Here is a 144,179-nt window from a genome sequence, read left to right as displayed (position 1 = left end):
CTGCCCTTGTTGCACATTAGCTAAGACTAACACTGTTTCTTTCAAAGGGAGAAATATTTCTTCCAATGAAAGATTACTTTTTTAACTAATGGGAACAGGTTTCTTCTGATGAAAAAAAAAAGTATTAAAGGAAGTCTTTCTGTTTTAGAGGAAGACTTGTTAGAAGGGAGTCATAGGATCCAAACCAGGGTCTTCAGGTTTTAATGGAGTGGGTTGTGCTCCCCCTTAAGTTGCTCCTTCATAGCTTTGGATGCTGCTTGACCAAGCATTTATTAGAATGCTCATGTGACAAATGTGGCATTAACTGCTGACCACCAGCTTCACTTGGTATGCCAGCTATGCTCCTTCCTGGAAAAGGATGAAGTTGCCACTGTGATCATTGCTCTGGGGTCCAATAAGAAATCTGAGTGTGCCCCTGTATGCACATTTTATTTGGATCATTTTAATTTTTTTTAAAAATAATTGTCTTTATTGTATAGTTTATTCATGTCCTTTGAGGGACATATTTCAACCTGTAACTTTTAAAGTTTCTGTTTTTTCTCTCAGTGAATTTGAATTAACTTTAAAAGGGCTATATACATCAACCAAGGGAATCTTCCTTGCCAGATTTTAGGTAGATTTTAAGTAAGCATCCTTTTGTTGAAGGCAATTACATTTTCAATTGCTTAAGTAAATTAAATGTGAATATGGGGTGTGTGTGCAGATACGGAGTGGTTTGACCATGACAGTCTGCTCATTGAACAATGGGATGGAGGTGGGTGGGAGGGGACAGGACAAAGGAAACAGAAACAAGAAAAAAGCTGACTCAAAATTGGCTTCCAGAAAAACACCAAGGTAAAAATCTCAAAAGAACCCGAGGGAAAAAGGGATGGGTGGGTGGAACAAGCAACAACAACAAAAAGGAAGTGAAAACTGAAGGCACAAAAGTGTGTGCAAAAATCAGAGGATAAACCAAAGCAGTATGGGGCCAAAACTGATTTGAAAGCCTATGGAGAAAAACCCAGTAGAAAGAAGAAGATATTGGATTTATATCCCGCCCTCCACTCCAAAGAGTCTCAGAGCGGCTCACAATCTCCTTTACCTTCCTCCCGCACAACAGACACCCTGTGAGGTGGGTGGGGCTGGAGAGGGCTCTCACAGCAGCTGCCATTTCAAGGACAACCTCTACCAGAGCTATGGCTGACCCTAGGCCATGCTAGCAGGTGCAAGTGGAGGAGTGGGGAATCAAACCTGGTTCTCCCAGATAAGAGTCCGCACACTTAACCACTACACCAAAATTGAGAGGAAATCAATGAGCTTCTTTTGCAATTTCTGTAGTTAATTATATTATTTTGCTTAGTTATATTAACTTCCAGTATCTCAAGTTGTGTGACTGATATAGGGTGGAAGTCATTCCACAATAAGCAAGAAGGATAGAAGGTACATGGTGGATAGCTCAATGGCGTGTGAACCCAGTGTGCTGCTGCAGTGAAAAGGCAAACTCTACATTAGGGATTATTAGGAATGGGATTGATAATAAAATGACCTCTATTATAATGACCCTGTAGAGATCTAGGGTGTGGCCTCATTTGAAATACTGTGTACAGTTCTGGTCACTGCATCTCAAAAAAGACATCACAGAGCTGGAAAAAGTACAGAGGAGGGCAACCAAAATGGATAGGGGATTGGAGCACCTTTCCAATAAGGAAAGGCTGAAGAATCTGGGACTTTTCAGTTTAGAAAAAAATATGACTAATGGGGGGGATATGATAGAGGTTTATAAAATTATGCATGGAGAGAGTTGACAAAGAGAACTTTTTCTCCCTCTCCCAAAATACTAGAACTTGAGGACATCCAATGAAGCTGATGGGCAGTAGATTCAGGAGGGACAAAAGGAAATAACTCTTTACACAGAGAATGATTGAAGTGTGGAATTTGCTACCAGTGCAGTTGCCTCAAAGCTGCAGAGTCTGGTGAGCAAAAATTCTATTTTGTGAGCTATTGGCATTAAAGTTGTGAGCTACTGCATAAATTAGTGTGCTCTGGGTCATCCTTCCTGAGCGAAGACAAAAATGTGTGAGCTGGAGGCTAAAAATGTAAACTAGCTCATGCTAACTCAGTTTAAAGGAAACACTGCTTTAAAAGGGGATTGGATAGATTCATGAAGGGGAAATCTATTAGTGGCTAATAGCCATGGCGACTGAGGGGAAGCTCCACATTCAGAGACACTAATCCTCTGAATCCCAGAGCCAGGAGGCAACATCAGGGGAAGTTCTCTGTCTCCATGCCTGTTGTTGGTCCTCCAGAAGAACTGGTTGACCACTGTGTGAGTTAGGATGCTGGACAAGATGGATCTTTGGTCTGATCCAGCAAGGCTCTTATGTTCTTTAGTCTAGTTTGAAGATAGAGTGTGAATGAGAATACCACCCTTAAGAGTTCAGGCTGCATTGATTTCCTCACCAGATTTGCCAGTTTGTGGGGTAAATCACCAACTTCTGCTGTAAGGCTGAATAGTAGCAAGCCAACAACAATGATATTTGTTCTCTGGATTTAAAAACCTCAGCAATTGGGTCCCCCCCCCATATACAGTTTGGATTGGAATTTTAAAAATGCAGCTTTCTGGAAATGCATATGAGTTTGTTTATGCTTCACTGTGTGTGGCTGGACCCACAGACTAGGTATCCAAAGATCCTGAGTGGGTTTATGACAAACTGCCTATGAGATTGTGGTGATAAAAGGAAAAACTGAGTTAAAGCCACTTAAAAGAACACAACTAGTTCAATCCTAAATTCATTTCCCATAGAGATACAATCCAACTTTGGCTAGAATCAAATGTTCTGTGGTTAACATGTTTATTCCATTGCCAACCACCCATATTTGATGAGAACAGCAAAAAAAAAAGTTGTATAAATCTGATCAGAAATGGTCCTTCAACTGTGGTCCAATTCTCAGCCTACACAGCACTGGAAGCAAACTAATTTTCCTACCACTGTAGTCTGCCACAATACAACAGCACAAAGAAGAGATAATGAGAGAGTTCAATATACCAGGCAAAACACTATTGAGTAACCCTGGAAACAGGTGGGCTGCCTCTCTTCCCATGGGAGGCTCAATGCCAGCTGCCCTGGCAGGGAAAGAACAAGAAATAAAGCCTTCTTGCTTTCAGCTAGTTGATGACAAGCAAAAATGACTCTACATAGAAATGGGAGACTCCATCTTTTTCTTTGTTCATTCCTGAGGAACACCATCTTTGCCTTTGCTCTTCAGATGACACATATATCTGCTTCAGCAGTGAATGTGGAATTATTCAACAGTTTGGCCTTTCCTTAGGGTTGAAAGAACTCTGGTCTGTCTTGCATTTGTGGTTCAGCATGTAGCACTTAATATTTTTTTTTAAAAAGTTTGGTTTTTAGCTGCCCCGGGGAAGTGGAGGGCAGATGTGCTTCGTTATGTCATAGATGTCCAGTCAGTCACACTTCACAGTCCATTTTACTTCAAGATGAACTCCATTCTGAAGTGATGAATATATATATATGTGGTAGTATCACAATCAGCAGATCTTCTAAAGTAGGGTGGCTTTGTGATCATGTGTTAGCAGTAGTCTAATGAACACACCATTCCATCAATAGCCAATAGTCTTTTGAAACTTGGATTCTTCTACCGTCCCAGTCTCTAAAGCTGGAGAACCAGCTGGGATGAACGTATTCCTCAGGAGGCCTCCATAGAAAGACAGCCAATCAGACAGACAAATAGAAAGAAAGAGTTCTGTTGCCAATCTTAGCTTAAATATTTGCAAAGACCAATCATATAAGAAAAATCTGGAATTCATTTGCAGTGGGAAAAAACCACCTCGAAGTACACAAGGATAAAGACAATCCTGCTGATTTTTAGCAATATTGCCATAATACATACAATATATGGGTGCCTTTTGACTCTTGTTGAAAATGTTTTCTTATACCTGGGCATTATATGCAAGTAAATTAATATTGTGAGACAAAGCACTACTTATCCCATGGCTTGCATTTACAATTTTAATTGGTTGAATTTGATATTCTTATTTTAAAAAGTAAACAGATGCATCAAAACTGGTATCAAAGTGCTTATGTTTTACATATCATATTTAAAATCCTGTTGGGAGGGAGAGTGGCTTAGGAGGGCAATGTGGAGTAGAACAGAAATAGTAGAGAAATGGATCAGATGCTTTTCTCCACTGGCTCTCCACTCTAAACAGTACTGTTTTGAAGATGCTTTAGCTCTGAAAAATGGCTTTTTATTACAAATGACTGTATGCAATAGATAACCCCCAAATGGCTTTATATAATATTTATTTATTTATTTTATTCAATTTTTAGCCTGCCCTCCCCATAGAACAGGCTCAGGGCGGGTTACATCATACCAGGACGAGGAGCTTCACATAGAGCAGGGGATGGCTCAGGGATGTGAAACCGGTGCTTAATAAATATATAAATCCACAATACCATGTTACTGATTCCAGAGTTGTAGTTTATATTTATTTAAAAATGAATGTTTATCTGGCCATTTGGATAAATCAAGCTGTGCATTTTAAGAAGGAAAAAGCTCAAAACTGCAGTATAAATTCCATGCAGAGATTTGATCTTCTTACCATGAAAGGTCTAGTCCTAAAATCATTTAAGTATAGAATTTAGGTGTATGATCTTGCATCTCGTCTTGAGAATGAATATGATGTGACAGCTGAGATTCTTGTGCAGAAGGGCTGGCATTCATGGATAAACAAATACCCTTGGAAAATGAGATCCCTAAATCACCAGACCTTGCACGGGGATCATAGCCAGTCTGCAGAGCTCCAGTCCTTCAAGAGTCTGCCAGCAGATGGCACTATGCCTGCATGCATCCTATTTCCATAAACAAACACCAGTGTGCACAAAAGAAACTGATATCCAGTGAGGTCACATGCCATTTCAAAGAAACCTGATAGTTTTAGCATACTGGGAACCCATTTAACATTATCTCTCCGGCTATTATCTCATCTCTATATTTTATCTGACAGTTTTCTAACTCAGCATTTTATATACATGCACTATGCCATCCTAAAGGTCAAGCATTGCTAGGAGCATTCCTACTTTTTTTTTTAAAGTCAGCTTTTAGAAGTGGCTTATTGTTTAATGCTTTCTATAATGACCTTGACAAGACAGGTTGTGTTTACCCTTGCTTTTATTTGGCCTGAACATATATCCCAGTCCATATTCACATTGTCTGACTCAGTTTGGGAATGAGCTGCTTCTTTTAACAGCATATTTACAATTATAAAGCACTAAATTAGCAGAATACCAGCTAGGGTGATTGGACAATGATTGGATGACACAATGATAATATTCTTTTTGATCTTTGAATACCTGAACCAAGCTAATGATGGAGTAAACATCGTACCAAATGAAGCATGTTATAGGCAATGGTGTGACTGAGGCCTGCTTTTCAGCATTTAGGGAACAGTTAACAAAGCCTAAGAAAATTAATAGATTGGATCAGGCCAATGTTCCATCTAGCTGGCTATAAATAACCATCACTTCAAAGAAGGTTCATCAGCATTGACACAGGATGGGAGGCTCTAACCAAATCCATGTTGAAATGGACTAACACAGACAGTGCTCCATTTACAAGTGTAAAAAAATGCTGCTGTTGAAACATCAGCTGTACAACAACAGTAGGAAGAAGTGCTTTAACTGGTACTTTCTCACCTCTGGGGAAAAGGTGGCCTAAAATCTAGTTTAGCCTTATAAAGAGGAGAATGTTACAAGATCTAAAAAGATATCTGTGGGTTCAGAATTCTGCATTAAAGAAAAAAACATTATGTTTATGGGAGAAATGGGACATTCTCATAAATTCACCACTGAAAATTGCATACTATTGAACTAGGATAGTGAGAAGCAAAAAAGGATGGGACAGGTTATATTTTTGGGCTTCAGGACTATAAGATCAGGAACTGAAGCTCTTAGTGATGCACAAATGCTTTGCAGAATGATGACGATGACGAAGAAGAAGACATTGGATTTATATCCCGCCCTCCACTCCGAATCTCAGAGCAGCTCACAATCTCCTTTATCTTTCTGCTCCACAACAGACACCCTGTGATGTGGGTGGGGCTAAGAGGACTCTCACAGCAGCTACCCTTTCAAGGACAACTCCTGCAAGAGCTGTGGCTGACCCAAGGCCATTCCAGCAGGTGCAGGTGGAGGAGTGGAGAAGCAAACCTGGTTCTCCCAGATAAGAGTCCACACACTTAACCACTACACCAAACTGGCTCTCTAGGGAGTCAGAACCCTGAAAAGCTAGGGAGTCAGAACCCTGTAGCGCTAATTGTTCACATGCTTTGAGATTTTCTGCACAACCATGAGGGATAGTTTCTTCTTTTTAAAAAAACAAAAGAAACCTGCTTTCCAGATAATCTTGTGGCTCAAATATCCGAAAGCTGCATTGTGATAATGGCAGCTAGTCACAATAATTCAAGTTCAGATGTCCATTCCTGTTTAGACTCATCTCTTACAGTTATGTTTCAAACTGGTGAGCTGACCTTTCACCAATACCCAAATGCCTAGGCATACACCCTACTGCAGCGTTTAGCAATAGGGCAGCCAGGTCCCTTGCTATAGCCTTTCCCCGGGCTCCTGCTGCTGCTTGGTGGAACAGCAGTAGCAAAATGAAGAAAGTGGCACCACAGCAACTGCATCATGGCAGTTCTGGTTTTTGCCATAGAGATTTTGGAAATTCCTAGTGTGTTGTCATGATGGTGTGGCATAACTGTATGTATCCAGAAGGTAGCAGGTGCTGCACTGTCACTCTGCCCTGCCCCCCCAAAGCTCCCAGGGGTTTCCAGCAGATGGTGGACAACTCTTTTGTAAGAATTACTTTAAAGTGAGATTCCATAATACTGTCGTTTCCACAACACTCCAGGAAAGATGCATCAAAAGCAATGCAGCATTGTTCCAAAATAATTGCCTGAGAAGCTGATGCTTTTTATTCTTGATTTTGGTACCCAAAAAATTTAGACACATACTCATGAAGCTGCCTTATCCTGAATCAGACCATTGGTCCATCAAGGTCAGTATTGTCTGCTCAGACTGCCAGTAGCCCTACAGAGTCTCAGGTAGAGGCGTCCCAAGATCTATAGTCACTAACAGAGATTTTATAAGGATTAAAAAAAAACATATGAATGTCACAAAAGTGCGTTTACTCAGACTGGCAGTGTCTTTTCACACCACTTGTCACCTGATGCTTTTAACTGGAGATGCTAGTGATTGAACCTGGGACCTTCTACATATGAAACAGGTGCACTACCACTGAGCCACAGCCCTCTCTAAGACAGAGCCCTTTGGGAATCAAAATTCTGTGACTGTTTCTGACTCTAATGGCAAAATGTGTACGTTTGATTGACTATCATATTAATCCATATAATACTGTATAATTTTAAATATATTTTAATAATGCATACTTTTTAATTTTGAATAGTTTGGAAGTAAGAAAGAATCCCTGTGTTGACTGTACAGGGGAAGAAGGGACAGTGGGCATGCATGCTCTGGCCCTCTTTCTGCCTCTGTGTAATCACTGGGGCATCTGCATGGTTTAAGTGTGTGGAGGAATACGTTCCCTTCCCATAATTGGGAGCCTGCTTTGTGAACATTGTCAGTCACATGGAGAGAGCATACTTGTGGATACTTCCTCTGTGCACAAAAATTGTGCTCATAAATTAGCGATCAGATCACACAGAGGCATGCTCGTGCCTGCCCTTCCTGTCCATCTGTTCAGTTAGGAATCATGTGTACAGGGCTAGAATGAATGGACCATTTGGAAAAGCTGATTGTATAGAAGAAGGAATACAAGGAGGAATGCAGTATACAGAAAATGAAATCCTATTCCCTGACACTGAATGCCCTGTACAAAACTCATTTAGATTCTTGGCCTTATCCAATGTACAAAAAAGTATGTTACCTGCACAGGCTAACTGTCCATTTCAGTAAAAATGGCACTTCTTTGTATGCAAAGTTATGAACAAATATGTGGAGCTGCCCCCATCTCTGAGCCCACTGACTTAAGAACTCCAGGTATGCACTGATGTACACATTGAGCTGTAGATCAAAGTTCAGGCTGTTAACAGAAGTACTCCATGCATGTTCAAGAAGTTCATATTCATGAGGTATAAGGGCCTTGTTTTCTTTGACTGAAAACTGAGATATAGCCTTGCAGACATATATATCACTTAGGCTGATTCTGCACTAACCTTGCCCTGTTCCAGGCCTCCATTTCTCTCCAGAGCAAGCTAGCGATTTCGCAGCAGCTGCTCTGTGCCACTATTTTGCCCCGGGGCAACCCGTGATTTGCCACGCAGCAGTGTAAACCTGAAAAAACAGGTTTATGCTGCTGTGCATCAAATTGCAGGTTGCCCCAGGGTAAAATGGCAGCATGGAGCAGCTGGTGCGAAATCACTAGCTTGCTCCGGAGAGAAATGGAAGCCTGGCGCTGAGCAAGGTTAGTGTGGAATCAGCCGTAGTCCTGTAAAAGTGTAGCAGCATTTATGCATTGAATGGGGTAGGGGTAGAGAGAGAAACATTGCAGCAAATGTGTTATTCCTTCATGAATGTTTCCTGTCTGCCAGTTTATATTTGGCTAGCAGAAAGATGGAAAGTTCCCCTGTGCAAGCACCAGTCGTTTCCAACTCTGGGGTGACGCTGCTTTCATGTTCTCACGGCAGACCTTTTTATGGGGTGGTTTGTCATTGCCTTCCCTGGTCATTACACTTTTCCCCCAATCAAGCTTGGTACTCATTTTACTGACCTCAGAAGGATGGAAAGCTGAGTCAACCTCGAGCTGGCTACCTGAACCAGCTTCCACTGGATTCGAACTCAGGTCATGAGCAGAGGGCCCTGACTGCAGTACTTCAGCTTTACCACTCTGCGCCATGGGGCTCTTTCTGTGTAAAGATAGTTTAGATAACCAGTAAAAACCAGGGGGGTAGGCTTTGGTGAATTCCTGTTGCCTTATCTTCTTGTTGCGGGCTCCAAGCAGAAGCCTTTGAATTTCAGACTGCTTTGTTTAGTGAGATTCCCCTTCAGAACAGCTTGACCTGTAACTTGCATGCTACTGTTCCACTATCAATCGAGCCCCATAACTCACCAAGGGAGAGTGACAACTTTACCTATAAAATTATGTCTTCACCTCACCCGAGTTTTCTGGATTAGTTGCCCTGCAAATGCTAACAAAAGCAAAGAGTATCATATCACTGCTCAGGACACCAGCGGTGATGTTTGTGGAACCATGCACTGTCTCAGAGTTAATCTCCAGGATAATTTAGATTAACCTTTCTGGTCTCTGGAAACCGCATTGCCTCTCCCCCACCCTGATGGACTCCTTGGACCATTTTGAATCATAAAAGATTAAGCGAAATAAATGCTGAAGTAGCCTACCCATATTTAAAGCTAAATGAATCCATTCCAATCTGGACCTGTATCACCTTTCTGTGTAAAGGTAGCTTTTTGTGCCATGTCAGAATGTCTGCTGTGAATAATTCTAACCAGAAACATGAAGGGCATCATGGTGTCTTTTTGTATTTACTTTTTCACAAGATGGATAACTGTGGCAAATAGACATGATGTATCAAAGGCCTGCCCCATCTCAGGTTTGGAAGGTTATTAAATGGAACTGCTGGGTGACTATGGGGGTGAAGGGAGCAGAAAGAGTCTCAGAGATCTTCAAGGAAAGGTATGACTGAGAGGGCTGGGGCCGAACTATGACAAAATCAATCTCTTTAAGTTGATGAGCTACTCTTCCCCATTTGTTGCTGCTTTTCATGCCTGCTGCTCAAGGCTATACTTAGATGTCTAAATGTATAGCACATACCCCATGTCTTGTAAATGCTTGGGAGGAATTTATCTGAATGCATGATATCTACAGCAAGGCTGCTGCTACTGCAGCTAAAATGATTCTCAACGTAGACATATTGGGTAAAGACTCAAAGCTATGAAAGAAGAACTACATTTATTAATTAGTTTAAGTAAGCATGCAAAGCATCTCCCACATGTGGTATGGCATAGATCTTTAATATGGAGGTTCCCACCAGAATGGCATATGGCTATGTCTCAAAAAGGAAGGATGAACAGGGGAAGGAACAGGAACATGCAGGTGTTTTAAGGGTACATAATGACCAGCTGGATGGAGAGGATTCTAGGAGGAAAGGGAGTTGAATAGCACTTTGTTTCAATCAGGCCATCTACTGGGTTGTCAGTTACTGCTTTGGATGTCAGGATGCACTTTTTCAGGCATGGGAAAACTGCATAGCAATTTCCTTGTTGATTTTGTCACACACACACAAGTTTGCAGCAATTAACCTGTAAGAAATGGATTAATGTTTAATACAGAGAATAGATAGCATGCTGTGCACAAAGATATATGGGATATATTCCATGATTTTCTTAGATTCCTTCTGGGATTGGATTCCCTCCCCCCCCCCCCATTGAACAGCCATTCAGTATATCCCAAATTGCTTTTGAAATTCCCCTGGCTTCCGAAATGGCTTTTCTCATGTCATGGGAGCATACTTGAAATACAATTCCTGCCCTTGAGAAGAGAACTAGGTGCATTTTAGTGTGGGTGGGATGTTTGCCTTTTTAAAATGTTGTGTAATTTGTCCATCAAAGTGTGAAGCAGATGTGGTCAAAAGGATTTGAGTTTTGCAATTCAGAAACTAAAGAGACAGGGGAAGACTGCCACTTGCAGTTGCTGTCCTGGAGAATTGTTAGCAGCGTTTATTTTTAACTTGTCCATTTTTGTTTTGAAGGAAGGATGATGGACAGAATTTAATTTTTTTCTGTCTGTTAAAGTTCATTTGACCTCTCTTGCCCACAGTCTCTTGGATTGAGGGCTTCTCAGGGGATAGCTGTAGCCTCTGAGCCTACAGGATTTTCTGGGCAATCATAAAAACAATTGCCTGGGAGTAAGCCTCATTCAACAGACCTGAGTGAGATTCTGATTGTTCTCATTGAGGGATAAACGCTTTCATGCCTGAGAGTCCACTGCCAGATGCTTGCTTGAAGTGGGCCCTCAATTTGTAAATATGTATGTGTTGCCAGGTCCCCTCTGGACACCAGTGAGGAATGGATTACAAAAAAAATGTAAACAGCAGCATCTAGGGGGCATTAAATGATGGAAATACAGGATGTGATTTAATTATGTGAAATTAAAATATAATCAAGGAAAGTGCAAAGGCCATTCATGAGACCAATAATTGGTAATAATATGATCCCTATTTTTGCTAAGCATTTTGTAGAAAAATATGTGGTGGAACTCTTCCAGGGATTGTTATGCAGCTGCAATACTATTCAATGGACAAGGAGGTGGAACTATCAGAAGGAGGAGGTGGAACTCTCAGAAAGGTTCAGGAGCTGTGCTCCTGTGAGCTCCCTCTGAACCTGAGGCCTGACACCAACAATGGCTGCAATACCCAAAGTCCTTCATAAATCTTTGAGAAATATTGTCTAATTCAGCACTGTCTCTCTGGCATCTCCTTTTGTACTTCTTTTGCTGAAGAATAGTGACTTTTACAAAAGAGCCTGTAACTGTGATGCCGAGTTTTATAATTTAGAGTTATTATTGGATGCATGGAGGTAGGTGTGTGATGATCTCCTCAGCAGGAATGCCAGCTGGTAGGCCTTGTGTCTCCAGAGCAATTACATTCTAATAACATTCTAATCAAGGTGTTGTAAAGATTTTGTCCACAATTTAATTTTCAAAGAAAATTTGTTTTTTGTTTAGTTTATGTATTTCCCATTTTCATTATTGCATCTTTCTTTGGTGTTTTTCATATAATGAGCTGGGTCCAGTCCCAGACAAAAAAAATTGTTAAGAGGTGGGCAGTTTCCACCAATTCTTCCTTCCCACTGCTGACCCCTAATTTACTCCTCATGCTGTTATTGGTCATCATCCCCCAGAAACATCATTTGGGGGAGATCAGTGGTCTCTAACTGTGGTGGAAGGGGTGCAAAGATATGGAAGTTCCATTGCATTGATGGAAGGGCCATTTGTCAATGGAAGATTTAATCTGAATCCAGCCCAATGCATAGTGATTCTGAAAGGTGTTCTAGTGACAAGGGTAGGTTCTGAAGTGAAATAGAACTTCTGAATGATTGGTTACCTACTGTCGGGAGGAAATTATTTTCCTATCTGTAGACAGTTTATGAAAACAGCAATGGCAGTTATTGGTAATGTCAAAACTGATAAGAGTTAAGCAGCACTGAACATGTATTGTGACTTAATTCATTTGCAAATCATTAAAAATCAGTTAACAGGGTTGCCAGCTCCAGGTTGGGAATGACCTGGAGATTTTGGGGTGCAGCCTGAGGAAGGAGGGGTTCAGGGGGGAAGGATCTTCAATGGGATATAATGCCATAAACTCTACCTTCCAGAGCATCCATTTTATCTTGGGAGAACTGATCTCTATCACCTGGAGATCAGTTGTAATAGCAGAGATCTCCAGCCACTATTTGGAGGTTTAAAATTCAATTATATACCAAAATATTCAAAACAGCCCAACACTCCAATTCATACAATATACAATTCACAATAGACCTAGTTTCAGTTACTTGAAATGTCCATAAATGTCAATATGAATTCCACGAATGCTGAAAAAAAGGAAGCCAATAGTTCCCTATTGATAAAGATGTTTCCAAAGACTCTCCTATGTAAGTTTCAAAAATTTAAAGTCTCTGTGCAAGTTTCAAAAGTCTGAAGTCTCCATATTGAATTTTCAGGTTGACAAGCTTCTCAAAAGGAGCAATAGCTTTCAAAAAATTCCAGCAAGAAGCAAAAGGTCTTTTAGTGATTCAAAAGTCACAGCAGCAAGTGGTCAACTTGATGTGCTTGTTTCATCAACACTTCATCATGGTTGGAACCTCACTGTATAATGAATAATAGTTGTAACGCAACAGAGAAAAAAAAATCACATCTTGGCATTCTCTGTTGGGTGTTACAACTATTATTCATTATACAGTGAGGTCCTGACCATGATGAAGTGTTGGATGAAACAAGCACATCAGGTTGAAACTTACATAGGAGACTCTTTAGAAGCATTAATTGGGAACTATTGGCTTCCTTTTTCCAGCATTCAGAGGATTCAAAAGGTTTATGGACATTTCAAGTACTTGAGACTGGCTTTTTTGTGAATTGTACATTTGTATTCTGATTTATATCTTGTATTAATTGGACTGTTAGACTATTTTGAATATTTTGGAATATAATTGAATTTTCATGGTTATTTTGGGTTACATTACTTTTTTCTGTGTTTTTCACATTTATATTTACATAACCTCCCATGTTTGTATCACTGTCTGGAGGTTTGCAACCGCACAGATTAACGATTTTCCTATTTCTTCATTTCTGTGTGATGTCTCTAGATAACCAGTTTTGGGTTGATGTTTACTGGAATGGGCACAGACCTTTCTTTACGCCTTGTGTGGGATGTGGCAAACAGTAGTGGCTAGTGAGTTATTAGCAGTTTTTGACATTTGTCAGCGTTCTGCATTTTGTAGCAGGAAAACAGAAATGGCAGCAATCATGCCTAATTTAGCTTCCTGCAATGTCAGGACTTTGTGGACTTCCACTCATCTCATCTCAAGAAGCACCTAGAAAAGGTTTACAGATGTGCAGGAGGTAGTTGGTTATGACAGTGATGTTGCCAGTGTTGCACATGGATCAACTAACGATTAAGCTATCAAAAGCAATCACTGGAGTGTACTGACAGCTGGCTCAATTGTTTGCACCTGTTTTCCCCCTTGCATTACACATATGTCTGGAATGGATTACCCTGGCTTGTGTTGGACACATTTCACCTTTCTCTCCCATGATGTGCCAAAACAGCATCTTTACTAAAGATCATGAAACCCTCTGCAATAGAGGGGCTCAGAAGTTCAAAGGTACTGTGCGTGTTGCCTGCTTCCTAGTGGGAGAGAACTTGCCAGCTGATAATAGAAAAAACAAATCGGACTCATCCATGATTTTCAGGTTTTATGCTTAACTCTCCTTGAATATTAGGGCTGATCTTAGCCAGAAAAAAACATCCAGATGGAGGTCTGTGACTGAATCCCAATGAGATGAAGGAAGAACTTTTCTTCTTTTCATGAAGACTGGTATAAAGCTAGACAATTCCCCCCTTAAGTTGAATTTGAGAGCAAAAAAAAAAAAGAGATTATCTTCAGCATACAAGAGATCTCTTCTCTCATTCATGGGATACACTATCCAAAGAGCTTCTTACCTTGCTATTGACATTATCAGAGGGTTCTGAAGAGGGGAGAGCATTGAATGAGCAGGATCGAAAACAGAACTTCAATATCTGCTTCATGAGATGAGCCAGAAAACCCCCAATAATGTCAAGGGTATCTTTTGAATGCATTTTTTCTCCTTTCTTAATCACAAGGTAAGGAAAAATGTACCCAAGTCAGCCAGTGTAAATTTGCCAGCTTGTTTCTGACATCCTTCCTTCCATTTTCCAAGCAGGTTTGAGCCTTTAACTTTAACTTAGTTTTTAAGGAATCAATCACTGTTCCTTCTTTCACCTGAGAGGTGTGCTGTGCCTCTCATCTCTCTGTGTATTTGAACATAAATGCAGATTAGTTCACACACCATGTATCTCTCTAAAGGCAAATATAAGATCAAGTCAATAATTTTATGTTCTGTCACTACTGAACAAAGGATGATGTTCTGATCTGTTTATTTCTATAAGGTTTGTGTGTGGGGATTTTTTTTCTCCCTCTCTCCAACAATCAGAGCCAAGTCTGTATGAAATACAGCAGCTGAAGTATGCCAGTGATTTTAAAGAAAGCCAAACATGTGTTCTGAGCTCAATGGCTCTTGGCAGATACTTAGGTTTTAAAGAAGCCCTGATGCCTTCTAGAAAACACAGAAAGACATTCTGTTTGTAAATAATCTGCTTGTGTCATACTGAGTGAAATCTTAGCTCCTGCAAAGGCAAAGGAAAGTTTGTCATTCATTTGAATGGGGTAGGCCTCACTCACTGTCTGCCTGTCTTTAAGCATGCCTTCTCCTAGAGAGAGCATCTACACCTTAAAAGAGAACTATGCTATTTTCTTTTTTCAAAAAGCAGCCTGTGTAATTTACGTACCAAATTAAACAAAGTTGGGTGAGAATTAATTACGAGAGATTTTTTTTTGCATACCCCAAACAAATTAGCTACTTCTCCCGCCAGACTTCAGCTGTTGACATTTTCCTTTTGTCCCACCTTCCTTTCTCTGAATTAGATGAGTTTTACAGTCTTCTTTTTGTAGATCCTGACGGGCTGCTGTTCCACATCTGATGTCATTAATTTTAGAAATGGGGAATAAGAGCCTTATAGTGAAAAGTGCTGCAGTCGCAAATATGCAGGGGAGGCTTTCAATATAAGATGTATTAAATATTTTCTTTGATCCATAATATGTTTATTGCTGTAAATTTTATTATAGCACATAAAAATATTGGCTGAGCATATCTGTGACCTTTAAAAGTGGCTTTTTGTGAGGTGGTGATTGGCATATTAGGAAGAATCTTTTTACACATATACATATGCAAATGAAGTAAACATATGGAACAAAACATAAAAAGAAAAAGAAACATATGGAACAAAACATAAAAAGAAATTACAAAACATAAAAAGAAATTACAAAAAAACACACAACTTATACAAAAGGAAGACAATGTTGAATCTAATTCATTTTATAAACACTCATAAGGTAAATGCACAGTATTTCCCAGTTAGGAGGTAGTGTATATATGTGCCCAGTTTCTTCCTTGCAGCATATATATACATAACATATTGGATAACCATATAAGCATGTTTATCCTGTGATTATTCAGGTTCCCTGATCTCTAGGAATAGAAAGAAGGTAAACCATGGAACCCTAAAGCACTGCTTGGTTGATCAAGGCCAGAGGCCAGTAACATCTGGTGGGTTATAGTGTTTGATGCAACCTGATTGCAAAGTGGTGGCATTCCACATATCAAAGCTTAGTGAGGTGTGAATGGCTTGGAGAAAAGAAGCATTTCACTGGCTTCTGGTTCATTGGCCTACAATTTAAGTGTTTGTGATAGAGAAAAGAATATAAAACTTTCAGGTTTGATGCTCTATTGTAAGGACATTTTCCTGGGAGTAAGCATAAATTAATAGACTTGAGTAAGATTCTTAGAATACCTGTTTAGGACTGTTCTCTTAATCCTGAGATATGGCAACCCATGTTATGGTTATAAGCCTTGGAGAAGCCAGGATATTTGTCTTTTCACAAAGCTTTTCACACACCTCCTAATGTTCATGCATATTCTTGTCCTCATTATTTAGTGCTCCTTATGGACTTAATTTTACAAATCTAAGAACTGCCTGTATAAAATTCACCTTGTGCTGATTACCTTGGACTACTGGATGAGACCAGGAGAATGCTTGAACATGTCACCAGCAAAGAAAAATGGGTAATTTTCTTGGACGTAGTGATTCCCCTACTGCATTACAGCAAACCAATATATGCCCAAGATCCCCTTATCATCTTATTGCACAATCAATTAGATTGATTAAAAGCGTTTTTAAACTATGCAGCTAAGTTCAAGTGCTTAAGAACTACATTTCTGACTGTCCTTTTTCTTTTTAGTTTAATGTTCATCTCTACAAACTGTAGTTTTCTGTATGGTACAGAATGTAAATGTAAATTCTACATTTGCTGATATCTTCATGAACATTCATAACTACAGCTCACTATTCTGTCCAGCTTCTGAACCATGGTCCTGCTCCAAGATTGGCCAGGGGCCACCCTTTCCTGGTGTTGCAGCTTCCATCCCATCAGGGCAGAGAGTGATTCTAATTTGATTTGCTCTGGTGCAAAAGCAGAGCCAGGCAGAGAGCCAAAGCGAAGCAGGCAACAGCTGGGGGCAGACAAAAAGGATTCAGCACAGATGGTGGCAGCTATAGAAAGTAACATGGCCCTTCCTGGACTTGCTGTACTCTTCTGGGCTGCATAAAGCCCTGTTTGCTGTCTATCAGGCAAGCAGTATTGCCTGCTTTGCTCTTCATAAAGAACAGATTGTTCATTACACAACACAAGGAGTCAGCCTGGTCTATGGAAGGGGAAGGAATGAGAACCTAAAGCAGAGGGAGAGAGGTGACAAGGGGGAAAGGACTCAGTGTTTTTTACATAATAGCCATTCTCTCATAATAGCTGCCTATGGATCTGGGAACCATAGATATGGATAAAGTATTTGTCTGTATAAACCACATCCTTCAGCCTGCCCACTGCACGTAACATAGAAGCAGTTGTGTGTTTGGTTGAAAAGGTCAAAGCAATTTTAAAAAAGGAAGAAACATGTTGTTTTCATGATTTTCTCCAATAATGGTAGAAACAATATCCCAAATGTGTTTTTTTTTAAGTATTGTTGTCAATGATGATGTGTCAGAATGCTGAAACAACAGCAGAATCTTTAACTGCCACATTAAGAAAAATGAGTCTTATGACAAGGCCACTTTTTTGGCAAGTCAAAGAATGTTTTTCAGACATGAAGCTTAAATGGTCCTGTAACTGGAAGCTAGAGCTTACATTGGCAAGAAAGTGTATTTGATTTAAAAGGGTGCTCTTCCTCTTTCTATTCTGTATGATCAGCTTTTACACATTTTGCACAGTGTGCAAAAATCAGATACTGTGTGATTCCATGGCAGAATCCATTGGATCCCTTATCGTGAATCATTAGGAAGGTTCGCATCCCTCCTGGTTTTTACTCTGTTTTCCCTTATAGTTAATAGCCTGCATATGCTTCTCCTACCTGCTTAGTCTTTATCATTAAATTACACAAACAGCATAGAATGATTCCTTTTAGGTTGCTGTTGGATTTGGAGCTAAAAATACTATTAACAATAGAGAAAGAATGAGTGGGTTCCTCTGTTGTGGCTATTGTCCCCCCCCGCCCCCGCCTTTCCTCCAGTAACAGGTGGTATTTCTCCAAACAGCCTGCTATGGGCAGCTGGTTGATGGGTAATTCCAGCTGGATCTCTCCTCTGCATTTAGCCCAGTCACACCTGCTTCATAAAACAAACAAGAATCTTTTTAATGTTCAGTATCTACAAAAGGACAGGGTTACCTCACTCTGTGTGTTGGGGGAGGGGACATAAGGAGGAAAATCTATTTGTTGTCGTAATTCTTGATATTTTCAGATTCTGACCTCCTCTTGGACTTGAGGTAAAAGGACACATCTTAGGTCTCTTTGTCCCTCCTTTCCCCCTCCCCTTGCTTTGTTTCCCTGCTCCCTCTAACACAGCTATTTCATTATCTCTATCATTTGATCAGATTTGCCTTCCACTAAAACTTCCTTTCCCTTGAAGCGCACAGTGACATGAGTATGCATGCCCCTCTGAGCCTTTTTATTGTTTGGAATTAAGAAATGGCAGAATAGGCTCATGAAAGATTAATGACTTCCTGCAAGCATCTTTGTACCTGAGGACAAGCAATTACAAAAATATGTCCAAAAGGCAGGGGGAGGGGGAGGGAGGAGAGCGATAGGGAAACCAAACAAGGAAGGATAAGAAGATGTGGGCCAGGTATTTCCTGGCAGCAGACAGAAAGCTGAGCTTGGGTTTGCTGCCACTTCATTTAGCAAGCAAATCTGTTCCTGAACAAAATATTATCCATCTGAGTTCTGTATCTAGAGTTTTCTTTGTAATGGATGACTGACACTGCTGAGGTACACCCCTTCTTTAGCTGTGTGTGTCTGTATGAGTGAAGGACTGTTCCTGAGGGAGCAGAAGTTTTGGCACTTTCAAGGAAAAGTAGCTCCATTCTTTGGAGTGCAGCAGGAGGGACCATGAGCCAGCTTATGCCAGAAGTTTAGAGGGCTGCATGCACACACAGTATATGGTCCTTTCACAGCAATTTGTCAACACATTATTCAGAGGTAAACCTGGCTTCACAATACAGAATGTATATGAACAATGAGCTGTAGCTGGCCAATGGCCCCCTGCGTTTGCAAATGTGTGCTTCTTGTGCCCATTTTATATTTTTAAAGATTTACTTGCAATGTCCTTAGAAGTACACCACATAAATACAATATGCAAAGAGAAACAATTAGTAAAACATCTTGGATATATTGAATAGGGTCTCTGCATACCCGTGGCTTTTTTTGTACAAACTGTGAGAGAAAAATAGAATCTTTGCATGCCAGCCTGCTTCCACCTGCAAAATGGAGTCATAGTAGAGCATCTGCTGTGCAGAAGGTCTCAGGTTCAATACCTGGCATCTCCAGTTAAAAGGACCAGGCACTGGGTGATGTGAAAGATTTCTTCCTCAGACCCTGGAGAGCCACTGACAGTCTGAACAGATAATATTGATTTTGATGGATCAGTGATTCGATTCAGGATAAGGCAAGCTTCATGTGTTCGGAGAAGGAATCACATGATGGGGATGAAGGGGACAGGATGCCTTCTGGGTCCCACAAAATGACACACACATATGATGAGAATCACCCTGGGAGCTCTTGTGAAGAGAAAAGTGCCCTGTCAAAGCACTTTTCACATCCCCTTTTATTTTCACATCCCCATTTATTTTCACATCCCCTCTAAATTAAACATTTGAGTTCATAATATATAGCTTCTTTCATATATATATATATATATATATATATATATATATATATATATATATATATATATATATATATATAAATGGAATCCTCCTGTGTTCTTGCAAAGCATTATTTTTTGCTTGGTTTCCTACCATTTGCTTGGGGTTCACACGGAGAGCCAAGGTAAGAGCCTAAGAAGAAACCCTATATATTGAGTACTTTAAAGTGAGCATTCATCATTCAACTTGCTTTCTGTCATTGCCTTTGAGGGAGATGGGGACTGAAAATATTCTCCTGTTTCTCTCCTCAAAGCATCAACACTGCAGATAGACACAACAAATTGGAACTCATTTAAATTAAAAGGAAGTATATACGTATTGTTCAATTGACATTAAAAAATATTTTGTTAAGGTAATGGAACCCCACCTATGAATATGCTACAGTTTTTCTCCCCCTGACCATTCTTGATTGTCATTCAGAGGGACCAATGTTAGAATGGACTGACCTTAAATATGCAAACAAAACAATTGGTTTTTTTTTAGTTCTCCTAATGCTTAATTCTTTTTTAAAAAGTGTTTTGTATGATGTTGAAGCAAAAATACATGCACAAACATGACACTGTGCAGATTACCAATTTTTCTCCCCCTGACCATTCTTGATTGTCATTCAGAGGGACCAATGTTAGAATGGACTGACCTTAAATATGCAAACAAAACAATTGGTTTTTTTTTAGTTCTCCTAATGCTTAATTCTTTTTTAAAAAGTGTTTTGTATGATGTTGAAGCAAAAATACATGCACAAACATGACACTGTGCAGATTACCAAGGCAATGTTGTAATCCAGTCAAAAGCCACATTATACTTCTGTCTAGCTCCTCCTCTTGTGGCGACGTGACTCCAAGTCATGATCCCACAGAAGAAACATATAAGGACATACTTTTGATCATGAAGATGTTCTGTAGAAGTCTGTCTTGTATTCAGTACTGTAACAGTTATACTCTTCTAAGCCCACTGACATCTATTCAGCTAGAGGGGAGTAGCTGTTAAGAACTGTCCTGTAAAATACTGCTTAAAAAGAACATTATCACCATTTTGAAATTTAAGTGGGTCTTCAAGCACAAATAGATAATTGAAGGCTCTGTATATTCTATAAAATAGAGTTGTGTGTCAGCATGGAATTCCTTATCTCATTTGTCATTGTTTTCTAATGGAGGATCCTAATTCTTCCCAAGTACACTCAGTGTCTCAGAACCAGAGAACCAGAGAAAGTTCTCCTTAAGTCCAACTGCTTACAACTAATTTGTCCTATTGATTCCAGCATTTATTTAAAACATTTTAAATAAATTTGATCCATTTGATCAGGATCCACAAAAGTGAACATAAAAATAAACATTAAAACATGCAAACAATTAAAATTCATTTAAAATTATAAAACAATCCAATTTAACACCCATAAACAACATGAGAAAGAAGGCCAGTAACTGTAATTGGGGGTATGCAAAATGAAACAAAAAAAGTCTTTACTGCTAGTGAAAAACTCCAATTGAGGGAGACAAATAAATCTCTCTGGGGAGGAGTTCCAAAGTTCTAGTGCCATGAAAAAGAAGTAGGGATGGGCATGAACTAGCTCACAAACTTAAGCTAATGATGAATTTTGGTCAGTTTGTGGCTTGCAAACTGAAGATCATGAAGTCACAAACTTTCTGCTCTCTGCCACTTTTTGGCAGGAAACAGCTGAATTTGGAGTCATTTTAAACCCTGCTCTGATAGGATAGGCAGTGCTAACAACTCTTTTGCCACGGTGGAGAACCTCAGGAACAGATCAGGAAGGAGGCTCTGAGACACCTGGTAATGCCCTGCTAGGGTGGGCTTCAGTGGGCTGGCAGGATGGGTTTGGTGCCTAGGGATGGGGTCTGTGGTATGTGAAGGGTGGAGGACATTTCTCCATGATGAGTATCCTTTGCACACACTTTCACTCTCATGGCACAGAGGGCTTTGCAATCAGGAGGGGTGGGAGGATATAAAATGTTGGTTCTCAGCCAAGGCACCCAGTAGCTATGCTCTTCTGCTTGATTTGAGCAGAGAGACAAGGTGGCTCAGAGCTACCTAACACCTCTAACAAGGAAGAGGAATTAATGATCAAAATTTGGATCCTTGGCCAAGGCACCCTGTAGCTAATCCTATCTGCTCAATATGAAGAAAAAGATGGGGTGGCTCAGAGCCTTTTCACCTAATACCTCAAACCCCAGCAGAGGAGAGGAGTTCACAATCAAAATGTGGGTCCTTAGTCAAGGCACCCAGTAGCTAAGCCCCGCAACTTGGCATGAGCAGAAAGAAGGAGTGGCTCAGAGCTCTGGGACCACCCAACACCCAAACTCCAGCAGGGAAGGAGTTCACAGTTAGGAGGGAATGTGCTCTGCTAGTCTGCTTTTAATTTTATTATTTATTATTACTTTAATTTTCTATTCCGCCCTCTCCACAAGCGGACTCAGGGTGGCTAACAGTCAGTTCAAAATAATTCAAAAATACAACTTAAAAACAATAAAACAGCAATTAAAATACATAAAATACATTTCATGGTGCTGTTCAAAACTTCAATAGGTGGGATCATAATTTCCTTTCTTCTGACAGTTTTTCTAACAAGTTCCTTGCCTCTCCATATAACTGCTAACAGCTAACAGTGTGTGGAGGTGTTCTGAGGGCATATATAGCATTCTGATCCCATAAGACAGAATGGGATCTCTGGTATTGGCAGCCAGCAGTGCCTGAAGCTTTGAAGGACACCTATTGATGTTTTCAAGGCTGGAGAATTCCATTCCCTGATGCTTTGGAGTTTGGTAAACAGTTTAACTGAGCAGAGACAGTTTGCCTGGAAATGTATTTATTCATGAACTGCCTCAAAAAGCAAAGCTCGTGAAATGTTCATGCTGGTCACACTTCCACGAACATCACTTTGTGAACCATAAACTGGCCAAAATTCATGATGAACTTTGTGAGCCAGGTTGTGCCCATCCCTGTTGGTTACTCAACAAAACCTATTGGTTTTCCTTTCCTGTAGTGTAGTTAGGACATACACAGCTAGATTCAGGGCTTTTCTTCTTGAAGCTATTAAAAAGGCTTCCAGTTTGTTGAGATTTCACAAGTTATACGAGGTGTAATTACTCAAGAAGTCTTTTAACACTTCCACCTAATTTTTAATTACTGGTTAATTCATTTTTATAGACTTTTTGAACATAAACTCTCTATGTTCCTCAACAGGACAGCAAAAACAGCAATGGAATAAATAGTTGTCACCTACAATTTCAGAAGTTGCACTACTGGCTGTATGTTATTTTTAGGTTCACACATCGTGTATCTCCACATGAGTGTATACCTGGAACTACTCACATGGATGAAATACATGTATGTTTTAGGAAACAATATTCATTTCAGGTAGGCTTCCCAATCCCCAGGTCCCAGCGAGGGATCCCCAGGTTTTACAGGTTACCCCCCACCCCCAGCCAGCTAGCCGGCGGGGGGAAGCCACGACCCCACAGCCACCAGTACCTCTAGATCTCCCGCAGGTTAAGAAACCTGAAAAGAAGTCCCATTTAAAATGCCTCTGTGTGTGTGTGTGCCCCTTTAAATCTGAGTAGGAAGCAGGAAGTACTTCATGGGGAAGGGTCAGAAGTAGAGCCTCCGTTTGTTTTGCTTTTGTTTCACAGCAAGTAAGAGTGTGTGTGTGTGTGAGAGAGAGCAGCGTAGCCCCTGTAATTGTCAGATGTCGTTGTGTAGGAACTAGACCCAGTGAGTGAGAAAGTACTTTTCAGAAGTCTTTGTAGGGGAGGCAGTAATAGTGTGTGTCTGTCTCTGTGCTTGTTTAGCATTGTTTTCAGAGTCTTTGTATAGGAGCCAGTTTATGGGATAGAGGAAAACTCTATCTTTCTCTCTTTTGTTTGCCTTTGTTAGGCTGAAGAACAGCAGTTCCTGTGAGTAAAGCCCCAGTGAGATCACAAAAATGTGAGCTTGCAAGCTGTGCATTTTGGCTGCTTTTTGTGTGTTTACACTGTCATTTACTAGAATTGCAGCTATTGGAGGATGAGGAAATGATGACTATTCAGGTGAACTGCACTGCTGTATTTTTATGCATTTATTTTGGAAATGGGAAAGTCTGGCTCCGCCCCAAAGTCTCCTGGCTCCACCCCCAAAGTCTCCAGATATTTTCTGAATTAGACTTGGCAACCCTAATTTCAGGTCTGAAGTAGTATGTGTGGGCAGAGAAAACATAATATTATTGTTTCCCAGTTATACAACCAATAGTAACAGTTTAGCTTACAAACACAGCCCCCTTGCAGAACATACCTTAGTATCCCTTAGTTACTGCTTTTAGATGCATATGTGTCAACTGCAACACATAAATACCCGGTTCACAAGTGTATATTTCCATCAAGGCAAGCTTTACTTCTTCCTTCTTTCCTGCTCTGTGATATGCTGAATAGGGTTGTTACGTAAGTGTGAAAAAAATAATAAACCTGTGTTTGACAAGTAAGTGATACCCCATCTCACATTGTTAAATATGATCATTGGCCCAAAGGGAGAAGCACGTGGCTTAGTCTAAAGAATACCGGCTGCTGCCAACTGTTGAATAGCTGAATAAGGCAAACCTAAATAAATGAGATCCTTCTTGGAATGTTAATGACACCAAATTGTGATGGGGAGGGGAAAAACTCCTACTAACATGCAAAAGGTGGAGAGTATGACTGGGCAGTCCCACTTTCTCAGTATACTAGGGAACATTTCGAAGAACAAGAATTAATCTTCATGACTGATAGCAATAATGAATTGTTAGGACTCACACTTATGAAAACCAAGGCTTGCTGGATTTATTCACTTCCTCCTTTTTTACAGCCTCATTTTCAACATAAAAATGGTGAACTTAAGAGTCTTCTTTCTTGCCAGAGGATAATCCTAGATTTAGCTATCTGTTAACCGATAAGCAAGGCAAGAGGGTAGCAGACTTGAGTTAGGCATGAACCAGAAAAATGGTGGTTTGGTTTGTTCATTGTTTGATTTCCCAAACCATTTCATGGTTTGTTTGGTTCATTTGGTTCAGGAGGTATAAAACAGCACCTGCATGAATTAAGAGATGCCAAACTCACTGGAAGTTTTCAACAGGCTCTCCTCCACCCACCCTCCAAGTTTGGCAAAGACTGGACTTGTAGCCCCCCCCCCCAGCCTCCCCCATAGGTGCCCTTAGAAAAGTTCAGTTTCAGCTTTCTCATAACTAACTCTTCTCTCATCATGTGGCAAATTGAAAGCAGCTGAGTCAGAAGAAGAAGAATTGCAGATGTATACCCTGCCCTTTCTCACAGCAGCTGCCCTTTCAAGGACAACCTTTGCCAGAGCTGTGGCTAACCCAAGGCCATTCCAGCAGGTGCAAGTGGAGGAGTGGGGAATCAATCCTGGTTCTCCCAGATAGGAGCCCGCACACTTAACCACTACACCAAACTGGTGTGCCCAGAATAGAAGCTCCATGGTTGGCTCCTAGAGCTGCCTATCAAGTTATGGACAACTGCTATGGGTGTTTCCAGGGCTCCCAGAAGTCCATCCCCAGCGCTGCCTAGGAATAGGTTGAATCTGCACCAGGCAGTGTTGGAAACAAACCATGAAAATGAAACAAATATTACATGGAAAAATGTGCTTCATTTTTGGATGAGGGACGATGCAATTCCACTAACTGTTTCAAAATGAAGCATGAACTGGCCTGATTCATGCATGAACTGCTACTCGTTTATTGGTTCATGCCCATCTCTTTAGCAGACCTATTTGCTTAAAACTAGGCCTGCTCTTATCCCGTAGAAAGTGGGAGGTAAACCCTTTGATTTTTGAGCAAAACCAGAATGATATGTGTATTGGGATAATTTCCTCTTCCCCATCTGTGGCTTACCTTTCCACCATTTCCCCCACCAGGCATTTGCCTACCTACCGCTCGAATGAAACACTACACATTATACTGGGATTATACTGGGAATTTTATTTACACATAAGCTGATCTGCATCATTACATACATCTTAAAACATGGGTTGCGTTGAGCTTGCAAAGCAAGCTTCCTAACAGGCAACCCTACCCCAGCTCAGGGCTAGATCCGGAAGCTTCCGGACCTTGCCCATCACTGCCCGCACACCAGTGTGTAGAGGGGATGGGAAAGCATACCCCTGCCCATGACTGCAAAGCCTTAAGGCTGGTCCTAAGCTCCCCTTACCCTGAAGAGACCCCGAACCAGGCCACCCGGACTGCTAAGCCTCTAGGTAGCCCAATTGAGGACCCCCCATCTCTGATATCTCGGGGTGCTCACCAGTTTGAAATCCCTTCAACCCGTGCTATTCCTGCCATTCAAGTTAGGGCCTAGCTACAAACATTTCTTAGTATTGTGTACTTAGAAAACCATGGGGAAAAGGCAGAAAGAAACTCAGCTGCAAAACTGTACAGCTTGGAGAAATAATTTCTCCATTTAATGTTACTATCATAATGGACTGATACAGAAGACCATCTTGTAAGCCCAAATGCCCTCAAAATGAGTTTGGGGAATTGACAGGTGGGCACCTGACTTAAAAAGGATCTTTGAATCTATGTATACAGGATACACGTCCAGAAATTGCTTAAATTCACCTGGGACACTAATTAAGTAAAAACAATTAAAATTTATTATAGAAAAATATAGAACATACATACAAGACAATAAACTCATAAAACATACATACAGTCCTAAGAAAAATAGAGAGAGATGCAGAGATAACACAAGGATGGACAAACAGGGTGATAATTACTGATCGTAGTCTTCAAGGGAGTCTCCAATGGTGACGAACGAGGACTAGGGGGAGGGGACCCTCAACTGGCCAAGAATCGGGGATGTATCTAGACAGCGGAACTGGTGTACTGCTAGATGCACACCTGTGTGGAGCTGGGTCACAGGTTATAAGGACTACCTTGAGCCCATAGGGGATGGGAGGTACGGGGATGGGAGGTACAGGGATGGATGACAGTGGTCAGCTGGTACATGACCTCAGAAAAAGGGAAGGCTCTGCAATGACCATAAGGGCTGGACTTATGCAGTAGCCAATAGCCAGTTAATTGGCAGTCCCTGATTGGATGCTCATAGCTAGCCAATGAGCAGACTTGGCCTTAGTTACCTGATTGCACTTCCAGGTAACAATGGGCCAAGGGGGAGGCTCCAGGATGACCATTAAGGACAAGAATTGGGAAAATTATTAAGGTGGGGTGTACTTAAGTCTATCAAACTTATCTAAAAAGGTGACAATAGATGGCCAAATTGCTACCTAGGTAACACCCAGTCTATACAAAGAAACTTGGCTCTGGGTGAAGCTGTTCTTCCTCCTCTTCAATCTTCTGTTGGCACCAGTCTTTGCCTTGAGTTCTGTTGAACAAAGGCTTAGGCGGCCTGACAGGATCCACGCCTAAGATAAGCTTGATGGCTTTATGCATAGGTGACATCTGTTGAGTACGTGAGCCTCCTACTTCGCTGTTATGGAGTTTGGCACTGCAGGAAGATAGCTGCTGGTGGTGGATTCTATGGTTGAGGCTGGAAACCACTTGCCTGGACAGTTCCTGGTGGCGCATCTTCTTCCACTGCTATGGCCAAGATGGGGATCGCACGGAGCGACTGGAAACCATCCGTTCTTCTGGTTAGCACTCCTCAAGAGACATGGAGTGCTGCTGCAATGTGGCTGTTAGTACTCATAAGTCCCTTCCAGTTTGGTAGACAAAACCCATGTCCTCTTGGCAGATGTGTGTGAGTTGCGTCTCCAGGCACCCTAGCAACCAAACGGGTGACTACGATGTTCTGGAAATAGGGGTGTTATTCTCACACTCTAACCACATGGGAAATGCCAGAAAGCCTTACCACTTGGTAAACAATGCAGAGCCACATGGGAGGCCCATACCTTTGAACAGGAATACAAAATAGGTTTGGGGGTAAGGCCATGTCTGTGCACACACAACTCCTGCCTGTTTGTGTTCTTATGACCCAGCAACCTTGGGTCATAAGTATATTTCTAATACTATTTTTCAAAGGATGGAAGAAGAAAGGGGCATGGGGATGAAGGGGAGACTGGAACTTCTACAAAGGGTACTGCAAAGTAAGAGCATTCTCAAGGTAAGCATAAAAATACTAGATTTCAAACAAGAGAAGACATCCCTAGTATAAATAGCCTGATGAGGACTGAGTATGTTCATTGATCATGAAATGTTGATAGTAGCTGAGAGTTAAAGGAAATAAAACAGGGAGATGGAAAAATTGGTCTGCTCAAGTCCTTAAGCACTTTTAGTATTGCAGAGTGGAACATTTGGATGGGGGGTGGGATTCCCCATTGATTGTTCTCATTTGATTCCTCATCTGTCCCAAGCTTGTGGCTACAGAGTTTCTACAAAATTGCTCCTGTCTTGTCTTTGCTGTTGTATACACTCAGCTCCATCTCAGCCAGCACATAATTCACAGAGCTTTCCACTACTTTCAGGAAATGTTACCCTTTTGGACTGAGAGATATGTGTAGTTAATGTAGGCTAGTAAAAATGATGCAAGAGTTAAGGTTACATGGAGAAGATAAAAACTTTCCCCTGAATTATCTATTTTTTTCAAGTACTGTAGAAATCTTAACTATAGCTATATGCAATAAAATTTCATTTACTAAATCTAAGCAGAATTGTTTCCCTTAAAAAGCTATTAATCTTTTGTAGTGAACACTGATTTTCCTTATATTATTAAAACAAATCTAATTTGTTCCCAATAATGAATTTGGCAACATTAAAAACATATTGGCTGAAATCACCTTAGGCCTACTGCAATTGTTGAAGACAATCCATTTGCAGATGTGAAATAAAGTTTTAAATCTTTTAATGTCAAGATTATCTATCAATAAATGCTACATAGTACTTGTCAGGGCAGATCCTGCTCTGGTGTGATAACGTAACCCAGCTGAACCTGGGTTTGGTCTCAGAAACCCCAAGCAACATACACACTAAATCAAAAATAGAGCTTTATTTAAAAAATCAAGAAAAAGGTTTAAAAATGAGACATATTGTCCAGTAGCAGTACAAATGCACAGAAAACCAAAAAAAGCTAACTAGCTACCTCTTATTGGAGTCCTAATACAGCACTGTTGGTTCTGGAAGTGAAGAGTCCTTGAACATAATACAGATATCTTCTTGGAGGCATGGAGAGGAAAGGGTAAAGCAAAAGAGATGGGTAACATCTCTTCTCACTAACTACTTCTCTGGAAAACTGCAGGCCATAGCCTTCTGATCTCCTCAGCCAATCACTTGACAGTGTCCATTGAATATTCCAGGTGAGAACAAATTCCCCCCCTCCCATTCCAGATCCACAGCTGAACTAAGTGAATCTAATTAACAGGCCTGGATAAATGACCGTGCCCAATACTTACCAATGTGGGAGGTACTTGGTACCTGCAGTAAATCACAGAACTATGTAGAACAGTGGCATAATTTGGGGAACTGTGTAGCTTTGGCTGGAACAGACTTTAAGGGGTGTCAAACTCATTTGTTAGGTGGGCCAGATTTGACACAAATGGGGCTTTGTGGGGCTGGACCATGTGTGTCATAAAATGTAATGTGAGGTGGCAAAGATATAAACTTTATAAAGGACACACAGACACACACAATTAAAGATATTATTTTAAAATTAAAATACAAACATGCTTAAAACTCTTGCAATATTTTGTTTAAAATGGAAAGGTAGAGGGAATAGTGGAATCTGGCAATGCAATTTTAAAAATAAAACATCAAGAAAAAGCACAAGGCTCACAGCAGAAACTAAAAACATAAAATGCTCTGAGCCTGGGAAAACAATGAACTGGCATTGCAAGCTTCTTCCCCCCACCCCGAGTCTACTCAGACTGGAAATGGCTCTCCAGCGTAATTGTCCCATTTGGCTGTGGGTTCCCAGGTTAGAGTACTCACTAGGTCAGGTCCATTTGTAAGCCAAAATGCCCTCAAAACGAGGTTGGGGAATTAGTCAGGTGGGCACCTGGCTCACTAGGGATCTTTTTCCAATGTATACAAGATACACGTCCAGAGAGTGATGCTTAAAATAATAGGGACTCTAATTTTGTAAAATCAATTATAATTTATTGGAGATATATATAGACTTCCATACAAGATAAAATGTTCATACAATGACACATACAGTCCTAGGAAATATAGATAGATGGATAGGGGAACAAAAGGGTAGACACACAGGGTAATATTTGCCTATCATAGTCTTTGAGGAAGGCTCCAATTGGCGACAAGTGAGGGCGCAGGTAGGGGACCCGAAACTGATCAGGAATCGGGGATGGATCTATGCAGCAGAAGGTGGGATACTGATAGAAGCACACCTGTGTGTAGCTAGTCCACAGGTTATAAGGACTCTCTTGGGCCTTTAGGGGATGGGAGGTATGAAGGAGGAGAAAGGGGAGGCTCTGCAGTGACCATAAGGGCTGGACTATTGCAGTAGCCAATAGAAAGTTCATTGGTGGCACCTAATTAGGTGCTTGCTCTTGACCAATGGACTTGCCTGGATCCTGTGTACCTGAGAGAACTTTCAGGTTGAAACGGACCCGGGGGCGGCTCCAAAGTGACAGTTGGGAAGAAGAATAGAAGTGACTACTGGGTGGGGGACACTTAAAATTAGATAGACTTATCTAAAAGGGTGACAATAGAGAGTCAAATGTTGGCCTAGGTAACACCCGACTTAGACAAAGGACTTGGCTCTTGGCTGGAGATGGTCTTCCTTCTTCTTCTGTCTTCTTTTGGGCACTGGTCTTTGTCCAGGGTTCCGTTGAACAAAGAGAGTGACTGTTGGATAATTAACCATTCTTTGGGTAGATGGGTTGCTTGTAGGCCAAAGGTGACATCTGGTGTGTACATGAGCCTTCTGTTACGATGAAATGGAGTCAAGTCTGGCGGGAAGATGGCTGCGTGTGATGTTAGCCCTCCATGGTGGATTCCATGGTCAGCGCTTCATAACCGTTCGCCTGGATAGCTCCTTGGCGGCGCAGTCTCTTCTGCTCCATGACTGGCATACGGGACGACGGGAAGACATCCATTATGCTAGTAGACACTCTTATACCGGTCTAGGGTGCCTATGTAACTTGTGGCTGCTTGTACGCATAAGACCTTCATATTCCTGGATAGGTTTGCCCACAGTCTCTGGCCAGACGAGTGTGAGTTACTTCTCCAGGTGTCCTGGCAACCAAGCTAGTGACTACGATGTTCGGAAAGGGGGCTTTTCCTCACACATTGAGCAGAGACAAACTGGCTCAAAGCATCAACCCTTTATTTGCAAGGACCCAACTCCAGGAAGCATGAGCTTCAGCTGGCTATAGGAATGCTGACTTATTACTGGTGACAACAATGTATGCCGAGGGAAAGTGGGAATGTGCACATTGGCCTGGTTTCCCACCTAGTTGGAACTGCCAGAGCATCAGCTAGTAATATGGTGTAAGTATTGCATAAATGTTCTGGCTATCAGTGTCTGGTAATGATTGCTGCTCCCCTTCTCTGCATATTGCTGTCAGTCAGGATATGCTTTATGAAGATGTCTCCAGCCACTTCCTAGAATGCTTAGGTAGTTATAGATGAGAATCTGGGACTACCTGGGGATGGGAGATGAAGTTTTAACTCTTCTACTGCCACTCCATTTTGCTAATGAAGATATGAAGATGAAGATATTGGATTTATATCCCGCCCTCCACTCCAAAGAGTCTCAGAGCGGCTCACAATCTCCTTTACCTTCCTCCCCCACAACAGACACCCTGTGAGGTGGGTGGGGCCGGAGAGGGCTCTCACAGCAGCTGCCCTTTCAAGGACAACCTCTGCCAGAGCTATGGCTGACCCAAGGCCATTCTAGCAGGTGCAAGTGGAGGAGTGGGGAATCAAACCCGGTTCTCCCAGATAAGAGTCCGCACACTTAACCACTACACCAAACTGGCTCTCCAAATAATCAAAACCATTCCCCTCAAAAGCTGTTGTTATCTCTTTAAACAAGAACAATCAACAGCAACAAAAAAAAATCATCAAAAGGTATGTGCCTATCTTCCTTCATAGACTAATAACAAAGTAGGGGATCAGTTTTAGAAACCAAGTTGGGGATGCTCTCTCCTCATTGCTCCATTCTTATTTGAAACCATATGCAGCTTTAATTGTCCTTTTAAAATCACTGGGAAAATTCAGTTAAATATCTCCCAGCATCTGCTCTGACCCTTAGTTAATTCAAGCCTGGAAATTCTGTGTCATCTGCAATTGAAAAGAATGCTTCACATCCTATTCCATGAACTGTCACTGTTTCTGCTGTTTTCTCATACCAAAAACAATCATGCAGCTACTTGTAGATCCCAGGAATAAGTTTGTCTCAGCCCTTTTCCAACACTGCAGCATTTCCCTTTGTTTCATGCTGACCTAGCATTTTTGTACCCATCCACCCTGACACCTTGACTAGAACTCAAAGGACCCACCATTCTGTGTGTCCAGTGGAGGATTTGGCTCATGTTTTTCAGCCAACATTTTGTCAGAAGTATTAAAATGAAAGAACTTTTAAAAACAGTTTGTAATATGGCCAGGGATCCTAGAAGACATAGCTCCAATTTGCTCCAATGTGTGCTGAAGTTTTTTCCTTCCCTGAGGACAGAGATATTTACTTCATCACAGGCTGAAAATCAGAGTTGGCCAAGGATCAGACAACTAACTTCTAGGTGAACTGCTAGACTAATGTGCCTACTACCACCATGGGAATGAAAACACTGCTAACTGTCCCAGCTGGTTTTCTTCTTCTCACAGGGACATGGCTGTGTTGGAAACAACAGGTTCTCTACTTAATTCTCCCCCCTTTCGTGATGACTCATCCAGCTCTATCGAGTCTTATGTTTAAGGCATATGGGGGGCAAAGGAAACCCTTTGGCTGTTGTCCTGGATATATGTGGCTTCACCATCGAGAGAGTCATTTGGAGCTTACTTATCCTACATCTCCTGTTTTCTTTTTTCATGCTTCCACTTAAAGCTCATAAAATTTTCTTCTGACCAGCCAAGCTGCTAGGATGCTCCATGTGCTGCTTGACAAAGAAGATCTCACCAGACCTGTCAAAGCTCCTGGGTGTACCTGCATAGCTCAGAAGATTTGCCTCTTGGACACAACTCAAGAAAGAATTAAGGTTGCATAAACTTGTTAAAATCAAGGGCCCTTGTTAATTTCATCTGTTAATGTCTAGTAAAGGTAAAGGTAGTCCCTGTTCAAGCACCACTCGTTTCTGGCTCTGGGGTGACATTGCATCATGATGTTTTCCCGGCAGACTTTTTTGTGGGGTGGTTTGCCATTGCCTTCCCCAGTCATCTACACTTCCCCGCACCCCCCCCCCCCGCAAGCTGGGTACTCATTTTACTAACCTCGGAAGGATGGAAGGTTGAGTCAACCTGGAGCCAGCTACCTGAACCCAGTTTCTACCGGGATTGAACTCAGGTCGTGAGCAGAGAGCTCAGACTGCAGTACTGCAGCTTTACCATTCTGTGCCATGGGGCTGCTTAATGTCTATTAGCAGATGATACACCTTGCTGCTCGATGACATCAGCGCTTGGTCACTTTAGGATCTCATATCAAGCTTCTTGTTTCAGAACAAATCAGAGAAAATAGTAGATTTCCATATAGCTCATAGCCAGTCATTAATAACCTGCTACTGTGCATAGAAAACATTAATGCAGCCTATCTTGAAAATATGAAGATAGAACCTTTTCCTCTGCAAAGTGTCCCAAGAAAGCCAAAACATTAAGAAATTGTTGATTGTCTCAGCTTTATTCACCAAGACTATACTCACAAAAATTAGTTACCTCAACAATAACATGAATGAACAGCAACCTTACTGCAAATTTCAATTTAGCATAATAAAGTTATCTATTAATGTTTCATTGGTGTATTTTTCTACTTTCAACTTACTTTACAAGTTAAAAAAAATTCTCAGGAGATTATTGTTGTGTGTTAAAAATACACAAATAATTAACGTAACATAAATTACCTGCTTGCATTAAGCCTGGACTTAGCATTTGTAGCTCTTTCAACAATGGGACTTAACATTCTGACCTAACATTTAATGCATTAATACTAATTTTATCCTGATACTAAGACTCTGTGCTGCATTAAATCAATCCAGGTTAATTCAGAATTATGTCCCTCCCACCCAGTATCAATAGAGGCACTGTTGTTTTTACCCAGAGCTGACCACCCACTTTTCTGAGAATCTGCAGTGAATTAGAAAATCTGTCATTGCAGGAGAAGCTGGACAGCTAGGATATGGCTTGTCATTCCTCCTATACAATGCCCGCTCTTTGTCTGCTATCTCTTAAACTAACCTGACATAGCCTAGCTTCCTGGTCAATGGCAGCTTTATTCTCTTGGAAGGAATGCCGCACTCACCGGCATTATTAAGAAATTTCTGGACAATGTTTCGTGGCTGAGCAATAATCCAAGGTTCTATTAAAAAGCCATCTGGGTAATTAATAGCACATTTGTTCTCAGCCTCCTCCCAATTTGTCCATTAGTGGAATAAAAGTGCAGGACAAAGGGTAATGTGGTTAAGTTATATTTTACAAGAATTCTTCAGGAAGTTAAAAACACATGATAGTTTTCCAAAGATGCATAAGTTTATGAGTGCTCTGTGAGATCAGCAACATAGCAAGCCCCAGAGGCTTTTAATCAGCCTTTTCCATTGTCAATAGTTGATGAGCTGACATACAGTACAGGCTACAACCTCCCTTGCATTGACAAGGCTCAACATGAGAGGAAGAGGAGGAGGAGACACGTGAATCACTCGTACAATCTCCGTTATTAAATTAGAACTGATTCCAAGACTCATGTCAAGGCTCCACATCAAAAGCAGTACAGATGACTTTTATACCCTCTCACCTGATAGCTAAAGACTTTGTCGAGGTTTCTCTTTAATGTCTCCTCTTGAAAGCAGGATTCCAGCCTCAGGCAGCACAAGTTGTTTTTCTTTTATATTCTTAGATGTGCCCCCCCCCCCCCCCCGCTCTCTTTTAAAAGCACCTGGGGAAAAAAAAAAGAACATTAGAGATTTCAAAAATTTGTGGTACAGTTAAAAAATAAGACTGAAAAGAATCTGGGATATTCCCCACTCTTCAGTCTTCCTGAGGAAGATCATGAAGGTCCTTTTTCAATTTTTTGGTTCATTCAAAGTAATGGTGTAAAAACCATTGAGAAGACATTTTGCTAAACAGCTTTATAAGGGTGCATTACAAACTTACTGGAAGTGACTCAGAGTGGGCATGTAATCAAATTCCAAGGACACAGCCTGTCATCTAGGGTTGCCAGCCCTGCTGGTGGAGGTGGAGTATATCCACCACCAGGCCTCAACCCCCACTCTAGCTGGGCAGCAGGAGGACTTACCAGGAGAGGGAGGCCAGGCTACAGTATTGGCATTGTGGCAACATTTCAGCATGTATCAGAGAAGAGGTCTTTATGTTGGTGATGTCATGGCAACACTTTGGTATTTGGACAAAAGCTCTATAATAGAAGCCATTTTTAGCATTTAGTTTTTGCCAAAATACTAGAATGTCACTATGATGTCACAGCATAATGACATCACCTCCAGTGCACGCTGGAAGTCAGGGCCGGCTTGCCCACTAGGCAAACTAGGCGGTTGCCTAGGGCGCCAGCAGGGCGGATTGCTGAATTTGTCCTCCCCCTCCCCCCTAGGCAAACACCTAGTTTGACCACTCCTCAGCCTGCTCCTCCCTCCCTTCCCCACCCCAGGTCTATTTCAATGCCCAGAATGGTGGTCAAGTGCCGCTCTGGGGCTATCTAAAGGCATCCCCTCACTGTCAGCACTGGGGCAGGCCAGCAGCAGCATGAAGGAACCATGTCCTCCACTGCTGCTCCCTCCTCCCCACTTCTCTCCCATCCCAGGAAGCGGAGAGGAGGGAGCAGTAGTGCCCTTTCAGGACTCAGTTCCTTTGTGCTCCTGCTGGCCTGCCCCAGCACTGACAGACAGTGAGCACTGCACTGTTTTACCCACCAATCAGCTGATCAATAGGGGGGGAACGCCTTTAGATAGCCCTGGAGGGGCACTCGACCATCGTTCCGGGCATTGAAATAGACCTGGAGTGGGGAAGGGAGGAAGGAGGAGGCATGGTGGGGAGGGGGGAGGCATTAAGAACATAAGAGAAGCCATGTTAGATCAGGCCAATGGCCCATCCAGTCCAACACTCTGTGTCACACAGTGGCAAAATTTTTATACACACACACACACACACACTCTGTGGCTAATAGCCACTGATGGACCTCTGCTCCATATTTTTATCTAAACCCCTCTTGGCTATGCTTGTGGCCGCCACCACCTCCTGTGGCAGTGAATTCCATATGTTAATCACCCTTTGGGTGAAGAAGTACTTCCTTTTATCCGTTTTAACCTGTCTGCTCAGCAATTTCATCAAATGCCCACGAGTTCTTGTATTGTGAGAAAGGGAGAAAAGTACTTCTTTCTCTACTTTCTCCATCCCATGCATTATCTTGTAAACCTCTATCATGTCACCCCGCAGTCGACGTTTCTCCAAGCTAAAGAGTCCCAAGCGTTTCAACCTTTCTTCATAGGGAAAGTGTTCCAGCCCTTTAATCATTCTAGTTGCCCTTTTCTGGACTTTCTCCACTGCTATAATATCCTTTTTGAGGTGCGGCGACCAGAATTGCACACAGTACTCCAAATGAGACCGCACCAGCGATTTATACAGGGGCATTATGATACTGGCTGATTTGTTTTCAATTCCCATCCTAATAATTCCCAGCATGGCGTTAGCCTTTTTTATTGCAAACACACACTGTCTTGACATTTTCAGTGAGTTATTTACCAGGACCCCAAGATCTATCTCTTGGTCAGTCTCTGCCAGTTCACATCCCATCAACTTGTATTTGTAGCTGGGATTCTTGGCCCCAATGTGCATTACTTTGCACTTGGCCACATTGAACCGCATCTGCCACGTTGACGCCCACTCACCCTGCCTCAACAGATCCCTTTGGAGTTTCTCACAATCTTTTCTGGTTCTCACCACTCTGAACAATTTAGTGTCATCCGCAAACTTGGCCACTTCACTGCTCACTCCCAACTCTAAATCATTTATGAACAAGTTAAAGAGCATGGGACCCAGTATCGAGCCCTGCGGCACCCCACTGCTTACCGTCCTCCACTGCGAAGACTGCCCATTTATACTCACTCTCTGCTTCCTATTACTCAGCCAGTTTTTGATCCACAAGAGGACCTGTCCTTTTACTCCATGACTCTCAAGCTTACTAAGGAGCCTTTGATGAGGAACTTTATCAAAAGCTTTCTGGAAGTCAAGGTAAACAACATCTATCGGGTCTCCTTTGTCCACATGTTTGTTCACCCCCTCAAAGAAATGTAACAGGTTAGTGAGGCAAGATCTTCCCTTACAGAACCCATGCTGAGTCTTCCTCAATAACCCGTGTTCATCAATGTGCCTACTCATTCTGTCCTTGATAATGCTTTCTACCAACTTTCCCAGTATTGAAGTCAGACTGACTGGCCTGTAATTTCCCAGATCTCCTCTGGAACCCTTTTTAATGATGGGGGTGACATTTGCTACCTTCCAGTCCTCAGGAACGGAGGCAGATTTCAATGAAAGATTACAGATTTTTGTTAGAAGATCCACAAGTTCAACTTTGAGTTCTTTCAGAACTCTCGGATGTATGCCATCTGGACCCGGTGACTTATTAGTTTTTAATTCGTCCATCAGTTGTAGGACCTCCTCTTTTGTCACTTCAATCTGACTCAGGTCTTTTAACACCCCTTCCAAAATTAGTGGCTCTGGGGCGGGCAAAAAGTTCTCATCTTCCACAGTGAAGACGGAGGCAAAAAATTCATTCAGCTTCTCAGCCATTTCCCTATCCTCCTTCAGTAATCCTTTTACCCCATGATCATCCAAGGGCCCCACTGCCTCCCTGGCTGGTTTCCTACTTCTAATATATTTGAAGAAATTTTTATTGTTGGTCTTTATGTTTTTTGCAATATGCTCCTCATAGTCCCTTTTTGCCTGCCAGATCACAGTCTTGCATTTGATTTGCCACAGCCTGTGTTCCCTTTTACTAATCTCACTTGGACTGGTTTTCCACCGCTTAAAGGAGTCCTTCTTACCTTTTACAGCTTCCTCTTACCTTTTACAGCTTCCATTGGGGGGTGCTATGAAGGGAGGGTGGGCTGCAAGTCTGCTTAGGGCACCATGCACCCTCGGGCCAGTGCTGCTGGAAATGACACAGCCACATTGACAGCAACATCACTTGGGCCTCCCTCCTGCTAAGTCCCCCCATCCCTCATCAGTTGCCAGGAGGGACTGGCAACCCTACCCTCAACAGTGTGTTTTGATTTGCTGAATTAAAGATGATTTACATTAGCTAAAGGATAGGACCATGGATTGTCTTCTGGAAGGGATACCACATTCTCCATATCTGGAACATCTCAAAAGGGAGCTGATAAACCTGATCCACCTCAAAAGGAAGAGGTTTTACCCTAGGCAGATGCCAGTTTTTGAGCAGGGGCCATAGTTCATTGTCAGAACACTTATGCACGGTTAGAGGGCCCAGATAGCAGGCTACTTCTTTTAGTAATATAATCTGAAATATAGATGTAATCTGAAACAGTGCTGGAAGGCATTAGCTGCCCCAGTAGTACACAGTCAACCCCCAGCAGGTTAAATAGCCACCCATGGAACCATTGCAAGTCAGAAAACCAATTCAGGGGAGAGGCTAAAGTGCCTTCACCCTGCATGCTGTCGTCCTGATCCAAATTGTAACTTCATACACTTGGGAATATAGTTCTCAGGTAGAAACTTGTAGGTGACTAGGCATTGGCAAGAACCAGCTCACAAGCTAGAATTAATTGAGGTTTCTCAATTCATGGCCTGTGAAATGATGGAGGCTGTAGCACCATGAATTTTCAGGAACTTTTAGTGTGATTCATGGTGGTTCATGACAGAAACAGGCTGGCACTGATCAATAAAACTATTTACAAAACTCCAAGGCAACAGTGGGGGTGGAATTCTCTAGCCTTGAGAACACCAGCAGGAGCCTTCCAAAACTTAACAGGCACTGCTGACTGCCAATAGCAGAGTTCCTATTGTGTTCTATGAGTTCAGAAGGCTATATATTGAGTGAACTCTCCTCCCTCCCCCTTGTTGGCTAGTTTCACAAGAGCTATCAGAGTTGTTTCATTGCTTTGCTTGATCTGTGTTTGTTGCTGGGGTTTGGAGTTAGGGTACAGTGGTCCCTGGGCTCTGACTTTCAGCACAAAGGCTTAGCTATTGTGCTTTCCCTCCCCCGCCTCTCATAGTAGTGATTTCCTCTGCTGTCTGCTGTTTGGATTTGGGAGTTTTCTGGAGCCCTGGATCTGGTTCTGCTCTTCCTGCACTTATGCTGAGCACACAGAGACTTAGCTATTGGTTGGCTTTCTATTCCTCACCCTGCCCCCTGCTAATGTTCTCATGGGCTGTTTGCTGTAGGGGTTTGGGAGGTCTCACGATTCAGGGATTGGATTGGCATGTTGTCCCTGCGCTTATGCCTTGAAGGTGAAAGTGAGTGGATGGGTGCTTGTTGGGGTAGAAGTCATCCACTATGGAGAACAAGAAGTCACTGTCCTGAGCACAAAACCCAGCTCCCTTGGAAAGCAGCCCCAGCAAGGCAGCACCAGAGCTCTTGGAGCCTTCATTCCCTGCTCTATTCTTGGGTCTTTCCCAAGAGGAAACAGATGTGTTAACTATGTCCAGACACCAGCAGTTGGTAGAAGTCTTCAGAGAGGAATCCTCTGACAGCAGTGGTTCAGAGATTGGGGGAAAGGCATCTTCCCCTCCCAGGTCCCAACTCCGTGTTTTTGTTGCTCAAAGTACACTCTCACTGGCACCTCCACGCCCAGAAAGCAGCTGTGCCTAGCCCTACCTGCTAAAATCATGGGACCACATTTCCAGTCCAACCTGTGAAAACATTTCTGCACCCTTCCCAGTGACCCCTGTGTGGCAGAGTGCCAGGTGTGCCACACACATGTCTGCAGGGGCACAAACACCCAACGTTTGTCTCTTTCTGTTCTAAGCAGGCACCTACAAAGGGTGCTCCTCACTTTGTTGCTACTGGACTGGCAGACAGTGGAAGGAGGAATAGGCTCACTCCTTCTCAGCAGTGACAAGTAGAAGAGGAATAGGCGGCTCCTCTAAGAAAGGCCCCCTGTGCACCGGGTGCCATGATTTGGACCTCAAGGCAGACAACCGTCCAAGTGGTGGTGCTCCCAGGGACACCAATAGTACCAAAAGGGCAAGGTAGAGGGCTCAGGAAGCACTTACCTCCTCAGTGACATAAGTGCTGTGGATGGCCAACCTTTCTCCTTTGTGGAGCACATATCCTTTTGCTGGCTGCTGCACCACCTGGCTCCCTGGTACTCTGTTCCCTTGTGGAGGACCATGAACTGGCGAGTTTGCCACCATGCATCAATCCACAGTGGCACTGGTCAAGGTCAAGCACAAGATTCAATTCATGGGTTCCCAAGAACTAAATCAAACCTCATTTTTCCAGTTTGTGCCCATCCTACAGCTAACATCTGATTGGAAGTCCTTGGGGCAGACCTGATAAGGAAGAAAGAAAACATAAAGTGTGCTTATTCCCAAAGTCACATGCTCAGTCATTGGTATCTCCAGTTCAATAGGGTTCCAATAACAAAACTGAAAAAGACTTGATCCATGGGAGGCCTTAGAAAGCTATTGCTAATCAGAATAGACAGAGAGCTACTGTGATTGAACTGTTTGCTCCGTATGAGCAGAAGTAGCAGGTAGCTGTATTAACTTAGAGTAAAATTCAGAAACAAGATCCATGTAGTATCTCTGTGTTTATTTTTCTACTTGGTCAATTACCCTCATGAAAAAACTTTATTGGGGAAAGTAGTTGCTCTTGGATGTTTATAACCTTTGGGTTTCAATTTAAATTTATTGTCTAAGAGCATGTTCCATGATATTCTTAAATAAGGCTGATTTCACACATGTTGCTTAACACAGTTTCCAGCCCTAATTCCACTGCTGATATGCATATGCAGACAGTCAGTTATAAATGTGTTTGTATTAAGATTCTGGATCACTTGAGAGCTGTGCAGAAAGCTGATGAACAGCTACATTACAACCTTCTTGCAATTTTGAAAGCACATGTGATTTGGGTTTAAATGTAAAATTGACTGCAGCCTTATCAACTCTGGACGTGTTCTTAGAAGCTGTCCTGGGCCCATGTCTGGGTAAAGCCTGAATCATCCATGGCCCCACTCCCTCCACTGAGGGAAAAAGAACAGGGAGAGGCAAGCAGCCTACAGCTGCTGCTTATGTCCACTCCTCCCGGAGCTTGGGAAGCTGGCTCAAGGGCCTTGGGCAGTTGTGTGTGCCCTTCCCTCTGGCAGCCATCTCAGTGGTGGCAGTAGTACAAGGCTGCCCCCAGCATCTGGCTCAGTGGTGCTACAACAGCAACACCTGCCAGTTATACAAAGGGAATATGTTCCATCAAAGTCCTTTCCCCACACTCTAGATTGTTCATTATTTTCAAAACCTAAGTTTGATTCAGTCAGGGGAAGTATTAGCCACGGGGCACTGCTTATGGCTGCGGCTTCCAACTGTAGGGGAAAGAAAAGGGAGTGGGCTCCCATTGCCATGCATGTCTGTCCTCTCTGGCAGGGCAAGGGAGTGCTTGTTTGCCCTTTGTTTCCTGCCTTGGAGAGGGGGTTCTTCTGATGCTTTCCCTAATCCAGGATTAGAGAGATGCTGGACTGCTGGCAATGCCTGGCCTCAACCACACCAGTGTTCCCAAGCTCCCTCCACTCTCTATATGCTCAAGGATTTAGAAGGGATGCAGGAGAGGATATTGGAGGGGATTGGCCTGGGGCTGGGGACAAGATTTAAACCCAGCGCTCTTGCTGTCTTCTGCTGACAGGACCTGCAGGTCCTGCTTCTGCACATTTATAATCCCACTGATGGTGGTGCCTCCCCTTGGGCAGCAAGCTGGGAAGTGCCAGAACTGTCTGGCCACTTAGAGGGCTATCCCTTGCTTGCGTCTGGGAGGGTGTTTTCCAGTGTGGTGGTGTGTGACAAGACTCCAAAGGTTTGTATCCCAAGGTTTATTAATATCAGAATTAAAATTAGTTATGTTAGGAAATCAATCCAACAAATGGGAATACACATTTTGAGGTGTAATCCTTGGAAACTGGGAGGAAATGTCCAATGGATATATCTTTCATCCAAAGGATCATCCCTACAAACTTGGTGATAGATGGGAGAAACTGGTATAAAAGAGAGAAGAAAACTCAATCCAAAATAAATTGAGTAACCAAAAGGTTGAGAAAAAGGATAAAAACATTGATTTGGAAATATACAATTTTAATAAAATATCATCAAAAAGCCTGAAAGGTATACGGTATTTTTGACTGGAAAAAGTTGTAAATTATGCATACATCAATAGTATTATAAAACCTGAACAATATGCAGGTATTGCATATGTAATAAACATCCATGCATGCCAGATTTAAAGCAAGAAATCCTCCTGTGACATAAGAAAGTGACCGAATAATGCAGCTGCATGAGATCTCCTATAAAACTGGGAAAGGGAATGACGATTGCCCATAATTTGCTTATACACTTAAGTTGCTTGCTCACTTGATTTTTTGACACAATGATGCAGCTGCCTTCAGCTACACTTAAAAAAACTGTAGATTGAATTGTCGATGACCCTTACTTTACCTTGCCAGCTTTATTAGTGCCTGATGGTCTGTTTGCAGCAGTGTACTCCTTTAAACTCTCTGTTTTCATTCCTCTAGAGAGAATGGTGTTGAGATCTTATTTGTTTCTTTACGGTCTGAAGTTTTGTCTGCTCTGGAGGTTATCTTGCTTCTGTTTGATATGAAATTATTCCACTACATTTGGTTTGCTTTGATATCTGGATGAATGCTCCATACATTAAGTTTATGCATATGTACCAGAATCTGTATGTCAGAACTCTGATAATCGGTGAGGAAGCCTGTGATGTGGGAGCTGTCTTCAGGATAAGATCTGGAGGTACTGGAATAGGATCATTTCAGGCCCTTCTCAGAGATTTATCATGTTTTAATCCAGTTTCAAATTTATGCCAAAAATTAATAAGCACCTAAATTTTAGGTCTGCTTTCAATTTTTACAGTTATTTTATAATTAAATTTATATAAAACAACAACATTTTCAACTTGTAGCAAAGCAGCATTTACAACTTACATCAGAAAAAAAATCAATATACAATCTTGACTTAGATTCCTAGACAGAAACAACATGGAGAAGGAAAAAAATAATCTAGGAAATAATAAAGTGATAGGTTAGACACAAAACTTGAAAACCATCCATACTAAAGCAAATTCAGTATAAACACTCACATATAATTGATTATTTCATAATAATGTGATACAGGACTTTTTTTGAGCAGGAACGCAGTTCTGGCTGGCTTGGTGTCAGGGTGTGTGGCCTAATATGCAAATGAATTCCTCCTGGGCTTTTTCTACAACAAAAGCCCTGTATAAAACACTGGTGATGTCAGGAGTGTGGCCTAGTATGCAAATGAGTTCCTGCTGGGCTTTTTCTGCATGGGGTATTTTTTTATTTATTTAATATATAAATAAAGAGTATAAAATTCTGCTGAATTTACATGCAGCCCCAAGATAGCAGAGAAGGATTGTTATATCTCATCAATTGTTGGTAGAGATGTTTCAGGGCGTGTACTAAATATAGTCATATCATCAGCAAAGAGACTAACTTTTACCTGTTGATCTTTCATTGGTATACCTGTTATATGGGAATCTGTCTGAATGGCATGCACCAGAGGCTTTATCACCAATGCAAATAATAAAGGGGAGCTTGGGCACCCCTGTCTAGTGCTCCAATTTAAAATAAATTCTTCAGAGTTCAAGTGGTTTATACAAACTGTAGCTTTAGGTGAGTCATATAAGGCATGGATTACTCTTTAAAAATTACTTCAGATTTTCAGATTTTCAAGTAGAGTTATTAAACAAGGTATCTCAACTGCGTTGAAAGCCTTTTCAATGTCTATTGACAAAATAAAAGAGCATATGAATACTTTTCTGGTATTGTCTATAAGGTCCCTAGATGGAATGAAACCTGTTCGGTCATGATGAATATACTGAGTTGCCCCCCAAGTCGGAATGAAGAGTCGGACACAATGCATTGGTATAAATAATGGGCCACTTTATTAATCATCATAATAAAATGGCAAGGGCACCCAAACTGCAGCCTGGTCAGGGCTAGGGGTCTTAACAGACTGCTCTCCTGCCATTCGCGGGCGAGAGACCCAGCCCCCAGCCAGAGCTGTGTGACACAGCTCCCACCAGGCCGGCCCAGCTGGGAGGCACGCCCCAGAGGGCCCAACCACCAGATGGAAGGCACCCTCTAGTCGAGCCTCTGGGACAGTCTGCATTCTCCCCACTCTGGGTCATCAAACCCCAAGGTTGATCATGCCAGACCCCTAATTCCCCCAAAGGGGGATGCTTCATGGTCCACCCCTAGCCACATAGTACCCTAATCCAGAAAAACCTACCAAACTAAAGTGACCAACCTATTTAACAGCGCCTCCCGATAGCCAAATCCACAATCCACTGTTTTTCTATGTAGGGTAGGCAAAACCCCCCAGCAATTGCCAATCAGCCGGGGAGCAAAAAATTCCTACCCGGCCCCCCAAACATGAGACGACCAGCAATCGCTTACATAACAAACAGGGCGGGCGGGAGGGCCGATTGACATCGGGACTGAAGCAGGGAGTGGAGGTCTGGCCGTTACAAGGACCTGGCCCCGCCCCCTCAAATACGCACCCAAACGGGCTGTAGATCCTCCCTTCCCTCCCAGGGAGGCAAACTTTGCTACTGCAGCCTAGCAGCATTGCTGCAGGCTGCAAGCATCGAATTGCCCCCCAAGTCGGAATGAAGAGTCAGACACAATGCATTGGTATAAATAATGGGCCACTTTATTAATCATCATAATAAAATGGCAAGGGCACCCAAACTGTGGCCTGGTCAGGGCTAGGGGTCTCAACAGACCGCTCCCCTGCCATTCGCGGGCGAGAGACCCAGACCCCAGCTGGAGCTGTGTGACGCAGCTCCCCCCGGGCCGGCCCAGCTGGGAGGCATGCCCCAGAGGGCCCAACCACCAGACACATGTCTCAATGGAAGGCACCCTCTAGTCGAGCCTCCAGGACAGTCTGCATTCTCCCCACTCCGGGTCATCAAACCCCAAGGGGGTTGATCATGCCAGACCTCTAATTCCCCAAAAGGGGGATGCTTCATGGTCCTCCCTAGCCGCATAGTACCCTAATCCAGAAAAACCTGCCACCACTAAGGCCAAGTCTCTACTTAGGGCTTAGCACCCATCGGGAAGCCCAAAGCTACCCGCAGCCCTTGCCGGAGATCCCTCAAGAAAAGTATATTACCCTTTTCTGAGAGATGTACCCCATCCCCTCTGTAGAGGTCAGGAAATTCCGTAGAAATGTACAGATGGGGCAGATAGTGGCCCAACCCCCCTTCCAATGCCTTCCTAATTTCTTTATTAGCTTTGGAGTGGGCCCTCTCAATGGCTGCAGGGTCCCACGCACTGCACCAAACAAGGTGGGGAAGCATGGCTAACCAAATTATAGTGGTCCCAGGCCATCGCTCCCTAATGTACTGAAAATCCTCATGGACCTGCCAGACTAACGCCTTGCCTTTTACTAGCCTGAGATCATTCCCTCCCAGGTGAATAATTAAAACCTGAGGAGGAAGTCCCATACTCCGTTGGAATAACAAAGGCAGCAGGCCTGGCCACTGAAGGCCCTGGCGCCCCTGCCATTCGATACAAACATATTGGCTGAGTCCCAGCTGAGAGCCGACCAAAGATCTCCGCTCTTGATGAGCGGCCCAAAACACATGGCTATGTCCACAGATGAGAACTCGGCTCCTCTGGACAGGAACAATAGCATCTAAAAAGAGAAAACAGTCAAACAAGAACATAAACCAGTAACATTTCAGCCAAACAAGCAAAGCTAGGGACTTAGCAAAGGTTGAACATAAGATTTGTAAGCTGATGAGTGCCAACATCCCAAGCGCTGAATGGAGGAGGAACGATAACCAGGGCAGCAGCTGTCGAAGCTGCCCCAATTCTAAAGGAGTGGGTCCAAAACTGCACCCCAGACAATCCCAGTTCACTTAAAGCCTGTGACGTCACAGCCCAAAACTGATGCTTTGTCAGCAGGCTACCATTATTGTGACAGAACAAAAACCCTTCCATGGACCCCCGAGCTGCCAAATAAGCAGACAAAGCAGAAACTGGGCACAGCTCAAACTTGGAGCAAGTGCCAAGCTCAAGCACGGTACCTCTTTGACCCTGATCCATCTTAGAACGACGGATAATGACCGCTTTGCCCTCAGATAACCTCAGGTCCCGTAGCAACAAAGTATTACCAGAAACATCGTTTCTGGACTGAGCCACTAGCTCACTGACTCTAAGAACCCTGAAAAAGGCTACCAAGGACACAGCATGAAACAAAGAGGCCTCAAAATATGAAGCACACACCATACCCCAAACCCCCTTCAGACCCCATAAGAGAGGGGAAATAGGTTTCCGTGTGTCCAGCCTTGGTCCAGCCTCTCTGGCCCACCCCTTCAGCATTTTTCAGAGACAAAAATCAGCTGTTTCCTCCTTATAACCCATCGCCTTACTGGCAACATCCAATGCAGACAGGCACCCTTTAATGGATCGCACGGCCAGTCCCTTACTTCATAGAGAAACACAATAGGGAGCAACTGCTCCACCGGGATAGGCGAAACAATGTGATGCCCTACCTCAGCCCTAAAGTCCTCAAACTGTCACACAGCACGTTCATAAGACTTCCTGGTGCTAGGCACAATGGCTAGGCCTATCATTCTGCAGGCCTCGGCTCTCCAATCAGCCATAGCTCCTGGGACATTGATGCCGCCTCTCGATTGGCATCTGGGGCCAGCTGACGAAACCTCTCCATCTGTTTATGAGAGAGAACGTCAGCCACCCCGTTATTCACCCCAGGAACGTGCTTGGCTAAAAACAATATGTTAAGCAGCAGACAACGCAGAGTAAAGGCCCTCACCAACATCGTAACCCGCTGGGATTTGGATGAAAGGGAATTAATGACATGGGCTACCGCCATATTATCACACCAAAAATGAACTGTGTGATTGGCAATATCCATCCCCCACAGCCATACTGCAACCAGAATGGGAAAGAACTTGAGAAACGTAAGATCTCGGTTCACTCCTTCTTGCATCCAGGAGTCTGGCCAACCGTCAGCGCACCAATGTCCGCGGAAATAGACTCCAAAAACCAAAGATCCAGCAGCATCAGACATGACCTGGAGCTCAGCTTCAAGCCTCATGTCTTCTCTCCAAAAGGAGATCCCATTAAAGGACTCCAAAAATTCTTGCGAAACCCCCAAATCTTCCCTCATGTTACTGGTAACCCGTGTTCTGTGCTGAGACAAGCGTAGGCCTGCCATGGCGTCACAAAGCCTACGGAGAAAGGCTCACCCAGGGGCAACCACTTTGCAAGCAAAGTTAAGATACCCAACCAGCTGCTGCAACTCAATCAAGGAGACCTTCTGTTTAAGAAGAAAGGAATGAATCCTGTTCCTTAAATCCACTAATTTTTGGCAAGGTATCCTGGACAGCTGCCCCAGAGTATCCAGCTCGATCCCCAAAAAGATCAGTTTTGGGGCCGGACCCTGTCTTTTCCTGAGCTAAAGGAACCCCAAGTTCTGCAGCTAGCTCCATAAAGCCAGACAGCAGCTGCGCACAATGGCCAGTCCCCATGGGACCCACAAAAAGGTAGTCATCCAAATAATGAATGACATTCTGTAAACCCACTTTTTCGCGAACAGCCCATTCCAAGAATGTGCTGAAACACTCAAAAGCTGAACACGATACAGAGCAGCCCATTGGCAATGCTCTGTCCATGTAAAATTGACCCTCAAAAGAAAATCCCAAGAGCTCAAAATCAGCAGGATGAACTGGTAAAAGGCAAAATGCAGATTTAATATTGCATTTTGCCAACTCTGCCCCCACCCCACAGCGTTGTACAATGGCAACGGCCTGATCGAAGCTGGTGTACTTAACGGAGCATAAATGCTCAGGAATCCCATCATTAACAGACTTCCCTTTGGGGAAGGAAAGATGGTGAATCAAGCGAAATTCCCCAGGCGCCTTTTTAGGCACCACGCCCAAGGGGGAAACCCTAAGGTTATGCACCGGGGGGATGGGGAAATGGGCCCAAAACCCTGCCTTCAGCCAACTCCTTGGCAATCTTATCTTTGACTATCTGCTCTAAACTCTTAACAGAACTACGATTCCCAGACATAAATGGAACCCGAGGCCCCTGAAAAGGGATCCTAAAACCGAACTTAAAACCTTTTAACAGGTAAACGCTGTCAGCCCTCCGTGGGTACCTGGACAGCCAGTATTCAAGAGGACCCACCTTTATTGGACTGGGTCCCTTTTCCAGCCTGATAACTTCCTCTCCCTCCTTCTGGCTTCTTTTGATTCTTACGTACCCAGGCTTTAGGGCAGTTATTGAAGGAGTGAGACCCACCACACATGGGGTATTCGTGCTTGAACTGACAAGCCTTTCTGCTACACACTTCCTGAGAACTGAACTCCCAACAAAGAACTGCCCCGCAGAACTGCCTCGCAGAACTGCGGGAAGAGGCTGCAGAAGCCGAGGAGGTTGCAACTGACCTGGCCACCAAATGACCGCTGTTAGAGCGGTCACCTAAATTTGGCTGGACAGGAGATATGACCTGCAGCCACAGCTGCTGGCAAATGCGTTCCCACTGAAGGGAAGGGTACAATGCAGCCCTCATCCTGAATTTCTCATCATATTCAATCCAGGCAGGCCCACTAAACATAGTGTACCCTTTATAAATTATATCCATGTATTGGATGAGCGCAGCCGCCCTCCAAGGCTGGTCATGTGCAATCACTCCAGCATAGATAAAAAACCCCGGCAGCCAATTAGCCCAAGTCCGGTCCACCTTGTGCTTCTTCAATTTTTCTTTCTCCTTGTCATCCAGATCTTCCTTATCCTTCTTCTCTAACTCCAGGAACAGGAGGGAGAAGATATCGACATACTCCCCCTTTAGGATCTTATCTTTTGTTGCAGGCAACAAATGATTCCCTAAAGGCAAGGCAACTTCCCTAGAAGGTAAGGCGGTAAAAGGAACCATCCCATAAGGAGAAGGGGTGCCCCAACTCCGCATAAAAGAGCCTGCAATACACAGCTGCCCAACACCTGGCCAAGCTCCGCAGGGGCCACATTGTCCAGTTGGCCAAGCCCAAATTGATAACGAGCCCATGCCTGTGGGGGAAGCGAACCCTGCACTCCCAGCAGGGATGCCCTGCCCAGCAGGCGAAGCAGGACCCCAAGGCCAAGCCAGCCCAGCATACGCCTGCGAAATGTCTCCAGCCTTACAAACGGATTCAGCAGGCACCAGCGTTGACTCAGTTCCAGCAGCTCCTGATGATGACACTGATCCCACATCTGGACTGCCGGGACCTATGGGACTGCCAGTGATGAATGCACCAGATCTGCTCTCAAGAATAGACAACCTGGTTAACACATTCACTTGGAGCCCCCTCTTAGAAACCCTTTCCACTCCTGCCCCTTCAGAAGGAAGAATGCCCGACGCCTGCTCCAGTGCCCTTAGCCTTTGCATGTTAGCATTAACTGCCTCATCACCCTCCTCATAAGAAGACAACAACTGGGGTGGAGGCCTCTTAGCAGGGGCCTTAGGGGCCTTTGGTGCCGGCTGTTTCCCTTTTGACTTCCCAGACCCCTTTCCACCAGGCATCTTTGTAAGCTAGGGCAGACCCTCAAAATGGCTTCCACACAAGAGCTTTCTAAAATGGCCACCCTCCCTTAAAGGAGAAAGGGGACCCAAAATGGCCAACATCCCATACAAATAGCAGGGAAGCAATAATGCGACCCAGTTAGGGCAACCCTCCTCCCAACTCCTGCCGGGAGTAAAAGCACACAAAACAAACACCCCCCCACACTTCCTTGCCAAAAGGAGGGAGAGAGCTGGCCACCCCAAGAAAATAAAAACAATAGAACCGCCCTACGTAAAGCTCGCTCCAACCAGCCACCGATGACCCAAGGAGCATATCCCAGCAGCCTCCGACGAACCACGGAGCACACAGCTCCCACGAGAAGCCCTTCAAATGCTAAAGTGGCCAAAACATGTGGCTCCAAGCTCCGCTCCTGTTCCCCACATGAATGACGCTGGCCCCGACGAGGAGGAAGGGCCTCATACCCACGCATTTCAGCGAGCTTAAAAGCGATCCGCCCAGACCGATCATCGTCAGGACTGAAGCAGGGAGTGGAGGTCTGGCCGTTACAACGGCCCGGCCTTGCCCCCTCAAATACGCGCCCAAATGGGCTGTAGATCCTCCCTTCCCTCCCAGGGAGGCAAACTTTGCTACTGCAGCCTAGCAGCATTGCTGCAGGCTTCAAGCATTGAATTGAGTCTGGAAACTAAAGTGGTCATAAAATTTTTGTAATCCTGATTTAACAGGCAGGTTGGCAGGTTCATTAAATCTCTGTCCTTTTTGGGTAGCACTATAATTTTTGCTGGGGTCCAGAAAGAGGGAATAAGTCTCATTGTGAGTATATAGTTGCAAGTTTTAGCTAAGGGTATGGAAATGAGGTGCTTAAATTGTTTATAAAATTCTGCTATAAAACCATTCCTTCTGCGGATTTAATAGTGTTCTGTATTTCTTGAACTGTGACCGTCTATTCTATGATGTTCCTGTGTTGTGCTTAGTTAAAGGGTGTTTCTCCAGAAATTGCCTGATCTGTCTATAGAGGGACCTTTTGAATAAGTTTTTATAATAATTGTAAAGGTTTCCAGTATATCTTGTCCCATGTTTCAATTCATGCTTCCTTTTCCAAATAGAATTAATAAATTTGATCAACATTCGAAACTAGTAAATTTGTGGTTATTTATAAATATGACAATAAAAGCACAACTGGAGACATAAGAAACATTTTATTGAGAGAAGAGGCATATTGGACATTCAAACTCAATACTCTGTCCCCCGGAGGTCATAATAGCAACCTTGACCTCTCTTGTTTTTTATAACATAGCCACTGCAGCAAACTGAAAGAGTTGGCAACATGAGAAAGTTGGCATCTTGGATATTCGTTCTGGTCCCTTTAGCAGTTTTTACAGCTGTTTCTTATTAGCTTTGGAAATGGTTTTAAGCTTTCTCTGTTTGGTCATTCAATGAGAGATTTTTCTCCAACCATGAGACTTTGTGCTACATATTCTGTAAAGAAAAACAATTGGTAAGTTTTGACTTTAGAAGTGCTTTGTATTATTTTAAGTTTGTATGGACATTTCATTATTTTGTTTATTATGTATAGACAGCCTGTTGACTGTACAAACCTTCCCTCCTGGATGAAGATGTCATCACATTGAAACATGTAGAATATGCTGCTATCCACATAGAGGGCTGTTTGGAACATCTGCTCTGTTTGGAATATTCTATGAATGGACTTTTGTAATTACTCTAGCACTTTGTTTGAGTTCACAGCATTGATGCAATTGTGAAGAAATATTGTTTATATTTACCAGAAACTGATGAAATTATTTATGAATTGTACATTAATTGTGTGTGAAATTTATTATATCAAGTGAATTCATTAGTAATTTTGCATGGATCTTGGCTTTTGATTGTATTCTTTGTCTGTGCCTCTCCTTTGTGTGCGAGCAATTGAGCAAGCCTTGCAAAGCAAACTGTGATGCAGAAGGAAGCAAGAGAGAGGGAGAAGGAAGCAGATGACAGCCAGTTGCTTAGGGCCTGATAGGAGCCCTCTGGGGACCTGATTTGGCCCCCGAACTGCATGACACCCCTGGTTTAAGAGTTTGTGACTGAGCCAGCTGATTTCCATGGCAGGTGGCAGCATGCGGCTTTGAACTTGGATCTTCATATCTTAATTTAACACGCTAACAACTATACCACACTCTCTTGCACTGGCTGCTAATATGGAAACTATTGTGTTGAAGGCTGAGAGAAAAATAACAACCATGGGATTTTCATGGTCTTTCACCTGCTATGCAAGCAAATTTGGTGCTGCAGGCTCAATATTTGCGTGAGTGTTAATTGTTTGAAAACCTTAAGTAATAAACCTTATGAAACATATGGAATTAGATGCATGTGGCTCTCCAGACAAGATTGCCAACTCTTGATTGGGAAATACCTGGTTTCTGAGAAGCTTGAGGAGAGTAGGGTTTGGAGAAGAGAGGGACTTCAATAAGGTATAAGAGTAGGTCCATAGCTATGGTGGGGCCCACAGGGTCCTGGCCCCTCCACACTCATCCTCCTGTAGACTACCTGACCCCACCATTTACAGCCACCACTATTCATGTTAAATTCAACATGTTAATTTTAATAAAGAAAACTTTTATTTGCTTTGGATTGGCAGGCAGAAACATTGATGGGCATTGTTGGCAGTTTATACAAAACCTAGTATGGAGCTATTTAGCACTTGAGGGCAGGCTGAAGAAAGTAAAGAAAGCATTCAATGTTTTATATATTGTTGGAACTTCCATTGAAGATTTTCTGGAGCACTTCCTATTCCCACATAGTTTTATGAAACAGAAGAATGGTTTGCCTTTTCAGGAAGCTGGCTTTAGGGTTGCCAATTCAAGATTGGGAAATTCCAGGAGATTTGAGGGTGACTTTGGGGAGGGTGGGGTTTGGAGAGGGGATGAACCTCAGTGGAGTATAATGCCATAAAACTCACCCCTCAAAGCAGCCATTTTCTCCAGGGGAAGTGATCTTTTGAGATCAGCTGTGATTCCCAGAGATTTCCAGGTCCCACCTTGAAGTTGTCAATCTATTTCAAAACAACTTCTCTGTGGAATGGGAACTTCTGTGGCTCTCTTACCCCGTCACCCACATATATGAACTAGAGAAGATATTAATATGCATTTAAGGAGCCAACACCAACTTCCTGAAAGTTCCAGCCAATTGCTCTGGGTTGCAAAGAAACTGATAGCAGTAATTCTAGATCTACAAAATCTTTCTTAGGCTGCCTTGGCCCTGTTTCAGAACAATATGTTGTTGTACAAAACAGATGCTGCTTATCTTAGACATTTGAAACAACAAAAGGAAACTCTTTAGATTCAAATGTATTGGAGAAAGTAAGTTATGCAATTGCTATAAATACTGTGTCCAATTGTGCTTGAAAAGTACCATCTGTGATGCTTCTGTGATGCTTCAGATTATACTGCTACAGAATATCTTTTGTGGAAGCAACCAATGGCTGTATGAACACTGAAGGCTGACAATCTGTGAATGGAGAGAAAAATTTCTCCTGTCTTGCTTGTAAAATATCTGATTTGCATTTTGTTGACCTTGTAGCAGTAAATAAATGAAACAAAACACTCTTTGATTTCTCTCTTCGTCAGTGTTTCTATCTGCACTTACTTGTTTGTAAATAATGATCAATACAAAGGGACGGCGGCTCAGTGGTAGAGCAGCTGCTTGGTAAGCAGAAGGTCCCAGATTCAATCCCTGGCATCTCCAACTAAAAAGGGTCCAGGCAAATAAGTGTGAAAAAACTCAGCTTGAGACCCTGGAGAGCTGCTGCCAGTCTGAGTAGACAATACTGACTTTGATGGACCAAGGGTCTGATTCAGTATAAGGCAGCTTCATAAGTTCAAATCACATATCACATTTGAGAGGCAGTGTGGGCTAGTGGCTACAGTGTTGGACTAGGATCTGGGAGACACAGGTTTGAATCCCCAGTCTTCCATGGAAGCTTGCTGGGTGACAAGGGCGAACCACATGTTATCAGGCTCACCCACCCTGCAGGGTTTTTGAGAGGATACAATGGAGAAAGAGGAAAATGGGTCCCCACTGGGGAGGCAAATGAGACATAAATGAGGCCATAACATAAAACAAATAAACATTGTCCCTTCAACATTTCTGCAAAAGTGTCACAGCAAAGATTTTGTCTTTAAAAATTTCTAAAGTTGTTCTATCAAACAGTCTTTATTGATTATTCCAAAATGTTAATTTATTTGAGATAAAGATCCGGTTTAGGAGAAATGATGCCAAGTAGTTGCAAAGCTATAGCAGCCATTTAATTCTTGACATGGTTTGGCAGTAAGAGTTTAAGACAATTATGATGAGAGAATGCCAAACAGATACCTTGGCTGAAGTGCACATCTGGAGCATATAATTTCTTTCTTAGAAGACCACCACCTTATGCCTTAATTAGCGATAGGCACATTCTTTCCTCAGTTTTGGTTCTTTTTGTGAATTTGTTTAAAAAAACCTTAATTTGATTTTGTGATAATCATTATTAAGGTGATTTGTTTTAGCTGTTCTGTTTTGCATCCCGCCCTCATTCCACTTGGGTTCCACTTGTAACTTTCATTCATTTCATTTCATTTCATTTGATTTATATCCCGCCCTACCCCACCGAAGCGGGCTCAGAGCGGCTTACAACACAGAGATTCTAACAATAAAATTCAAATTTTAAATACAATAACAATTTATATAATTAAGAGATTAAAACATTAAAATAGATTAAAAATCAGTACATCAATCCAGCACTACGCTATCAACTTCCTTCAGTATTTCGGTAGTTTTGGTGGTTTTGGTGCCGGTCAGTTATAGGCAAACCGGAAGAGGACTGTCTTACAGTCCTTATTCTGATTGGAATGCAATTTTCAGGAATTGACTTTCTCCCTACCTCCCCAAAAAATTGTTCATTCCAGATTACAGATGGGAGACAAAGCATCCCCATTTTATGAGCAGAGCAAACAGAAGGGTTTGTTTGACACAGCAGCACAGCAAAGCAGGTCAGATAGCAGAGCAGCCACAGAAGCTTGCAGTTTGCGATCACAGAGCACAGTACAGGGACATGGGGAGCCAGGGTGGTGTGTAGGGGTTAGAGTGTAGGACCAGAATCTGCGAGACCCAGGTTCAAATCCCCACTTTGCCATGGCAGTTTGTTGGGGGGCCTTGGGCCAGTTATATGGGCACTTTCACACACACTGAATAATACACTTTCAATCCACTTTCAGTACACTTTGCATCTGGATTTTATTGTGTGAAACAGCAGGATTCATTTGCAAACATTCATTAAAGTACTTTGAATGTGGACTGAAAGTGTGAAAGTGTTCTCACCCATCTAGCAGTACTGTTGTGAGGATAAAATGCAGGAGAGGGAAATTATGTAAACCACTTTAGGTCTCCATTTAGGAGGAAGGTGGGGTATAAATGAAGCAAATACATACTTGTACAAGGCTTCAAAAAAGGATACAGCTTGTAGAACCACCCTCCAACTCATCTGCCTTCACTGCGATTGTTGTATAGTGGGTTCTATACATTGATGAGTTGAAGTATAAGTGATAACAAGTTCTTTATTGGGTACAGCATAGTAGGTGGCAAGACTGAGAACTGGGCCAACGGGGCAAAACTTATATACATCTCTGGGTTCCTGTGCAAGCATTTGATTGGGTCATTCAAACCAGCGGGGGCTTGTGATTGATCCAGGGTGGCAGAGATTTGGATCCTGCAGCCCATTGTTCCCAAGTCCCCAAGCTCAGTCTGTATGGCTCCAATGAGACAGGCAGGAACACCCAAAGTCTTCACTTGAGTCCACATACATAACAGTGATATAAGTGGCTTTCACCTTTCCCTTTCCCCTTATGCTTCATTATATTACGTTACATTAGGTGGAGTTCAATCAGCTTTTGTGATCTTGACTAAGTTTCTTTTTAACTGAATGGAACTGTGCCTGCTGGAGACTATAGTCTGTCTCTATGTTACTGATTGCAATTACTGAGAAAAGAAGGCAGGCAATGTCTGACATCTGGTGTGGAGAGGGGGGAATGTAACATATGCCTCTATCCTCCCCCAGAACTGCAAGCAAAACATCAGTTCATCCCTCCAGACTGCAATGAAAGCAAAATGTTTGTCCCTTTGCCTGGCAGGTGCAGCAAATGGGAAATAAAAGGAATACCTTGTACAAATAGGAATCACTGAAAATCAAGCTCTTCCCAAGGCAGCTAGGAGACTAGTGGTATCTCTTTTGGTGGCAAAGTCTGTAGAACTCTAAAAAGGTAAAGGTAAAAGTAGTCCCCTATGCAATCATCAGTCGTTTTTTACTCTGGGGTGACGTTGGTTTCACATTTTCACGGCAGACTTTTTACAGGGTTGTTTGCCATTGCCTTCCCCAATCATCTACACTCCCCCCCCCAGCAAGCTGGGTACTCATTTTACCGACCTCAGAAGGATGGAAGGCTGAGTCAACCTGGAGCCGGCTACCTGAACCAGCTTCCACTGGGATTGAACTCAGGTCATGAGCAGAGGGCTCCGACTGCAGTACTGCAGCTTTACCATTTTGTGCCACGGGGCTCTTTGTAGAACTCTACAGATTGGTAAATGTCCCCAACAGTTACCAGGACCGGATCTACATGTTTTTTGAGGGGAGGATTAAAAAATGATGCATCCCTATGAGCCCATTCTATATAGAATAGGATAGAATAGAATGCCAATAAATACTCAGGGCAATAAAAAAATGCTCAGGGCAAGTGCCCCCTCCATTCCCCCCAAGATCCGGCTCTGTCAGTTACAAATCTGTTCAGTGACTGTCTCTCAAATCTTTTTGACGTCCAGAAACCAGACTGCCTGGTACTGTTAAGCATGGAGGCAAACAGTTGATCAGGCAAGAGAGAAAAACCAAGCCAAGGATCGGGTAGCCAAGTATGTCAAAGATCAGCCACCAATCTATAGTATAGAACAGATTCAAAGCCAGGGTCAGGGAAAGTCAATGTCCAAGGAAGTCAGTCCATGGCTTGGCAGAAACATGCCTGAGGCAGGCCTGTAGCCACAGGGAGGGCCTGTGGGGGCACTGCCCCTGACTTCCAGTCAGGGCCCCCCAACTCCCAGAGTGACTCCAAGGTACAGCCTGCTTTTTATTTTTATTTTTGCTATGGCTGAGCCAGCAAAGCACCATCAGCGGCAGCCAGTACTGGGAGAGCCGAGCAGGGCACAGGGCACTGCAGCAGCAAAAGCAGCAGGTGGAGAGGAGGAAGGTAGAGGAGCGGGAGGCGGAGGAAGCCACATGGAATGGGCCAGGGCAGGAGGGGGACAGGTGGAGCTGCTGGCTGCAAAGCGCTGGGATGGGGGATAGGGAGGTGGAAGGAAAACCCCCTGCTTGCATGCAAGATGCACTCCCTTCTTGAGCCCAAAGTTTTAGGGTTTTCTGCCTCAACTTGGCCACTTTCAGAGCCTCCAGCTTTGCCCCTACCCCAGAAAGCTTCTGAGAAGTGGCAAGCCCTACAGTGGATGGGAAAGGGTGCCCCCTGACTTTTTAAAAAGCCCCCCAACCTTTAAAATCCTGGCTATGGCCCTGGCCTGAGGTCAGGCAAAAGAAACTGCCATCACAGGATCAGAGTACAATAAGAAGAGATTATAATATATATATTTTTCAAACCCAGGGTATTTCTATTTGATTAGCAGTCCAAGAGAAGCTGGTTTTGTGACACTTGCAATCCATAATATGACATGTGCCAGTCTCCAATTTCCAGGCCATTATTATGCACTGAGGACAGTAGCCAGAATGCCTGCTAATATATTTTATTGGTCTGACATAAAAGGGAATTTACACGAGCAATGGGGGGGAAGGGGGGGGAAGCCTGGCTTGCCCCAGCTCCAGGTGTGAAACGGGAATGTAAAGCATATGAGGCTTTACAGCCACAGCAAGACCCCGACACAATGTCTTGCTTTGTTGCAAAGGCAAGCCGGCACGACTGGGTCCTGAAAATCTGCCTCCTATATGCTCTTAATCAAATGAACAGATGTTAATCAGCTGCCAGTGCTTTGTTCATTCCATGTGTTAGGGTTTGCTTCTGTGGAAATAGATTTAAAGGAAAGAGCTGAATGCAGATGTCTTTGGTTTAAGACCACCCTCCCCCCCATGATGAACTAAATATGCGCTGCTTCTGTGTCACTTTACAAATCTTTCAGGGCTTAATGTGTTCCCATCCTCCTCTTTCATTTCAGCCCTGATGCTGGAGTGCTGTTCTCCCCATAGCCCAATCTGGTCCAAAGTAGCCTTTCTTCAAATGTGGTTTCCATTTTCACCTGCAGAGCTACTGCTGACATAACTCTTCAGAGCTCTGGTGGAGACCATAAATACTTTGCTTATCAAATCAACAGGGTTATGGTGTGAGGGTGATTTGGCTATTGCATGAAGTTAATGGCTGCATAAAGAGAAGCAGAAAGCCTTTATGTACTAATTAGGGTTACCACCTTGTATTGGTTGTTACACAGAGTAGGAACTAAAGTGCTCCTGGAGTAGTTGCCTGTACAGGAGCAATTCCAAGGAGCACCAAACACAGAATAGCAACTAAGAGCAACAGTCATTTCATTTTCCATTTCAAGTGATGTACAGTTTACATAAGGATCATTTGTTAGCCCATTCTCATTTCCGGTCTGCACAATTTACAGAATTTGCAACAGATATTATGAATCTTTCAAAATGACAAATTAGGAATTGCCTGGGTATTCACAAGATCAATGGAGCAAAACAAATGAGACCTCAGTGGGCTTATTGTGCTCTAGTATAATTTAGTATAACCACTCCTTTTTCCTCGAAGGGAAAACAGGTCATATATGCCTAATGGCCATTACAGCATTTTACTGTACTATACAACAATTCCAGTTTTAATCTATAATATCTATATTATATATAGATCTATAATAATCTATACTATCTATAATATTTCTCCAATTTATTTATTAAACAATTTATTTATTAAAATATTTATACCCCCTTCTTTTCTTTCAAGGCAAGACATAAGCATTGGCAGCATTTAATTATTATTATTACCTTTCCTTTGAGGCTGCAAGCACCATAATTCCAAATTTAAAATATACAGAGTACAATGAAGCCCCAAGTCACTCCACCTCCTATTGTACCTCATTAAAAGCCCTAGTTAATAAAATAACCTTTGCAATACCTCTTAAAATATCTAAAGATGTTTTCCTCTTCAGTTTTTCAGGAAGTCCATTCCATATGATGGGAGCTACAATGAAAAATGCATGGACAGCGATAGATGCCAGGCAGGCAACCTTAAGTAGGGGAATAGCTAGAAGGGGGCAACCGAAAGACTAGTGAGTGCACAAGAAGATATGGGGAAAGTCAGTCATTTAGATTATGCGTAATTATTCTTATTAATTCATTTAACGCATCCATGCAGAAAAACATACTAATTGTTTGTTCCTCCCAGAAGCCATGTTTTCCAAACACTTTTCTGAAAAACTATACTAAATCTTCTCTAGTAGGAGAGTAATGTAAAAATGATCATTCAACTTGGAGAATGGCTGTCTAAAGTGTTCTGGGCATATATTTTAAAGCACCTGATGTTGCCTAAAAGTCTAACATCAAGATCTCACAAATGACTGCAGTATTGTACTAACAATATTAAAGAAGGGGATGCTGCCTTAAGGTACACTTTTGATCTATACCAAGGGAAACTTCTAGCTAGTGCCTGTATGATGCATGGTTATTATTAGACTGTCATTCTCTGGGAAGCATCCATCAGCTGCAAAATCACTTGAATGCTATCCCTTTTGACCAGATATGTATCATGATGTCTCGTGCACAGTATCAGAATCTTTTGCTTTGTCAAGTGACCTTTACAAAAATGGACACCGTTCTTCATTTCCTGGGAATGCTGCCACTATTAAGGGCACAGAATTGTCCAGAATGCAATTCAGAAAGATCCAGAAAGTCAGCAGTTTGAGGATCCATGGTCTGAATGAAAAGGTTATTAGTTCTAGAAAGAAATGGTGAGGACCCATGGCTGTCTAAAAGGTTTCTGGTTTCTGAGTTATATGGATGAAAAGAAGACATGGGAATCAAATCTCTTGCCTCTCTGCTAATGCTAAATGACAGTTCCTTGGATTCCATGAATCATCATTCTGTAGAAGGTTGTCCAGTACCCTATGGAAGTCTTGTGATACCATGGCTCCAAATATTGAAGGGGAACTTTAAACTACAAGGAGCTCTTAGATATTCTGCTGAAGTATCATTCATTCAAACTACACTTCTCCCCCCCTCACCCCCCCCATGGGATTCTGAAGCCTCAGTATGTTTCACCCCTTATTTTAGGCTAACTCTTATATTCTAATTGGCAACTGCCCTGATCCTACTTTGAGATCCACAAATATCTTGGTCAAACCCTCCCCTCCCCCCCGCCATGTGTTATGTGCCAGTTACCTGGCTTATTCTTACCATCCTGCAACAGGAGCCATGCCAGAGTGGTGCAGTGGTTACAGAGTTGGACTAAGATCTCAGGGACCCAGGTTCAAACCCCCAGTCAGCCATGGAAGCTTGCTAGGTGATCTTGGGCCTAACATATCTCACAAGATTGCTGTGAGGTTGAAGTGGAGGAGAGAAGGAAGCTGGAAGCTGCTTTGGGTCCCCATTGGGAAGAAAGGCAGGGTATAAACAAAGTAAATATCAAAGGTACATGATGAATGGCCTTGTTTGGAAGCAAAAGTCCATCCCATGGACCATTTCAACACAATGTACCTTTGCATTGTGCTGTACTAGTTATCTCCTCAGGGGCATCTAGACGATTGGCCACTTCTGCTTTATACAATTTAATGCATTTTCCCCATTCATATTCTGCCTCATCCTCAAAGGTTTTTCCAAATAGGCACAGATGTAACTTTTTTAAAAAATCCTCACATAAACTGATTTTGTGTAGCAGATTAAATTGAGAGATTTCTGAAGCCAGCTGCCGAACCATGGCTGTAAAGAAGGAAGCAGATAATAGAGATATGCTTTCAGAATGTGATTAATCAAAATCTGATCTGAACATGCCTTATTTGTTAACCCTTTCTACTGAAAGTTGAAGGTCATTTGATGAAATGACCTTAAACTTTCAGTAAGGAATCAAATAGCCTTATCCTGCCTTTAATTTTGGCAGTGACACATCTGTAACTGCACTCTACATCCATTTCCATTTCCATATGCTGTCTTTTAACTTCCAGTTTTTTTGTGGCAGCCAGAAGTACAGGAAGGAAAGCTGGGGAGAGAGTGAACCAGCAGGTATGTGTCTGACAAGGCCCTTGTCCAATCAGAACACTTAGCCTTATTTGCACCTTTGGGATTATCCCTGTGAGTATTTCTATGCACAGTAAGCATTTTCTCCAAGCTCTAAACCAATTCTTGCTTGAAAAAATCTTTCTCAGTGGGGCACATTTATCTGAGCTACTCTATTATTGAAAGGTTTCTATTCCACCTTCCACTTTCCTCCAAAGAGGGACCAAAATAGTCCACATAGGAATCATAAGACGTACAGAAATAAACAATAAAAACAAATAATTAAAAAGAATTTGACAATGATAATTTAGAAAAAATCCAGACAACACCCTGTGCCGACTGTGATTATATTCATAATAACCTTTTTTTTTTAGCAAAAAGACCTTTACAGGTTTTCCTAAATATTGGGAGAGACTGTTCCAGAAGGTGGGAGTGCAACTGGAAATGTCTGTGCCTAATACCTGAACAATTCTGGGGGACAGAACAGTAGCTAAAAGCTATTGTGAGGAATTTGTAGTGCAATCCTAAATATACCCTTTTGAGTTAAATGAACCTAGAAGACAGGACTTAGAAGACAGGCTGTAACTTTGTTCAGGATGGCACTGGTAAGCAGTCTTTTTTAAAGGGCAGCCCAACAAAGAGTACGCCACAGTAGTCTCATCTTTCTGGGGCTGTATATATGCTGGACAGCCATGGGCAAAACTGGAGGGGGGTGACCTATACCCATTTTGCAGTAGCAATTGCTCCGCCCCTAGGCTTCTCCTTTCCCTGACTCAAGCAATCGATTCCCCACCAGTTTCTGCACAGCCACATTTTAACTCGCGGCTCCTTCCAGTTCTCCCTGTGTTTTCCCAATGAAAGAAGCAAGCTGTGTAATAGACACAAGAGTAAAAGCCCAAAGCTCACGGCCAGAATTACTAAGAAAAATATATGTATTCAATAGAGTGTGAAATGATACACATAGTCTTATCCGGCCTTTAATTTTGGCAGTGACACAACATCTGTAGCTGCACTCTACATCCATTTCCATTTCCATATGCTGTCTTTTAACTTCCAGTTTTCTTGTGGCAGCCAGAAGTACGAGAAGGAAAGCTGGGGAGAGAGTGAACCAGCTTATGTGTGATTCTTTCAAAAATATACTACTGTTTCATTGTCTGCACACTATACAGCTTGACATTACAATATATACTGACTTGAAAATTTGAAACCCCCCACTGCTTGTGGTAACAGAATATACAAAATTCCAAACAACTTATGAATGCAAAATCAAAAAAAAATTCACAATAGATCTGAAATTTTTATAGTGGAGATCCACTCCTTTCTAAGAGCTCCTGTGTATGTCCAATGATGATCTCTGGTGTCCCCTCATGTTCTGGTAATGGATTGCTTGCTGTGCTAAGCCATTTCATGGAGGCTTCGTCAGGCACATGAATCAGGGACACATAGAATTATCAAAATCCATTCATACAGCAACATCCATTCAAACAAATATTCTTGCACTTGAATTCAAACAGAAAATATTCTTGCACTCGAATTCAAACAGAAAAGGCTGACGTCTCCAGACCACTCCTGAATTGTTTTCAGTTACCTTCCTAATAATCCCTAGCATAGTATTGCATTTTTAAATTGCTGTTGGACACTGGGTCAACATTTTCAGTAAGTTATCTACACAATCTCTCTCCTGACAGTGTCCACCAGTTTGGACTCTATCAATGTGTATTTATAGTTAGGATTTTTGGCTCCAGTGTTCATTACTTTGCATTTGCCCATGTTGAATCTCATTTGCCATGTTGATACCACTCACCCAGCCTTGACAGATCCCTCTGGAGCATTTCACAATCCTTCCTGGTTTTCACCACTCTGAACAACCTAGTGTCATCCACAAACTTCACTGCTTACTCCCAGTGCCAAATCATTAATAAACAAGTTCAGTTCAGTTCACTTCAGACCTTTATTGGCATAAAAACAATCATGATTCACAATCAAAAGTAGGTACAAAGGCCTGAAGTATAGTAAGAACAATACATAAAGCAATCAATTAAAACGGCAGCCAATAATACTAATCAAAAGTAGACACCCAGCAATTAAAATACAGAAGTATGCCTAGATTTAATTTTATAGCTTCTACTAAGAAATTCACAACACATGTAGTAATGTGGGGATTGACATCTAAAAAGTAGGTTAGAGTTTGCCTTTTAGTAAATACATTGTGTTGGAGATATTCAGCTAAAAATTGTCTACGTTGTGAGGCCAGGAAAGGACATTCTAAAATAATATGGGATATAGAATCAAGGACTTCTAATTCACATGGACATAATCTATTTTGGAAAGGTATCTGTCTAAACCTACCAAAGAGAACTGTTGATGGGAAGGCATTTAAACATGCCAGAGTAAAAGTCTGACAATGGAATGGGGAATCTAAAGTAAAAAAAAAATGGGATATCTTCCCATGTCTTTGGAGTATACCTAGATTGGCTGCAGAGCAAACAGGAAGATGTGAGGGGAACACTTTTTGGTATTTGTGATCCATAAGCCTTAGTTGAACAAGTTAAAAAGCACTAGATCCAATACTGAGTCCTGTGACATCCCACTGCTTACCACCATCCAGTGTGAAAACTGCCCACTTATGCTCTCTGTTTCCCGTTAATTACCGTAACCAGTTTTTAATCCACAAGAGGACTTGTCCCCTTACTCCATGACTACTGAGTTTACATAGCGACCTTTGCTGAGGAACTTTATTAGAAGCTTTTTGGAAAGCTAGGTAAACATCTGTTGAGTCACCCTTGTCCACATGCTTGTTCAAGAACTTTAACAGGTTAGTTAGATAAGATTTTCTCTATCAGAATCCATGTTGATTCTTCCTCAATAGCTTTTCTTCATAATGTGCCTACTAATTTTATCCTTAATAATGGATTCCACCAACTTACCCAGTATTGACTTTAGACTGACTGGCCTGTAATTTCTTGGATCTCCTCTGGAACATTTTTTAAAGATTTACATTAGCTACCTAAAGGTTTACATTAGCCACCTTTCATTCCTCAGGAATGGGGGCAGATTTTAATGACAGATTACATATTTTTGTCAAGATCCACAAGTTCACCTTTATTTCAGAGCTCTTGGATGTATGCCATCTGGGCCTGGTGATTTGTCAGTTCTTCCAACATCCCTCCTGAAATCAGCAGTTTTGGAGTGAGCAAGCACCTCCCATATTCCACAGTGAAGACAGAGGCAAAAATGCATTCAGCTTCTCTGCCATTTCCCTATTATCCTTTAGCAATCCCTTTACCCTTTGGTCATCCAATAGCCCCATAGCCTCCCTGGCTCGTTTTCTGCCACAAACATATTTGAAGAAATTTTTATTATTGCTCTTGTGTTTTTTGCTATATATTCCTCACAGTTCTTTTTTGCCTGTCTGATCATTGACATGCATTTTATTTGCCACTTCCTGTGCTCCTTTTCATTTACTCATTCGGACTAACCTTTCACCTCTTAAACGAATCCTTCTTACCTTTTATAGCTTTCATTGCTTTGTTCATTAATCATGAAGGCCTTTTAAAAATACCTATTTGTACCTTTCCTATCTTGCAGTATTTCTAGCAGATTTTTTTTGTAGAAAAAGCCCAGCATTTTTGTATATTAGGAGACATTAGCAAGTTGAAATATAGGAGTATAAATGACGGTTCCAGGTGGTTAATTACTGTGGTGCTAATTACTACTTTATTGTCCTGCCTAGTGATTAGGAGAATCTTACCACTGTTCTGCAACTCTTGATTTCTAATCAGGTGCAGAAATGTGTGAAGATTTCCTTCGCCACATGGGAGAGTAATGCAGACAACTGACTTACCATGCATTATGTACAACCTTGATCAACAGCTGTTCATTCAAAGCAGTGAAAAGTACGTAATTTCTAGATGCTGGTAATTTCTAGATGCCAGACTTAAAGTCACAAGATATGGCTAGGTTATCCCCCACCCCAGCCCAATAATTTGGAAACAGTACCTAAGTCTGTCAGCACTGCAAGTCACTTTCCTCCTCTCAGGGACACTAATGTTGCTTCCACTTCAGAGAATGATAAAGGTCCTGTGCAGCAGTCTGAAGAATGCTGTGATCTGTTTCTTCTGAATCTCAGGAAATCTGAAGCCCTCCTATAAGATTTACAATTTGCCTCAAATTCCACAGGAGGAAATGCATCTGTTCCTTTTGGAGCAATTTCCCAATTTGCCTTTAGAAGGGAAGCTAGATATCTGCATGTGAAAACAAGAAAGAAATACACATAATGTCTTTTATTAAGACTGATCCAATTGCTTGGGAACATTGTAGAAGCTTTTGAGCGTACATTGTTCATTGGGTTGGATGGTACACACTTTTAAAACATAGAAGGAAGGAAAGCAGACTCTTGAGGCTGTAAAGGTCTGATGTTGCATCTTCTGAAGAATTCAAGCAGGCAATTAACTTTCTTACTGGGGTAGTGTCATCTTACATCATGTTCTTCGGGAAGCTGATTTCAGTCTGTGTTGTCCAATTTTTATTCTTTCTTTCTTTCAAACACAGAAACATCCCAGGTCCATCTATAATTGTCTCAAATGTGAAATGAGAAACACAGCTCCCTTTCAGGTTGAACGCAATAGGAAGCACCTTATAGTTTCTGTATCAACAGTGTTTGGAATAAAGTTTAAATGTTGCACAAGATAATAGATCTCGGGTTGCTAACTCCAGGTCTGGAAATACCTGAAGATACTGAGAGTAGAGCCTGGGAAAGTGGGGTTTGCAGGGGCAGTGGGGTTGATAGGGTGTAATAGTGCATAATAGTGTAGTTGACCTTCTAAAGCAGTCATGTTCTCCAGAAGCAGAATAAACATTTAAAACATAAATGATTTATTTAATTTGGACATCAGTTGTAATTCTGAAAGATCTCCAGCCCCAACCTGGAGGTTGGTAACCTTAAACAGACCAGGTGAGAGCAGTCTAATTGTATTTTCCTTGCTTCACCTGTAAAGAGAAGCGACATCTCTATATTTACATGGCTACTAACAGCTTCTCTCCAGATTTACAGTACTTGGTATTTAGGGAATGGAGACTCTGTTAATCATGGCTGTGCCTGCTCTGCCAGAACTGAACCAAGAAGAGGAAAACATCTTGAAAATTACAGCAATTTAGAGCCTGGTATTTTGGTGCAAATCCAGAGGGATAACGTAAGTCCAGTGACATTTCTCAAAAGCTACAGTATGTCCTTCCAAAAACATTTTGCTGGGGGGTGGCGGGAGGGAAATGCTGCTCTCAACCCTTGGCAGAATCATTTGCCTTTTACCTTCTTGATTTTCATATTTAAGCTTGTGAAGCACAGGGCTAAAACAATCAGCAACAGATGTCCTTTTCAATCTGCATGGTCTATGAGTTCAGTTAGCATGCAAATTATCATTCTTCATCTTATAACTCAAGTAAACTGCTGGGGGGGGGGGAGCCTCTTCCTTTGTGCGCATGTGTGTCCATGAAGACAGACACATGCAAACCTCAGATAAAGAGTGTGATTTAAATGGCTGGATCCAATCTTATGTTTAATTACTACAATGCCTTTCCTTTTCTCAACTCAAATGACTGGTAGCTATTATGACAATAATATTGAGAATGTACATGAAGAATAATGGCACTAAGAAGGCTGATAGGTGGTCTGTGTTTGATCAGCATGATCAAAGCCCTACATCAGGCATGAGCTCCCTACAGTCCAACTGGTTTTCCATATGTAAAATGCAATTTATGGAACAACATTTAGATTTTTTAAAAAGAAAAACAAGAACAGTATATAGATTGCAGGGCTGTGGGGTGGGTTTGTCCTTTTCAACTCTTACAGTGTAACTCTAAAATTTTCACCCTTCTAAACCCATTGACTGCAGGGACTTAGAAGGGTGTAACTTAGAAGGGTGTACTGTTACTTGAAAAACATTACACCCATTATCATTTCTCCCACTTATCTCTGTTCTCAAGACTGCAGAATAAAGAAGCATGGGACTAAGCAGATGAAGGTATGGTATTATGCAGACAGGCTGGATTCTCAGCAGGGTCACCAAAGCTGTGAAGTAAATTCTGAGAACTCTAACAAATGGGTAGTATTAGAGCTGCAAAATTAGATTGATTCCTACTTGGTCAGAAGGCTGAGAAGTTCTACATATCTCCAGAAATGAGTTTTCCCCCTTTAATCAACACAATTGTTTAGTGAGAGAAATTGATGATTGCTGTTTTTGAGCTTTTGTCTAACATGCAATCTTTGTAATTGAATTATAAGAAATTTACATAAAAGACTGAATTTCTATAATGCCACTAAAAGAGAGAAAATGATCCTTGGCCCCAATAATTTTGATTCTTTAGAAATATGTTCTTGCATATATTTTACCCTTGCAAGTGATTCTTTTGTGGGTGTGTACATATGTGAAAGAGGTTATGAGGAGGTCACAGTATTGTGGGAGGGTGGTTAACCCTTTACACAAACGTTTTTTCATGGTACAAATGCTACCCTCAATTTGTCTTGCAGACATTTTTATAGTACCTGAATGTTTTCACTGAATGGACAAACAGCATCTCTAGAAGGTGGATCAGGAAATGAAAGGGAGGTCAAGAAATAACCCATTCACCTGGCATCATGGCACTGATCAGTATCCACTTCTTTAACTGTATTGACCCTGTGGGGAAAAAAGATTATTCTAATCACCGGTCTTCGGGTCATGTCTACATTGATCTTAGGTTTTCAGTGGGCTGACAGGGTTTTTTTTTTAAATGTAAGGGAACATTTACCACATGGAGTTCCCCCACATGTAATCTACAGTGATATTGCCACAAAGTTCTGCTGCACAGTCTTACTGGATGTGTAGTTCGATACAAACATTGTCCATTATCACCCTCAAAACAAGAAGAATGGATTGCTTGCAACCTGCAGTGAAGCTGCTAGGCTGCTTCAGCAAGATTTGCTCCCCTGGAGAGGGAAGAGCGGATCTTCGCCCCCTTTGGCGGGAATTTGAGGGGGCGGGGCTTAGCGGCCAAGCCTCCGCTTCTCTTTTCAGTCGCTTTTGGAATCGGGCCTGACTGGGAGCGTGTGGAGACTCTCCTTGTGAAAGGCCTGTGAGGCACATCGTGTCTGCGGCTGTTGGGTCCTGGCGCTGCATTTCTCAGCGCTGGGGCGAAAGAGGAGCGGCGTGCGTTTCGAGAAGGCATCCAGGGAGTGGAGTCTTCATTTTCAGGCTGTGTATCCTGGGGGGGGGGCTGCCTCTATTTGTTGGTTGGGGGCCATGTTCACCATGGGAGCTGTTTGAGGCTCCTGCTTTTATTCGGGGGCTGCCTCTATTTGGGGAGCGGTCTGCTGAGACCCTGGTGGGAGCTCTGTGGGTCTGGAGAGTCCTTTGTGGCTCCTGCAGGGACTTAAGGTGTGGTATTTTGGGGGGCTGTTTCATTTTTTCCCCTTAGGGAGCCATGTTGTATTTGGGGGCAGTTTTTCAATTTTTTCCCCTGTGGGAACCGTGTTGTAGTTGGGGGGCTGTTTCTCTTTCCCCTTTGGGAGCCATGTTCTTCTGGGGGGGGGTGTTTGAGGCTCCCTGCAACCTCATTAAGGCGGTGGCCATTTTCTGGAAGGTCCCTTCTTGGTGGTGCGGCAGCCATTTTGGTTTCCCTTTCTTCTTCATGGATGGCGGCCATTTTATGTAGGCTCTCTGTGGAGGCCATTTTGTGGGTCCACTTTTTGTGAGTCAGTTGCCCTTTAAGTGGTTCAGTTATCTTTTGGGGCAAGGATGTCGGGAAAAAAAGGGGCTGGTAAGTCAAAGGGCAAGAAACCTGCGCCTAAGGCCCCCAAGGCCCCTGCCAAGAGGCCTCCACCCCCGTTTTCATCGTCTGACGATGAATGTGATGAAGTGGTTAATACAAATATTGTGCAGAGGCTTCGAGCACTGGAGGAAGCATCTGGTTTGCCTCCTGTTGAAAGGGTTGTGGGAGAAAGGGCGACCAAAAGGGCGATCCAGGCTAATGTAATAACCAGGCTGTCTATGCTTGAGGGCAGGTCTGGTGCACTCTTCACTGGTCTCGGTGATTCTGATGGTGGAGCAGGCCCATTGACAGGAGCTGCTGGAGTGGGGTCATTGTTGGTGCTTGTTTTTGGGTCATTGTTTTTTCAGGCCTTTGCTGGGTCTGCCTGGCCTTGGGGGCAGGCTTCACCTGCTGGGCAGGCCTTCCCGGCTGTGGGTGTGGGGTGCCCTTCCCCCAAAGGTGCCAGCCAGTTGTCAAACTGGGCTTGGCCAGTTGGACAGTGTGGCCCTTATGGTGCTTGGCTGGGTGTGGGGCAACAGGGTTTGGCAGGTTCCTTTATGGGGAGTTGGGGTGCACCATCCCCTTATGGGGCGGTTCTAGGGTGGCCAGACCGTCCCGGTTGCCCGGGACTTTCCCGGATCTGGGCCCTGTTTCCCGCCTCCCGCCCTGGCTATACCGGGACCATTAAAACGTCCCGGTATAGCCAGCTGGCCGCGCGCGGGGGCGGGGAAGGCAGCGAGTGAGGGAGCCAGCGTCCCTGCGCGTGCGCACGGCGGGGTGGCGGGCTCTGCGCATGCGTAGGGCCCGCCACACCGTCGTGCGCACGCACAAGGCGCTGGCTCCCTCACTCGCCGCCAGCACCACTGCAGCAGTCTCCCGCCCGCCCGCCTGCCCGCCCGCCGGAAGGGAGGCCATCCACGCCCTGAAGAAGGTAAGCCTCCCTTCCCCCCTCGCGCAGCGACCCGATCCCCGCCCCGGCCTCGCCGGACGCTGCCCGCCCGCCGCCCGCGTCCGCTTCCCTCCTCCCCCGTAGGCCTCGGCTGGCCAGCCGAGGCCTACGGAGCTCGCCCCACCCCACCCCCGCCCTCTCCTGCCGCCCGCACCGCCGCCGCGTCCCGCTTACCTCCTCCCCCGTAGGCCTCGGCTGGCCAGCCGAGGCCTACGGAGCTCGCCCCACCCCATCCCCGCCCTTTCCTGCCGCCCGCCCGCCGCCGCGTCCCGCTTACCTCCTCCCCCGTAGGCCTCGGCTGGCCAGCCGAGGCCTACGGAGCTCGCCCCACCCCATCCCCGCCCTTTCCTGCCGCCCGCGTCCGCTTCCCTACTCCCCCGTAGACCTCGGCTGGCCAGCCGAGGCCTACGGAGCTCGCCCCCCCCACCCCCGCCCTCTCCTGCCGCCCGCCCGCCGCTTCCCTACTCCCCCGTAGACCTCGGCTGGCCAGCCGAGGCCTACGGAGCTCGCCCCACCCCACCCCCGCCCTCTCCTGCCGCCCGCCCGCCGCCGCGTCCCGCTTACCTCCTCCCCCGTAGGCCTCGGCTGGCCAGCCGAGGCCTACGGAGCTCACCCCACCCCATCCCCGCCCTTTCCTGCCGCCCGCGTCCGCTTCCCTACTCCCCCGTAGGCCTCGGCTGGCCAGCCGAGGCCTACGGAGCTCGCCCCCCCCACCCCCGCCCTCTCCTGCCGCCCGCCCGCCGCTTCCCTACTCCCCCGTAGACCTCGGCTGGCCAGCCGAGGCCTACGGAGCTCGCCCCCCCCCACCCCCGCCCTCTCCTGCCGCCCGCCCGCCGCTTCCCTACTCCCCCGTAGACCTCGGCTGGCCAGCCGAGGCCTACGGAGCTCGCCCCCCCCACCCCCGCCCTCTCCTGCCGCCCGCCCGCCGCTTCCCTACTCCCCCGTAGACCTCGGCTGGCCAGCCGAGGCCTACGGAGCTCGCCCCCCCCACCCCCGCCCTCTCCTGCCGCCACGCCCGCCGCTTCCCTACTCCCCCGTAGACCTCGGCTGGCCAGCCGAGGCCTACGGAGCTCGCCCCACCCCACCCCCGCCCTCTCCTGCCGCCCGCCCGCCGCCGCGTCCCGCTTACCTCCTCCCCCGTAGGCCTCGGCTGGCCAGCCGAGGCCTACGGAGCTCACCCCACCCCATCCCCGCCCTTTCCTGCCGCCCGCGTCCGCTTCCCTACTCCCCCGTAGGCCTCGGCTGGCCAGCCGAGGCCTACGGAGCTCGCCCCCCCCACCCCCGCCCTCTCCTGCCGCCCGCCCGCCGCTTCCCTACTCCCCCGTAGACCTCGGCTGGCCAGCCGAGGCCTACGGAGCTCGCCCCACCCCACCCCCGCCCTCTCCTGCCGCCCGCCCGCCGCTTCCCTACTCCCCCGTAGACCTCGGCTGGCCAGCCGAGGCCTACGGAGCTCGCCCCACCCCACCCCCGCCCTCTCCTGCCGCCCGCCCGCCGCCGCGTCCCGCTTACCTCCTCCCCCGTAGGCCTCGGCTGGCCAGCCGAGGCCTACGGAGCTCACCCCACCCCATCCCCGCCCTTTCCTGCCGCCCGCGTCCGCTTCCCTACTCCCCCGTAGGCCTCGGCTGGCCAGCCGAGGCCTACGGGGCTCGCCACCCCAAATCACCGCCCTCTCCTGCTCCCCGCCCGCCCCCCGTCACCTGCTCGGCGGCTGGGCCCTCCGGCCCAGGCGCCGAGCAATCCCCGGGCTTGCCTGGCTGCGCCGCTGCCCTCCAGCAGCCAGCGCCGGCCTCGCCGCCGCCGCCGCCGCCGGACTCGTCGCCGCTGAAAGAAGGTAAGGGGGCTGAAAGCGGGGGGGGGGGGGCGCCTTCCTTTTTTCCCTCCCTCCCTCCCTCCCTCCTTCCTTCCTTCCTTCCTTCCTTCCTTCCTTCCTTCCTTCCTTCCTTCCTTCCTTCCTTCCTTCCTTCCTTCCTTCCTTCCTTCCTTCCTTCCCTCCCTCCCTCCTTCCCTTCCTTCCCTTCCTTCCTTCCCTTCCTTCCTTCCTTCCTTCCTTCCTTCCTTCCTTCCTTCCTTCCTTCCTTCCTTACCTCCCCCTTCCTTCCTTCCTTCCTTCCTTCCTTCCTTCCTTCCTTCCTTCCTTCCTTCCTTCCTTCCTTCCTTCCTTCCTTCCTTCCTCCCTTCCTCCCTTCCTCCCTTCCTCCCTTCCTCCCTTCTTCCCTTCCCTTCCCTTCCTTATCTTCTTATGTGGCACAGGGCTTCTCTTATGTTCTTATGTTGCACAGAGTGTTGCACTGGATGGGCCACTGGCCTGATCCAGCAGGGCTTCTGTTATGTTCTTATGTGACGCAGAGTGTTGGACTGGATGGGCCACTGGCCTGATCCAACAGGGCTTCTCTTATGTTCTTATGTGATGCAGAGTGTTGGACTGGATGGGCCACTGGCCTGATCCAGCAGGGCTTCTCTTATGTTCTTATGTGACGCAGAGTGTTGGACTGGATGGGCCACTGGCCTGATCCAACAGGGCTTCTCTTATGTTCTTATGTGATGCAGAGTGTTGGACTGGATGGGCCACTGGCCTGATCCAGCAGGGCTTCTCTTATGTTCTTATGTGACGCAGAGTGTTGGACTGGATGGGCCACTGGCCTGATCCAGCAGGGCTTCTCTTATGTTCTTATGTGACGCAGAGTGTTGGACTGGATGGGCCACTGGCCTGATCCAACAGGGCTTCTCTTATGTTCTTATGTGATGCAGAGTGTTGGACTGGATGGGCCACTGGCCTGATCCAGCAGGGCTTCTCTTATGTTCTTATGTGACGCAGAGTGTTGGACTGGATGGGCCACTGGCCTGATCCAACAGGGCTTCTCTTATGTTCTTATGTGATGCAGAGTGTTGGACTGGATGGGCCACTGGCCTGATCCAGCAGGGCTTCTCTTATGTTCTTATGTGACGCAGAGTGTTGGACTGGATGGGCCACTGGCCTGATCCAACAGGGCTTCTCTTATGTTCTTATGTGATGCAGAGTGTTGGACTGGATGGGCCACTGGCCTGATCCAGCAGGGCTTCTCTTATGTTCTTATGTGACGCAGAGTGTTGGACTGGATGGGCCACTGGCCTGATCCAGCAGGGCTTCTGTTATGTTCTTATGTGACGCAGAGTGTTGGACTGGATGGGCCACTGGCCTGATCCAACAGGGCTTCTCTTATGTTCTTATGTGATGCAGAGTGTTGGACTGGATGGGCCACTGGCCTGATCCAGCAGGGCTTCTCTTATGTTCTTATGTGACGCAGAGTGTTGGACTGGATGGGCCACTGGCCTGATCCAACAGGGCTTCTCTTATGTTCTTATGTGATGCAGAGTGTTGGACTGGATGGGCCACTGGCCTGATCCAGCAGGGCTTCTCTTATGTTCTTATGTGACGCAGAGTGTTGGACTGGATGGGCCACTGGCCTGATCCAACAGGGCTTCTCTTATGTTCTTATGTGATGCAGAGTGTTGGACTGGATGGGCCACTGGCCTGATCCAACAGGGCTTCTCTTATGTTCTTATGTGACGCAGAGTGTTGGACTGGAGGGGCCACTGGCCTGATCCAACAGGGCTTCTCTTATGTTCTTATGTGACGCAGAGTGTTGGACTGGATGGGCCACTGGCCTGATCCAACAGGGCTTCTCTTATGTTCTTATGTGACGCAGAGTGTTGGACTGGAGGGGCCACTGGCCTGATCCAACAGGGCTTCTCTTATGTTCTTATGTGACGCAGAGTGTTGGACTGGAGGGGCCACTGGCCTGATCCAACAGGGCTTCTGTTATGTTCTTATGTGACGCAGAGTGTTGGACTGGAGGGGCCACTGGCCTGATCCAGCAGGGCTTCTCTTATGTTCTAATGTTTTACCATCTTGTTATAATTTGTATATTTTAACTCGTAATTTATCTTAAGTTGGATTTTATATGCAACACAGAGTGTTGGGACTGGAGGGGCCACTGGCCTGATCCAACAGGGCTTCTCTTATGTTCTTATGTTCTAATGTTTTACCATCTTGTTATAATTTGTAAATTTTAACTTGTAAGTTATCTTAAGTTGGATTTTATATGCAATTTAGGGTGCATTTCATGCCTGCTGAGTTGTGCTCAATCTATATTACAGTTTCTGAGTTGCTGTGAATTGAGACACTCACTTTCCAGTGTGTTCCTCCTCCACATTCTTTAAAAAGATATCTCTGTCCACCTTCACATTATGTGTGCAAGTGTGGACTTTCAAGTAATCAGGCACATAGTAGAAAGATTTATGATGTGGTGAAGAAAATGCCTTTTCCTTTTTAGCCAAGCCAAGTCAAGCCAGTCAAGATGCGGGGCTTGGAGAACGCATTTAAAGTTGCCTCCCTCATTCCCTCCCTCTTGCTCTATCACTTTCTCTTCCTCATGTTCATGTCTTGCGGTTCTCAAACATCTGACATTTCTTCTATGTGACAAGCAAATCTGGCCACCCCTGTTATAGAGCCTACTTCTAGTTAATGCCCCATCTTTCAAAAAAACATTTTGAATCATTCTACATAGACATAAAGCAACTGCAAATGCTTTACATAAGAAGCATATAATAATCTTTAATACAAGCAGCAACATAAAGAAATATGTGACAGTGCCATCCATGCAGGCATCCTTTAAAGTGAAGTGGCCCTGGGATGATTGTGGCCGCTGAACGTTAGTCTTTAAGCTTTGTATTTGAATGAAGGATGTTTCACTGATATTTCCTTATGAGGATGGGTTGGGGAAATTGTGGAAGACTGTGGGGATTAGCAGAAACAAACAGCAGAATATGAAGAAAGCAATATTCCTAATGGCCTTCAGTTAGGACCCACGGCAGGTTTACCTCTGCAAAACACATACATACTGTGCTTCTTTGTGGTAGAACTACTAGTTTTGTCACAAGTACATGCATTGCGAAACAAGGAGGATCAATATACTTTGTGCTGCTTTTTATATTTGTAATTTTATACTTAATGGGTTTTTGATGCTGAATTGTACAAATGTTAGGCAGATAGCAATTTACCCTGTTTCCCCCTGCTACAAAAACCAGTGTGGGGGGGGAACAGGGAGTTGGGGGAGTGCAAACATGTGCACCAGTGTACAATGTCACTTCCTCTGAAAAAGGGAAGTAATGACATCTGAGGGCCCCTCTAAGCTTTTCCTCAAACTATATAGTTCAAAACAGAACTTTGGTGTATCCTAGAGCACTGTCTTGACATCATGACATCACTTCAGGGTGGTTTTTTTGGTCAGCAATGGCATTGTATTTGTGTACTGGTGAGACACTGGTACACCTGTCCCTGTCCTCCCCAATCCTCCCAGTGGATTGCCAACCATTGTAACCTAAGTCTTTCACAAACACATCTGATCCTTAACAAATGCTTCTTCCGCTATTGTTATGCTTCTGTAGCTCATCTGTCTTAGGCAAATGTCTACATAAGAGAAGCCATGTTGGATCAGGCCAGTGGCCCATCCAGTCCAACACTCTGTGTCACACAGTGGCCAAAAGAACTGTATACACACACACACACTCTGGCTAATAGCCACTGATGGACCTCTGCTCCATATTCTTATCTAACGTCCTCTTGAAGCTGGCTATGCTTGCAGCCGCCACCACCTCCTGTGGCAGTGAATTCCACATGTTAATCACCCTTTGGATAACGAAGTACTTCCCTTTATCTGTTTTAACCTGACCGCTCAGCAATTTCATCGAATGCTCACGAGTTCTTGTGTTGTGAGAAAGGGAGAAGAGTACTTATTTCTCTGCTTTCTCCATCCCATGCATTACCATCCTCCACTGCGAAGAGTGCCCATTGGAAGACTTCTGAAGATCTGCATTTATGCTTTTGAAGATCTGGACATACTTTTCTGCTACCCCATTTGACTGTACTCAGACTTCTTCTGGTGTGTGTGTGTGCTTCAGATCTTGCAAACAGCACTGTGGGCTTCTTTCATGCCACTGAAATCTCAGGGCCTGCAAGTGTCTTTGCCTTTCTGCCCAGCAGTGAGTTCTGTTACTGTAGACCATTTTTCTGTGGGACCTGTAAATATCAGTTCAGTGTACTTCCTTCACTGGACAGTTATGTTCCCATTCTCAAAGTCCATAAATACTTGCCTGTTCCCCTTTTTGTGTTATTTTCAGCTTTGGCTTTGTGGTACTTCAAACAGTATGTTATATCCTCTTTGACAAACAAACATGCACCAGTTTTCCTTTAGCAACAACATCTTTTATTTGGCTTTGTTTCTTACAGCACTGTGGAATCACCCCCTGCCATTGACTGTGCACTTCTGGCTCTTTCTGTGTTATCCAAGGCTCATGAGATAGGGTTGCCAATCCCCAGGTGGGGGCAGGGGATCCCCCGTTTTGGAGGCCCTCTCCCCCGCTTCAGGGTCATCAGAAAGCGGGGGAGAGCAGGGTCATCAGAAAGCTGGGCTCTCCATTATTCCCTATGGTGACCGATTCCTATACGCTATAATGAAGAGCTGATATGCAGGTCTCTGGGGAAGGCGCCTGTTTTTTGAGGTAGAGGAGGTCTAATTCTATGTACCCCAAAAGGAGGTGTCCCTATCCTTCATTATTTCCAGTGGAGGGATGGCCTAACCGGGACTCGATCTGCTTTGCTTGCCCATTGCAGAGAGAGAGAGAGAGAGAGAGAGAAGAAGAAGAAGAGAGAGGGGAGAAGAGAGAGGGGAGAAGAAGAGAAAAGGATTCCCCTACAGACTACAGTAAGTGGCCTTCCCCCCATTTGCCGAGGTGCAGTGGCGTCTGACCTGACCCTGAATCCCAGGCCTTCTTCCATGCGCCAGCAGCAGCACCAGGTTCCGTGTGTGCGCCTCGCCCATTGTGCTTGGGTTCCCCAAGCACGTGTGAACGGGGCTCCCATTGGGCAGCGCCCCCCCCCCTTTTACCTCTTCCATTGCACAAACACTGCCATTACACGTGTGTGTATGCCTATTGCATCAATACCCTTCATTGCAGTCTTGCATGCAGGGCTGGATTAACACATAGGCCAAGTAGGCACCGTCCTATGGGCCCCCACGCCTTTAGATGCCCCAGGCTGCCTCACCCCCCATTCCCCCCCCCCCCCCGCTTGCTGCCCTCCCAGCCTCCATGCATTAGGACTGGAGATAATTTGCGAGAGGAGACCCCAAGATTTCAGTTGCCTATGGGCCTCTACGGGTTTAATCCTGCCCCCGGCTGAACAAGCCCTCTCTCCCCAGCTTGGAGTCCAAGGCCCACGTCTTCCAGAAGTGGCGAGGAGTTAATTATGATTCTTCTGCCCTCTTCATCTAGGCCCTTACAGCAGACCATGGCTTCAACATCAGGCGCTGGAGGTGGCAAAGGTCACCAGCCCCAGGAACCACCAAAAAAGAAGCCCAAACGTTTGGTTGTGTTCAATCCTGAATGGAAAAACACCTACCCCTGGCTAAAAGAGACAAAGGACAAGAACAAAGCATTCTGCACAATGTGTTCTAAGGAGATAGGAATTGGTCATGGTGGAGTGAATGATTTGAAAGTTCATAAGGACACTGACTCTCACAGGAGTGCGGCAAGCCAAGCTGGAACTTCAAAATCCATCACAAGTTTTTTTGCCTACCAAAAAGACACCGCTGCTCAGGCCAAAATTGCGGCTGCTGAACTAACCTGGGCATACCACACGAACAGGCATGGGTTATCATACCGGTCTCTTGATTGCGGTGTCAAATTGTGCAAAGTCACATTTTCTGATTCCGAGACTGTGACCAAGATGACCTGTGGGAAAACAAAGGGCGCAGCTTTGATAAGCGATGTCTTGGCACCTTACTCTGTAGAACTGATTCTGTTAGATCTTGACACAGCACATTGTTTCTACAGCGTTTCCAGCGACGCATCAAATCATGGCAATAGGAAAATGTTCCCCCTATGCCTTAAATACTTCACTTTGAAGGACGGCATTTCAAATCGTCTTCTTGATTTCTATGAAGATGCCAATGAAACGGCAGAGAATGTCACACGAAGGATTTTGGATGTCTTGGCAAAATACCAGCTGGACTTAGCTCGTCTGTCTGCATACTCAGCAGACAGCGCGAATGTAAACTTTGGAAAATACCATTCTGTGTACACACTTCTGAGTAGAGGCCGTGAAGACATCATGCCCGCCAGGTGCCCTGCACACATTGTGCACAATGCTGCCAAAAAAGGATGGGATATGCTCACCTGCGACATCGAGTCTCTCATACTGAAGGCTTTTGGTCATTTTTCTGTTTCTGCCAAACGCTCAGAGGAACTTCAGGAGATGTTTGATTTCTTGGAGATGGACGGTGATCACCTGCTTCGACATGTACGCACAAGATGGCTATCTTTCTTGCCTGCCATAAACAAGATGTTGAAGTGTTGGCCAGCCGTTAAAGCATACTTTCAAAAGCTGGGAGAAGATCACTGTCCTCCTCTGATATGGCGCCACATTGACGATGAGTCTGGAGAAAAGGACTACAGTACATCGCAAACTTACATGATGTTTCTCCAGACCACTCTGACGCCTATTGAGGAGACTGTACTGATTCTGGAGCGGGATGCACTGACAGCACCTGAATTGTTTGAGGCCATGCTCAGGTTGCTAAACAGCCTTAAGCAACGCAAAGCTGACTCCTTTTTTGGAACGGAGACAGATAAGGCGCTGCGCAAAATGCCACCTTCGAAGGCAAGGAAAGTGAAGCAGGACTTCCTCAAGTTCTTTGAAAGAACCACCACATATCTGGAAGAAAAGTTTGATTTCTCTGAGAAAAATCACCTGTGTGCTTTGACACCATTTTCTCTTAAAAAAAGTGTGACTTATGACCACCTGCGGTGTGCTGCTGAGCAGCTGAAAATGGAGAAAATAATAAACCTGGATCACCTATACAGTGAATACACTGATGCCAAGAGCCTGCTGGATGAGCAAGTGGCCTGTGTTGACCCAGAAATCACTGTGGATAAAAAGTGGGTGGCCATATTCTCTGAGATGGGAACTCGGTCTCAGAAGTGCGAAAACCTCTTACTTCTTGTAAGCAAGATCCTGAGTATCCCATGCTCAAACGCTTTTGTGGAGAGGGTATTCAGCCTCATGTCAGCTCACTGGACGGACACCAGGAATCGTTGTAGCATAGACCTGGTGAAAGCAGAGCTGCAAGTCAAATTGAATTTTAATATGGATTGTGATCAATTTTATCACTTTATTAAGGAGAAGAAAGATATCCTCAAGGCTTCAGGGAAATCAGAGAAGTATAAATTCAGTAAAAAAGCGAAAGACTGAAACCTGTGTCGCTCCTTCCACACCACAGCCCTTCGTCCAGCGTGGGAGTCGGGATGGCCCACACCTGCGGGCCCACCGCCTGGGCCCACAGCACGCAAGTCCCATCCTACCAGCCGTGTTCTTTGTCCAGGGAGAAGTCGAGGTCCAAGAAGCTCCACTGTGCGGGCGTATGTTAATGTAAGACCAGAATGTAATAGTAATTATAAAATGAATACAAAACAAAACTGGGGATTAGGGCTAATGGCGATACCCCAAAAAAAAAAACGACACTAGGCAGCCACCTCCTGGGTGTGTTGGAAGAGCTGCCAAGATGCAAAGTAATTTTAAACTGCTGACAGTGTGTTTCTTTTTTTTCCAGATAAGCTCCATTCAGGAAACTAGCAACCACAGACAACAGTAGATCGCTTCCATCACACAACAGAAGGTAAGGAACAAATTGGCTGTGACTTGACAGCTCGTTCCATCGCTTTAATAATATGAAGAGAACTTGGTTTCCTTTCTCTTTTGCAATTTTTAGTATTTTAGTGACACCTGAACACCTTTTTCTTTTTGTGTGCTGCTTGGGGAGGACCTGCTTTTCTAGACCTGTATCCGCCTGCCTTCAGGCTGGGCTTCGGGGCACAGACTGGCAGTGGTGGTTTTAGTTGTGATCTCAGTTTGATTGTAGATAAGGGTTGCTTTGTTGATCAAGACCCTTTGATATTGTGGACAGTCTTGTTGAAATGTTTGTGAGCACAAGCAGGTATCAAGGATAGTGGATTGTTTTCCTGTGAATCTGACTCAAGAGGGATTGCTGTTGGAGCCTTTTTTTCTTTTTCTTCTTTTTTTAAAGTTGTATATTTTGGGGGTGGTAATATTTGGGGGAAATGACATCACAGGAAGTGCTGTCACAGGAAGTGATGTCACTTCCTGCTTCCGGCAGGTGGCGCGGGGGAAATGATGTCACAGGAAGTGATGTCACTTCCTGCTTCCGGCAGGTGGCGCGGGGGAAATGATGTCACAGGAAGTGATGTCACTTCCTGCTTCCGGCAGGTGGCGCGGGGAAGTGATGTCACTTCCTGCTTCCGGCAGGTGGCGCGGGGGAAATGATGTCACAGGAAGTGATGTCACTTCCTGCTTCCGACAGGCGGCATGATGTCACCGGAAGTGACGTCACCGGAAGTGACGTCACTTCCTGTTTCCGGCGGCGCGCGCGCTTCGCGCGCGCACACCCCTACCTCCCCCCCCCCCCAAGTGTCCCTGGCTGGCCTTCAGACATTATGGCCACCCTAGGCGGTTCCATTCACCGCCTTACCATTTGGGGATGGGGCTTTGCCTCTGGGGGACCATTTGTTGCCCACAACCAGGGAAAAACATTTAAAGGGAGAGTATGTAGATATTTTCTCCCTCCTTTTTCGGGAGTTGGAGAAAAAGGACAAGGAAGATTTGGACGAAAAAGATAAAGAAAAATTGAAGAAGCACAAGGTGGAGCGGACCTGGGCTAATTGGCTACCGGGTTTTTTTAATCTATGCGGGGGTGATTGTGCGGGCGCAGCCATGGAGGGCAGCTTCCCTTATAAAATACATGGGTATTATTTATAAGGGGTACTTGGCTTTTAGTGGGCCCATGTGGCTGCAGTATGACGAAGAGTTCAGGATGAGGGCGGGCTTGTACCCTTCACTGCAGTGGGACCTCATTCACTAGCAGCTGTGGCTGCAGGTTATATCTCCAGCGCGACCAAATTTAGGTGACTGCTCTGACAGCGGTCATTTAGTGGCTAAGTCTGGTTTAAGCTCTTCAGCTTCAGCAAATGCTTCCCACAGTTCTGTGGGGCAGGCAGTTCGCGGTTTGGCTGTGGGGGACGGATATGACCAATCGCACAGTTCAGTTTTGGTGTGATAATATAGCAGTAGTCCATGTTATTAATTCCTTTTCATCCCAATCCCGGTGGGTTATAAGGTTGGTGAGGGCCTTCACTCTGCATTGTCTACAGCTTAACATATTGTTTTTAGCCAAGCACGTTCCTGGGGTGAATAACGGGGTGGCTGACGCTCTCTCCCGAAAAGAGATGGAGAGGTTTTGTCAGCTGGCCCCAGATGCTGATCGGGAGGCAGTGGCAATGCCCCAGGAACTATGGCTGATTGGGGAGCCCAAGCCTGCTGAGCGATAGGTTTAGCCATTGCACCCAGCACCAGGAAGTCTTATGAACAAGCTGTGTGGCAGTTTGAGGACTTTAGAGCTGGGGCAGGGTTTTACATTGTTTGACCCCTCCCGGTGGAGCATCTGCTCCACTTCTGTGTTTCCCTACATGGTAAGGGAGTGGCCGTGCGATCTAGTTGCTAGCAAGGCACTGGGTTACAGTGAAGAAGCAGCTGATTTTTCCCTTCGAAAGATGCTGGAAGGCTGGGCTAGAGAAGTTGGTACTAGGCCAGATAAATGGAAGTCTATTTCCCCTCTGATTCTGAGGGGCCTGAAGGGGGTTTGGGACTCAGTGTGGGCTTCATTTTTTGACACCGCTTTGTTTCACACTGCTTCCTTAATAGCCTTTTTTCTGGGCTCTTAGAGTCAGTGAGTTAGTGGCTGGGTCCAGAAACGATGTTTCTGGCAATGCTTTGAGGTTAAGTGACCTGAGGTTGGTCTAGGGCTTTAGACAAGCTGGGGTTATCGGGGATGCGGTTTGGTACCCACTCTTATAGGATTGGCGCTGCTTTTACAGCTGCTGCCCTGGGGTATCCTTCCTCCCCCATTCAGTGTTTAGGCCATTGGCGTTCTTTGGCTTACAAATCTTATATTCGACCTTGGTTCAGTCCCTAGGTTGGTTTGTTGGTTAAAATGGTATTGGCTATATTCTTGTTTGACTGTTTTTTCTTTCTAGATGCTGTTGTTCCTGGACAGAGGAGCCGAGTTCTCATCTGTGGCCACAGTCATGTGTTTTGGGCTGCACATCAGGCTCGGAGAACTTCAGTTGGCTCTCAACTGGGACTCAGCCAACATTGTTTGTATTGAGTGGTGGGGGCGCCGGGGCCTTCAGTGGCCGGGCCTGCTGCCTTTGTTATTTCAGGGGGGTTTAGGCCTACCTCCTCAGGTTTTTATTATTCACCTGGGAGGGAATGATGTCAGGCTAATTAAAGGCAGGGCGTTAGTCTGGCAGGCTCGTGATGATTTTTGATGTATAAAGGAGAGATGGCCGGAGACCACGATTGTTTGGTCTGCCATGATTCCTCGCCTTGTTTGGCGCAGTGCTTGAGACCCTGCTGGCATGGAGAGGGCCCGCTATAAAGCCAACAAGGAAATTAGGAAGGCTTTGGATGGAGGGTTGGGCCACTATTTGCCCCATCGGGATATCTCTACTGAGTTTCCTGACCTCTATAGAGGGGATGGGGTACATCTCTCAGAAAAGGGTAATATGCTTTTCTTGAGAGATTTGCGGCAAGGGTTGCGGGTGGCTTTGGGCCTCTTGGTGGGTGCTAAGCCCTAAGTAGAGACTTGGTCTTAGTGGTGAGTTAGGGTACTTTGCGGCTAGGGAAGGACCACGAAGCATCCCCCTTTTGGGGAATTTGGGGTTTGGCATAAGCAGCCTTGGGGTTTGATGACCCAGGTTGGGGAAAATGTAGACTGTCCTGGAGGCTCGACTAAAGGGTGCCTTCCATTGAGATGTGCGTCTGGTGGTTGGGCCCTCTGGGGCGGGCCTCCCTGCTGGGCTGGCCTGGCGGGATCTGTGTCTCACAGCTCAAGCTGGGGGCTGGGTCTCTCGCCCGTTAATGGGAGGGGAACGGTCTGTTGAGACCCCTAGCCCTGACCAGGCCGCGCCTTTGGGTGCCCTTGCCGTTGTGATTATTATGATTAATAAAGTGGCCCTTATTTATACCAAAACCTTGTGTCCGACTCTTCATTCCGATCTTGGGGGGCAAAGGCAAAAAGAGAAGCTGGTCTGGGTGGCATTCTTAGAAAGAGATTTGTACACTATCCCTTTCAAGCTACATTTCAGTATGTTAAAATCACAGGTCCTGTACCTGAAATCTTCTTACATTGTAAGAACTGGTTGTTAAAACAATAAATCTGCAGGGGCTGAATAAAACTTCAGCTGGATGATCATGTAAGCACAGAAGATGAACTTGCAAGAATGTTTAGAGTTACTCTTCTAAGATTTGTGAAGTTGGCAATAGGATGTATATTTTTTCTAGCTAGCAATAAGAAGTTGAGGCAAGTGGAATGAAGGAACACAGAGTGACATACCAAGAAAGGCAGAATGTGCCAGTGGGTTTGCTGCAATTAGTATATTTTAACATTCCATACTGATTAAAGCTTAATTGCTTAAAATGCTGATTCCACAGACTCCCCGTCTGCCATGAATACAAATATTTAAAATACAGTATTCTTGAAAAAGATTCTGTATATAACTACCGCCCCCCCCCAAAAGGTAATGGGATTACAAAATTAAAACTTCCCCTCATTTAAGCAGTAGACCCCTAGCAAGTTTGGGATTACCTTTACTACAAGTTTCTTTGCCTTTCATGTCTTTACATTTTTATCCTGACCTACCTCGAAGACTTGGGGTGGGTTACAATATTTCCAGCATTACACATAGAACTAAATACAGATGCATCAAATTAAAATTCCTAGTAAGAACCACCCAAGATTTCCACGCTTTCATTTCCAAGTGCATCATCTCCTTGAGGAAGAAAATTGTTGAGGCCTTCACACAACAGAATATCAGTTTGGATTCAATATCAAGAAAACTTAAGCGCTCCTAACTTTTCTTAAGAAGAGATGGTAATTTTTTTTTTGCTAATTTCTTTCTCCCACTGCAGCAACCCATTATGTTTGAAGTTCCATTGACCACCTCTGAACAACATTTCAGGGATTTAAGTGGTTTGCAGTGGTAGGGAAGAATAAGCAAAAGTAACTACTCCCTTTGTGAAAATTTAAGAATACTAACTGATTGGACCAAGGGCATCATTCCTACAGAAATGTGGCACAAATGATAGTTTCCCTTTGGTTGGGTCCCCTTTGACCACCAGAAAGGGTACATGGAGTATTATGGACCTGAATGGACACAAGTCATGAGGGATGGGGGCTGGATTAAGGAGGAAAATTACATGAGATGAAGTTTTAGAAAATATGGCTGGATCTAAATCAGAAAGATCCATGAATGAAGGTGCACATTGGGTTTCCTCAAAAGGACTCTCGGTTCTCTGCTGAGAGCAAGTACAACAAGGAAATGTAATAAAACAAAGTTTGAATCTAATGGCACCTTTAAGACCAACAATGTTTTATTCAGGGTGTGCCTGCACATGAACACTTACCCTGAATAAAACACTGCTGGTCTTAAAGGTGCCATTAGATTCTAACTTTGTTTTAAGAAATGTAACAATATTTTATCAGTTTTAGCTCTTTGAATGCATGAGAGCTCCATCCAGACAGACATCAATCTAGGGAAAAAGTAGATGAAGAAGTAGAAGAAAAGTTGGGTTTTATATTCCGCTTTTCTCTACCTTTACAGCAAGCAAGCTAGGTTTTCACTTTACCAGCCTTGGAAGGATGGAAGGCTTAGTCAACCTTGAGCTGGCTACCTGAACCCAGTTTCCACCGGGATTGAACTCAGGTTGTGAGCAGAGCTTGGACTGCAGTACTGCAGTTTATCACTCTGCATCATGGGGCTCCTAATGTGACATTATCCCATGGGTCGATAACAACCCAGTGTTTGTACAGGGGACTACTACCTTTCTCTATCTTATGAGTTTTCAAAGCAGCTTATAGTCACTTTCCCTTCATGCCCGCACAACAGATACCCTGTGAGGTAGGTGGGGATGAGAGAGTTCTGAGTTAACTGTGACTGACCCAAGGTCACCCAGCTGGCTTCATGTGAAGGAGTGGGGAATCAAACCCAGTTCTCCAGATTAGAGTCCATTGCTCTTAACCACTACACCAAGCCCTTTGATCACCATTTGTTTTCTTCTAGTGAATAATTAGCTGTCAGCTAATTATGACAGCTGACAGCTGTCAGCTGTCAGCTAATTATCTCCTTTCTCAAGAAAACATTCTTCATTGTCCCCCAAGTCGGAATAAAGAGGCGGACACAAGTGAGTTGGTAAAACTATGGGCCACTTTATTAAATAATCATAGTAACGGCAAGGGCAACCAGAACTGCGGCCAGGTCAGGGCCAGGGGTCTCCACAGACTGCTCCGCTGCCTTTTTCGCAGGTGAGAGACCCAGCTGGAGCTGTGTGTCACAGCTCTAATCAGGCAGGCTCAGCAGGGAGGAACGCACCAGAGGGCCCAGTCACCAGATGAACGTCTCAGCAAAAGGCACCCATCCAATCGAGTCTCCAGGACAGTCTGCATTCACACACCTCGGGTCACCAATACCCAAAGGGTGATCCTGCCAGACCCCTAACTCCCCAAAAGGGGGAGGCTAACCAGTCCTCCCCAGGCTGCATGGCGCCATAAACCCAGTAAAACCTGCCCTCAAAAGTGACCAACCTATAAAAAGGCACCTTCCCGAAGTCAATTCCTCAATCCACTGATATGCTATGCAGGGTAGGCAAAAAACACACCCCCGTCATAAGCCAAACACTGAGGAGTAAAAAATTCCTACCCGGCCCCTCACTCAATGAAGCCACTTTATTAAATAATCATAGTAACGGCAAGGGCAACCAGAACTGCGGCCAGGTCAGGGCCAGGGGTCTCCACAGACTGCTCCGCTGCCTTTTTCGCAGGTGAGAGACCCAGCTGGAGCTGTGTGTCACAGCTCTAATCAGGCAGGCTCAAAAGTGACCAACCTATAAAAAGGCACCTTCCCGAAGTCAATTCCTCAATCCACTGATATGCTATGCAGGGTGTGTCACAGCTCTAATCAGGCAATTGCCTACATAACAAACAGGGTGGGCGGGAGGGCCGAAGATTGCTGAGGGACTGAGAGTGAGGGGCGGAGGCTTCTCAAAGCACGCTCAAGCCCCGCCCCTTAAAAGACGTGCCTAAAGCGTGCATCAAAGTCCGCTCTCCCTTCCAGGGAGGCAAACGATCCCAGACAGCCAAGCCGCAAGGCAGCAGGCTGCCAGAGATTCAAGTCTGTGTACTCCCTCTATCCATATGAACACACTTTTTGACCACCCTTACGTTTCTTCCGCTTTCCTTTCTCTAAAAGTCTGTTGGTCCAAGAAATTTGTTTTTTTGTCACACATTTCCAGAAAGATTTCCTAAGCTAACAAAGACAACAAACTAATATGCTGGGGAAAGTAGTTAATAGCTTTGATTTCCCCTCCCCATCCCAATATCTTGACTATCACAAAGGAAAGATGAAGGAATACAGTGGAGAAACTGTAGAATACCAATGAGAAGGAGAAGAAGGAACAGACACCCTGTGAAGTAGGCGGGGTTGAGAGCTCTGACAGAAACTGCTCTTTCCAAAACAGCTTCTGACAGAGTTATGACTGACCAAAGGTCACTCTAGCATGTAGAGGAATGGGGAATCAAACCTGGTTCTCCCAGATAAGAATCTGCACACTTAACCGCTACACCAAACTGGATCTCTTAAGGAGCTGTTGAACTGAGACCAATTTCTCAGTAAGCTTGTTCTGGTCTGGGAGCCCCTTTCCCCTGGCACTTCTGTATGATTTCACACAAGCTGCCACAGGGCTATGACTTGCCCTGCCTCTTCCCCTCAGCAAGTAGAAATTGGTTTTCAGAGGATCTTGCTTGCCATGAGAAAGAGGCGGGGCAAGTCACAGCCCCACAACAGCTTGTGCGAAATCAGACAAAAGCGCCGGGGGGGGGGGAGGGCTCCCAGACCGGAACAAGCCTAGTGAGAAATCAGTCTCATTGTCAAAAAAACCTGGTCCCTGTTCATGACTGGTGAACAGTAAATGAGTTGACCTGGTTGAGTATCCCTAACTAAAATTGTCTTTCCATATTGACTTTGGCCTTGAGAAAGTATTAACCAGTTATTTGCAGCAATAGCCAATGTGATTGCAGTAACTACAGACATAAAACTGTAATGAAATTAACTTGCCTTGCTGCATTTTTCAGCAGTGTGCTTTTGTAGCCCTTTTTCAGCAGTGTGCTTTTGTAATGTACTGAGTGACGAGATGTGTTGAAGGCAACATGCTTTATTAATGAGTACATCACAAGGTGAGGCAACGTGGGCCGGGTCCCGATTATATACATACCCCGGAACAACCCTCAGTCTGGCCAGGTCCAATCCTGGCCAGTTAAACTTTCCGCCACAGATCTTGATTGGTGGAGCGTATTTGCGGAGCTACTTCCACTGGTCACCTCCGTAGCGTCCGCTGTGTTGTAATTTCGGGACTGAAATGCAAGACACAACAGCTTTTGTAGCCCTTTTGCAGCATTCTGCTTCAGCAATATGATGCTGTTTTCTTTGGAGCTAGGCCCAAAAGATTAACTGGAAAATAAGACAACTGTTTTATGATTTGATTGCATCTTCCCTTCATCTTCTGTTTAGTTTTTGTAACTATATCATTCTTGGTTCAATACAGAGATGTCTCAGTTTCTTTATGCTTCTCTCACAATCCAAATAGCACATGCCAAAAGCAGAAAATCTGCTCTGGAATAGGAGTGCATTTATGTCCCAGTCCTCAGTGTATTATTCCATTCTTTGAGTGGAAAACCTAGCTAACTAAGCTCTGCACATGCAGAAGCCCTGTAAGACTCAGGATCTCTGACTGCATGAAAAGACAATATACAGCTTGTACCCTGGTTGATTCTGTGTTTATAGATCAATGTGTGGCAGTAGACATGGGAGCCGCAGGCCTGACAAATAAAGGAATTTGCTATAATTATGCAAATAATGTCTAAATAATTTTCTGTCTCTTATGCTTCTCTCTGTCACCTTTACGTTCTGCAAAGGATTGGAGTAAGACTTTAACAGATCCTCTTATAAAACTCACAGTACATTTTCAAAGCACTTGGGTTTTAAAGGCTCTTCAATATGGCCCCATTACTTGTAATGTTATTTGTGCAACTATTTTATCTTTTTTTAAAGTTACGGGACACAGGAACTTTCTGTTAAAGTAATACCTGACAACCAGTGTGTAAGAACAGCTTTTGGTCACATGAAGCCATCTGTTTACAAGATTAAGATAGACTGTCTTTTTATTAGAAGATTTTTTTTCTTTTTACAAGGCAGCCAGAAGGAGCTTCCACATACACACACACACAATCCCATTTTGCTAGTTGCCTGTTTCAGGGCACATTTCCAGGTGGACTGGCTTCAGAATCTAGTTTGTGATCATTTCCAACAAATAAACCCAACTCCCCAAAGGCAAGAGAAACTGTTCTCTTGAGATCTACATTAAGTGATGCCTCTTGCAATTAAAAGATCAGACAGAAAGCAGTGGGCTTTGTAGCAAGTTAAATCATCTCTCTGTAATCTTGTCCAGGTGTTGCTTTTGGAGGTATGGAAAAGGCTTTATCTCAAGACAGGCCAAGCAATTCACACCTGGAATGAAACAGAACATCTGGAGCCACTCTTGCTTCCTCAATTATGGCCTTCAAATTGTCCCTAAACAAATGGTGGTTTAAGCAGCCATGGCACTGGAGATTTCTACTAGACTCCCTGCCAAATCTTATTTGATATTAAACACAGTTCTTCTTTTCAAACAAAATGCCATTCTAATATCATATCCCAGCAGTATATTTCAGCTAAGAAAACTGCCAATAATTTATTGAGAACCTTTCAACTAGTAGTAATATATCTTGTAATTTTTTAAGCAGGCCTTTCGAGAGCTTTGGGGGGAAATGTTGCTGGAAAGCATCCTATGTGGTATCAAAGGCATCACCAATGGCATTGCCTGTGGATTACTAGTCTCTGCGCTGATTCACCTCTGAATTCTGCCTGTTGAAGCTAAACAGTGAATTCGGAAATAGCTGGAAAATGGTTCTGGATGCAGGAAACGTAGCAAGCAGCCATTTGGTTCCACTAAGGCAACTCCTGGATGGAATTTTCAATCAGAACAGTGAAAGAAAAAAAGATTTGGGAGGCAAAGCCTTCTTTGAAGTCTGTGAGGGAACTCCAATTAGTGGAGTTGGGTTACTTGGCACTGGCTACTCTAGAAAACATTTGAAATAAATTCTCTATTGATATGAAGACTGTTAGGGCAGGTACTCCCAGTGGCTTCTTGTGCCCTATTGTATGATGCTCTTGAGTACCAGTAGTAACAGTTTATGACTGTTGTATATGCGCTTAGAATTGTATCTATAAGCTGGAGTTCTTGCTTGGCTCACTGGGGCCTGAAGGACAGAGCTTGGGGGACTCAGGAACAATAGGCAGCAGGATCCAAATCCTGCTGCCCTGCTCCAATCAAGAGCCCCTGACTGGTTTGAATGGTCCAGTCACAGGCAGTGCGGGAACTTTGGGTGTGTATATATAGGGGGCCCTGCGGCCCCAGTTTTCAGTATTTGTAGGCAGCGCTATACCGTGCTGTATTCAATGAAAGAGCTATGTTCACTACCACCTCGCCTCATTAATGTATAGAACCCACTATATTATAATGACTGTATATTTTTCAAAGTAATTTTGAGAAAGCAGGTAGATTTTCATTTTATCCTTTCTTCAAAAAGCCCTAGATGCCTTTTTCTTCCTCAGTATTCTCAATAACACTGTGAGGCAGGTTATGCTAAGAAATAGAAGCTGGGGCTGGATTAACAGTTGGGCCAAGTAGGCACTGGCCTATGAGCCCCCACACCTTTAGGAGCCCCGGGCTAGCTCCCCCCCAGTTTTCCCCCTGCTTGCAGCCCTCGGAACCTGCATGTGCAGCCAGCAACGGAGCCGCTCTTTGCCTGCTTTGCTTGGTGAGGCTGCTGCTAGTGTTGTCATAAAGGTTGCTTCTCTCTGCTCTCCCTTGCAGCTTTGTCAAAGAGGCTTTTGAGAAGGTGCCCACAGCTGCAATGGGGGCAATAGGTGGTAGGGGTGGGTGCTCCAACTTTGAGATAATTTGCAAGGGGTCCCCCAAGATTTTGACTGCCTAGGGGACTCCACAGGGTTTAATCCGGCACTGGCTAGCAAAAGCTTATGTCATGGCAAAGTAGAGAACTGACTAAAAGCCAATCTCTTTGACTTTAAGGAGCAACAGAAAGTGGTTGTTCTTCCAGCTTAAATATACAACATCAGTGGTGTTTTCTGCTGTGTCAGTTATACAGTTTGTGCATTCACTCTTTTTACCTAGGTATACAGGATGCACATCCAAAAATTAATGCTTAAATTTACCAAGGACTCTAATGAAGTAAAACAATTAAAATTTATTCCAGAAAAATATAGAACTCACATACAAGGCAATGTGCTCATGAAATGTACATACAGTCCTAGGAAAAATAGAGAGAGAGAGATAGACAACACATGGATAGACAAATAGGGTGATAATTACCGATCATAGTCTTCAAGGAAGGCTCCAATGGCGACAAGCGAGGAATGGGGAAATAGGACCCTCAACTGATCAGGAATTGGGGATGGATCTAGACAGTGGAACTGGGGGTCCTGCTAGATGCACACCTGTGAGGAGCTGGGTCACAGGTTATAAGGACTACTTTGTGCCCTCAGGGAATGGGAGGTACAGGGGTGGAGAAAAAGTGGTCAGCTGGTACATGACCTCAGAAAAAGGGGAGGCTCTGCAGTGACCATAAGGGCTGGACTTCTGCAGTAGCCAATAGCAAGTTAATTGGTGGCGTCTAATTGGGTGCCCATAACTGACCAATGAACAAGCTTGGGCCCCTGGTTACCTGATTGGATTTCCAGGTAACAATGGGCCAGGTTGGGAGGTTCCAGGATGACCGTTAAGGGAAAGTATGGGAAAAATTGTTAAGGGGGGGGGGGGTACTTAAGTCTATCAAACTTATCTAAAAAGGTGACAATAGATGGCCAAATTGCTGCCTAGGTAACACCTGGTCTATACAAAGGAACTTGGCTCTGGGTGAAGATTTTCTTCCTCTTCTTCGATCTTCTATTGGCACCAGTCTTTGTCTTGAGTTCAGTTGGACAAAGGCTTATGTGGTCTGGCAGGGTCCACGCCTAAGATAAGCTTGATAGCTCTTATGCATAGGTGACATCTGTTGAGTATGTGGGCCTTTCGCTTCGCTGTAATGCAGTCTGGCATGGCAGGAAGATAGTTGCTTGTGGTGTTAGCCTCCCAAAGTGGATTCTATGGTCAAGGCTGAAAACCACTTGCCTGGACAGTTCCTGGCTGCACAACTTCTTTCCATGGCTGAGATGGGTATCGCACGGAGCAACTGGAAACCATCTGTTCTCCTGGCTAACACTCTTCTGGAGACACGGAGTGCTGCTGCAACGGTGTGGCTGTTAGTACTCATAAGTCCCTTCCAGTTTGGTAGACAAAACCCACGTTCTCTTGGCAGATGTGTGAGAGTAGAGTCTCCAGCCACTCTGGCAACCTAGCGGGTGACTACGATGTTTTTGGAAATAGGGGTATTTTTCTCACAGGGTTGGGGATCCCGGTTATAATAGGGCAGGGAAGGTATAATGGTGGGCATAGATTGTGAAGACAGGAAAGAGGCCAGAGATATGGAAATGCTTGGACCCCCTCTCACCTATGTCCCATCCCGAGGCATGTTGGTTGTGGGGCTAGGATGAATTACCCATCTCCTTCATTGGTTTTGATTAATGCCAGGTCCATTAACAATAAGACCGCTACGCTATGGGATTTCATCGTGAAGCAGCAAGTGGACATGGCCGGTATGATGGAGACCTGGGTATGGGATTGCGAAACTGTCACCTTGAACCAGCTTACTCCACCTGGATTTGCTGTCCTTCACCAGTCTCGGACAAATGGGCAGGGGGGTGTGTGTGGAGTTGCTGTGTTTATCCAAGACTCTCTCTCTTTCAGGGCACTCCCTGACCCGAACATCACTGGCATAGAGCGCACTGGCCTGGTGAGCGAAGCCGAGGAGAGTGTGGTGATCTGCGTAGTGTACCAACTGCCTAATGCACCACCAGAGAGCCTACCTGACCTGTTGGACGCGGTGTCTGCCGGGGCATTGGACTTCTCCAGACTTTTAGTTCTGTGGGATTTCAATGTCCATGTCAATGATGCAGTGTCCTCGCAGGCTCAGGACTTGGTTTTGTCCATGGAGACATTGGAACTCAACCAATTTGTATCAGCTCCCACACACCAGGCCCGGCACACATTGGATCTGATCTTTGGAGCAAGGATATCAGTGGATCTGATGGCAGCAAATGCTGTTCCATGGTCAGACCACTATGCCTTGAAAGTCCAGCTGGACTTGCAACCCCTGTCCTGTTTAGAAATGAGTGGATTTATACTTGCCTGTGAAGCCAAATGGACCCAGAGAGGCTTCAGGAGGCCCTGCGGGATCCGATGCCCCTTGGTGGGTCATTAGATGAGCTTGTGGAGGACTGCCATTGAGGACATCACCCACCGGCGCCCTCTTTGCTGTCGTATCAAGGCAGCTCCTTGGTACTCCTTGGACCTGCTAAGGATGAAATGACAGCTTAGATGGTTAAAGTAATTGTGGTGGCGTGCTCGTGATGAAGAGTCTAGGGCCGCGGTCACACTCACCATTAAATCCATCCCTAACCCGTCGCTATTATACCCCGCAGCTTTTTTACAATTAATTTCCTGATCAGACATCCCTCCATCCTTCAGTTCTAAGCAGCGTTGATCCCATCGTTGGTTGATCAGAGGTCTCAACCGGACCTCATTTTTTGAGATGGCATTCCAGATTCGCGCAAGCGCAGTACCGTGGGATATCGTGCTTGGCTTTTTTTTTAAAAGGTGCCAGAAAAGGTAGCCGATCTGCCCCCCCCCCCCCATTTAAACAACAGAAAGGAAGGGGAAGCCCAGGAGTTCTCTTTGCCGTCTCTCCGCCTGGCCAATGACCACTGCCAGATGCTGATGTTTGGCAACCGCATAAAATCCGATATGCATCTGGCTTTCATTCATGCCCATCTCATCAGTTTATGTGCGTCTGACCTCGGCCTAGAACTTCTTATAGAACGCTTATGAAAGTCTATGAGAAGGTTATGAAGTCTGCTAAGAAACATTTCTATGTGGCCTCCATAGAGTCTGCGAAGTCATGCCCAGCTCAATTATTTAGAGTGATTTGGTCTTTGACAGCCCTGCCATTGAGCAACCAAAAAGACAGGAAATAAGATATTGGTTCTGAGGCCTTTGCGATGTATTTTGCAGACTCTCTACCAGGACCTACCAGCCACAGTTGATACAGTATGTGAGCTGGAAACCCCTTGGCTGTAATCTGGCCCTATATTGGACCACTTCAGTCGACTTGTATTGGAGGATGTAGACAGGATCCCAGCTGTAGTGAAGCCTACAACTTGCCCCCTGGATTCCTGCCTATCCTGGCTTGTGAAGGCTTGCCAGGATGGTATCAGGGACTCTCTGGGTGACATTGTCAACCTGTCCCTGGCAACAGGGACATTCCAAGAGAAATTAAAGGAGGCAGTGATTTGGCCACTTTTGAAAAAACCATCGCCGAATCCTAGGGTATTAGCTAACTACTGATCAGTTTTGAATTTACAGTTCCTGCGAAAGGTAGTTGAGAAAGTGGTGTCAGAGCAGCTGTAAGCTTTCCTGAATGAAACATCCACCCTGGGCTGGTTTCCAGTCCAGTTTCTGCCTGGGCCATGGGATGGAGATGGTACTAGTAGCCCTCACAGAAGACCTAAGAAGGCATCTGGACCAAGGTGGGTCAGCGCTGCTGATTCTCCTTGACCTGTCAGCAGTGTTTGACATGGTTGATTATGACCTTTTGACCCACCGCCTCACTGTCAACGCAGTACAGGGGGTAGCCTTCCTTGGGGACAGGGACAAAGGGCAAACAGATCTCCTTGTGGCACCCACTTATATATGGAGTGCTGCAGGGAGCTATCCTTTCGCAAATATTATTTAACATCTATATGCATCCCCTTGCCCAGATTGCCCGAGGTTTTAGACTGGGTTGTCACCAGTATGCTGATAACACCCAGCTCTACCTAATGATGGGTGGTAGACTGTCCTCCGCCCCTGAGCATCTGTCTGAGGCATTAGGAGCTGTGGCTGGCTACAGTACAGTCGACTGAACTTAAATCCAACTAAGATGGAGGTGCTGTGCCTGAGTCGAGGGAGATGGTGGGTTCATGCATCCAACTCCCAGCCTTGGACGGTGCTGCTTTAGTGCTGACCCAACAGGTGAAGAGTTTGGGAGTGATTCTGAATGCCTCTCTTTGTATGGAGGCCCAGGTCACAACGGTTGCTTGGTCTGCCTTCTGCCATCTGTGGCAGATCAGGCAATTAGCACCATATCTATCCCCCCAAGACCTAGCTACAGTGATCCATGCAATGGTCACTTCCAGGCTGGACTATTGCAACTCGCTATATGCTGGCTTGCCCTCAAAGCTGATCCAGAAATTGCAGTGAGTGCAGAATGCGGCAGTTCACCTGCTGACTGCATCACCTGTATGGGGGAGCATATGACTGGCACTCTGCAGCCTGCACTGGCTACCTATAGAGTACCCGGTCCATTTCAAGGTGTTAGTTTTGACTTTTAAAGCCTTGCATGGCCTGGGACCAACATACCTGTGGGACCGTCTGTCCCCATATATGCCCCAGAGGTCGCTTCGTTTGGCCTCCCAATATCTTTTGACCATCCCCAGCCCAAGAGATGCCCATCTTGCCTCTACAGGGCCAGCACCTTTTCTGTCCTGGCCACGACCTGGTGGAATCAGCTCCCTATGGAGATCTAGGCCCTACTTGGCTTGTTAGCCTTTTGTAGGGCCTGTAAAACGGAGTTGTTCTGCCAGGTTTTTGGATGAGGTGGCGGGCATCTATCTATTAGATGGGTTGGCCTCCCCTGCTCTACCATCCTGCTGTACCATCAACTAAACATTGTAATTGATTTTATTGTGATTCTACTGTGATTTTATTATTACTTATATTGATGTACTCCGCCCTGAGCCCCCATGGGGGAATGGGTGGGATAATAATAGTAATGATGATGGTGATAATGATGATGATGACAGCCATATCCCTAAGAGGCTATCTTTGTATAGAATAGAGCACTGTATAGAACAGGTACTTAGCCTTCTATGTGAGAAAGAAGAAGGGGAGGGGGATCTCTTTCTAACATTTGGGGCAGTTAAAAAAATTCAGGAGAGGGACTTGGTTGTGTTTTGTGATGATGTCCCAAGCACTTTCTAATTGGCACTTGTGCTACTAATATGAAAATACTGTCGATGTGCTGGGAAGAAAATAATTGTTTACCAACAACCTGGCTGGAAGGTCGAAATGAAATTGTGTTTTAGCTATGCACATACAGAATGAAGTTGTGCCAATAATGTATTGCGGTTTCAGTCATGGTTCTGCAGAAGCCTCATTACAATTACAGCATCTATAGAAACACTTGAAAATAGTGTTTCTAATTCTGGAAAATATTTGAAATAGATCCAGTTAGAGGTGGCCAGTGTGGTGGAGTGCTGATAGTATGTAACTGTGGCACCTGGCTCAAATCCCCACTTAGTCACATAATGTGACCTTGGGTTAGTTTCATGCTCTTAACCTAACTTGTTTCTTAGGGTTGTTGTGAGGATAAAATGGATGATGGGAGAACCATGTAACCCTTAAGTTCATTGGAAACATGGTTGCCAGGTTGGGAAACTCCTGGAGACCTGGAGTTAGGGCATCTTAACAGAGTATAATGCCACAGAGTCCATCCTCCAAATAGTTGTTTTCTCCATGGGAACTGATCTCTGCCATCTGCTAGTCAGTTGTAATTCTGGGAGATCTCCAGCCCTACCTGGAGATTGGCAACCCTAATGTGGAAGAAAGGGAGGATCAAATGTGATGCATTGAGATAGACAGTAAAAGTAGAAATAAAACAAAGATTGTTCATCTGCATGTTGTACTGCCTAATTCATGAGCTCTTCAAGAACACGTGGGGAAAAGAAGAGTTTGCCAAGGGGCTCTGGACATCCCATCAAGCTGTTGTGGGAAATAAGTTAAACAGTGATGGGAAATCACTGCTATAAAGAGATTATTTTTAAATACCTAACATTTTTCTGCCGATCAACCCAAATGCGATCAAACCACCAAGAAAAAAAAATCAGTAGTGCTCTAAATTTAACTTGTATCTTCCAATTTTAGTGTTTATTAAGATGAGAGCTCTTCCTAAACTGGAATTATCCTGCATGTGGTCCTACCAGGATCTATCCAGCTCCAATGTAGCATTATAGTGGATTAATATTCTGGGGTTTTATGAAGCAGAAGTTGTCTCCTGATGTCAATGTATTTCAAATCCAAGTCAAATTATTGGCTGCAATTATTATTGTAGGTGCAGGCCATGATATAATAAGATATTGAGTGATGATGTGCCTAGTAGGTGAATATTTTCCTGGCAGAAGTAGGGCTAGTGTTACATGAATTTCTTGTTGCTATATAGTTGTTGAACTTTGCAATAAAAAAAGACCACTCTGCAAGATGCATTCTCCATTTTATATCTCCATATCCAATTGCAACTATAATGGCAGAACCCCACAGATTAACACATACAACAGTGGACTGTGAGATGTTAGTTTACTACAAATTTATGCACCTTCCCACAAAACAGATGGTTGATACATCTTTGAAGGGGCAGCAATTGACAGAGAACTGCCTGCAGAGAACCAAACCAAGCACAGAGATCTGAGGGTGCATACAGGGATCCTGCAAGATAAATTGTTCATTTTGACTATGACCCCAACTGTAAGGAAATCTACCCAAGAAATCTGCCCATTTGAATACCCTTTGAATACTCTGGGAAGCAGACAGTAGAAGTAAGTCATAGTGAAATGAAAGAGATTTATATCCACTAATCAACCAAGGTCTAATGGACACGCAGAACTTCATGCATAGCTCCTGTGAAAAACAGAATTCTCTTGTACAGGAACTGCCAAGCATATGCAAAGGTGAGTGTTCCTCAAACCATGAAAGAGCAAAAGACAGTCTCTTCTGAATGTCAAAGTATTCATTCATTTCATTTAGACCCTGACTGATTTTGCACTCACCTTACACTGCTCTCACGTTTGTCTTCTCAGCGCGGCTTCCTTCCGATTTCCCACTATCTGCCCTGGGGCTGCAGCACGGATCAGCATTTTCACACAGCAAACAGAAACTGGGTTTTGTGGTTTCTGTTTGCTGCATGAAAACACCGATCCTTGCTGCAGCCCTGGAGTAGATAGTGGGAAATCGGAAGAAAGCCACGCTGAGAAGACGAATGTGAGAACGGTGTAAGGTGAGTGCGAAATCGGTCCCTGTCTTTTTCACCAGTGGGCTTAGATTATTCTCTTCTATTCCATTCTATTTTCACAGTAGTCTCATGAGAAAGATTAGGTTAAACTGACAATATGTGTCCGGCATGAGCACTGGATCCCAGTGAACTTGATCATGATCACTGTGCCAGTTCTCCAGGACTGAATTTACTTAAATAGATTATTGTGGCTTAACCAGCTTAATTTGCAGTCTTCTAACCCACCAATTCCAAAAGGGAATAGCTGACTGACATCAGCAGGAATATGTTTGAATAAGTCACAGATCAATCACAACTGTTATTTATTTAAGATGTGTGTGTGTGGGGGGGGGGACAACCAGAAAACAATTTAGCTATACCTCCTGGGTTATTTTTTTTAAAAAACTGTATGGTTTCATTTTCTGGACAAGGTTTTAGATAGGAAACATTTGCACAGTGGCCTATTACAAGCTTCTCCCCACACACATTAAAAGCACACATTGAAGGGCAGAGTGCACCTTCAAGGGTTGAATTTTTATGATGTGTTAACTCAGCATTTGCCAAATGTGACTTACTATTACACTGTGTCTCTAATACACGGAGGTCCAGGCACTTGACTATTGCTGATGTTTATCACAGACATGCACAGGGTATTTCTGTCCCCAGCCCAAATTATATAAAAACAAGAGACATTTTCCCTTCTCTTTTCTGGCCTTGCAAAGATTTCAAACATATGTTTTCCCATTCTTGGTGGTGGAAAGTGTTGTCATGTTGCAGCCAAATTATGGTGACCCATAGGATTTTAAAGGCAAGGGACATTCTTAAGTAGTTTGCTGTAGCCCTCCTCTGCATCTCAACCCAGGGCTTTCTTGGTGGTATCTCAACCAAATACTAACTATGGCTGATGCCACTTAGTTTCCAAGATATGACAAGCCTGGGCTAGCCTGGGCCGATCCTACTTGTCTTTATTATTGCTTTTGTTCAAATGGTTTTTGGAGTACAACTGCAATAAACGTCAAGGACTGACGGCAAACCATGAGGTATCTTCACTGCTGACATGATACCTGATTTCTCTATCCATAAGGTACATGGAAGGTGGCCAGTTTTAAAAGTGTGGTCTGTACTTCTAGCTCCACCAGAAGCCTTTGGGTCTCTGAGGTTAGCTCCAGAGCTGGAACACTCTGGTCTAGTCCCGAAAGCTCATCCCAAAAGACAGCTCAGGCAGTTCCTCCTCTTGCTGCTGACCCTGAGCAACAACAGTTGGAGAAGGGGCTGCCTGAGCAGCAGACCCTTGCTCAGTACCAGCATCAGTGGGTACCTCTGCAGGGGGTGCCCCAGCAACAGCCTCAAAGAAAAGAGTTTTGCATGGCTTCTTCATTGCACCAATCAAAGGCAGCTGTGGAGCAGTCCTCTACACAGGTGGGGGAAAGTCACAGTCCTTCCCTTCCCTTCCCTTCCTTTCCACCCCACTCTTCTCCTTAGTCTTGCCTCCAGGGCCCTGCTGCATTCCCTTTATGCCACACATAGTTCCCCTGGGCCAAATTCTTTCTAAGAAGGTATTATGGTGGGGAAGGTATTATGCATCTAACTACCCACATTGCAATCTTAACAGAGTCTGACATTTTTTAATGACCCTCCCTCCCAGCCCAAAACCTTGTTTTTGTTTTTGGGTTGTTTTTAAAGTTTTTTTAGAACTATTGACTTCCTATACTGAAACATGACAATAGTTTAATAAACTAACCTGAAGATGGAATAAAGGTAAAAGGTAGTCCCCTGTGCAGGCAACCAGTCATTTCCGATTCTGGGGTGATGTCGCATCATGATGTTTTCACGGCAGACTTTTACAGGGTGGTTTGCCATTTCCTTCCCCAGTCATCTACACTTTACCCCCAGCAAACTGGGTACTCATTTTACTGACCTAAACCCAGCTTCTGCTGGGATCAAATTCAGGTCATGAGCAGAGCTTGGACTGCAATACCACAGCTTACCACTCTGTGCCATGGGGCTCCTTAAGATGGAAACCTTTAGTAAGATGGAATAGCAAACCTTTTAAAAAATTTTTTTAAATCTCCAACAATGTTGTGATGGTACTTTATATATTATGAGGTCTAATGGTATTTAATTATTTATTTATAAGTTTGGAGATAATTTTGATGGCTGTATTAATAGGTTTTAATGTGGCTTATATTATGTTTAGGGTTCTTAATTGTATCCTGTTCTTTATATTCAATAAAAAATCTTGTTTATGGAATAGCAAAAGATGGAATAGCAAATCTTTTAAAAAGCTTTAGGCCCCTTATTAAGCTTCTCCTGACTAGATTCTATTGGAATAAGCCTGATTTCCTTTATGGAAATACAGGCACTCCCTCCTGAAAACTGAAAAACTACAGGACAATCTAAAGGGAAATTTTTCTAAAAGCACCTGCCTTCACTGAAGCTCAGAGTGCCGCATACTGCTTTTAAAAAGGATAACCTAGGTTATTATATCTCTGTTTTGAAGACACACACACCCTTGCTTCTTTTAATATCTTCCTAAGCCCTGGCCTAGTTAGGGAGGAACTAAAGCCCTATGATGAAATTTAATTAAAAGTATTTAAAAGTTAAACAATCCGTAAAAAAAACCCTTATCACTAGAAGCCTATTTTGCAGCCCCTAAGTGTTGTATTCAATAGCCTTTGAAACCAAAGGCACACACTTGGAACACAGAACAGTCAACCTTAACACCCCCCTCCACTGAAAACAAAACGCCACAAAAATAACTGCAAGCCACAAAAACAGAAGGAAATAAAACCTAAGAATAAAACCAAAGGGGATCCCCCCCCCCAAAAAAAGGCCTGAGACCCTTTGCCTCCCCCCCAACCATCAGGCCCAAACTACAAGTAACAAAAAACTTCAAACTGCAAGCTACAAAGCCAGGAGGAACTAAAATCTAACCAAAATGAGTTTTAAAAAGGCCTGAGGACCTTGGCTTCACCTCTCCACACACACAACCTTCCACCCATCATGCCCCCAAACAACTAACAGTAAGATAAGAAAACTTCTAAAAAATGTTGTTCTGTCAAATGAGTCACTGACTGATTTTGCACTAAGCTTGTTCCGGGTGGAGAGCCGTTTTGCTCCTGGCGCTTCTCTCCATTTTCACACAAGCTGCCCCAGAACTGTGTGTTGGCCCGCAGCTTTTCTGCAGCAAGCGAGATCCTCTTGCAAGCGGTTTGCCGGGGGCAAAAGAGCTCTCCACTCCGAACAAGTCGTAGTGTGAGATCAGTCACTTTCTTCATTCTTCTCCAGGGAGGCAAAATCTGATCTGAAGTCCACAGCCCAGGAGTCAGGCTCAGAGCAGAAGCTGAAGCCAAAGACAGCACACACTCTCCAAACCTCTCAGCAGTGGAGTCTAGCTCAACCAAACTCTTGCTTTTATGCTCTTTGTCCATGTACAGAAACATATTTTAAAAGAACAAACTTCTGTGATTGGCTAAAGAGCAGTGTTCCCCCTAACCTGAAATCCAATTTGACAAATTGCCTCTGCTCCTTCTCTCCTGTTCCCTGGGAAAGGGGTGGGGAAAGCAAGGTAGTTACTTGGCTGGACTTCACATTTGAAGCTAACAACCTTGCAAGTTGCAAGCCTGCAATGCAAAGTTATTTGCAAAAGCACTACACTACAGCTTCCATTAAGGTGTTTTTGCCATGGGACTGCAGAATGCCTCTTCCCGCTCCCTCCTGTTGCTCTGGAAAACTGAAAAATCTCTCTGCAGGACTTTAAACCTCTCCACCACCTGCTATTTGGTATAGCTGAATATATCCCCCCAAAGGAAAAAAAAAAACCCTTTAGTTGGTATCAGCTATACCCGTAGCCAATCAGATTCTCTGATCTTTATTCAGCTTGAAAAATATACCAAAAATACCAGTTAGGTATTTTTCTGATTTTTTTTTTTTGCTTGGATACATAAGAACATAAGAGAAGCCATGTTGGATCAGGCCAGTGGCCCATCCAGTTCAACACTCTGTGCCACACAGTAGCCAAAAAACAAAACAAAAACCAGGCACCATCAGGAGGTCCATCAGTGGGGCCTCGACACTAGTCGTTCTCTCACTGTAGCTCCCTCAAGCACCAAGAATATAGAGCATCACTGCCCCAGACAGAAAGTTCCAACAATACACTGTGGCTAATAGCCACTGATGGACCTCTGCTCCATATGTTTATCCAATCCCCTCTTGAAGCTGTCTATGCTTTCAGCTGCTACCACCTCCCGTGGCAGTGAATTCCATGTGTTAATCACCCTTTGGGTGAAGAAGTACTTGCTTTTATCCATTCCAACCCGACTGCTCAGCAATTTCATTGAATGTCCATGAGTTCTCATACTGCGAGAAAGGGAGAAAAGTACTTCTTTTTCTACCTTCTCTATCCCATGCATAATCTTGTAAACCTCTATCAGGGATGGGGAATGTATTAGGCTGGCTATTATCAGAGGTTGGATCCTGATACCATTCAGGTTTGTTTCCTTTGACAAGGCTATGCTTCTGTACATTTCCTGCTCTAGACTGAGGCTTGTGGGAATGGCCTAATAAGGCAAGTCACAGTATCATCAAGAAGGCAAAGAAAGGTTGAGATACCTGCTACAAGGTCTATGGCAAGACTATGTAGGCTAGATACTGACCATAAAAAAGCATAGGATGTTATTCCAGGAAAGGATGGAGGCTAACTGAGAAGAGTAAGTAGTTCTTCAGAGATAATGTGTTTGCATCCCCAAACGGAATAAAGAGGCAGACAACAGTTGTTGGGAAATGGGCCACTTTATTTAACAGTAAACAACTAGGCAAGGATAACAGAGAGGACGAGCCCTGGGGTCAGCAATGACCCCGCCAAGTCCTATAAGGGCGAGCCACCCCACCCCCGGTCATAGCCATACGCGCATGGCTATAACCGGGCGGCAGACCAAACATGTCATCCCCTAAAGCCCACCCCGATCACCAGAAAGGGGTGCCAAAAGGGGATACATGGACCCGATCCATATTTCAGTACATTGAGCCGTAAAGCCCATCTGCCTTCCATATGGATCGTACGCACAACCACAGGAGCAAAGGCCTGGGTGCTCGCCGGCAAGGTCAGAATCCCTTGAAAATTCCGCAAAGTGGCCGAATTAGCTACTTAACAAAGTCCACACCACTGCTAACAGTACAAGGTAGGCGAAAAACACAACACCAACGGCCAATTCAGGTGATGTGAAAAAATTCCTACCTGGCCCCTAATAAGGCGACCGGTATGACCTGTACTGCTGCAGGGTGGGTGGGTGGGCCGACGCCTCCACGGAACTGCGTGGAGCGGTATTGGGGCAGAGGCTACTTAAAGCCTCGCCCCCGCCCAAAAACAATCCCCGGATGCCCGGGAAACTTCTCTTTGATCCTGCCGGGGCTGCAAACGACGGCCCCACGGCGCGCAGCCGCGTTGCGGCGCGGCCGGGGTGGGGCCGAATTGCATCCCCAAACGGAATAAAGAGGCAGACAACAGTTGTTGGGAAATGGGCCACTTTATTTAACAGTAAACAACTAGGCAAGGATAACAGAGAGGACGAGCCCTGGGGTCAGCAATGACCCCGCCAAGTCCTATAAGGGCGAGCCACCCCACCCCCAGTCATAGCCATACGCGCATGGCTATAACCGGGCGGCAGACCAAACATGTCATCCCCTAAAGCCCACCCCGAACACCAGAAAGGGGCGCCAAAAGGGGATACATGGACCCGATCCGTATTTCAGTACATTGAGCCGTAAAGCCCATCTGCCTTCCATACGGATCGTATGCACAACCACAGGAGCAAAGGCCTGGGTGCTTGCCGGCAAGGTCAGAATCCCTTGAAAATTCCGCCAACCGCAACGCCAAGCCTCTGCTTAGGCGTTAGCGACCCCCAGGAGGCCTAAAGCCTCCCGAAGACCTTGCCTGAGCTCTGTCAAGAAGGCCCAATTCCCTGCATCAGACAGATGTACCCCATCTGGCCGATAAAGATCAGCATTATGCACATTGATGCTAGGGTGTGGGAGGAAGGTACCCAGACCTCCCTCCAGGGCCAACCGCAGGGCCCGGTTTGCCTTTCTCCTGGCCCGCTCGATCCTGGCGGGGTTCCAGGCAGACTGCCACCTCCTGCGAGGCAAAATGGCTGACCAAATGATCCGGACTCCGGGCCACCTGTTCGCAATGACCCGCAAGTCCGAGATCGCCTGCAGGGAAAGTGCCCTGCCCTGCAACAAACCTAGGTCATTCCCGCCCAGGTGAATGACCAACAGATGAGGAGGGGAACGAGGCCGGTTGTCGAACAACAGCGACAACAACTGGGCCCATCGAAGCCCCCGACGCCCCAACCATTCAACCGTGGCCCATTCGCTCAGTCCGAGCTGCGACCCGAGCGACGAACTTCTTGCAAAATGGGCCGCCCAAAAGACCATGCTATGACCGCATACGAGGATCCTCAGCCTCCCATGTCGAGCCACAGCACCTGAAACAAGAAAACAAAGTCAGAACAAATAACACCCAACCTTCCCCTTATGCACTCAGGGGAGCAACAGTGGGCGAACATAAGACCGATAGGCCGGGGACCTCCAACGCCCAACCCGTTGAATAGCCAGTCCCGGGTATCCCATGGCCGCGGCTGTGGAAGCCGCGCCAATCCTGAAAGAATGAGTCTCAAAGCGGAAACCACCAAGACCCAGATTACCCAAGGCCCGGGAGGTAACAGCCCAAAACTGGTACTTCGTCAGGGGAGATCCCCCCTTGTGCCGGAAAAAGGGGCCCGTTTCAGAACCCCGTACTTGACAGTACGCACGCAGCGCCTGGACAGGACAGAGCCCAGGCACAGAGCAGGGCCCCAGCTTGATGGTAGTACCTTTACCCCGCTGGTCCGTCTTGGACCGCCGAACCTGCAACCATACCTGCCCATGTCTAAACGACACGTCCCCCGACTGCAAAGCGATGTCAGTAGTGTCCTTCCTCGAGGACTGAACTAACTCACTCACACGCAGGGCTCCAAAAAAGGCGGCCAGGGCCGCAGCGTGGAACAGCACAATCTCATAGTCCGAGCTACAGACTTTGGGCCATTCTCCTCCCAAACCCCGCAGAATGGTGGGGGATATGGGCTCCCTGGTATCCACTCTCAGACCTTGCTCCCGGGACCAACCCTCGAGCATCTTCCTGACCCTAAAATCCTCCCCTACAGCAGGGAAGCCTTGGGCTTTGCTGAGAAATGACAACGCCGCCAAGTGGCCCTTGATGGTTTTGACTTTCATACCCTTAGACTTCTGATAAACACAAAACTGCATCAAATGGGCCACCGGGATGGGCCATACCTCCCCCAGCCCGGCAGATCGGCGGAATACCTTGAACAGTGATGACACACGATCATAAGCCCTCCGCGTACTCGGGGCCAGCGCTAAGAGGATTGCTCTACCTGCTTCGGCCAGCCAAGGTGCCAAAGGTGGGGTGGCATCGGAGTCGGATGGGCATCGGCCTCCGGGGCAAGAAGGCGGAACCACTCCATCTGTCGGCGAGACAGGGCATCCGCCACCCCGTTATTAATGCCTGGCACGTGCTTGGCGACGAATACGATGTTTAACTGCAGACAGCGCAGGACAAAAACTCGAACAAACGACATAACTGGTTTAGATTTGGACGTCAAGGAGTTCACCACGTGCACTACCGATAAGTTGTCGCACCAAAAGTGCACGACCTTATCTGCCATCTGTGCGCCCCAAATAAAAACTGCCGCCACTATGGGGAAAAATTCCAACAAAGTCAAGTTTTTACAAAGGCCGCTGCGGAGCCACACCTCCGGCCATGGCTCAGCACACCAATGGCTTCGAAACAGGACACCGAAACCAAGAGAGCCCGCCGCGTCGGAGGCGATTTGGAGGTCGGCTTTGAGTATCAGCTCCTCCCTCCAAAAAGACACTCCGTTGAAAGAAGTCAAAAACTCCTCCCAGACCTCCAGGTCACCGCGGATGTTCTCGGTCAACCTGACCCTATGGTGGGGGAGGCGAATGTTAGCCATGGCGTCACAAAGGCGCCGGATAAAAGCTCTCCCCGGGGCGACAGCTCTGCAGGCAAAGTTCAGGTACCCGACGAGTTGCTGCAGTTCGAGTAGTGACACCTTACGCCTGCCCCTCATTGCGCGGAGCCTGGTCCTAATCTGGCCAACCTTGTCGTCTGGTAACCGGGAAGACTGCTGTACGGTATCTAATTCAATACCCAGGAAAGTGATACAGGTGGCAGGGCCCTCAGTCTTCTCGTGGGCGAGCGGCACGCCCAACTCCGCAGCTAATCTCATAAAGAGGTCTAATAACCGGGCGCAATTGCCCGAACCGGATGCGCCTGCGAACAAAAAATCATCCAGGTAGTGCACCACCGCACGGCCGCCAGACCTGTCTTTGACCAGCCACTCCAGAAAGGAGCTGAAACGCTCAAAGGCGGCGCAAGACACCGAGCAACCCATGGGTAATGCCCTATCTAGGTAAAATTTACCTTCAAACTGAAAACCCAACAATTCAAAATCCTCAGGATGGACCGGCAACAGACGGAATGCAGATTTTATGTCGCATTTCGCCATTTCTGCGCCGGGCCCGCAGCTCCGTATGACCTTAACAGCTTGGTCAAATGACGTATAACGAACAGAACACAAATGGTCAGGTATACCGTCATTGACCGACCCACCCGCAGGGTAAGATAAATGGTGGATAAGCCGAAACTCACCCGCCACCTTTTTGGGGACCACCCCCAATGGGGATACCCTCAAATTGGGAATGGGAGGGGCGGTGAAAGGGCCAATGACTCTACCCTCCGCGCACTCTTTAGCAATCTTTTCCCTGACCACATGTTCCAAACCAATAACAGAATGCAAATTGGACGCACCACAAGGGACCCTGGGCCCGACGTAGGGGATGCGGAAACTGAACGTAAAACCCTCTAACAAATACAGCTTGTCCGCGGCCCGTGGGTAATTCCGAATGAAGCGTTCAAGAACCCTCAGACGAATGGGGCTGGGGCCCTTTTCCCATTTGCTGTGGGCCGCCACTGCCCCCGGGACATTTGGGGCCGCCTTATGGTTTCGCTTTACTACATGCTGAAAAGGCGTGAGGACCCCCACAAAGCGGGCACTCGTGTTTAAACTTGCAAGCCTTCCTCGAGCAGACGCCTTGGGAGGTGTATTCCCAACACAACAGCCGGGGTTGAACCAGCTGGCCCGCCGTAGGGCGGGCCGTTGAAGTGCTTGCTTGCCTATGGACCAAGTGCCCACTATCGGCCCTATCCCCAAAATTGGGTTTAGCCGGGGCCATCAGTTGCAACCATAACTGTTGGTTGATTTGGTCCCACGGTAGTAGGGGGTTAATTGCCGCCCTCATTCTAAACGTTTCATCGTACTGCAACCAGGCATGACCCCCAAAATCCGTATAAGCCCGGTATATAATATCGCAGTACTGGAATAAGGTGGCGGCCCTAGCAGGCTGGGCCCTGGCAATAACACCGGCATAAATAAGAAAACCCGGCAGCCAGTTGGCCCAGGTTCGGTCCACCCTCCGCCGCTTGAGTTTCTCTTTTTCCTTTTCATCCAATTCCTCTTTGCTTTTCTTTTCCAGTTCCCTATACAGCAAGCTAAAGACGTCCACATACTCGCCCCTCAGGATCTTTTCCCTTGTGGCGGGGGTGAGGTGGTCGCCCAGCGGCATTGCAGGGTCACCGTAAGGAATAGATAACAAAGGGACAGACCCGTAAGGGTTCTGCATATATCCCCATGGATTGCAAGGCACAGCCAGCCAACCAAAAGGATGCACGGCGTGCATTTGGCTACCCCAAGGCAAAATTCCCACGGAAGCAGGCGTTGCTCCGGAGATTGAGGCGGGGGGCTGCGTGGAAGGTGCCAAAGGGGGTTGCCCCCAAGCTGCAGCAATACCTGGGATCCGGCCAAGAGTAGGGCCGCCCGGGGCCCAGGATGGGCCTGGGACTGCCGGGGGGGGGGGGGCCTTGACCGCCCTCAAGCGGTGAGGTGTCTACCCTAACTTCTCCCGTCTGCTGTGGTAGGTTTGTACCCCAAGCGCCCCACGGCCAATGAATGTGTTGTGCAGCCAAGACCGCCCTACCTTCTTCCGTAACCGGTGCCCCTGCCACCGCCGCCGGTTGTGCCGCTTGTTGTTGCTCCTCAGGTTGATCCAGACCACCGCTGGCACCACCCGCCGGTGGTTCGCTCGACTCCCCCCCTTGAGAATGGTCCGCCCTCGACCTGGCAACCATAGTGTCCTGCAAAAAGGAAAGTCTGGAGAGCAACTCTCTCTCAAATGTAATAGTTCCTGACCTACCACTCGCACTATGGCGTCCCGGCCACACTGCTTGGGACCCAGACGCACCCTGTTCCTCCTCCATAACCGTTACCCTGTCTAGGATGGCCTGGCGTATTACCGCACTGTCCGTCTCCTCAGAAGGGGGTTCAGTATGTCTGCGCTTGGCCGTTGCCTTGGCTGGCTGCTTCCCCTTAGACGGGCCTTGGCCTTTTTTAGGAGCCATGCCTCAATTCACCACAATGCAGCAAGCTGAAAAGGATGTAAGGGGGAAGGTAGGGTGAGAGCAATTAATGCCACCCAGTCACCCAAGTGTGGCAAAGAAAATGACTAAGGAGGGGTGGTGTAAAAATGGCCTGATTCCAGGGCCCACCAGCCACACACACACACACACACACACACCCAAGGCCACCCCTTCAGAGGCCAGGAAGCCTACCAGTCCAACCCCAAGCAGCTCCAATCGATGGCGCTACCCTGGAACCGCCCTGAGCTCAGCTGATGCCGCCTCCGAACAGTTGGGGAGATAGCGAGGCCCAAACGCTCCCTACAAAGGGGCCCACACCGCCCCACCAAGAACAGGCCACCCCGCAGCCCGGAGCGCCAAACCGTGCGCAAAAGCCCCGATGGGCTTCGCCTCACGCCTCCGCCTCCCGTCAGTCAAGCGGAGCCGCAGAACAGCTGATCGGCGCCGCCTGTAAGCCGCGATCACGCTCCGTGCCTGACTTCGACCCGGCCGAACACAGCGCGCCACAGCCGAGGCTCTCCCAGCCGGCGCAGGAATAGGCGCGGACGCCGCCGACACGGCCGCCTGGCCCAACGACGCAGTAAGTAAGGGGACAGGCCGCTTTAGCTCCTGCTCCCCCGACGCCTCCACGGAACTGCGTGGAGCGGTATTGGGGCAGAGGCTACTTAAAGCCTCGCCCCCGCCCACAAACAATCCCCGGATGCCCGGGAAACTTCTCTTTGATCCTGCCGGGGCTGCAAACGACGGCCCCACGGCGCGCAGCCGCGTTGCGGCGCGGCCGGGGTGGGGCCGAATTCAAGCTCCACCTTTGAAAGAGATTTCTAGAAATTAAAGACACCATAGTTGATTACAAAGACAAGAATTCTGGTAGCCCCAGCTGAGGAGTTTCTTGATATTTTGAGACTCCTGTTAAGGAGAGGCTTCTAGGATGTCAAGCAACAGCTGGTTCAGAAGCAGTGGGTTACAAGGCATGGGAAGAGCTACTGCCTAAGATGACAGAGATGTCTCAGCTTCCTAGAGCATACTCTGGTTCCAGGGCTAGAGTCCTATCCAAACAGGCATCCCAAAGAGTTATTCCCAAACTGGTTATGGCCAGCGCTACCTAATCTAATTAAGATTTCAACACTTCCTGCATAAACTGTGGACCAGAAGCCTTTTCTTCAGGGCCTGAAAACAACACCTCCCCATTTTTATTCCTTTCTCCCTCCTCTACATATTGTATGTTTTCAACATTTAGTCTGCTGAAGAGTTCTGAGAGGATCTCAACATTTGCAAACTTGTTTGTAGTAGTATAAGTTCTAATAAAAAGTATTGCTTCAGTTTTGTTGTCAATTTGTCGTGGTTGTGTATGTGTGTTTCTCGCTGTTTTTCTTCAAAAGATGGTGTTATTAAAAGATGGTGTTCTTTCTGGTACCTGTTTCTATATGTGCTACTGGAAATCTTCCAAGTCTTACTGGATATCTAATGCTGTTAAACCTGCTGGTGGTTTTAAAGTCTTTTGCCGGGCTGGCTATTTTAATATTGCAGTTATTCAAATCTGTTTTATTCTTGTATTTTTAAACTTTTTTTACTGTAAGCTGCCTCAAGAACTGAAGGTTGATTGTGTGATATAAATACTTAAAAGCAAGCGAACAGAAGAATAAGGAACACAGCTGCCAAGCAAATATTTTACTCTGCAAGGAACTAAGGATAGACTAAATGTTACCTGAAATGCTGTAACCCTTTTAAAGGTCATTTATTTTGCCCCCCTCAGTCGGAATAAAGAGACAGACACAGGAAGTTGGGTAAAGGGCCACTTTATTAAAATTCTGGCAGCAAAGGCAAGGCATAGGTTGGCGGCATGGTCAAGGCCAGGAGTCCTTTGGACACATCCCTTGGCACCAGGGAGCCACCCTGCCCAAACCCAAGCCAATTCTCCATGGGGTGGCTCCTGTCCAGCTGGCACATTGCTCAGGATACACTCAAGAGACCTCCCCCCTCCAAACCGCATGGATCAATCCCGGCCATCCCTTAGGCAGTCTGCATTCCCCCCCACATGCCACACAGCCCTGGGAGGGACCCTACAAGACTCCCCAGCTCAAATAGGACTGCTGCATGGTGCTCACCAAGCCGCCAAATCCAATTCAACCTGCCAATGCAAGGGCCAAGCCTCTGCTTAGGACCCTGTGCCCACTTAAATTTCTAAAATCTGCCAAAGCCCTTGCTGTATGTCTACCAGAAACAAATCATTTCCCTGATCAGATAAATGAACGCCATCACTCCTGTATAGGTCCGGACTGCTGGCCTGAATCACTGGGTGAGGCAGATAGTGGTCCTACCCAGCCTCCAAAGCCTTCTGAAGCTCCTTATTCACATGGTAAGTCTGCTCCATGCCCCTGGGATCCAGAGCACCCTGCCATGACCAACGTGGAATTGTGGCCGACCACACAATCATGGTGTATGGCCCGTATGGCCCTCAGGTCACCTCTAGCCTGCAATACCAGGCCCTTACCCTTCAGCAGGCCCAGGTCGTGGCCACCCAAATGAATCACCCGTACATGCAGTGGGGGCTCTGCACCCTCCCTAAACAGCATGTGCAAGAAGCCTGACCAATGCAAACCTCGTCTTCCCTGACACTCAACTGTGTTCCATTCACTGAGCCCCAACTGGGAGCCAGTAGCTGATCTCTTGGCATGATGAGCTGCCCAAAAGATATAGCTGTGCCTGCAGATGAGGACCCTTCATTTCCTGCCACGCACCAAAGCACCTGAAAAGAAATAACAATGAAGCATCAACCTCCCCACTTCAGCAACTCTCAGCAAAGTAACGGGGCGCACAGAGCTCACAGCAAAGTAAGAGGGCGCACATAACTCTTGAAAGCTGCTAATCTCCACCTACCCAAGTGCTGAATCTCCATAGTGGCATACCCTAAGGATGCTGCTGTCGAGATGGCACCAATCCTAAATGAGTGAGTACTTCACCCCGGACAGGCCTAGCCTTGCTAGGGCCCTGCCGGTGATGACCCAAAACTGATGTTGTCAGCGGATTCCCATCTGCATGACAAAACAGCCAGCTGGCCTTGCTATCCCTCAATGCCAAATACTGAGACAGCACTGTGAAGGGGCAGAGTTCCCTGTCTGAACATGGACCCAGCTTTACCAGGGCCCCCTTCCCCTGCTGATCGGTTTTGGAACCCTTTACTGTAATGTGCATTTCCCCGTCAACCCACTTAAGATCCTGAACAATCAGTGTCTGGCTGGTCTGGTCCATTTTTGACTGCGCTACCAGCTCATTCACCCTCAGAGCTCCAAAGAAAGCAACCAGATAAGTGGCATGGAAAAGGCAAGCTTCATACACCAAAGTGCATACACTCCCCCAGCCCCCCTGCAGCCCCTGAAGTATCACAGAAAAAATGGGCCTTCGCTCATTCCTCTGCTTGCCTGCTTCCTTGGTCCAACCTTCCAGCATCTTCCGTAGACAGAAATTGCTGGTAGCTTCACTGAAGCCCAAGGCCTTGCTGGTGAAGACAATTGCTGATAGCCTACCCTGTATTGAGCGGACGGCCAAACCTTGTGTCTTAAGAGAAACACAGAAATGGAGCAGATGCTCCATTAGTATTGGTCAGGCCTTACTGTACCCCTCCTGCATCAGCGATCCCATTATTCACCCCCAGCACTTGCCTGCCCCAAAACAAAATGTTAAGCCGGAGGCAACGCCGCTTGAAGGCCTGGACCAGCTCCATCACCCTTGGTGATTTTGATATAAGGGAATTAATGACCTGCACCACAGCCAAGTTATCGCACCAGAAGTGGACCGTATGGTTGGCCAACTCATCCCCCCACAGCCAAGTTGTCACTAGTATCGGAAAAAACTCAAGGAAGGTAAGGCCCCTGGTCCATCCCTCATTAATCCAAGCTTCTGGCCATGTTTCTGTGCACCAGTGTCTGTGGAAATAGACTCTGAAGCCCTGTGCACCTGTGGCATCAGAGGTGACCTGAAGTTCAGCCTCGATTTTAAGGTCTTCCTTCCAAAATGAAACCCCATTAAATGATGAGTCAAGACTGCACAAAGAGGGGAAGTCAGATGATTAGGTCTAGTCCCTCCCCCCAAGACAGGAAACCAGCTGCTCTAGCAGCCAACTCCTCTGCTCTTTTCCTTCCATCTGAGGCAAAGGCAGCTCTCCCTGCTGCAGACTCCATTGGCTGCAGGTAAGGAGCTGAATTCTTTTACAGATGCATGAGAGAGAGAGAGAGAGAAAGAAATGGGGACAATGAACAGTGGTTTTCTAAAGGTTGAAAATAAAGGCCTGCATATAAATGTAGTTCTACCCTAAGAATTGCATTTATTTACAAACAATCTAGCGTTATCTGATGTGAGAATTTTGACACAAACAAGACTGCCAGATGAACTTTCCTCAGTACAATCTAGACCAGGGGTGTCAAACTCATTGTTATGAGAGTCAGATTTGACATACAAGAGGCCTTGTCAGGCCGAGCCATATGTGTCATAAAATGTAATGCCAGGTAGCAGAGAGATAAACTTTATAAAGGACACACACAAACACAGTTAAAGATTTTTTAAAAAAACTGTAAACATGCTTAAAGGATTAGCACTCTTGCAGGATTTTGTTTATTTAACAAGTCTTTGATAACTGACATCTGAATTATTGCATCAAAATCTAGCAACAATGTCTGTGCTATAGCTGTTCAGGTGTTGTTCAGGTCTGTGTATGTGTAAGTTGCAAACCTACTTTTGATTTATTGACATTAATTACAGAAATCTCATGGTCAATGTTTTGAGCCTAAGACCCAGGGGAAAACATGAAATGGCTGGAATTATGAGCTTTTGTACATAAGTTGCTTCATGTGCTGGTCAGGCAATGGAGAAAATTTGCTCTGTAGCTCTTGTGTGATTGAGCAAGCCTGGCAAAGCAATCTGTGATGCAGAAGGAAGTAAAAGAAGGAAGGAAGCAGATTACAGTGAGGTGTTTGCAGGCCTGATAAGAGCCCTCCAGGGCCTGATCAGTCCCTCGGGACATGTTTGACACCCCTGGACAGTAGCAGATGAGGCAAGCTCCTGATTAGACCACCTCAGATGTTCTGGTCAAAATTTTGCTTTAAGCACCATGTTGAGCAGCTTTGCTCTTGTACAGTACCTATCTGTGCTACTGGTCCAGGCTGCACCTGAGTAATAGGCAGCAAAAACAAGCTTGACTGAATTTTCTCAATTACTGAAGAAGAGGGTTCTCAGGGTCATGGTCAGGTCTTAAAGTAGCCTGTTTGTCAAGCATGGATTCATTTGCAGTTCACCCTGTCTTTGTGTGTTTCCAGCTAGATGCATCCTATGAATAACTGTCATTGGCAACATTGCCTGCTTTTTGTGCCTGTGCAGTCCATTGCATCTATTCATGAAATGACTGCAAAGACTGATTGTAAAATCAGTTAGGTTCATGGGTAGACATATTTAATGCACAAAGAGAAATTAAAGTAATATGTCTCAACTCAAAAGTCATAACTAGACTGCTCCCCCCACCTTTAACTATGTGCCTTTAAATGACTAGAGGCTGTAATTGCAGACAGGTGCAGAAGTGCCAACTGCAGACAGTCTAATCATACAAACTGATGCAACTGAATTTGTTTGAACAACAAAATGCTTGATAACAACGTTGGCTCTCTGATTGTGACCAGTAATCAGGAGGTAAGCTGAAGCAGCAAATGTTTGAGCATACCTAGTTATTATATGTGACCAGTTCCAACAAAACTCATGTCACCTGGTTCAAGTAAAGCTCATATTTATAATCCACTCCCAGAGTAAGCCTTGTCTTTCAGCTGGTTATGCAAGTAGGTACATCACATGATTTCTCTTCACTCAGCTACTATTCTTGATGATTGGCAGCTGAATATGTGAACTGACTCCTGAAAGGCATTGCATTGGAGCTGAAATTTTTTTTAAAATCTGTTTGTGGTGTTATATACATCAGCATTTCACATATGAAAAAGCTGAGAAAACTTGTTTACTGGTTTAATACATTCCAGCTCTTAACCGCTTACAGCAAGAATCACTTCCAGAGATACTGTCCATATGACACTGCTACAGGGTCTTCTTCTCTTGCTCGTAATTATCTCTGCAATAGTTGTCTTTCATTGCCATCTGAACCAGGGTTCATTAAAAAACCAACAACAGTTTTTGTTTTAATGAAAATAGTAATATTTAATAAAAGGCTCTATTGAAGACTCTATGGATCTTGTTATACATGCAAACAAAAGAAATCTCAGTTATGAAAGCTTTGACGTTGCCATTTCCTGTTCGGTACACTAGATGTCAAAATAAACAGGATTCTTGTAGCACTGCAAAAACGAACACGTTTTTATTGTTGTATGAGTTTTCATGGACTAGAACTCACTTTATTAGTCACATGGCTATCCTTCAGGAATTATGCAAATGCCAAAATATACACCTTTCCTTCTACCAGAGTTAATTTGGAGAGAACCCAGTACTTGGATGAAACCTGAACAACCTTTGCCCACAGTTTTACCTCCAGGTATCTCCAACAACAACACCCCCAAGCAAAACAGGGACAGTGATTTTCCAGAGATCATCACTGGCAAATAGAGCAGTTGGTGAACACAGCATGATAGCACTGATGGCCTATTCATTTGTGCAAATAATGATTTCATATTTGTGTCATCATGTAATAAACAAATCACATGGTGTGTGAGCTTTCCTCTATATCAGAAAACATGGTTGACATTACTGTACTCATTTGAGGGAAGTAACTAATTCGGATTAATATTAGAATCTCTGAAAGGATTAAATATACATTAAATATAGATTCAAAAATAGAAAAGTTCCCACAGTGTTTCCTGATTTCATTTGAAAAAACAAAGCTTTCTTTGTAACAAAACTAAAGATTTAGACCTAAGATATGAATATGGCCACTTTAACAGCCAGGTCTTGGGTGGGGGGGTTAAGGGAGACTGTCTTTAATAGGTTATTGTTACCTTTGTAGATAATAGGTTATTGTTACCTCTGCAATTTTGTTCCTTTGCTACCTGAAAGGCAGCATTGTTTCCCAGCATCTGAAAGTTTATGTTCAGTGACCCTAACTTGAGAGTGCTAAACATTTTCTCAAGCATAGTTACTTTCTCAGAAATATACAGCTACTACTTTGGCACAAAATGTCAGGCACAGCTTGGATGCAAAATGTGACATATAGATTTGAATTTCATTTGATGCCCCCCCCACCCCCCTGGACTACTCTTTGGAAGCTGCATGACTATCAACTGGTAAACCTTCCAGTTGGAAGATAATGTTCAGTTCAGCAGGCAACACTGGAGTTAAGAAGCACATTTTATCCACAACAACAAATATAGAAATATTTCAGGCATGAGAATTTTGCCCATATGCTACATGCATTGTCTTCTGCCACTGTTAGTTTCAATGTGTTGTCTGAATATTTAAGTGTGTTTGAAGGTGAAACAAACATCAAAAACATCAGCTAGTTATTATATGCAAATATATTGCCCAAAACATTATGATCACAAAGGTGACAACAAGGAAATGGCTGAAATGTGGAAAGATTCTGTTGTTAAAGAGGATGAAAGGGACTGTTTATTGAATTGGATGGATTTCTTCTAAGCCTCTTGTGTGCAGAAAGCATGCAATGCGTGAATAATTCAGCTAGAAATTCTATAGTGAAGTTGTATCAGTTTCCACAGTAAAACGTGGATGGCAGAGAAGGGAAAATACATCAACATCTGTGACAGGCCTTATGAAGAGACAGTTACAAAGCCTTTTCAGGCATCAGAAGCAAAGCAAAATATAATAAATTCACCAAATGTCATAGTTCTGTCAGCTGAATAATGACACCATATGGTTGGGCTGCTGTGTCACCATAGGATGTATCCAAAAATCCTCTGATCTTCCCCACCCACCCCATCCTCTTTGTGTCTAAATAAAAATATACATGCACTATGTGTTTTGGATGGGATGGTATTTTTTTCAGATATTATGCAAAGAATTCACCCTCTTAACCCTAATTTTAACATGGAGAGGATAAGAGCGTAGAATACAGAGATAATGATCCATGATTGGCTTGATGTAGTTTTTATTGTTATGGACTGATTCCTTAGAAAGTTCTTATGGAGTACATCTACACTATGAATTTGATGAGACTGGAAAGCTGTAGGAATTATAATTTTTATGGGAGTTCTCGGGCTTCTTATTAGATTTTCCACTCCTCTCATGAAAAATACAAACCCCAGGCTTCCTTGTTCGAAAGCTATGAAAGCAAAACATGTTTGAAACATATTTTGTATGTGAAGTGTAGAGGTGGTTATTCCAGGAATACAGAACTGCATTTTGAGGCTGTAGTCAAATTTAGTGCACTCTGGAGCACCCTCTAATTTATCTGGGTTTCATTGAAATGGAGAGTTTTGATCGGACATCCGCCCTCCTCCCTTATCCTGCATTACCAAGCGTTCTCCCCATAGTTAATCAATGAGATGCGGCAGCCACAAAGTGGGACGGGGGGCAGGGTTTTTTTGTAATAATTTGTCTTCTGGGCATGTGCATAGGTGCTTGTGAGACAGATATTGTTGTCTTGATGAGCACTTTGAATCCATTGGAGAGAAGCAATGACAATAGATCAAAGTGCTCATTTGATCACAGCCTGAATTTCAGACCTGAACTTTCCACTCCAGAAAACAATTTGAAAAAAACCAACAACAGTGACTGTTATGTTCCACACACAGCCCTTCTGTGGGTATATGGCACTGCTACAGCAATGTTATAGTTTTGCATCTCAATATGATGGATAATCTTATATCACAGCAGAATTCACCTTGCATTGATCTTGTAGATAAGACTGGCTTACACTCAATACATCTATTGCTGTATTTAGGGTAGGGAAGGAATCCCTGCTCATGTTTCCTGCACAATTTGGTTTGTTATATTGCAGAGCATGCCTTCTGTTACAGGTTCTGGCTTTGCTAGTTCACCTCAATTATGTCGAAATACTGATGCCACATGTGCTCATTGATGCAACTCTGCTTAGGACTGCCCTACTACAGTTTCTACAATGTCATGAATCTCAGTTTAGATTTCCAATACTTATATAAAATACGCTCTTGGTCTTGTGAGTCACATTGCTTTTACAGGTATGTGCAAACATCTATTGAGATGACAATGAAAACACCTTTTTGGATGCATTTCTATGAACACCATTAATGCAAAATAGAAAGGATGATGAAATCAGAATTTGTTTTAAAATGTTGTACATAATTAGTATATGATTTTCTTGGTGAGAGAGAGATCAGGAAAGTAAATGAAAGGAAATATATGGGGCAAATTTGTTGTGATGAGACTAGGAAGCAGCCACTTTGATTTTATTATACAACGTATTATTGTATGGTTTGGTAAGGCATTGTAATAAAGAAACAAGAACATACACATATAGTCTTGAACCTATATTCCTGTGCATGGATTACTGCTGAAAGGGATCAAGGGCTGGATGAAGAAACGAAATGGAAACATGAAATAGAACAAGTGATCTTCCCCTCTTAGGTTATACTACCAAAGGCATCTACTTGTCATCACATCTTTTATGCACTAGTGACAGGTCCAGCCATAAAAAACAGGAGAAGCTGAAACCACAGCTTTGAAATGGGGAGGAAATGTGAGAGATATAAACGTTTCTGCAAGATGTCAACTCTAAACATAAAAGAAAAATGGGAAAGGAATGCTGTGGTGTGGTATGCTAAGGAGTTGTTCAGATTGGGAAAGGAACCAGACTGCTTTTCAGGAATTGTTCAGATTGGGAAAGGAACCAGATTTGTGTACATTTAGAAGTTTAATCATAAGCCCTGGATCTTAACAGGTCCTTTACAAATGCCGTGGTTCTTAACAAGAAGAAATGTTTTGGAATGGGAAAGAACATAATATAAAGTTAAAGGCAAACAGACTTTTGTGGAAAGCTTGTGATGGGATGTTTGGCAACTTCACACATTTATTTAACAATCAAGGTTTGTACTATTTGTTCTTTATATGAACAGTGTGCTCGGTGCCCTGCCCCCTTTGTTACGTGGCTTACTTCTGTTCTGGGATTGTACTAGATTTCATCCCATGGAAACTCCATTTACCTTAGGGGAAACTGGGTCCCACTGGGATACAATGCCTAGAACATCAACCAGTGGCAACATCAACCATCATTTTGAACATGGACACGTGTAGGTCCAGTTCAGTAATGACCACCACAAATACAGCACTGCAAGCTGAGGAAGAGTGGAGCTTCATCCTACAACAATGAACACAAAAGAGTTTCTGCCTGAGCACAGATTGTTCATGTTCAATCAGGGCACCATACTGGAAAATGTGCTGAATTGTTAAGATTCTATTAAGATCCTGGTGCAATGTTCTTGGTCTTCATTTTGTTTAATTTCCTAAAGGTCATCTCCTTGAATATGTTAAAAGAAAAAACAAACAAACAGTACTCTTTTCAGCTATTCCCCCCCCCCCCCCTCACACACATACCTTGAAATCTTGTCTTGTTGCTCCAGACTGAAGGAGTTTGATCATTGCCCCAAATTTTTATTGGCCCTTCTTTCCTGGCAATTAAGGTATCAAGAGTCTTTCACTTTGGGACAGATTAATCCCCATAAATCTAGCTTTCCCTGGAAAACGAAGATTTCTTCTTCCAAGAAGATTTTCACTGCAGTGTTTTAACTTCAGAAGTGGCTGGACTAAGGAAAGCCAAGCTGGGTTCTCTGGGAATAGTACACCATCTTTTAAAGACTTGTTGAGGCTAGATTATATAGAGGGCACTGTGAATTTTATAAACTGTAGTTAGCAAATAATTGTTGCTGGCTATTACAAGAAAGAACATCAACTGGTACCAGAACTGAGATCTACAGAAAAGAGAATAAGAACTTGCTGAAGAAATGAAGCAGTTAAAAATTTCCAAGGAACTTAAATTCTCAAGTAAAGCTGCTGAACCTTAGAAAAGATTTAAGCAGAATTTTGATGCATGATCACACACAAACAATAGGCTATGTAGAAAAGGTGGATAAGCACAAGCAACAATAGTTATATTGTGAATATATTGTGAATATTTTTAATAGCAATATCCAAGCCAGGCAAATAGGAAATGTTAGGGACTGTACTGTGAAAGTCTGAAAAATGTTGCATACCAAAAACAAGTAAAACATTTCAGAGCTACAAGTTCCCTGGAAAAGGCCAAAAAGAGGGAGAATCTTTTAAAAGAACACTTTATAGATTGATTGAATAAGGATTGTACTTTTAGGAAGCTTGAAGAGTTTGTAATAAGAAATCAGATTACAATAAAAATTCGATGCTTGCACCCTGCAGCAACGCTGCTAGGCTGCAGTAGCAAAGTTTGCCTCCCTGGGAGGGAAGCGAGGATCTACAGCCCGTTTGGGTGCGTATTTGAGGGATGGGGCCAGGCCGTTGTAACGGCCAGACCTCTGCTCCCTGCTTCAGTCCCGACGGCGATCAGCTTGGGCAGGAGTGTTTGCTAGCGCTCCGGGATGGCTCGGGGTGCCTTGACTGCTTTTGAGGCCCTCCCACTCCCTCCCTCCTGTCTGTTTCCCTCTAGTCGAGCTGTGTGTTGTCGCATTGCTTATCAGCGATCGTGTTGCTGATAAGCAGGAAAGGAGCGTTGGGATCGTGCGGTGGGCTGTGGCTGTCTGCTGTGGCTTTGAGACTTTGCTGGAAGGACAGGGAGCTTCTTTGGTGGCCAGTGTTTCATTTTATTTATTACCCCCCCTTTTTTGTTTGTTCAGCATAATTGGGTGGCAAGAGGGTTCCTGTGCCCTTCCCTTCCTTGTAGTTGTTGGATCCCCTGGTGGGGTTGGGGGGTGTTGATTTTAGTGAGTCAGCCATATTTTCTTCCCCTTCTTGTTGTAGGAGGCGGTGGCCATATTTGGTTCCCCTTTCTTCTCTGAGGGAAGGCAGCCATTTTAGGTGGATTTTGAGGGGAGGTCATTTTGTGGGACTGCCCTAGCTGGTGACAGCTTCTCATCGGCAGGCATTTTTGCAGTTTTTAGGGGCAGTCATTTAGTAGTGGGGGCGGCTTTGGGGGCACCTTCGTACGGAAACACTTGGGTGTCTGCTGTAGGCTCTATTTGCCCGGGAAGAAAGGGGTCTGGCAAATCCAAGGGCAAGCAGCCTGCACAAAAGGCCCCTAAGGCTCCGCCAAAGAGGCCACCACCGCCTTTATCTTCTTCCGATGATGAAGGCGAGGAGGGTGTTAAAGCCAGGATAATGCAAAGGCTGTTGGCGCTGGAGGAGGTGTCTGGTATTCCTCCTTCAGAGAGGGTAGGAGTGGAAAAGGCTTCTAAAAGGGCACTCCAGGCGAATATGTAACCAGGTTGAGGTGGGGTATCGCATTGTTTGGCTCCTCCCGGTGGAGCAGTTGCTCCACCACTGTGTTTCTCTACAAGGTAAGGGACTGGCCGTGTGATCGATTAGGGGGCACCTTTCTGTATTGGCTTTTGCCAGTAAGGCACTGGGTTATAAGGAGGAAACAGCTGATTTTCGTCTCCGAAAAATGCTGGAGGGGTGGGCCAGAGAGGCTGATCCTAGGCTGGACGCTCAGAAACCTATTTCCCCTCTGATTCTTAGGGGGTTTGGGGCATTGTATGTGCTTCATATTTTGAGGTCACTTTGTTTCATGCTGCATCCTTGGTAGCCTTTTTCGGGGCTTTTAGAGTCAGTGAGCTAGTGGCACAGTCCAGAAATGATGTTTCTGGTAATGTTTTGTTGCTAGGGGACCTGAGGTTAATTGAGGGTAAGGTGGTCATTACTGTCTGTCGCTTTAAGACGGACCAGTGTCAAAGAGGTACCGTGCTGGAGCTTGGCACCTGTTCTGAGCTTGAGCTGTGCCCAGTTTCTGCTTTGGCTGCTTATTTGGCAGTTTTGGGGCCCAAGGAAGGGTTTTTGTTCTGTCACAATAATGGTAGCCCACTGACAAAGCATCAGTTTTGGGCTGTGACGTCACGGGCTTTAGGTGAGCTGGGGTTTTCTCGGGTGCAGTTTAGGACCCATTCCTTTAGAATTGGGGCAGCTTCGACAGCTGCTGCCCTGGGGTATCCTTCCTCCCCCATTCAGCGCTTAGGACTTTGGTGCTCATCGGCTTACAAATCTTATGTTCAACCTTTGCTCAGTCCCTAGCTTTGCTTGTTTGGCTGAAATGTTACTGGTTTATGTTCTTGTTTGACTGTTTTTTCTTTTTAAATGCTGTTGTTCCTGGCCAGAGGAGCTGAATTCTCATCTGTGGCCATAGCCATTTGTTTTGGGCCGCTCATCAGGCACGGAGAACTTTGATCGGCTCTCAGCTGTGACTCAACCAATATGTTTGTGTCGAGTGGCAGGGGACGCTGGGGCCTTCAGTGGCCGGGCCTGCTTCCTTTGTTAGCCCAAGTGAGTATGGGCCTTCCTCCTCAGGTTTTAATTATTCACCTAGAAGGGAATGATCTTGGGCTAGTACAAGGCAAGGCGTTGTCTTGTAGGCCCATGAGGATTTTCAGTACATTTGGGAGTGATGGCCTGGGACCACAATAATTTGGTCAGCCGTGCTTCCCCGCCTTGTTTGGCACAGTGCGTGGGACCCTGCAGCTATTGAGAGGGCATCTGAAGGGGGATTGGGCCACTATATGCCCCATCTGGACATTTCTACAGAGGGGATGGGGTACATCTCTCAGAAAAGGGTAATATGCTTTTCTTGAAGGATCTCCGGCAAGGACTGCGGGTAGCTTTGGGTCTCCCGATGGGTGCTAAGCCCTAAGTGCTAAGCCCAACCCTGTATGGGCGGAGAGCCTATTTTGGCTCGCCCTTGGGGCCTGATGGACCCGGAACGGTTCCAAACGGCCCTGAGGGATCCCTGGCCCACTGGAAATTCCCTCGATGACCTGGTGGAAATCTAACAGGGCCAGTTGTCCAGGGCTATCGACGAAATTGCACCCCGGCGCCCTCTGTGCCCTCGTATGAAGCTGGCTCCATGGTTTACCTTGGAGTTGCGCCAGCTGAAACAAGGGCTCAGACGACTAGAGAGGCAGTGGAGGCATACTCAGGACGAAGCAACGAGAACATCCTATAGAACGTTTATGAAGTCTTATGAGGTGGCAGTCAAGGCTGCAAAGAAAGATTACTTTGCAACCAAGATTGCATCTGCAAATTCGCGCCCAGCACAATTATTTAGAATAATTGGGGATCTTACGACGTTGCCACAAGGCAAACCAAATGTTAGAGAATTAGAAATAGGCTGTGAGGCATTTGCGAAATACTTTGCAGATAAAATCTTGCTGCTCCGCCAAGACCTGCCTACCACATTGGATACAGTGAGTGAAATTGAGGCTCCGTGCCTGTCTTCGGGTTTAGTGCTGGACCACTTCAACCCACTCAGCCTGGAGGAAGTCGACAGAATCCTCTCTGCTGCTCGCCCGACAACATGTGATCTGGACCCTTGCCCCTCTTGGCTGATTAAATCTTGCCAAGGGGAACTTAGATGTCCTTTACGGGACATCATAAATAGATCCCTCTTAGAGGGGCATTTTCCAACACCTCTGAAAGAGGCTTTGGTCCGCCCTCTCCTGAAAAAAGCTACAGCAGACCCGGCCAAATTGGCGAAATACCGGCCGGTGTCTAATTTACCGTTTCTAGGTAAAATTATTGAGAGGGCCGTGGCGTTGCAGCTACAGGGGTTTCTGGATGACGCTTCTGTCCTAGACCCATGTCAGTTTGGCTTCCGGCCGGGCCATGGGACGGAGACGGTGCTGGTCGTCTTAGTGGATGACCTCCAACAGCAACTGGATCGGGGCGGCGTTGCGGTGCTGCTGCTGTTAGATCTGTCGGCTGCATTTGATACAGTCGACCATCGGCTACTGACGCGCCGCCTCGCCGACATTGGGGTTGAGGGGTCGGCCTTGCAATGGCTTTCCTCCTTTCTCCTAGGTCGGGGACAGAGGGTGGCTATTGGGAGTGAGCAGTCCCGGAGGCGCACACTGGATTGTGGGGTGCCCCAGGGAGCAGTTCTCTCCCCGATGTTGTTTAACATCTATATGCGCCCCCTTGCCCAGATTGCCCGGCGGTTTGGGCTGGGTTGCCATCAATACGCAGATGACACCCAGCTCTATCTACTAATGGATGGGTGGCCCGACCCCGCTCCAGGGAACCTCGACCGGGCCTTACAGGCTGTTGCGACATGGCTCAGGCTGAGCGGGCTGAAGTTGAACCCAGCGAAGACAGAGGTCCTATGCGTGTGTCGCGGCGCTCTGGGAAGGGAAATAGCTCTCCCGGCCTTCGATGGTGCGCCATTGAAAGCAGCGCACCAGGTAAAGAGTCTGGGTGTTTTACTGGAGCCTTCACTATCGATGGAGGCCCAGATAGCAGCCACTGCCAAGTCAGCATTCTTCCATCTGAAGCGGGCAAGGCAGTTGGCCCCTTTCCTTGAGCGCCGGGACCTCGCAACAGTGATCCATGCAACAGTCACCTCAAGACTAGACTACTGTAATGCCCTCTACTTGGGGCTACCTCTGTGCTGGACCCGGAGATTGCAGCTAGTGCAGAACGCGGCGGCCAGGCTGTTGTTGGGACTCCCGAAACAGGAACATATACGGCCGGGGCTACGTGAACTGCACTGGCTGCCGATTATATACCGGGTCCAGTACAAAGTGTTGGTCATTACCTTTAAAGCCTTATATGGCCGAGGACCTGCCTACCTGAGGGACCGTCTTTCCCCATATGAACCCCAGAGAGCACTGAGGTCAACGGGGAAAAACCTAATGACTATCCCTGGGCCGAAGGAAATTAAATATCAGAGTACCAGAGCACGGGCCTTTTCGATCGCGGCCCCTACCCTATGGAACCGACTCCCCAAGGAGGTGCGGGCCCTGCGGAACCTCGAACAGTTCCGCAGGGCCTGCAAGACCACCCTTTTTAAATTAGCACATTCGGACTGCTAAGAAAATCAGTAATCAACGATCCGCCAATGCGGTCTAAAGATCTATACCGCAGTATAACTGTATTTATTGAACTGTTTTTAATTTAATGTTTTAATGTCTTAATGTTTTATATTGTAAATCTAAGGTTTTATTTACTACTGTATGTTTTTATGGAATGTTGTTAGCCGCCCTGAGCCTGCTAAGGTGGGGGAGGGCGGGATATAAATGAAATTAATAAATTAATAATAAATTAATAAGTAGAGACTTGGCCTTAGTGGTGGCAGGTTTTTTTGGATTAGGGTACTATGCGGCTAGGGGAGGACCATGAAGCATCCCCCTTGGGGTTTGATGACCCGGGGTGGGGAGAATGCAGACTGTCCCGAAGGCTCGACTAGAGGGTGCCTTCCATTGAGATGTGCGTCTGGTGGTTGGGCCCTCTGGGGCGTGCCTCCCAGCTGGGCCGGCCTGGCGGGAGCTGCGTCACACAGCTCCGGCTGGGGAGCTGGGTCTCTCGCCCATGAATGGCAGTGGAGTGGTCTGTTGAGACCCCTAGCCCTGACCAGGCCACAGTTTTTGGGGCCCTTGCCATTTTTATTATGATGATTAATAAAGTGGCCCATTATTTATACCAATGCATTGTGTCTGACTCTTCATTCCGACTTTGGGGGGCAAATGGAGATTCAAAACTACACAAAAAAAACTTTAAAATGTGGGTTTGACTTTAGACAAAGCAATTAAAATCTTTTGAGGTCCAGTTCTTAAAACGTTACGGATCATGGAAGGCAAAAGAGACAGCTATAGTAGACTAAAGTGTATAGCAAGAAAAAAAACCAACTAAGAAGAATCTGAAAGACAAGTAGAGGAGGATTTTGTACAGATAGTCTAAAACTGCTATAGAAAAATCAACAAATAGTAAGAAGAGTGGAACCAAACAGGCAGCATTCTGAGCTGGGAACAAAGGGCAATGCATGCAGACAACTGAATGACTTTACTAAAGTTTGCAATTAGGAGCAGCAAGTACAGAGGAGAAAAAACAAGCTAAGAAAATAGTGCAGACTACCAGGAACGCACAGAAGAAACCACAGAGGAGAAGTTCTAATGGGAATAGGACTGCAGAGACAGAAGATGATTGGACTGTCACATCAGAAACTAATGAAATGACAGTTATGAAGAGGACACAGATGAACAAGGTTTTTCCGGAAGTCATTGTTAAGACCAATATGCAGATGTTTTCAAAGGGATTAATGCAAAAACTGAATCAGCTGAAATGAGTCAACCAATCTCCATGCCTCCAGAAAGGTTTTTTTTAAGGGAGGCTAAAAGTAGATCTAGATAGAATAATGGCCCTAAAAATTTTGATATGTAGATGAACATAGTGAATAGGTGCATTCATTAATTATTCTAAAAGGGGGGAAAAGCAGAACATTGAATTATACAATCCTATGGCAATTTACTCTTGTTTAATTAAAGTCCAATAGTATCTTAAAGACAAACAACATTTACTCATCTTTAAGCTGCAACTGGATTTCATTTTATTTTGCTATGACAGACTAACAGCTCCCCCTTTGCTATCACTTTGGTGGAAACCAATGGAAATCAATGGGTTTAGGTAGAGATAATTTGGCATATGATTGTACTGCAAGACTATGGTAGCAAAGTATTTTTCTGTTCAGATGTATCCTTGAGGTTTTGGCAGGTTGCACTAGAAGAAAAAGGGTCCAAGGCTATGTACTTTTAACAACCCTTTGAGACATAGTGCTTTCATAGACTCCCATTTGGTTTCTTCAGCCTTTCGTAGGTCTGTACAGCAAATATTTGATGGGACTGTGGATGCCAAGGTATATATTAACTGCATATTTATATGGGGCAAGACTCAAGAGAAACAATCAAGAGAGACTACAGGAAACCTTAGGGTGGACTAGGACAGCTGACTGAAACTTAGTAAGCAGACATGGAAATTCAGAGCTAAAGCAGTTTGGTGGAATGAAGATCTGAAGATGAGGTACAAACCGACCATGAGAATAAGAGCCAGTTCAAATATGCAACCCCCACAACATAAGCAAAGGGTTTAGAATTTCCTAGACACAATAACACACACAAACACACACACACATGTATATTGATTTCTTTTTTGTCATCAAGTTGCAGACCACCCATAGGCTTGCCTATCTCTGCATAGCAACCCTGGTATTTCTTGGTGGTTTCTCATCCAAACACTGAACAGGGCATCATATTAGTACCCTTAGGCCCTCTCATAAAAAAATACTTAGTGGGTATTAACAGAACAAGCACTGGTTTTTATGTGATTTGATAACCAAAGAGAGACCAAATTGTCTACAGATGCTTCTGAAGAGTGTATTAGAGCACTGCACTTGTGCAAGTACAATGGTTATCAGAGGCCAATAACCTATATCCGGAGCTGTCACAGACAGAGAAAAAAATGTATAGACACAAATAGAGAAAGAAGCTGTAGTTGTAGTTGATGGGTGCCAGAAATGTTGCATTGGAGGAAGGCATAGAAATTAAACTTAATTTTTGGCAATTCCCCCCCTCCTATTTACAACAATACAAGAAGCATGATATAATGTGGAACTTTATTTCACTATACTGTTAGTTCTAGATGATTGTCACACTCCCCTCAGGTTGCTTTGTCATAATTGGATAACATTCTTTGAATGGTGATGCTGGACAATGACTCTCAGTTCTGGGGGTGGGTGGGTGGGAGAATATGAATTTTCAAAATGTGCACAGCCCTATGGCGGTTGCCATACAACAGCAAGTCCTAGATATCCACAATCTAATGGGCTTGTGGAAAATGGGGTCGAGATTATTAAAATGATCAGTCCCAGGGACCATATTCTGGATCTGGATCAAGGCGGCTCGGCGGTGCTGATGCTGTTAGACCTATCGGCAGCGTTCGATACGGTCAACCATCGGTTGCTGGCCTGCCATCTTGCCGATGCGGGGATTCAGGGGCTGGCCTTGCAATGGCTTTCCTCTTTCCTCGACGGTCGGGGACAAAGGGTGGCGATTGGGGACGAACTGGCTTAGGCTGAGCGGGCTGAAGCTGAATCCGGCGAAGACAGAGGTCCTTTGCTTGGGTCGTTGTGGCCCGGGAAGGGAGATCTCCCTGCCAGTTTTTGACGGGGCGCCGTTGACAGCGGCGCACAGGGTCAAAAGTCTGGGGGTACTATTGGAGCCTTCATTGACAATGGAGGCTCAGATAGCAGCCACTGCCAAGTCTGCATTTTTTCATCTTAGGCGGGCGAGGCAGTTGGCCCCTTTCCTGGAGCACAACGACCTAGCAACGGTGATTCATGCCACGGTCACCTCGAGGTTGGACTACTGTAATGCCCTCTACATGGGGCTACCCCTCTGCTGAACCCGGAAACTGCAGTTAGTGCAGAATGCTGCTGCCCGGCTGCTACTAGGGCTCCCAAGATGGGAGCACATTCGGTCGGGGATTCGGGATCTGCACTGGCTGCCAATAACATTCTGAGTCCGGTACAAGGTGTTGGTCATTACCTTTAAATCCCTATATGGCCTAGGACCTGCCTACCTTAGGGACCGTCTCTCCCCACACGTTCCCCAGAGAGTACTATGATCGGGCTCACAAAATCTGCTAGTAATCCCCGGGCCAAAGGAGGCCCGTCTGAAATCCACCAGGGATCGGGCCTTCTCGGTAATGGCGCCTTACTGGTGGAACCAGCTGCCGGAAGAGGTGAGGGCCCTGCGGGACCTAGGGCAGTTCCGCAGGGCCTGTAAGACAGTCCTCTTCCGGCTGGCCTACAACAACTAACTGACACTGAGAATTTCTGGATGGAATTAGAATGCATTTAACAGACCGCTGGTTTTTATGTTTTTTATGTTTTATGTTTTATTAATTTACTGTTTTAATCCTTATTGTGTAAATGTTTTTAAGATAAACTTATGTAAGTTTGTGTGTTGTGAGCCGCCCTGAGCCGCTTCGGTGGGAAGGGCGGGATATAAGTCGAAATATAAATAAATAAATAAATATTCTGCCATTCTGAATTACTGATCTGCCCTGCTGTGCATGGTTTGTTACTTGCTGATACCCTGTTTAATAGAAAGCTGATAACTTGATTATCCCCACCCCCCAAAAATAACCATGGTTATGCTTTCTGCAGACGTGAAAGAATTAACACAATGAAATTAAAATGTGCACTGATAAATGGGCATCATGAATACTGAAACCCAATGACAATATTTTGATGGTAACTTGTGAAAGTGCTCCATGATTGTATGATGTACAGACTTACTATCAACCCCTTTTTTTTGTAATTTATAACTTGTTCCTGAGTTGGGCGAGGAGATTGAGAGAGACCAGCAGAAAGATACGAACAATCAAGAAAATGCCTTGAAGGAAGGCAGAAGTACAAAAAAGTCATCCTTTAATGACAGACTGAAATAGCGCCTTACTAATAAAATAGAATAGAAAGAACACCAGAAAGACTAACTGAGTAATGGAAATGGCATATGTTAAATGTTTGTTGTTTTTAAAAAAGAAATGTGGGAACTGCATACTGTTTCTTTAAGACAAGGCCACATAGAGAAGGTCCAGATCAGTTGGAAAGAAGAAGCTGAGTGCTGGCCTATAAGAAGCGGAGTAAAGAGTTTGTAATACAGTTAAATAAGTTATTTATTTTAATAATTATTATATAATAATTGCTGGCTATTAAAAGTCTTCCTTATTAAAAGAAAAAACATCAGTTTCCATTCTTGAACAACTACTTTGGCTTTTTATGTCAGCACTTCCCTTTTAGTTACAATTGTCAATTTAGTTGTCACAACTCAGGGAAATTATGGCAGTCGAAAGACCCCAGTGATTCTGAGCATCTCCAAACAGTATCATTCCATAAACTATTAGTTAATGGACAGGAAATTCAGATTCCTGTAGCATACTCTCCATTCAGTTCCCTTTGATTAACTCAAATAGTATAGTTTCTTAGGTATTTTCTCACTTTACCTCAGCTTATCCTACCTTATTCTGTCTGTGGCTGGCTCTTAACAGTGACTGAGATAAAGTGTTAGTTCTCTATGTCCATAATGTAAACTTTAGGAGGGGTCTTTCTGTTTTAATAAGATTAACTTTTCAGTACTTTGTTTTCCTTCCTAAACCTCTCTCTGTCTCTCTGAGTCTTGCTAACACTTCGTTGCATTTGTATAAAATGGTATCTGTAAATTTATTGGAACAAAAGCCTGTCTTTTGCATATATAGTTTTGTAAAGTGCTTTAAAAACAAAGTGGAGAACACATGTAGAATTTGGCTCAAACACACATTGGAAAAACCTTATGTATCATAAGGACATACTCTTGAGAAAATGCATTTAGCATCACAGGCTTTAATGTTAGCTGTCTTTCTGCTAAGGTAAATTACACATTTTTGTACTCTTCCCCCCCACCATCTACTATCATAAATCAATCTTCCCATTACTACGATTATTGCTGTTGATATTCTCTGAACTCTCTCCAGTTTAGTTTTCTGGTAATAACATGCCCCAAATTTAGCACCATTCTGCAGGTGTATTCAGAACAGCATACTGAACTGTTAGCAGTCAGACTCCTTCTCTCTCTAAGGGAGTTTATAGCTAGAAAATCATAAACACCCTTCCTAAAATATCATCCCAATATCATAATTGCAATGCACTGCCTGAACCAAAATGACACAAAATGATGCCAACCAGAGACAAGCCTGGACCTATAGTCTAGAACAGGGGTCGTTGTGTAGAAAAATAGGTGCTGGAGCTCATCCAGGAATTGTTATGCAGCTGCACCTATTATTCAATGGGCAAGGTGGAAAGAAGGAGGGGGAGCCCTCAGAAAGGTTCAGGAACTGCACTCCTGTGAACTCCTAATGAATCCAAGGCCTGGTTTAGAAGTGTGAAAAAGAGAAGCTGGCTAGCTAACAACCTGCTTCACACCCTTGGGAGATGCATAATTTAGGAACAATGGGTTTCCCAGTAACATATTGCCTCAGACTGGACTAATCCTCCCAACATCCAGTGTCACTTTTCCTCACTATTTTACCCTAATTAAGCAACACTATTCACCAGATATGGCAGCTTTTTCCATCTGGTACTTATACGGTCATCAAGCACCATTTACACCTATAGCCCACCTCAAAAAATACCATCAAGCTTCTACCAAATCATTGTCTACCTCTGAAAAACCCATCAAGCTATTGTTTTGGAGGCAAATACATCAGCCTGCCCCAGGGAGCATTTTGACCTATATTTGGAGTATCTAGCCACCAGAATGTGTGTGTGTTGCTTATACCAACAGCATGTGCCCCCACTTTGTGGTCTTCCCTTCTTTTCTTCTCTCTGTGAAACACTGGTCATTTTGCTGCTGCTTCCATGGACCTCTACTTGATCTGCTAATATAGACCTTTCCCACTCAACCATTCCCGCACCTCCATTTTTTTTTTTAGCTAGCCTTGTATGTGTTCTAGCCTTGTTTGAGTTCAAGTGTTCAAACACACAAGTGTGTGTGTGCCATTTTATTTCTCTTTTAATAAAGAGTCTTAAAAGGAATTTCTGGTTGAAGATTTGCCTGGTATATTTGAGGGTTCTCTTAAAGGGGAAAAATCCTGGTATACATTGGTGGAGATCCCAGTGTCACAGCTCGAGTCTCAAGCAAGGAACGAGCAGCTGGCCAGAACTTGCAGCCGGCTGAGGAGTAGCACGGGGGTTATCGTAAACAGTCCAATTAGTCACGCCATAAATCAGTCCGGCCGAAGGATGAAACAGAAAGCGTAGTCACAGGAATGCAGGGAGTCGAAAGCCAGAGAAAGCCAAGCCGAATACAGTCAGAGTACCTAAGCCAGTCCACAAAGCAGGGTCAGAGTTCCAAGTCCAAGGTTCAAGCCGGGTCAGGAGTACACGGAGTCTCTCAGCAAGCAAGAGGGTGCAGAGCGTGGTCACGTCCCAGTAGGATCGTTCGTTGCCAGCACAGTTTGCCCTAGGGCCAAGATTACAGATATACTGTGCTGGCTTGTTAACTCATTAGTATGCCGGGCTTAGATCTCTTCTCCCCCGCATGCGTGCCTCACTTCTTCTGCTTCGTATCTCCTGCCGGCTAACGGTGGCGGTGATTCCACGGAGCCGGCTAACAGGTGGCGGTGATTCCGGAGGGGATGAGCTGGGGCCCGACGTGGCCTGATCAGTTCCAGGTGGCTCCTGCTGCCGGCTTGCTTCTTCGGGACTTACGTCCAGGGCTGTTAAAGGCGCCTGTTCTGAGCTAGCAGGGGCTGGGTCAGGGGCAGGCATGACACCCAGTTACCTGCCTCTCACCCTGTCTCCTTAAGCTAATTCACCCAATTAAATGGGAGGTTGCCTCTTTGGGTAATAGAATCACAGGCTTCATTACCCACAGAACTTGAGGTAAAGAAACAACCATGATTCTTGCTTTTCAGTCACAATATCTCCTGCTATCCTTAATTGGGTGACCAGTGTACTTTAGTGGATAGTCTGAGAGACCTTAACCAAAGGCACTTAGGTTCAAGTCAGTGACAGTTGTACAATTTGAACATTTATTTTATTTAGCTTATTTATAGCCCACTTTTTCTCACTGAGACTCAATGAGGATTACAGAGTACAGAAAAACAAAAAAATGTAACGTACAGTATAAGGCATTGAATGAACAGTTTAGGACACTAAATAGGAGACAAATAGAGCTAGGAATACAAAACTAAATGATAACGTGAACAACAGTGTGAACTTATATACAGTGAACAACACAATGGAACTAGGAATAAAAAAGTGAATACCAGTCTTAATGCAATAAGACTAGGAAATACAAAATTAAATGACAATGTGAACTTTCAACTGCCCAGACCAGCATAGCAATGCAGAATATGGCATTCTTGGTGAGTCCCCTTTCCTAGAAGAGAAAGAACATGTACAATATAAATATTCTTGTACTGTTTCCAAACATGTTTTTCATGTTGGACTTCCAGGTTGGAAAATGCCAAGTTGAATTGCTTCTCAGAAGGGGAGCAGGCTGGGGCTTCTGTTCGGGGTAGTGGAGGGCAATTTAATGCCTACTGCCTATTTTTCTCAGTCAGAGATCAGTCCAAGATATGCACAGGAAGAAGATGAAGAAGATATTGGATTTATATCCCGCCCTCCACTTTGAAGAGTCTCAGAGCGTCTCACAATTTCCTTTACCTTCCTCCCACACAACAGACACCCTGTGAGGTGGGTGGGGCTTGAGAGGGCTCTCACAGCAGCTGCCCTTTCAAGGACAACCTCTGTCAGAGCTATGGCTGACCCCAGGCCATGCTAGCAGGTGCAAGTGGAGGAGTGGGGAATCAAACCCGGTTCTTCCAGATAAGAGTCCGCACACTTAACCACTACACCAAACTGGCTCTCCTCAGGAAACTCTGAGGAGATTTACCTTGGCTAAAAGGGAGTCCCGGGGCGGGGGGGGGGGTGCTCTTTTGAGGCTTTTAGGGGTCTCCGGAGACGAGTTGCATATTCATCATCTGCAGAAGTTTCCAGAGTCATTTATTTGACATAAGCTTGACAGGATCCTAACCTTCTTTGAGACTGTTAAACATCTAAAGCTATACAAGACCGGTGTTGGATCTGGATAACTGCAGCAAAAGGTACTGATGACTATCTTCATTTCGGGACTATTTAAAGTTAAACAAAATAAAATCAGAAGGTGGAAAATAGAGATTCAGAAAGCTTGGAAGAAGAAGGGGAGAAGGGGCGAAATTTGAATTTTGTAAATTTAAAGGACAGTGCTAAAAAGTGGAAAGGAATTTTATTGTTTTGTCTACTTGCAGTTTTGGTGAAAAAGCCCCATCGTCACAGATTTGCAGCTTTCACAGTCAACACAGGAAATACGCCAAACATCGTGAGATCTTTTTACCAGTGAAAACGGGTTTGGTGGCAAGAAAAGCAGGAAGTGTCAGATGGAAAAGGGAAATCATTGAAGTAGCTAGCCTACTCTAGACTATAATATCATAGAAAAACATCAGCGGCCATTGCTAGGAGGTCAAAATTTAAATAAAGTTTTTAAAGTGTTTGGGACATTAAAAATTGGTGAAGCTGACAGAGGTGACAATTATAAGGTAAATACTATTGGACATTATTGCTGACAATTATTTTAGAAGCCTTTTGAAGGAAATGTTTTTTTAAAGGGGAGCAGAAAGTCGCGACCGCCATTTTGGAAGAAATAAAAACTTCAAAAATTAATATCTGAGCCCAGGAGGCTCTGAGGATGGCGAAATTAGGCTTATTGAAAAGGGCAAGCCTTACTCTATCAAACCTGATAGTTTAAATTTAATTTGGAGAGGTCAAAAATTACAGTGTTTTTTTTAATTGTCAAAGCATAAGTTAACCCATGCAAGGACTGCCTCAATAGAGAAAATACAAGAGCAATTAGAAGCAATGGAAGCCAGGATGATGAAAGGGGTGAGAGACATGATAACTGCTTCTAAAAAAGAAATTAGAAAAGACATTGAAGAGCTAAGGAAAGATATAGAAGATCTCAGAAATGAGACTGTGGTAACATCAAAGAAAGTGCAAGAGGTGGAAGAGAGAGTGAAAGTAAATGATTCCACCTTACTAAAAATGCAAGAAAAGGTGGCAATTCATGACTGCAAATTGATGGAAACCCAGATACATCTGAGAGGAGTACCTGAGGATGAAGAGACTGATTTGAAAGCATATATAATAAGAATAATTGCAGAATTTTTGGAGGAAGATCCTGAAGGAACTAGAAGCATGTATGACTATATGTATAGAATGAACTCACTATATGCCAAGAAAAATAATCTACCAAGAGATATGGTTATAAGATATATGACAAAAGAAATGATGGGAAAAATCTTGAATAAAATTTTTGAAAAGACATTGATAGTGGGAGGCAGCAGAGTACGTATCATGAAAGAATTGCCAAGACAAGTGATAAATGACAGAAAAGCATACAAAAAATTGACAGAAAAACTAAGTGACAATGAAATGAGGTATAGATGGATAATACCTGAAGGTCTGAGCTTTGAGCTGCAAGGAAAAAGGATTACAATTACAAGCACACAGGAACTGCGTAGGTTTTATGAAGAACATAAAGAATTTGCACCATGATGGATTACAAATTATTATCTTGGAATGTAAATGGACTAAATTCACCACAAAAAAGAAAGGCATCGTTTCATTGGATTAAAAAGCAAAATTGTAATATAGTTTGTTTACAAGAAGTGCATATCAAACAAAAGGATTACAAATTTTTATGGAATAAACAACTGGGACTAGAATTTTATTAATTGGCTGAACAGAAGAAAAGGGGAGTGATTTTCTATATTAAACAAGAATTGGAGCCGAAATTAGTGTTTAAAAGATAAAGATGGAAGATCTGTAGCAGTAGAAATAATATTAAATGCAAAAAAAAGTTGTTATTGGGACTGTATGCACCAAATGGTGCAAAGGATGCTTTTTTCAAAGACATTATACAACAATTTGATGAACTGACTTATGACCAAGTTTTGATAATGGAAGGAAGGAAGGAAAATTGCCAAAGTTTTTTTTTTTTATTTGGTCAAACAAGAAAATTTGGAGGATATATGGAGGAAATTTAATCCTAAAGTGCGGGACTATACCTTTTTTTCAGCAAGACATAAAACTTTTTCCAGAATTGACATGTTGTGGGGCACTAAAGACTTAGGCCTTATAACAAAGAAAATAGAGATTTTACCTAAAATTGGGGCTGACCATAACCCAATAATGTAGATTACAAAATTGTCTAAGAAGTTGAGAAGATGGAGAGTGAATGAAGATTTACTACAGAATAAAGAAATAGTAACATCTCTAGAAAATGAAACTAAAGCTTTCTTCTAAATAAACAATAAAGAGGATATAGAATTTCAGACGGTCTGGGATGCTTATAAAGCAGTAAAGAGAAGAATATTGATTACATTGAATAACAAAGATAAGAGGGCAAAAGAAAAACAGACGTTGGACATTCAAAATGAAACAAAGAAAAAAGAAGGGGAACTGAGAAAAAGGCCAGGGAAAAAGAAAATTATAAGGGAAATTACAATATTACAAATGCAAATGAGACATTTGTTAAATAAGGAATTGGAATGGAATTTGAAAAGATTGCAGCATAAATCTTTCGAGGGAGCAAACAAACTCGGAAAATATTTGGCCTTGCAACTGAAGAAAAAGAGAGAAAGCAAAATTATTAATAAAATTGTGGTGGATGGAAGAGAGGTGGTAGATCAAGAAGGAATAAAAAGAGAATTCTTTAAGTATTATGCCAAGTTATTTAAAGGTCTTAAAATAAGGAAAGAAAAGATGGACGAGTACTTAGAAAAGATAAAAATAGCACCCTTAGCAGAAAATATGCGAAAAGTTTTGAACGATCCAATTGAAAAAATAGAAATTGAAGCAGCAATTAATGCAATGAAAAATGGGAAAGCACCTGGGCCAGATGGATATACAGCTACATTTTTTAAAACCCTCAAAGAGGAGTTAATCCCGAAACTTCAGAAATTGATGAATATGATAAGAACAAAAGGGAAAGTACCAAATACGTGGAAGGAAGCTGTTATTTTATTGATTCCAAAGAAAGATAGAGATGTTACAAATGTAAAAAATTATAGACCAATTTCATCATTAAATAATGACTATAAAATATATGCAAGAATCTTGGCAGAACAGTTTAAACAATATTTGATAAATGTTATAAAGGAAGATCAAGCGGGGTTTCTTCCCAAAAGGCAGATCAGAGACAATATCAGAACTGTTGTAAATATTGTAGAATATTATGAAAGACATCCAGAAAAGGAAGTAGCATTATTCTTTGCAGACGCAGAGAAAGCATTTGATAATTTAAACTGGGATTTTATGTTTGCAGTAATGGAGAAAATGGAGCTGGGAGAAAGCTTTGTAAGAATGATAAAAGCAATATATACTGAACAACGTGCAAGGCTATGTATAAATGCTGATCTTACAGAAGACATGATAATTAAGACAAGACAAAGTTGTCCACTGTTCCCACTGTTGTTTATAATGACTCTTGAAATATTACTGATTCAAATTCAAGAAGATAAAGAAATAGAAGGATTAAAAGTAAAAGGATTTATTTACAAATTCAGAGCATTTGCAGATGATATAATGTTTATAAATGAAAACCCCATACAAGTCACACCTTTGTTGTTAGCCAAAATACAAGAATATGGGGAGTTGGCGGGACTTTGTATTAATAAAGAAAAATCAAAACTTCTATGTAAAAATATGCAAATAAATAAGCAACAAGAATTGCAGAGATTAACGGGCTGTGAAGTTACCTCCAAGGTAAAATATTTGGGTGTGGAGATAACAATGAAGAATATTGATTTGTTCAAAAATAATTATGAGAAGCTATGGCTTAAAATGGATGAAGATATGTTAACGTGGAATAAACTTAATTTGTCACTGTTGCGTAGAATAGCCGCAATTAAAATGAATATTCTACCAAGAATAATGCATTTGTTTCAAACTATTCTGATTGTGAAAGACAGTAAACAATTTAATAGATGGCAAAGAAAAATTTCAGCGTTTGTGTGGGCGGGGAAGAAACCAAGAATTAAAATGAAAATTTTAACAGATGCAAAAGAGAGAGGCAGATTTCAATTACCAGACTTAAAATTATATCATGAAGCAGTTTGCTTAGTATGGATAAAAGAATGGATAATGTTGTTAAACAAAAAACTCCTAGCGTTGGAAGGTCATGGAAATAAATTTGGCTGGCATGCTTATATGTATTATGGGGGGAAAAAGATAGATGGCTTTTTCTCTTACCATTATATAAGAAACAGCTTGCTAAATACATGGATGAAATATATGAAATATGGAGATGAGAGAAAACCGTTATGGATAGTGCCAGCCGAAGTGATAAAAATAACAGCTGAGACGGGTGAAGAAAAGTGGTTGTCATATAATCAACTATTAAAAATACAAAGTGGCAAAATAGAATTGAAAACTGCTGAAGAGTTGAATAATAAATATGATTGGTTTCAAATGCAACAAATAAAGAGCTTGGTGGACATTAAAACTGAAGGAATAAGAAAAGAGCAAACAGAAATGGAAAAAGTTCTGCTTGGAGACAACGAAAAATTAATTTCAAAATTATATAAATTACTTTTAAAATGGTCTACGGAAGATGAAGTAGTGAAATCTCAAATGATTAAGTGGGCAATTAATGTAAATAAAGAAATACAGATAGAAACTTGGGAATATTTGTGGAAGAACTCTATGAAGCTTTCGACGTGTCATAGTATTAAAGAGAACTGTTTTAAAATGATGTATAGATGGCATATGACGCCTAAGAAATTGGCAAAGATTAATAAGATGCCAGACAGATGTTGGAAATGTAAAAAACATGAAGGTTCTTTCTACCATATGTGGTGGACTTTCTTAAACTCAAAAAAGCAAAAAAGTATTGGCAGATGATTTAACAAGAAATTTCTAGGATCTTGGGATATGAATTTAAGAAAGTTGCAGAGACTTTTCTGTCGGGATTACAAATGGAAAAATTTCCAAAAGAAGATAGAACTATAATTTGGTACTTGCTTTCAGCTGCTAGGACATTATATGCGCAGTTGTGGAAGCAAGAAAAAATACCAGAGAAATGGGATTGGATTGTAAAAGTTATGACATGAAGTGAAATGGACAAATTAACAAGAATTTTAAGAGACTATGATTTAGAAGTTTTTAAAATGGAGTGGGAAAAGTTCAGAAGATATGTAGAAAAAGAGTGGAAAATAAAAGGACATTGGACAATTTTTGATGATGATTAAGTCTTAGAAAAAAGAAGAATATTAATTTTTGTTTTTATTAGTAAAGGGTACCTTTAAACATTAGTACTTTAAGTAAATAACACCGGCAGGGGTCAAGTAACGGGGGGAGAGGTGGGTAGAAAGTAATATATGGGATAGATAAAAGAAGTTATTAATGATGCAAGAAATATAATTTGTTACCATATGTTACCAAATAAAATTGTTTTAACCACAAACATTTTTTTCATATTCCACTCAAAGAAAGTGTGGCAGCAATATTAGGATGGCCTTTCACTAGTCTCAGACTCCTAGCAAACACATGATTTTGTCACTTCTTGAAACCAGCACTAATACTAATGCCCACAAAGCCATGAAGCTTGCTGGGTGACCCTGAGTTCCTTGGAAGAAGAACAGAAGATTTCCTTGCAAATGTCATTAGTTTAAATGGGATGCATGTGCCTGCCTTTTACTGACATGTATCCTCACATAAGCCCTGATATGGATAGCTCAGGCTAGCCTGATGTCATCAGATCATGAAAGCTAAGCATGATTGGCCCTGGTTGCTATTTGGATGGGAGACCATCAAGGAATACCAGGGATGCTGCAAAAAAACAGGTAATGACAAAGCACAGCTGCACATTTCTTACCTTGAAACCCTGTGGAGTCACTGTAAATCAGCTGCGACTTGATGGAATAAATAAATAAATAAATATCTGCACATGGATATATGAAGCTGCCATTTATTGAATCAGATGATTTTTCTACCAAGTACTCTCTACTTTGACTTGCAGCGGCTATCCAGCATTTCAAATAATGGTCTTTCATATCTCTACTAACTGATCCTTTTAAATTGGAGATGCTGGGGACTGAACCTGGAACCTTCTGCATACAAATCAGATGTTTTGTCAAAAAGAAAACAACCAAAGCCATTGAGCAAAATAATTCAGCAAGTCATACAGGATCTGTTATACATGTAAAATTCACCCCGTCAGATATTATTATCCTTCTAAAAACACCTCTCTGTCTCTAAGAAATCAAGGTGACTTTAAAAAGATCTGTTTAATTACTTGTTTCTAACTGTGCCTTTTATAATTCAACATTAATCTTCAGGCTTTGATGAAAAGCTGTCCTCTGATTTACCCATAGCAAGAGCAGCAAACTTGTGCAGACCAGAAAGCTGCCTGAGGCACCAAACCTGCAGCCTCAGAAACCACTAACAAGTCTCCCTCTCCCTTGTACATCTCTTTTGCCTTGCAAAACATTTCAACTTGTGCCAGAGACAAAGAAAGACGATGAGCTACCTCAAGCTCTTGGCTACCACTGCTCTGCCCCGAGTCATGAGTCCATTGTTTGTCTGTTCTTTTGAAGCCTGGGAAAAAATTATATCAAAGTATTCTAACTGCCAAAACTTCACACTCCTAGTCACTGATGCTGTCACAGAGAATACAGACAACTGCTAAAATGTCTGGATTTAAAATCACAGCATCCCTTGAGCTCTTCTTGGGACTTGAGGTAGACTGCATTGAAGTAATGATTACAAACAGCTTTTTTAAAAGTGGAGAAGTTGGGAAGGGGAGATGATAGAACAATTTTTAAATTGTTTTCTAGTGTCTTTCCCTCTGAGCCCAGCTGCTTCAAGTCAGTGTGATGGTTTATCACAAAAATAGGACAGACAAGAGAACAACTGTGTGAACTGCTTCATTCCCTTGGCAGTGTAGCATTGTTTGATGAACAAAGCATTGCGTTGCTGAAAAGTGACAGAGAATTGTGTCTTAAAGCTCATTTCTGGAGATGTATTTCTGGCATTGCATTGAAGGGATTGTGGCAAAGAGATTTGTTTGTTTTAGATAGTTTGTTTTAGAAATGGACTCAAGGTGAGAGGGGGGTCATCAGTTCAGGTGGAAATGGAGCTAAGATGCATCCTACCCATACCCATACCAAACCTTTAATGGCATAGCAGTTGCAAATAAAAATACACAGGATATAAAAATTTAAACATTGGAAATAAAATTAAAATGAAACCTAGTTTACAGATGCATTCGTACATGGTCAGATTTAAATTTAAGGATGTCAACCAAAAATTTTGCCACACCCTCACTAACCTCCCCCTCAGTATCATTCAATAAATAATAACATGGTGGCAGAATAGACAAATCTGGGGAGAAAGAAAGCTTGCAAAATAAATCTTTACAGAGATTATGATAAAAGGAACAATCAAGCAATATATGCTGAATTGAGTCGGGAATATTCGCTCCACAGGAACAGTCTGTCGCCTAAAGGGACTTGATGATATCTTCCTCGTAAACTTTGGAGGGAAATGCATTTAGTCTAGCCAACATAAATGCCCTGCAATGACTTGGAATGGTTAAGTCTGATAGATAATGGGGCATTTTGCCACAGAAAGCATAAAGACCTAAGGAAGCTGGGGAGCAAATATAAGCTTCTGTTGGACATAGTTTTGTTTCTTCCAACTCCAACAGTCTCAATTTAATACATCTGAAGATATATGACTCATCAGACGTAAAAAAATCATCAACCTCTATCCCCAACTATAAGAACTGCTGACCAGGATGAAATATATGGGTCTCTTTTCATACAATCAAGAAGGCTGTTAGGACCTGTTCTAAAGTGAATTTTGAGCCAGAATTTAAACACTGAAATCCTGGCTTTTGTCTCCACCAAAGACTGACCCATTTCAGAGCAGAGAGCAAAATAGGACACACATTTTGGCATACCAAGAATTTGTCTATAGAATGAGGCTTGAATGTCCTCCACTTTCCTGGTAAATGCTGAGATCCATATAGGGATACCATAGAAAATTTGGGCTAGCGTTTTAGATTTGAACACCTTAATTGCTGCTGGCACTAATTGGTTGCCCCTTGGGGGAAAAAAGGCTGTTTAATTTGAGCAACCGAAAATTTAGCCAAGTTGACGGTGTTGTTACGATGTGAAACCCAGCTTAACTTGTGATTAAAAGTGATCCCCAAGTATTTAAAAAAAATTGTTTGCTCAATTGTTGAGTTGCCAATAAACCATCTCTGTGGGTGCCAGCAATTTGAAAAGACAACTACTTTAGATCTGGCATAATTGATAGAGAGTGAATTACAATTTCAATAGTCATAGAAGGCATTCAAATACCTTTGCAGGCCCACACTTGTGCAAGAGAGGATGGTAGTATCATCGGCATAAAGTTATAAGGGGACCACTCGGCCTGCTTAGGCAGATGACCATTAATAGGGTTCAAAAATTGTACCAGGTCAGTTAAAAATAAATTTAAAAGATGTGGGGCCAGCACGCAACCTTGTTAACCCCCCTTTAACACTGGGATTTTGCTAGTCAAGTCACCACATGCATGCTATATGGAACTGTCCTTGAGAGGTACCAAGAAGCTTTGACTGGTCCCAACATGTGGCAGCCGCACTATTGTAATGGACTGGATATAGAGATTGCAGCTGGAAGATCTGCAATCTATAGAGCTGTGCTGGAAGATCTGCTCTGACTGGCTGTTTCTTGGTCCAGTTCAAAGTTTTGGTTCTTACCTTTCATGCCTAAACAATCTACAGCTAAGTTACTTGAAGGACCCACATGATTCAGTTCCCCAGTGATGGCCTGTCATCCAAGCTCTGCTCTCTGTGCCTCCACTTTCAGAGGTTAGGTGGATAGCAACTAGAGACAGGGCATTTTAATGTTCCCTCTAAGCTAAGTTAGTGTCAGCTAGCTTACAGTTTTTTAGCCTCCAGTTGGCACATATTTGACTTAGGTCAGGAAGGATGGCCCCAGAGCAAACTAATTTATGCAGTAGCCAATCACTCACTCATGACTTTAGTGCTAGTAGCTCTTGAAGTAGATGTTTTGCTCACAAGACTCCACAACTTAGAGGGAGCATTTGACCTTACCTTTGAAATGCCTTCTCCTTTAAGGCTCATCTGGTGCCCTAGCATGCTATCTGTTATGTGCCAGGCCAAAGCAATTCTTTCCCCCTGACTTTCATCTAAGGAATTCCAACCCCTCCCCCCCTTTTAACTGTTTTGTTATAACATGATTATAACCTGAAGAATGGTTAATGGATATTTTTAGGGCTTCTCAATGGTTTGTTTATTGCTGGCTTTGTCCAAGGCTTATTTTTATATTTGGTAATTTTTATTATTTTATGGTATTGTGTTTACATGTAAATTAATGTTATACTTCACTGGAGTTCAATGATATATACACTCATCATCAGACAATAAATGAATTAACATATGATCCATTACTGATACCGTGGAAACAGTAGACTGAAAAACCCAAAGTTAATTGAAAACCCTTGCAGAATAGAGCAGCCACGCAAGCCTTGCAATCTATATGGGTGCTTTATGTGCTTTTCTTGGCAGAATATAAGGACTCAATGGAGAAAGCATGTACTATGTCACAAATTATATGACACATGATGCTGCCTAATTGAATCAGACCATTTTCTACTCAAGACTGGCAGTGGCTCTCCAGGATCTCAGCAGGACCGGATCTACATATTTTTTGAGGGGGGCGCAAAATTAAAAAATGGTGACCCCTTATGGGCCATTCTATCTTATGGTCTCATAGAATACAGTGGACTCCATACTCAATTTTGTGCTCCCCCTCTGTCAGCGCCCGGGGCAAGCACCCCCCTCTGCCCCCCCTAGATCCGGCCCTGGATCTCAGACAGAGGTCTTTCACATCACCTACTACATAATCCTTTGAACTAGGGGTGCCAAAATGGAACTTCAGCATGCTTATGCTCTAACACTGAGCTATAGCCCCCTCCCCAACTAATCTCCCAAACTGAAGACACCATAAGCAAGGTCTGCCAAGGAGACCGAAAGCAGTAGATAGACTCATATGGGGAGAGATGGGCTTTCAACTCTGTTGCTCCCAACTTGGTGGTTAGGGTTGCCAGATCCCCCCAGTGGAGCCAGGGGTCCCTCACTGAAGGCTCCACCATCCTGCTGCTGATCAGCTGGCTGGGAGGAGGAGGACTTATCAGGGAAAAGAATCAACATTGCAATGATGTGCATGTCACTTCTGACATAACCCAGAAATGACATCATCACAATGGAAGCATCAGGGCGAAGCTCTGGTATATGGGAAAAAGCGCTATGGTAGAAGCCAAATCTACCATAGTATTCTTGCTCAAATACCAGAACATCATCCCAGCATCACTGTGTTGGGCCATATTTCTTCAGGGCATGTAAGGCCACCAGTCATTCGGTTGAGGACAGCAACAGAATAGTATATGACCTGGCAGTCTCACCCTTCCCATCTCCCCTGAAACCTCCCCAAGGCAGCTTCTGGATATCAATTTTTTCCATCATCTTGGAACATGCATTTTTTGGGGGTGTGTGTATTATTGTTATTTGAATTGCTGGTTTTAATTTGTATTTATTGTTCTAGTTTTGTTGTTAGCCACCCTGAGCCCTGCTCACAGGGAAGGACTGCCTGTGAAATCCAATTTATAAATAAGTAAATAAATAAATGACATAAACATGTCACTGCAACATCAACTGGGCCTCTCGCTCTCTCCCGGTAAGTCTCCCCCCATCCTTCGCCAGTTGCCAGGACGGACCTGGCAACTCTAATGGCAGTTCAGTGCTTATGACCAACCACCTGATTGTGTCGCCACAGTAGAATCTGCAACATGGCACATCACAGAAACCTTCTGCATTGTGGGAGAAACAAGATTATGTAGTACTGAAAGTTTGGAGCCAGAACACAATGATGTATAGAGGATTGAAGAAAAAATGAACTCCCTGAGCTGGGTGGCCAAGTGTACGTTAATGATTGCTTGATACTGTTTGCTGGTGTGATCATTATTTTTGTCCTTATTTTGATTCTTTTTTGGATTAGCCACTTATTTTCTATGCTTCTCACACTCTAGAGCATCTTGATATAATAAAAAGCTCACCAAAGCATAGGAGACCCAAAACTGGGTGTTACAATGGATTTTTAAAAGTCTGCAAATTCCGCATTTTATTCAGTAATAACCTATAAAGTCTTTTCTTGTTACAACTCTAATGGTTTTGCTATCTTGGTTAACCATGGAATGTATATTCTGTAGCAAGAGAAACTTTTCCAAAATTATATATGGCTGATAGTCAGCCAGGAGCCAATCTTATACCCCCACCTTCAATTTCTCAATGGAAATTCCCTTCTTGCTGACTCTGTGCCAGTGTTCAGTTCCCTCTGTTTCGAAAGAGCTCATATTTCTCCAGGTTCAGCTCCTAATTGGCACTCTTCAGTTTATCACAGGCCATCTGTGGAAGTAACAGTTCATGCTGGAAAAAAAGGTTTTGGCATGCATCAAAGTTATCAGCAAGGCATAGCAGACAAATTGAAAGAAGCAAGGAAGGCCGCAGTTTCTGAAAAGGTAGCAGCAGCATGACTAAGTCAAAAGCCATTAGTTTAAACTTTCACATTACTGCAGGGCTCAAATAACAAACATTTGCCATTTGGATCTACTTCCTGATGACAGGAGGAGCAACCATGAATTATAAGTGTCTAAAGTCCAACAGTGATGTCATAATACTGGACAGTAGCTATCTTATGAATAGCTTCTTATTTTAATATTTGCCCTCTTTTGGTTTTACAGTGTGACTTTCAGGGAGGATTTTTTTTGTTTTACATTGCAAGTGAAGACGGAGAACTCCTGTAAGCTGAATTCATGTCTTGAACCATTGTCTGAGAAACTTTTAATTCAAGAAGAAAAAAGCTCTTTGGACTAGAATAGAAAAAGTGGGTAGGAACGTAAGAGGAGCACTATAGGATCAGACAAATCCTTTTTTCTTATAGTGGTCAACTAAAAGCCTCTG

This window comes from Heteronotia binoei, chromosome 7 (assembly GCF_032191835.1).
Source record: "Heteronotia binoei isolate CCM8104 ecotype False Entrance Well chromosome 7, APGP_CSIRO_Hbin_v1, whole genome shotgun sequence".
NCBI lineage: Eukaryota > Metazoa > Chordata > Lepidosauria > Squamata > Gekkonidae > Heteronotia > Heteronotia binoei.
Note: the sequence above shows the minus strand (reverse complement) of the source record.